We start from the raw sequence: 140,955 nt of genomic DNA, 5'->3' as shown, positions 1-140,955 counted from the left end.
TAATTGGCAATGGAATTATAAAGTCGCACTTTGATTGACATCTGTGGGTGCAAGTTGTACTAACTGCAAAAAATAGCAAAGACAGCATACTATGACATTTAGTGAGTCCAACTCCATACTCCATACAATTATGTGGTATGGAATGGAGACAGGAAATGTGTCTGCAGTAAAAGACGTCTATTTAGGATGATGTTCAAAGGTAACGTTGTAGAACTGAGAAAAAAGAAGAAAAAAGAGGAGAAAAATAAAAATGTAAACTGAATGAAAGTAAAGAAAAACATAAAGCTTTGATTGTTTTAAATAATCTCTTCAAATTACTTAATTCACTTTTCAGTGTCTGTATTATATTAAAGTCAAGGATAATTTCCCTAAAAGGACTGTTTGCAATATATCTGTCCATAGCAATTCTCCCGAACTCTTAAACTGCAGTATCTACAGTATCACATCACCCCATGTCAGTGTTTATTTAACACGTCCTCAACACACATGAAAAAGCAGCACTACTGCAAAAAGCCCACATATACAGTGTTTAGAACAAAATACTGGCACATCTTTCAAAGATCAGACCACAACAGAAAATATTTAGAATTGACACAGTGTCGAGTCACAGGACATCAATGGCACCAAATCTTTTGATGTCTGTCAAAAGGTGAAACCATAAACTTTAAAATAATAATGGATGACGTCTCCCATTGGTTTGTGGACTCCGTGGATGTATAAAGAGAACTGGATACGGCGTCGGACGCGGGGCCCCGTTCATCCCTATGAAAGTTGCTCAGTGGCACATGAAGCCAAAAAAGCCACTTCCTGCTGTACAGAAATCACCTTGATGAATGCAGACTGTGCATGAACACTGGAGATCTCGTCCAACAGAGATGGCTAACTGCCAGTTTAACACTCCAGCTAACATGAATGGGGTTAAAACCTTCAATTCTAGACTTTCCAAATGTTATTGGACAGAGTGGATAAAATTTTGTTAGTGAAATGAATCATCTTGCAGGGGTTTTGACACTCAAAAAAAATGTATCCACTGTTTACAGTTGATCCTTTTCCCATGATTGTATTCGGGAAAAATGCTTTTTTGATCCACAGTTTGGCCATTATGTCAGTTGGCCCATACAACTGTTATTTCTAGATGTTATGCTACAGCTTGTGATTCTCACAGTGACTTTCTATTTATATAGTTGCTTGCTTCTTATTGGACAGCGCTACAGATGTTTGGTTTTAGTGCAACCTGCTTTAGTAAATCACTTGTTTCAAACTAGCTGGTAGTTGCTAAGAACTTAGGACGCACAAGCTAAGTGATGGATGAGCCAACAGCTGGTGCAGCCCAGTCCAGGTCTCTGCGTTCAGTATTTTGGATTATTTATACAATGAGAACATGGGAATATTTAGAAAATCTTGTTTAATAATGATCCACATAATCAAATAACACTGAGGACATAAGCACAAAACCTTATGAACATTATTTAAACTTACAGTATGAGAAATGCTATTTTTTCAGTAGCATTTACTGAATATATAAAATATCTACATCGGTGAATAAAATGCCTACTTTTATTGCAAATTGTAGAATTTGGATGTCAAAAGAAATAAAGAGTGTTTTGCATATTTTATTTTCACCAGTTACAACCATATGCACTTAGTTTGACTCACTGCAAAGAGACACTGTGACGTAAGTTGATTACGTTGATCACATTTTCCAGCGTGGCCTGTCTTGTTACTGAAATAGAAGCAAGCACAGTGTGAGCACGGCATGAGTTCATTAGGCCCCAGTTTAAGATTTAATGAAGTACATGTATGCTGTGACAATACATGTAAAATAAACTGGCAACCACAGAGAGGTTTATAAGGTCAGAGACACCAACACCACCTCACCACTGTTCAGATTTGTGTTTATGTCTATGATTTATCAGGGACAGTGTTTATATATTCTTCAGCAGTCAAAAATGTACATTAAGCAAGAAGAGTAGCCTACCTCCTCTGTTTTAACAATTAGAGATACACAAACACACTCCTGTGCATAAGTAATGCTAAGAGACTCACTACATGGGTTAATGTGCTCCTAAAGGAAAGACATTCTCCTATAATGAATGCATACAGTACACAGATACAAGAGTGCCGTGACAATGACTGTATCCCCAGGAGCTGCTGAAATATGCATTTACAGGTGAAAGCACAGTCACGGATTTCATTAGCTAGTGCCTAGAGATCTAACCCAAAGTCAAGTACTTGATGTAGACTAAATTTCTGTCTGCATTGTCATGTCGTACACAAAGAAGGGAAGGATACATAAACAACTTTCACTTTCGGTCATGCTTTTGCCTGAGGTGGAAGGAAAGAAAAAAAACAAAACAGAAGCAAACAGGTAAAGATAAACAGAAGTTAAACACCTGTGAAACTCATAAACAAGACAAAGGATGAGCACATCTCTACTGCTGGTATTTTTTATTTTTTTAAATGTGTTTCCTCTATCTTTGTCTCATACATTTGTATGTGTTAACCTTAGTTTCTGTAGTACATGCATGCCGTAAGACTATAATACGCCTGACCATGATCCCGTGTGGGCTCAATGATACACAGATGTTTTGCATTGAGGCTAATTATTAAAGTGTCTATATATACACCTATGTGTTCTTTCACTCTGTTTGCCTTTTGTGCCCGAGGAAGGTCTATGATCAAAATCTTATCATATCAGATTAACTAGAGACTGTGAATTGTAGTGTGTGAAGTTCTTTTTTGTAGTTGCATGTAATTGTCCTTCTAGCACTTAAGAAAGTCAGCCAATTTTAAAGTGTTGTTTTAAAGAAGCATGTCTACATAAGAGAACAATTGGATTCAACATAAAAATATTGAAACTTTACAAGAATATATATAAAAAAAAATAAATTAAATGATATAATATAAAAATATAGAATCCGCAAATATCAATGTTTTTAATACAGTACCAGTCAAAAGTTTGGACACACCTTCCCATTCACTTGAATGAGAAAGTATGCCCAAACTTTCAACTGTTACTATAAATGTGCATTCTTCAAACTGCATATTAAAAAGTGGAAATGCTGAAAATTCAAAAAAATCTTGAAATATTACATAAAGTTTCTTACGCTTGGTTGAGGTGGACAAGTTGGTGTATTGAGTTTTAAAAGTTCAGCGAGAAAGTTCAGTGGAAACAGACTTAAATCATGACTTAGATGATGCATGTGACTTAAACATCCACTGAAGCTTGTGCTGCACTGAAGAGAGGAAAAATAGCAGCATAGAAAAACATCAGATCTGTGTGTAGATAAGATGAGACTGTGATCATTCTCAAATGAGTACATGAAACAAACATAAATGCCATATCTACATTGTTTTCTACATTGTTTTTCACCATTTGAAGTTTGACTGGCACTCTATTAACTGCTCCATCTTGTTGCACCAACCAGAAAATGAAAGCCACCAGCTGCTTATCTTGATGAACCAAATAAATATTTGCATGACCATGGTGGATGGAAACATGCAGTATTTAGCATTTTCTTTTGTTTCAAATTTGTTTCAAATTTGTTTCAAATTTGCATCACATTTGGATGGAAACTTGACTAATGTGAGTGCATGTAAACACACCATGATCATACAGCATGGAAACAGGTTGATTTCTTACAAGAATTAATGATATTCTTCCTACCTTTGTGACTTTATTTTTTGCTGTATACAGTCCTGTCTAGTTTTGGTTTATAGTAATATGACTAAGGCCAAGACTCTCTCTCCACTCTTTTAAACCTCTTGAGACCTTCACTCTCACTACACACTATATAGTATCTGATTTACCTCAGAAATATAGTGCACTCACTACTGTATATACTCTTTAAAAGACCCACACAAATTATTGATTCTTCACAGCTAGCACCTGCTTTCTGCTGTTGAACTTAACACTGTACATTCGTCATACATAATTTTACTGTCTAAGCCATAACCCCTTTGATTGATTTGCTTGTTCCGTGCTCTGTCTCAGTTCAACATTTCATGTGAGCTCGCATGACTGAGCTTTGGAGTCTCACGGTATGTCTTTTCTTCCACAATCCAAACCAAACATCTGTGTGTGTTTGTGTGTGTAGGAGGGAACTTCTCTTGTGTGCTGTCTTGCAGTCTGATAGCTTCACTGATATATTCATTGTGGGAAACAAATAATCTTGCAACCTTTTTTGTGACAGTATGTGCAAAATAAACCTGCTAACACAGATGTTTGCTCAGTAGCACCCACAGAGAGGATTAACTCTATTAGTCTGGCAAAACTTTGGATTTATGCATGTGTGTGTGTGTGTGCATGTGTCAACCTTGCCAAAATTTTGTTAGCTTGAAGGCATGGCTTTATATTCTGTGTGTTAGGTGAATGACAAATGTAGTGTGTATGTTATACACACTTGCATGTGATTGTCTCCATCCATTTTGTCTCAATATAAAACTAAACAAAACTAATCTATCTATTGAACAAACCTTTCTGCTTTCACCTATATTCCCATTTTCTTTGCCAGTGTTGATGTAAGAGCTTTAATGACTAATCCCTCCCGAGGCTTCTCATACTTAATGGATTTCAGTTGTTCTTTCCTTTTTGATTTCAGCTGTCTCAAGTTTTCACAAATGCATCCTAGACACAGGTTACTCTTTCTGTGACGGAAAGTCTCATCAGATCTCAAATGAGCTGAAGCTGGGATATGGTATCACTTTATGTAAAACCAGCACACAATGTCTGTTTCTCCTGCACTGCCCACTCTCAGCCCCATTAGTGTAAATTACAAGATTAAGTTATAGCATTAGTAAAGCAATGACCCAATCCCTGCAAATAAACAAATAAAGGTTATAATTTAATTAACATGGTTCACAGTAACCACAGAAGCAACCACAAAATATGTTATTATTGACACAAAATAAGAACATAAGATAAAAGAAAGATGAATTTTGCAGTCAGGAAGTCTGCAACCATTCTGCTTGTGCAGAATTAAAAAATCAGACTAATGAGTGTAATACATGCTACAAAATAATTTTAGACTTATGAGCAGTTCAAGTCTGTTAACTGGATTATGCTTGCTCTGATTTTTGCCTTAATTCAACTAATATAACCCAATTAAGGTATATGTACAGCAGTCGCAATAATTTGAGCACTGCCTTAATCTGATTTTAATCACATTATAGGCATGCCTGTAAACACACTGGGTGAGCAGGGTTCACTTATTAAAGGGACACTCCACTGATTTTACATATTAAGTTCATTCAATAGCATTTAGGAGGCAGGAAGGTGTTTAACTGTGTGTTCCAACTGTGTGTTCAGGCAAAAATTTGCTTGTATGAAGTGATTTTTTGCCTTGCCTCATTTGTGCGTACTTGACCACTTGACCATTTGTGTTTATTTGCCCCAAACAGCCAAAATACCAACTGTATATCAGCTGTTACATCAAGCTAAGCTAATATCAAGCTAGCTAGTAACAGACAAAGTGGGTATGTGTATTTTAGTGTTTCTGTATGTTTGTGTTCACCTCAACTTATGACTCAGCTCAGAACTCACCAGAGACTCCTGTTCTTTCTATCATTTTCATCCAGTCTCTCTTCTTTTTAATCTCATCTCTGTACATTTATGAAGTAGATTAATAAAGCTCCAGGATACATGCAAATTTTACCCTCAAGTTGAAACATCTTCAACTTGCATATCTATTGTTACATCCAGTTTTTTTTTTTTACTGATCTGTGACCAAATACTGTACCAAGAATCTTTAGAGGAAGTGGTCTTGGTCAGGTCCCAAACTAATGCTGGAGTGGTTTGTTTGCAGCGGGAATGTGATCTGACCTCGATCCGATCTAACTACTAAGCGTACTCTGCCTGTAGCTACTGTAGTTGCGCTTTGCATACTAGGATGTGGATGAGCAAAATGAACAGTTGCTAGCTGGAGAATGAATCAAGATCCAATCTGGACTAACAACAAAGTACGTTGCATTTGGCCAGAGGAGCTTCTTCTTCCTGTGTCTATATTCTTGCTTACAGCCCAAACACAACTATGCAATGAGCAGAGGGAATGCTCTCACATGGCTTTTAGTGATGCATTTTGGTTTACCAACTCCTTACCAATTCGGACCTGGGCAAACAAACTGCTGTATAGTTTTGAAAACACCCTAAAAGTCAGGATATCTCAGCCTCTGCTGCTTAGATTTTAAGATCATGGGGTAGAAGTAGGCACAGGTCAGTTAACTTTTAGGCTCCACTCAAGGAAGGTTTTCCAAATCCTATATTTAGAATATTAATAGTTCAGTTGGACTGACTCCCAGTTAGCAGACGTGTGTTCCTGTATGTATATATTCTGTAGGTTATATGTGCAGCCGTCTCTGCATGCTAAATGTTTTGAGCATATGAACTAGATGTCATCCGTACAAAGTCATACTGTTTTCTAATCTCATTGAGCTCACTGTTTGGTGACATCATCTTTTATTAGCACTATACTGGGACCTTGAAAGAAGTTAATCATCTTGGCCTGCCCTGTTGGTTGCAGCGGGAAGATGGAGGATCTCTAAGTATCTAAAATTGCAGTGAGACTCCACAAGCATGATCTATGGCTTTTTTTTTTTTTAACCACAGTCTGGAAGGCAGTACATGTGACCTCAGTGCCTTAATTCCCTCCTCTGCTTTCCACAGAAAACACACTGGCTGTAATAGGATGTGGAATTCTGTGGAACTACATATTGGTTTGTTTTCCCCTGCATGTCAATAGTATTTCGTAATCATCATACACCTCTCATGGGACCACCTCCTCATCAGTGTGGGAATGACTATGTCCTATGTCCTTTTGACCAGAGGTCTGTTTACATCTGAAAACCAACGCAATAGAGATTTAAATGTCAGTGACTGGTCTAAAATTGCAGTTTTGTTCATATTTGTCATGTCTTTTTTTATCTTTTCTAAGGAAGTGACATTTTCTCAGTCTCAGTTCGAAACTTTTTGATCCATCACTTGATGTGTCATTGCAGGACAAAATCCGGCTTTGAATTCTGTTTGTGCTTACAGAGCAAAGTTTGCACTGTATGCATTTCTCTTTTCAGATCAAAAAGGAGAAGACTGACATCTCAGTTCTGCACATACCCAGCAAATACTGGAGAGTAAATGTAAAACCATGTCAGACTCTTTTGGTCCCCATGACAACTGGGACGTTTTGTTCCTCTTTTTTTTTAATATGCCATGCTGTGGGAGTCATATCCACACTGTATGTGACTGACAGGATGTGTGTAATTCAAAACTGCTTTTTGTTACAATGCATGTCATGACTGTGTTTTTCTTCCTCTTTAAGATTTAAAGGACTACAACAGACATGCAGCTCACAGACATTGTGGATGCAACACTCAATATATTAGTTAAAATTATAAACTTAATTTACAGTGTACTTTAAAATTTATATGTTATAGCAGTTACAAGTGTTGGAAGAAGTACTGAGACCTTTTACTCAAGTAAAAGTCTCAATACCACAATAACAAAAATACTCTATAAGTACTTCATTCAGAATCTTACATAAGTATTGGCAGCAAAATGTACTTAAATTATCAAAAGTAAAAATACTCATTATGCAAAATGTCCCTCTTTGGTATTATATCTATTATACTCTCTATATATTATTGGAATATTAATACTTATTCATTGGCATGTACATGTAAGCAGCATTTTAATGTTTGTCAAGGTGGATCTAATGTTAACAACTTATGCTGTTGGGTAGTCTAATCAACAGCAAGCATATTTTATGGTGTGATTATATGTTTTACGAATAAAATATTGATCTCAAAAGCAGCCAGTAGCTATAGTTGTGGGATAAATGTAGTGGAATAACGAGTACAATATTGTAGTGGAGTAGAAGTACAAAGTAGCATAACATGGAAATACTCAAGTACAAGTACGTCATTTGACACTCTCTCTCAGTGCCTGTTCTCCATTTGGTGGCATGGCGTCATTCCTACACAAATTTTAAATAGACATGCACTGCACTGGTACATCACAGGTTATATGTTGAATGCATTTTGATAGAAGCTAGTGGCCTGAAATTGACTAATGGTGGCACATAGATAACCTCATTCTCAAAGCTTCTCAGCTATGCTCCCACAGTGGTTGCCTTAAATACAGTGGACCAAGCAAAGGTCAAAGAATCATAATTCCTACTAACATAATTATGGTTACTAAATAAACACATTAAAAACATTCAATGATGCTTTGCCTTCAACCCAGCACATCACTCTAGACCCAGCCTCATCCAATCCAAAAATGTCCTTGCAATGATTGACCCTTTGCCAGTTGGAAAAAATAGACTGGTCTTGCGCCTTTAGCTGCTTTCTAAACCTTTATTGGAAGAATTTATCCTAAGTGAAATTTGATTCCTCGCTTCCACTGGCGTTCAGCTTTTTTTCACCCAAGTAGGATCTTTTAACATGTGTCTCAAATTAGCTTTTTGCTCTCTGACTTCAGATGAATAAATATGGTCAAAGATGGATATAAAAACCTGTGAAAGAATTTAACATTTCCTTAGAACTGCATTAGCCTTAGTGGCTATTAACTTTTTGAATCCCAGATCAGACAGTCAACCAATTCCTGTGATTAGGAAGAGGTAAGAGAGCCTTAAAACAAAAGCCTTGCTATCAGAAACTTAATGCGTCCACCAGGTGCATTTGTTCCATTGTCTGAATTAAAAGCAGACAGCTGCTCTAAATCTAACATTTGGATACTGCTCTTTTGTTTAAATGAACTGCAACTCCATTAGGTCTTTAAATGCACAAGTGAGATGATGATAAAATCAATAGACATACTTTAAATATAAAAATCACAGAGGATATGTGTAGTGAGACAAAAGCTCATACAATTCATGAATGAAAACGTTATGATTAGGATTCTTGTATATTAGAATTTAAAAAGGAGAACTGAACAGTGATGAAATCCTTTGAAATGCTTTGAAAAAAAGCAAATATTCAGCCTGAATGTGAAATATAAGAAATTTGCACAGATAGCCACAACCAAAAAACTGTTTCATAAAAAAACCCCAAAAAACCAAGACATTTGAAACATTAAAGTCATCGCAGATAAAAGACAACAGAAACAAAACTCACATCCAGTAAGAGTCTACAGCCATGCTAACAGCTCTGTGAAGACTGTATTTAGGCACATTGGTGCTTTGAGCTAAATGCTAATGTCAGCATGCTAATATGCTCACAGTGACAATGCTAACATGCTGATGTTTAACAGGTAAAATGTTCACCATCTTAGTCCAGCATGTTAGCGTGCTAACATTTGCTAATGTGTACTAAACAGCTGAGTACAGCTGAGGCTGATGTGAAAGTCATTAGATTTGCTTGTATTTGGTCATAAACCAATGAAATTTTGACCTGACGATGTCATTAGATGAAAAGTTAAGGGTTTACCAAAGTTATTACAATTCATCCTGAGTGGGATGTGAATGTGTGTACCAAGTTTTATGACTTATCTATCCATTAGTTGTTGAGATATTTCACTTAAAACCATAAAATTCGACCTCATTGTGGCAATAAAGGATAAGTCATAGGATCAAATTCAATAGGATACATAATCTCAGGAGAATGAATGTCCAAAATTCCAAACCTTCCAGTAGATGCTGAGATATTTCTCAGGGCAAGTGAAAATTTTGACCTGCTGTGGTGGCACTAGATGAAAAGTCAGGGATTAACAAAAGTCAAAGAGATTCATCATTTGGGGACCATGAATGTTTGTCAAAAATAATCCTAGCAATCCATTTGATAGTTGTTGAGATATTTCAATCTGGATCAAAGTGGTGGACTGACTGACCAACCAACATCGCCATACATAGAGCCATATCATTCGCATGGCTAAGAGTTTGTTGATAAAGAAGACTGAGCAGTAGATTAATGAACAAGCACGCAAAAATTGTGGCAAATGTTTCCCCAGACAAGTACGTCAGAGGCTACATAACCTGGAATCAATCCCATCATTACAAAATATCTCATGAGGATTATTATTATTAGTCCTACAAATTAATATTCAGGGATCACCAACAAATAGCATTCAGTAATAACTCTGTAATCCAGCCCCAGGAGATTCATGAGATCTCAGCCATCAGAAATGGTCATTGTAGCATATTGAGAGCTCCAGCTGCTCGAACAAAGCCTGAGGGTTATGCAGCTGGCTTCCACTTGCCTTATAATTAGTTGTCTAAAGCAGAATGACAGTGATTACTGCATTGCACATGGCAACCATTAATCAACTGAACAACCGCATAGTGATCAATATGGCAGATCTTTGCTCATAGATAGACCTGTTTGACCAAGCTGTGGGTGATGTGTTTGGAATGACTGGTCGCAAAAACTAAACAACAACAGAAAACACTCTTCTTCCTGTAGAGCTGTTTAAGTTTTTCCAGTCTACAATCTGCACCCATACAAAAAATGGTGAAATCCTAACACGTATACCACAGAGCAGAGAAATGTTTCAGAGTTGCTCTCAGCAACTGTCATCATCAGGGAAGAATGGCTTTTCTTTTTCCGCTCTCCGTCCCCGATCCAGGTGCATTTAGCATGATTATTCACTGACTGGGGGTGGGAATTATCCCTAATTGTCTCTCTCTCAACTTTAATGTGTGCAGGAGATACATAATGTTCCAAACAAACCATTATGTTTAGACACAACCTGTAAAATGCCATTTGGAAGAGTTTGCAGTGCTATTGCCTGCCATCATTAGCGAGGCAATGACTAAGAAATAAAAGTCATAGTGGTGGAAACAAAGACATCAATGCCACACTTTTTAGAATATACAGAGCCATGCAGTGTATAATTTTAGAGCTACTCAGTTTTCTCTCCTGCTATATATATATATATATATATATATATATATATATATATATATTGCTCTGCTCTCCATATCAATGTTCTGCTATAAATTTGTTTCTTTTTGTTTGCTAACATTAAAATTTAGTTTCTTGTCTCTCTTTAACACTCTCAAGCCGTTTTGGTGCTTTTCCATAAACACCTAGCATACATCACATAAACCACAGCAGAGGAAAGAGATATAAAACTGATCTGTTTGTATTATGTACAACTTGCGTGTGCTCTTGCTTCAGTATTTTGCGGAATATCAGAGATACAATCAACCCTAACTGCACTCATCTCTTTGATGCTCCGCATGATATTTACAATAACAACAGTGTTGAGAGGCAGAATCTTGAGCCAATTAGTCCCTTATGTTCTAGTTTATGTATTTTGGCTTGTAAAAGCCACAGAATCATGATTTTACTGAACTTGAGAAAACAAAGACACATGCAAGTTTGCATACGCTAGATGTGTGAGGCCAAAAAAATCAAAGCTTTTCTAACGAAGATGAATTTGGGGAAATTTTGAAGCTGATCATGAGTGTTTCCAAATGGAGTAACAGAGGCCTATAAAGGATTAATCCTCTTTTATGTGTCTCAACAGCCTAGATAGGCTAAACTTTCCTCCAAAATGATAGTCATTATTCCCAACCTAGGGGTCATGACCCCCCAGTCTTGACGCATTTTGTGTGGCAGTATTTCTGCCACACAGAACTATGTTCTATACAAACAGATCAAGGAAAAACAAACTTGGCCGAACTGCTCACAAAACAGAAGACATGGGCAACATGTCACGGGGGAGTCACAAGTAGACATTGCTTTGTTTTAAGGGGTTACAAGCCAAAAAGTTGTGAACAGTTGTTTAAGAGCAATATTGTTCATTTGAGAGAGTATATACATGTACATATAGTGTAGTTTTAAAGATAAAGTAGTCAGAGGAGCTTGACTTGTACAGAACTTTGCATACTGTCTTTGTTTCTTTACATTAAGTGGTTATTTGTATATTTTTCTATTGTAGTGACACAAATTATAACTGACAAGTAATCATTAGTTCTCCTTTATCTACCTTTTTCTTTTTACCACCACTGTTACCTAGAATGCCTGAACATGGCTCTCAGACACTCAGACGCACTGAAAGTCTCCCTGCTGAGACTTCTGCTGCATGATTTGTCATCCTCTTCTCCCACACTAGCGAAAGGACCTGGTGACGACATGCGTCATCCATTACAGAACATTTTGTTGAGCTGCTTTTCTCTTTCTCTGACAACCTGCAATTACATCAGCATGCTCGGAGAAGTCAATCCACACTGCCAGCGTCACATTAAAGGCAATCAAAAGCTTTTGAACAGACTTGTCAGTGACAAAATGGAGGTCCAGGCCTTATACCATCATACTGATACTGACAGCGTTAGAACAAGGCTCATGACAGACTCTTTAAACATCCTCTACATCTCTCTGTGTTAAATATTTACCTCAATATATCATTCTCAAATTACTGTTAATAACTTGGAATTCAATATTGTATTTGCAAGAAGAAGAGGAAAAGGACAATTTTGCTTTGTAGTTTTGCTGTTTTTCAGTAGCCCACAGTAGCTGTGAAGGTGGTCAGTGGCATTTTGAAGTTTTTGTCCAATATTTTGTGATAAAGTGACAAAATGAGTCCATGTTCAAGAATAGCTTCTTACACTGTAGTGGCATAAATACAGTTGGTTAGTGCTCATGTCTTAGGACACATTTCTCACAAACCATCCTCTGTCTCACTGGTGTCTCTTCACATGCATTTGTTTTTAAGAGCAAGAAAGAGGGCGCAAGTTCCTAACTGAGAGCTGAGAATCTTCCATCAACCTTTTGCTCATCTCACCATCTGCCATTGTGAGAAAACATTTGCTCTCTCTGCACCGGGAGATCGGCAGCCCTCCTCCTCCTTTCTTTTGTGCTATAAAGCAACCCACCAGACTTCCTGTGAAATCTTAACCCGGTAGCACCACTGACTGTATATAAATATGGACATCATGACAGCTGCCCAAATATGAAGCCAAAACATCTCGATCGCCCCCTGGTGGCTGGCTGCTGTACAGGTCATAAATCCCGCCCCCTCCATCTTAGTGGGTGGAACATGGGCCAAACTAAAAAAGCAAAGTACACGTCAAACAAAATTTTTCCAAAGATGCTTTCTGTCATTTTAGGTAGTTCTTATCACGCTAACGTATGTACATGTGCAACACATTCTCACTCCCAACTCGTCACATATCAACGCTTGGTCAGGACCCCTGGCGTCACTTTTTAACACACGGTGTACCCCTTTAGCGTCATTTTTCAACGCGCACTATCACTGTTAAAAAATAATTATATTTTATGGTGTGACAATGCGGTGGTTAAGGTCTGGTTAGGTTTAGGTACAAAAACCACTTGGTTAGGGTTAGGGAAAGATCATGGTTTGGGTTAAAATAAAAAATAAAATAAAGACAGCAAGGTGGTGTCGAACCGTGCTCTGTGCTGACTCTGCACTGATTTCCAAGTTTCTGCCAACAACATTACAAGCCATCCGCCATTTCCCAAAATGTGAAACTATTCCTTTAAGGATTGAAGGTGTGAAATAGATCAAATTTACGCTCACCCATCCAGAGAAAAGAAAAAAAAAAAAAACTTTATACAACAATATAGCAAGATCTGAATAAAGAAATTAATTTTTACAAAATAAATACATTTTTGTTTTTTCCTACATAATATCATTGATAATGTTTTGTGTTGATGACCTTTGTTCCCTTTTTGTTCATTATTTTAATTTTTTTATGTTCTTTTATCCATTTTTGTTTGTTTCAATCCTGGTTTGTGAGTTTGAGTGACTCTCATCATCAGGCTGTGGTTTCAATTATCCAATCAGGATACACCACCTATTTAATGAATGTGTAAAAATGTCAGATTGAGGTTTAAAGCCACCTGCAAAGGTTGAAACCGGTTGTTTTTTAAAATCGCAACTCAGGGCTTTTTATTGGAAGTTCTAAATTGCTCCTGAGTTTGCATTTTTGTTGTCTTGATGACCCTTAATTTATAAAAATAGTCATAGTACACCTCTACAGAATAAATACCCTAAAAGAAATATTCGCTTTCTCCTCTGATTTAGTTTGTGATGTGTTTCATCAGTGGCAGATGACCTAAGTTTCTCCTTTCAGTCTTTTATTTTTGGTTTCTTCAACCAATATAGTTTTAGTGGATAGTCCCGTTTACCCCCTCCTCTGCTGTTTTTCGTGTGCATAGCTGATTGATTAATCCCCTACAAGCGAGACACTCAGCGGGAGACCAATATGTGGGAGGAGAATGAAGAGGGAATGGGGTTGAGGATGAGGTCTTGCCTGGTTCCCCACGGTGTCCTCTTTGAGATGAGGTGGGTAGGTGGTAGCTCAGCACTCAACCACTTGATGCTTCCCTCCCACATTCTGTCGAAGACGAGTCACCATGGCAATCTGAGAGTCTGATTGGCACTTGATGGCAGAAGAGAGACAGACATAGAGAGGGAGAGATGTCCTGTGGAGAGGCTCATTGAGTGGCGGTGCAATGGAGCATATACACCTTCAAGAGACTGTTATATCAATAAAGCAACTGAAGAAACAAACCCACTCTTCTCATCTCTTTGAGGGCATGTTCTGAAATCTCTGTAAAATCTATTTGTCACTGCACAGAGCATAAAAAACAGGTTAATGCTATTATGTGTGTGTATTATAAAACAGTACTTACTCAAATACCAGTGGAATACATTGTTTCACACTGGGATCTGACAAGTCAGAGGACTAGCAACAGGGAAGAAAAACAACCACGATTAACATTTATGTGCATCCAAATACTTAACATCTTATGACATGTTTCTCCGTCCTGGAAGTGGATCCGTCTTCTGTTGCTCTTCCTGAGGTTTCTTCCATCTTTTTCCCTGTTAAAGGGTTTTTAGGGGGAGATTTTCCTTATTCAAATTGAGGGTCTAAGGATAGAGTATGTTGTACAGATTGTAAAGCCCCCTGAGGCAAATTTGTGATTTGTGATATTGGGCTTTATAAATAAAAATTCACTTGACTTGACTTAAGTATTTGAAAAAGACACTAAAGCTGACCTGAAGTTGGACGATTTAAGTGTGTGCCATGTAAGGCAATGTGCATGAAGGATTTTATTTGTTGTTTGACATCTACCATTTAATGTGTCCATATCTAAAGCTTTCTAGTCTAGGAATTAGATTCTGGTAAATTTTTCACAAAAGTCTTTCCAGCATGGAAATTTGCCCTATAGACCTTCCTCCAGCTCTGTTGTGAGTTTTATTTTAAGGCCCTGAAAACATATTTCCTCAATCTGCTTCTTACTTTGAATGATGGATTCTACACAAACAAACAATTTTCTGGCAAAGTTTGGAGAGTTGTGGTTAGTACACTTGAGAGATTTATTTTTGTTCTTTCCAGTGTTGTTCGCACTAATTTCCGTGGGGGAGTCTGAATTGGCAAATAACATATTTACATGGCTCAATCAGGATTTAGAAATATTTTAATCAAAACATGATGACAACTGTGGGGTTGTTTCCTCATTTTGCAGAACCGCTGTCAATAAATCAGATCAAACCACGCCTACACAGTCTTGACAAAACAGATTAACAGAGTTTACAGATGTTTGTTTCCTAATGTTTGTGTGTGTGTGCATTTTTGTTACCTCATTGGGACCTTTTCTGGTATAAACACTGACCTTGTCAGGACCAGTAGTCCTCATGGGGACCAAAGCCCAGTCCTAATGAGACAAAACGTCATTTCTGAGGCCCAAGTTACTATTAGGATTAGGGTTTGGATTAGGCTGTCCACAATAAATGGGAGTCAATGCAATGTCCTAACAAGGATAGTTGCGCAAATGTGTGTATGTGTGTGTGTGTGTGTGTGTGTGTTTGTGTAGAGAGGGGATGGGGGTGTGGGTCATTTAATAGCCAGAAGGGTGACCTTTGACACTGACAGACATTTCAATTACGGCACCCACCATGAGTGTCACTTCGTCCTTGAGCAATTGTCTGAAACCTTAAATCAATTATTATATTCTGGGACCACACTGAAGAGTCACAGTGTGGTCACAATCTTGCTAGATCTTCCTGCTTGTCTTTGTTCTTGAACTTGAGCTTAGTTCTTGAACTAAAACTGAAATGCCACCATCGGAGAGTTTTATTGCAAGATTTTCCAAAAATGACCATTCATTAGGAGCAATGTCAGCCTCTGTTTGTTTGTGAGCTGTATTTGGCCTAGACTAGCCTGCTATCCTGCGCTAGCTATCATGCCCAGCTTGTAAGTGCTTTTAAGCTCCTGTAACCTGCTGGCAGTTGGACTAATTCCTGGCTGGTATTTCCACAGACTGGATGTGAATTTTACGATCTCTCATTCTCACTCTCACTGCTCAAGAAGTTTTAAGATTGCAACTCTAAAGTGGTCTGCTAAGCACTTGAAGCCCATTGTGTCTGTGCAATGGCCAGTCAAGTGGTTAAGATTGTGTTACCATATCAATGGTTCATGAATTACTTGAGTAAGAGAAAACATATTTCAAAGAGTTACTTGAGTAGCAAGAAAGGAGCTTTATGTCATTTCTACAGGTTTTTGTTGATTTTACCATTGCTCGCATGGATAACGTTGTTCAGGATGTTGCAAACGTGTCCACATTAAGGGCACTGAGGACCTAAAAATCAGTCTGCAGGTTTCTCTGGCTGATCTGGATGACTTGAAAACCAGCAATGTGAAAAGGACAGAGGAAATCAAAGCCATCCCTGGGAGCTTCTCAGGTTACCAAACCTCTACGAATGATTTGTTTGCAAAGCTAGACTACTTGGAAAACCAGTCCAGGAGAAGCAATGTAATTTTTAATGGCATACCTGATGTTAACACTGAGTCATGGTCTGACATTGAGATCAAGGCAAAAAGCTGTTTACTGACCACTTCAAAATTGACCCTAAACTTATTAAAAATGAGAGAGCACATCACGTTGGAAAGTATATGATCCCTAAGGACGCCCAAGATCAATAATCCTGAAGCTACTTCCATTCAAGGATAAGAAAGAAATTTCAAAGCAAGCAAAGTATCTGAATGGTACTAACTTCTTTATCAATGAATGGTTTCTGAAAGTGTCCGAAAGGAACTGCTGCCCCAACTCAAAGCTGAACCACTGAGAGGAAATCTTGCCTATTTGAAGTATGATACACATGTGCTTTCTCATCTCACAGGAAACCCTGGGTTGCAGGCCAAGCCTTCGTGGTCCTTCGCAATCCTGTTGGTGTCCTTCCCCGGCTATTGCTATTGCTGCTGTTATTGGTATTGTAGTATTAAGTCAATCTGCCATCTACAGTTAACTTTCTTCATGTACTTTATTCAACCAACTTTTATCCATTGATTCATAAACCTACCAGAATAACAAGTTCATCAGCTACACTTATTAACAACATCATTATCAACATTGTCAGGACTTACTTCAGGATTATTGATGTCTGATTTTTCTGATCATTTCTCTGTATTTCATTTAATTAATGAAATTAATTAATTAATACAAAAGAAAATATGCATATAAAATGTAAAAATACTGTCTATGAGAAAACAAAATATTGCAATTTTTTCAAAAAGAATATGGAGTCCTTCAATTGTCTTAATTAATGGTGTTTCATTTGGTGAAGTTTTCAAAATGCAAGATGATGGAAAAGCTTATCAGACATTTTTAGTGTTCTTTAATTCTTTTTCGAGAAATGCTTTCGACTGATTACTACAAAAAATATGAAAGTTTCTACTAAAGGGGAACCCTGAATTCTGAAGATTTTTAAAAATATGCTCTCTAATAAAAAATAAACTATATAAGAAAGCCATTCTAAGTCCTAAATGTAGAAACTTATAAGAAATGCAAAAATACATTTACTCAATCATTACGAACAGCTAAAACAAAATATATTTCAGAAAAATTAACTCAAGTATCTAAAGAGATAAAGTCATCTTGGAGTCAAAAAAATTGTTGAATCGGGAAAAAAAGGTCCAGCAGTAGTACCTGTTGAAGTGTTAAGGAGAGAGATAGCTGATGGTTTTAATGAGTTTTTTGTAAATGTTGGCTTTTCTCTGGCATCAAACATCAAACACCCTGATGAGAGCCCATGTAGTTTAATTAAGTGTCAGTTTCCTCCACTCTGCATTTTTGAGCCACCCAGTGCTAAAGAGCTAAAGAAGTGTATGGTACAATTATGAATTTAAATTTGCTGAAGGACATGATGGAATTAGAAGCAGTTTCATTAAGGAATTAGCGATTATATTGTTGATCCTCTAACTCATATGTTTTGCTTATATTTTCAATCTGGTGTTGTCCCATATCAATTTAAAATTCCTTAAGTTATACCACTTTGTAAATCAGGTGATCCCAAAAATTTTGGCAATTATCATCCAATATCTATATTACCCTGTTTTTCAAAAATTCTGAAGAAACCTGTTTATACAAGATTCTCACAGCACTTAGTTTAGAACATCCTTTACAACCATCAATATGGATTTCAGAAGAAAAACTCAATTGAACTAGCACTGATATAGCTTGTCAATAATATTTCTTCAGCTTTAGATGATAAAAAAAATGTGTTTGGTGTCTTTTTAGACTTGACAAAGCATTTGATACTGTTAATCATAAAACTCTTGTTTCCAGACTTAATGAATATGATGTGCAGGATGCTGGTCTCATGTGGCTTATTAGCTATTTAAACAATAGAGAACAATTTGTATCCATTAATGGTCACATATCTAAGAAGTTAAAAATACTTTTTGGGGTACCCCAGGGTTCTATCCTTGGCCCTTTATTATTTTTGATATACATTAATGACTTGACTATGACCTGTAAAAGTCTTCTCCCTATATTATTTGCAGATGACACTAATCTCATAGTCTCACATGATGACTTCAAAACACTAATAGAGCGTATAAATGATGAAATGTTGTTGCTGTTTTTTAATGGTTTCAGCTGATTAAGCTTACTCTCAATATTAATAAATGCCACTTTATGATCTTTTGTGACAAAAATAAATCCTACTCCAAAAATGAATCCAAAATATTTATAAATAGAATGGAAATTTTCCAAGTGCCATATACAAAATTCTTAGGAATTATTATAGATGAAAGATTAATTTAGAAAACCATATTGAACATGTATGCAAGAGGTCTGTGAGGATGCTTGAGATAATGAGAAAAGTTTGTTCTTTTTATCCATCCTTCTTCTCATTTAACTCTTTATTATAGTTTAATTTTTCCATATATCAACTATTGCAACATTGCTTGGGCTGCTACATATCCATCATATCTTGCTCCAAATAACTTGCTACTCAGAAGGTTTTTGAGATTTCACATTCTAACAAACATGCTTGTTTATGTTTAAATACATGAATTGCAATCAAGACCTTCCAGATGCTTTTCACAATTTTTATATTTTATCATCAGACATTCACTCATATTCAACTAGGTGAAAATTTTATTTCCATTTACCTTATTGTTGTGCATCAAGACATCAATTTTTATCCCATTTAGAGGTCCACAGTTATGGAAACAGGAATATGATACAGAAGTCATTGTCTTCTTTGCCAGCTTTTAGGACACTGTTAAAAAAATTCTTATTTCATCTTGAACCTTAAGGTAAGATGCTTCTGTTGGTTGTATATATACATGTACTTAATCTAGGTTTGTTTTTTGTTTTTTCTCTTTTACTACTGTTTATGCTTGGTTGTGCATTTTGTGTATATGGATATTGTTTGTGCTATGTGTTGTTTGTCTGTTTGTTTGTCTGTCTGTCTGTCGGTCTTGTTTCATTTTTGATGAGTAACAATAAATAAATAAATAAGGAGAGGACTCAGAATAAGCCTTTTAGGCTCCCTTCCTTTCCTGCACCGTAATTACTGTCTTTTCTACTGAATGTATTTGTATCCTCATTATTGTGCAAATAAACTAAACTAAACTAAACACTGTGCCTGTCTCTGAGAGATATTTCTGAAAAGAAATCTAAATAAAAGCACAGTAATTACAATTGTTCTCTTCTTTCTCTCTTGTTGCTCTGCTGCTGTAATTATCGCAGCAGTAAAAATACAGTCTTTGCCTCGTTGCTTGATCTAAAGTTCACATAGAACTGAAAAGCCAAAACACTTGAAGCTACTGGAAGATGGAGCTGAGTGTTTGCCATGGAAACAAGGCTCAAATCATTGTCTTGCTTGCTATTATGCGACAAAAATAGCCTAAAGATTGCTGACTGACTGCCACACAGAGAAATTTTGAATTTCTCTCAATGGGAGCATTTCCATGCATGTCCTTGAGGCAGGTCCAGTAACAGTGTTAAAATGTTCCAGGAACGATAAGAAACATGCGTCACTACCCTTCATCCAATCAGGCGTTTTCATTGATTTTTTTTCTTCCTTTTTTACATTAAATACATTTTGATAGGGCTAGTGTCTTATTGCGGCCTTTCCCATTTCCTGTTTTGTTCTCCCAGAATATCCACATCATGGCAGGGTTTAATACTTTTTATGCCTCATTGATTTATGGCCAACCCATCAAAAGGCCCAGCTGGGTGATCAATCACCTCTGTGTTGTGCTGCACTCAGAAGAGTAGCCTGCATGTAGCTGCCACTAGAAACTGTCTAACCTGGATCACGACAGTCCTGGTGAGATTTAAGCAAAGCAGCTCTTAGTATTCAGTGGAAAAGTTTGCTTATGTGCGGATCGAATGTTGATCTTATTTGAGGTTTTTGTTTTTAACTCATTGATGCCTGCAGGCGATTGTGTGGTCGCTGTCCGTGGTGCTGAAAGTAAACAAGACTGCCAGCGGCCACAGTGGCCACTGCAGATCACTTCTACGGTAATAGCCATTTGCATGCATTGCTTGGTTTCAGTGGAAAACATGCAGGAATTCAGATGTTAAACTTTTGACTAAATGTGAGTCACAGTCGGTTTACTCACTGCCTCACAAATTGCACCCAGCAGGGAACCGGACTTTGTGCCTTCTGGAGCATCTGACAGACGCAGGCACAAATGTCAGCGGCTGAGAGAGTTTTATGAACAGTTGCTTTTTTGGAAGAAACTCCCATGTCACAGGATTTTTCACTTGTAGTCCATATCTCTCTCTCTCTCTCTCTCTCTCTCTCTCTCTCTCTCTCTCTCTCTCTCTCTCTCTCTCTCTCTCTCTCTCTCTCTCTCTCTGTCTCCCTCTCTGTATCCCTCTCTCTCTCCCTCTTTCCCTCTTTCTTCCTCCAGCTGCGTACAGTTGTACCTGCTTTTATAGACTAAACTGTTGTCTCACTTTGTTGCCCTCTCTGTCTGACGAGGTGCGAATCCCGAAGGAACCTACATCCCCCTCCTCCTCCTCCTCCTCCTCCTCCTCCTCCTTCTCGTCCTCCTCCTCCTCTTCCTCCACCTCCTCCACCTCGTCGTGGTGCCGCAGCAGCAGCAGCCAACGCGGTGAGTGCGTCCTGCAGCAGCAGCAGCAGCAACAGCAGCAGAAGCAGTAACAGCACCTGTCGTTTTCAGGACGATAACTAATAACCGCGCACGTCTTAGGAGTAGAGACGACGAGGTATCAACCTGCACAATTCACTGCCAAACACCGCGGTTGTTCGTGAATACCGATGGCTTCATGTGTAGATATTTGCGCCTCTGAAAATTACGCATCGGTAAGTTCCTTTTGACTTGTTTTCAGCGAATGCTGCGCGTTTTTACTCACATCTTCATCTTTCAATGCGACTGATTAATTATGAAGGCCTTAATGGAATCCTATATATTTTAAAAACATGAATTCTTATTAAATATTAGGCAAGCTAGGGATAAATTGCGAGTGACAGTGTACAGTAGATAAGGGGGAGGTAGGCGCTTTTCTTGCTGATGTTTTCCATGTGCAAAGCGAAGGTCACCCACAATCATTGATGAATTAAACGTTTGCGAATGCGGAAAAGCGGGAATAAGGCTGGGCTAAATTAGCCTATTGATTCTGCACCACCAAGGGAACAATCATTTGTCAATGATTGATTGTAACTAAGACTGTTTTGCGTTTTTCATTTCCCTCCGATTTGCCCACAAACCGTTTTTGCAAGCTGCAATCTAAATAATAAGAAAATGCTCTTTAGCAGCAGAGATAAACTGTTGTTCCTGTAATGTGAGCTATATACGGCCTATATGATTATCACACAAGAACATTAACAAAGCTGCCAAGAACTAATTAATTTGAATGACTGCATTATTGCACATTGACAGACGTGCACAGTATCCATTTACAGCATTAACAGACTTGCATTTGGGTTAATTGGAAGCGTGTCTACTTAGCTACTAGGATCGTTTTAAACTGAAAATGAATAATGAATGCACCACGATGTTCAGAGGAATTCAACACACACGAGGAGGATGTTGATATGTTGAGACAGATGTTTGAATTCCCTTTTACAGAGATAAATCATTGAGGATGATGCACAGACTTGAAGCCATTCTCAGTGTTTCTCTCTGCTTTGCATCTGTATGCATATATACTCACAGTCTTCTGGTTGATTGACAACCTGCTGTAGGGATCCCAGTGCTAATTTAGTGGATGTGTTTCCCACTTTTCCTATCCAATGTTAGAGTTATTCTGTTTGTGGGTGTTCCTCACCAGTTGTTTTGTCTAACGGCCTTGTGAAAACTGTTCTGTTGTAAACAAATTACAATGATTGCATTCTGTAAACCCACACATTTAGTGTTTTGCCTCCTCTGTTTTCTAGGAAAGCTGACTAAACAGAAGTGGAATTTTCTCCTAATTCCTGAGGCTGTAAAGCCTGACAGAATTTCCAGTAACTCACACGTATCTCAGCAAAGCAAAAAGTCTCCTGCTCTCTTGCCCTCAGGGCAGTTTGATGTTTAGCCCTCTGTTGTTCCCTGCACGAGTCAGTGCTTCTTAATACCAAATAGCCATATGGATTTGTATTAAATACCAAGGGCTGGTTTTAACTTCGTTTGGAGCCTCCAGCAACATGGCTGCTGCGACATTTTGGGTTAAAGAGAGGAAGACAAACTAATTGATTTCATGTCTGTCTCTGTCTGCCAGTTCAGTTCCTCTCCCTGTCTGTCTGTACTTCTGTCTGATTTTATGTTTTTCTGTTTGCATCCCAGTTGGTTTCAAACCCTATTTGACACATGTTGTCCTCTTCTATATCTCTGGGTTTTTCCTCTGAGCACAGTCTGTCTTATTGCTTGATAAAGCATCCGAGAGATGCTTTAGGGGTAATTGGATTCAGTACTAGAGGGAAGGGACACAGCGGAATTTGTCTGTGTGTGTGCATGAATTAGCTGACAGAGAGGACGTGTGCGCTCTGCTGTCTCAGAGATTGTATGTGTGTGTGTTTCTGCTGGTGCTCGCCAGTCTGCTTTGTGTTTGCAGTGAATTGCTGTGTTTTCAGGAAGCTGTGTGGATGAGTAAGACATGAAAGAGGGTGAGTTGTTTTAAAGTCTGACCCGAGGCACATAAATTTTATAGTCTTAAGGGAAAATTTATGCGATCCTTCCAAATTTCTTGCCTTTGGTAATCAACTTGTCCTTCATAAATCCATGCCTTTTTGTTTCAAGTTGCTGCCTTAATTTAGAGTTTGGGTGATGACATATCTTTTGTGACATTTCTTTTGTGATCGTATATAACCTCAGTAAAAAATCAACAAATGTTGCCTCTGTGATTGGATCAAGGGGATTTTTATGAGTGTAGGATTCTGTGGGGACAAGATATGAAGTGATACATACCCACTGAAGGGGTGTGTGTTTGTTTATGTGTGTGATATCTGAGTAGGTTGAAAGCTAAGCCATAACTTACAGTATATATATCAGTTTAAAATGACTAAAACTTGAGCATTTTTGTACAAAAAACTGATATTGTAATGAAACTTGAATCTTTTTAAAAAAAAATACAGGTTCTGGTTGAAGACAAGGCAGTGAAAATATGTTTTTTCTAGGGTTGCAATGGTTATTTATTATTATTTTATTGGTTTTCATGAGCGATTATTCTGCTGATTATTTTCTCAATCCATTGTTTGGTTTGTAAAATGTCAGAAAATAGTGAAAAATACAATTTCCTGATTGCTTGTTTTGTCTAACACTTCAAAACCTAAAGATATGAGAAAAAGAAAAGCAGAAAATCCTCTGATGTTTAAATGATTCTTCTATTATCAAAATGGTTGCTGACTATTTTTGTTGTTGTTGTTGTTGTTGAATGACTAATCAATTAATAAAGCAATCATCTCAGATCAAGTTTTTTAATGGTTGTGAATTCTTTTTCAAGGTTAAACACAATCAGCCTGTGTGCCACAATAAAATCAGATTTATTTCTGTACAGATAAAGTATAATACATCAGAATTAACTTATTGAATATTGAATTGTATATGGTAGATGTTAGTATGATTTTTATCTGACCCTATGTATTTTACTGATTTTGGATGTTGGACGTGTGACAGAAACATTCCCTAGTCTGTATGACACCTTGGGTAATATGGCATAGCCCTTCTGGGGGGTCTTTTAGATACAAACAATGGATCCATGGTTAAGTTTGGAACGGTTCCAGATGTGGGCATGTGATGACACATACTATGTTGTGAGATAGCTGTCAATCACTTGATGGATGGCTCCCAACGGAGGTAGTGCCCCTAGAAAACATGTTATTCATATGATAAGATACAGATGTGTAACCCTATATAAGCTGTGCATCGACAGTGGTACATTGCCCAGACCATCTTTGTATATGGAATGGACCCGATGGCCATCGTCTAATAAACGTCTACAAAATAAGAACTTCGACAGCTCTTCCTTTGAACGATATCATCACACATCCTTCCTTTCAGTAGATTATCAAGAAATGAATTATCATATCCAAGGACTCTCCTTTTTACCTTGTGGCAAAAAGCTTATGTGAAAGACACTGAAGATGTTCATTCCAGAAGAAAATATGAAACACTGTTTAGAAACACCTACAGTACTCTTACATAAAATCATGGTTGTGTAAAGCAAAACGCCCTTTATGAAAAGAGGCTTTGCTTTAAAATATGTATCCAATATATAGATACATTTATGTATTCTGAATAGCTTTTCAGTACCATTTTGGTAAGATTTTATGTTTTAGCTACTGTAGAAGACAGTATTTAGTCCTACTTTCAGTCTGCAGTAGAACAACATAATAGAGTAATCCAGTGGGCAACACATCCTCATGTTGTTTTTGTTTGTTCTCATTCAGACTCTTTTTCCTCTGTGTGTTGTATTTCAGAGCCCTTGATGCTGAAGTGTGGTGAAGTCGAGGGGAGCAGTTTCAGTGCATCCCAGTGAACACACCCACCCACACACACACACACACACACACACACACACACACACACACACACACATATACACACACCAAGCCTTTTGGATACAAGCACTTCACAGGAGACAATGAGAGGCTTCCTGCTGACTGCAATCTTTCTGCTGCCCTTGGTGAGTAGTTTGTGTGCATGCATCTACGGTGTGCACATGTGTAGGTGTGTGTGTGTTTGTTTGGGGGGGGGGGGGGGAGCATACAGGAATGTATAGCCATTTATCAATATATAACAGTGTCAGCTTCTTCTCTGGTTTATTTTCATACGTGCATTTTGAGGAGTGCTGGGAGGATAGGAATCACCACATGACACATCAGCACATCAGCATACGTTGCAGATCCTGGATCAGCTCTGCGTTGAGGTCACTGGCCGCATTTTAGAGCCATAACAGATGGCCTGGCTGAACGGAGAGCTGCCTATCCATCTGCTCTGACTCACTTTTATTATTGGTCTCATTGAAATAAAAAGCAGAATAGTTGTGCAAGATGTGTGGGAGGAATTATATCCAGTGCCCCGATGCGGCACAGCAGCAGTTCTCATGGTTAAACCACACAGATAAGGAAATTGTTTTTTATGTTAGAATATATGTAAGATTAGCATGAGTATCATCTTTTACCCATTACCCTTTTGATATATTTCTTTTTCTTCCTCAAATCTACCAGTTGATTGTGATTACTGGGGGGAGTGAAATGCATTCACAATGCGACCTTGCTGTCACAAACATCTTCTCTATGCTTTATGTTAACACTGCCCCTCTAACATCTAACACACATGAAGTGTTTCTCCAGCTGACCTTCAGCTGGCTGATGTGGCAGATACATCTGTTGTGATGTACTTATTGTGTGTCAAATGGATCTGGACGGTGTGCCAGTAGTGGGAGTTATCTGGCCCTCGAAAATAGCCTTGGGGAGAGGAACAGGGTCCTGCAGCTTCAAAATGGACAGCTTATCTGGACAGATATCTGTTTTCAGTAGAGGAGGAGAGAGATTTAAAAGCTACAGTAGATGAGTGACTGAGAGCAGAAAACAAGAAGCACACTTTCAAAAAAAGATCATTGATCTGTTCTCTGATGTGCAATGATGTCATGATGTCTGTCCCAGGTTAGAGTTTTGTATCTACTGATAGTTCCAATAATAAGATTTACGAGTACCATTGCACCAATAAAGCTCAAGAAATTTCTTAGCCAGTAATGTGCAAATTTGTTGCTAGGAAACATCTGTAGCACTGTCAATCAAAAGCAATCAACTATGTTAACAGGAAGTCACTGTATCATCACAAGCTTTTGCACAATTGACGACTGCCATGCTAGCAGCTCTGTGAGGCTGTACTAGCAGCGCTTTAAGCTAAACGCTAACATCAGCTTGCTGATGTTTTAGCAGGTCTATGTTAACCATATTCATCATCATAGTTTAGCATGCTAACATTTGCTAATTAACACACCAAATACAGTACAGCTGGAAGGTATTTGGTAAGTTTGAGCTCATGGTGGCGCTAGAGGAAAGGACAGAGGATTAGCAAAGTCAGTAGGATACAATCCCTGGGTGCCATTTATGTCTTCACAAAATTTCATGTCAATCCATCCAACACTTTGCTAGTATGGTTAAAAATAAGTACTTTATTAAACTTGACTGCCAATCCTTTGTAAAGCATTTCTCTATATGCATACATGGCCAAATGAAGTGTTTCAGGGTTAGTAGTATCCATAAAGTTTAGCATGACATTTTCTAATTTGAGGTGTATTATTTTTGTGAGATGTAGCAGTTTACATTGTTATTAAGCAGTATTTTGATAGATTTTATTTATTGATTGTTTTGTAAGGGACCATGTACAGTATTAAGTTACCATGATTTGATGTACTGTACCACAATTTGTTTAGTTTATTTTAGTTTAGTTTCATCTGCAGTCCCTTGGCAGGTCACAATTAAAACACATGCACATTAACAAAAACAAAGTATGACACAAAAAACCAACAGGACACGTAATACACAGTTACAAACAGCAGCACATTACACACACCCAAAATGTCGTATTATTTATTTTACCCCTTAACCTGTACGGGTCATATGTTAGCTTGGCTTTCACTTCTGTCAGGTTACACCTGGCAGTTTGTAGGTATTAGCTGCGTCAGCTAAGAGCAACAGCACATACACTTGAGCTTGCTCTTGTCGTGGAAAAATTGTCTTTATCACTCAAGAAAACACACAGACACAACGAGCATTGTCAGTTGAAGTAGTGTAACCAGAAATACAATCAAAAATATGATGCATTATATCTCTGGAGAGAGAAACATACCCAATGTCACTTGCTAAGATCACCGTCTCTCTCTGCCGAGTGAGAACACAGTCAGATCTTAAATACCCTCGAACAAAAGCAAGACTATTTGCAGTCGACCCTAGAGGTCAGTATACAAGTTTTGAAATATAACAAAGGTCAGAGTTAAAGAGAGTAAATAGTAATTGTAACTATATTAAAATAAAAAACAGCAACACACATATATCCTGCTTGCTATCCAGGATTCCATATAAATACATTATTGAATAGCACATTTTATACTGCCATCTTACAGGCCTGTCTGCACTCATGCCAAACAGATATTAGTCATTTGCATCCAATTATTTCTCATTTCTGGGAAGGCTTGTATACAGCATGTGCTGGCTCCTAGCTGGTTACCTGCTGCTTAGCAACATGGATGCCTGCTACAGGTATAAAGAGAGGTCATTCTAACAATGCCAGTGTCAGTTTCATTATCAAAACGCTATCGTAGATCATAAAAAAATGAGGCATTTCATGTCCTTTTATTTTTTATTTTTGTTCAGCTGGCCTGATGAGGCACAGTTTCTTGGTGTATTATCTGAAAATATAGCCTTATGGCAACAGACTAAAAAAAAAAAAAGATACAAACCCAAGCCAGATAGCTCTAATGATGTTTCACATAATTCATGCAGTGGTTTCAAATTCATCCCACGTGCAGCAGTGTGATAAAGAGAGGAAGTGAATCCGAGGACATCTTCACAGTCAGTTGATGCCCTATCTTATCTAGGCAGCGAGGCCTGAAGTGAATTCATATTGGAGGGCAGAGAGATAGAGTGATGAGTCAGCCATGGCTCAGAGGGCTGGGACATATTACACCTATCATTTCACAGTGAGAGTTAAGGCTGGGGGGTGCAAGCAGGGTGCAAAACAGAGATTGGCCTTAACAGAATGAGAGGGGGAGTTATTGAGAAGACATGCAGTAACTCCACTAACTCTGAGTAAATAGTTTCCCTGACTGCACCTTCAAGCAGGCAATACCTATTTTCCACCTGCTCCTGTGACAGTTGCGGGTATTGGAGCATCTTTACTCTCCATAACGTGGTATATTTGCGGTTAAAGCAGGATATGGGGGGAAAGGGTAAAATTTCAAGTGGTATTTATTAAAACACACATCTCTGTCTTATGATCTCCTCCACTAAAAAAATGGTGGATGGTGGATGGTGTTAAAGTGGATAGTCACACCAAATCAGGTGTGATTGTGTATGCCGCCAAGTTCAAGATGAGTCATCAAAAAAGATTAACGTTCACATGCATCTAAATACTCAAAAAGACCTTTTTGGCAAATTTGACATATGCAGAGGTAGCAGAACAATTAATGCATGGACAATGAAAAGCTACCTGGAACGTGTAATTTTTAATTTCATGGTGCATTAATTGATATTTTGGGCGACTTTGGGGCAACACAACAACCTGTAAACACAACATTGACATATCATCACCTTATAAAGTAGTTGGCGAACGTGTTACTGTAGCAAACAGTTGCTTATTTTCACATCCAGCAGACACAAAGCAACATTAGTGTAGCATCCATTTGGAGTCATGTTTCTCTCCACAAGGTGAATATAAGTCCAATATTTACTCTGCTTTTAGCTCTGTCAACTCCTGAGGGAAATATCTGGCTCATCATGCGCTAAATGCTTGACTATGTTCACCAGCTAATTGCTAACTTTGCTGCTGCTGTTTGGTGCTGGGTAGGTGTATCAGTGCAGTGGGTTTATCAGAGCTTTTTCACTGAAAAGTGCTGCCTGTATTTCTCTATCATTAAATATCTGTGACAAAATTAAAAAAATATATCATACTTATAAATTCATGAGTGTTTTAAACTAAAAACTCACCTTGTCTGTGTCCAAAATAACAATGTTTTTTTGAGTGTCCGAATACTGAGTGGGGAATTTTTGATCTATAGGCCAGAGTACCCTCAAAAATTGCAATAATGGAAAAAAAAAGTTAGCTCATGTGCACTAATAATCCCACATACAATGGGTTGCATTTCATAGATGTGAAAATGACCATTTTGCAACAATAATCCTGTCAGTGATGACATGATGATTGTCCAAAATCTCAATTTACTAGAGTTAACTGACTAAATGTCTAATATATATTATAGAGAGTGATTTTGGACACAACCAAGGTCTGCTCCATAAGAAGTATCTGCAAGTGATTTGATGAGTTTGACTGACAGTGCATCTCCCTGGCAACAGAGGCTTTCTGACTCCTCTGGTTGGTCCATGTAAATACCTGACATCACCTTTTTCCAACACAGCTCTGCCCACTTAAATGTGGTGAGAAGAGCACAAGCAAAAACACATGAACAAATACAAAAAACATCTCATGTCAAAATAATAATATAATAATAATAATATTTTAACCTTGGCAGTTAATACTGTATTCATGTCGGATCCCCTCAGCTATAACAAGAAGCTGATTAACAAACGCAGATTCTCAATGGTGCAGTGTTTCAGTCAATATTTAGTGTGTCATTGTGTGTGTTTCCTCCAGGTGGCCTCGGAGTCCGGTCACTGTGTAATCAAGCGGGAGCATGAGAAATGCATGGAGATGATCTCGCTGTACAGCCCCAGTGAGGAGCCTACTGATGGTAAGTGAGGATGTGTCCGAGAGTATGGGCATGCATGTGTTCTTGTGTGTGTTCTCACATTCCTTCTGTGTGCATAATTTGGCATGAAGTCACCTGTATTTTATGGTTCTGCCTTTGATTAAACTGTTTACTTCTTTGGTGACTCAGAAGGCACAAGACTGTTGGCAAATGAGGGCCACTCATCTCTTAAAAATGATAAAAAGCCAACCTTGCTTTTATTCTTGTCGATCAGGCATTTTTCAGTTTATCAGGTCCTAGAAGGCCAGGTAAGGATGAAAGATGAGCTTTATATCATGTTCATATCATCCCGAAAGGCCACTATAAACAACCATCCTACATAACAACCATCCGCTGATATACAGTTCTAAAATCAAATGTCTTGTGCAATGTCATGCTGAGCTACTTTCACATTTTCCCCACAAGTACTTCATCTAAAAACACAGGAAACTTGGTATGTGAATCCTGGAAGCAATTATTTTCTTGGCTATGAACTGTGGTTTTCATTAGCAACTGCTGCAGGCCTCCCACTGTTTGAAACTTGCCCAACAGACTGCAATTCCCAGATTGCACTGTGACTCATGGCCTCACTGACAGCCACTGGCTCCTTGAAAAAAACATGAAACATAAAAGATTTAGAGTGTAAGATAACAAGTTTAAAGAGAGAGAGACGTCGTGAGTTCAGCTCATTTTTCATCTGTGTATTTTAAAGGTCAGCCCTGCAGTCTTCCTGCATGCTACACAGCCAGCCGCATGTGTATTTTAAAGTGTTTTTATCTACTTTTTTTTTTGCATTTTTATATCTTTATTTTTTCATAAAGTCTCATGCCCTGAGGTGGGTTAGAGTGGAGGTATAAATAACTCACATGCCTAATTTATTCTCACTTAACAGCATTTATAGTTAAAAGTAAGATCCTCTTGTTATTTCATTCCCTTATTCTTCTGTGACATGGGCAGTTTGTTTATTTTTGTGTTCAAGTATCCATCTCAGACCTTATAACCACACATGTTGGTCCGCCGTGACCTTTTAACTGAACCCTGTCTCCTCCTGTCGCTTTAAAAGGAACTATGTTGTGTTTCTGCTGACAGCAAATCGTTGGTGAGGAAATAAAACGCCCGGTTTGCAGAAATCTGACTGGGTGGGAGAGAGAAAGCAAAAAAGGGTGAAAAAGACAAATGAGAACAGGGAAACAATATGTATGAGGAAATAAATAGATAGGTGGGATCTGTTTTTTTATCTCTTTCTTTTTTCTGATTTATCAAAATCTATTCTTAAAAGCAAATTTTTTGATCTATTTGTTATCATATTTTTAACTGTGGTACTCTGAACTCAGATTAGTCTGCAGGCTGTATGAAATTGCCACGTAATGATTTGCTGTCTGGTGCTGTAATCACCATCCAGCTGAATTTAGCCAGTACGCAATGTATAACAGATCTAAAATGGCCTGCAAAATGTCTGTTATTTCAGAACTAAATCATCCAAGCTAAATGAGAACATTTGTGACATTTGTAGTTGGATTTTGGTACCTTTGTAAATATGAGTGTCACACTACAGAAAAGGACACTTCATTACCCTTCAGAGTGTCTTAAATTTAGAGCTGAATCAATTACAATTATGATAACGATTGACTATTTTGAACAGATGTGATTTTTCAAGCAAAAAAACAGAAAACATTCCAGCTTCTATAATGTGACAATTGACTGCTTTTCTTTCTCTTTTATATCATTGTTGCTCGGACAAAACCTGCAATTCGATGATGTCACCTTGGTCTTTTTTTCACTTCTTTCTGATATTTTTGTACACCAAATGCTCAAACAATTAAATGAGAAAATAATCTTCAGATTAATAAGTAACAATAACAATCATTAGTTTCATCTGATTTTTAATTTTACACCTTATTTGTCTTGTGTAGATGTTTACAAGATATTCTCACAAAAGACATATATCACATCCAGAGACAGATCTTTTCAGGAACGTCATGACATATTCTTCTTCTCAGACCGATGTTTAAAGTTTAACAAAAAATATGAATGAATGCTCTATGCATACGGTTGTTTGGGAGAAAAGAGCTCTGAACTTCTGATCAGTATTCTGCGACAGTTGCACATCATGACTCAGAATACAAAAAGAAATCTCAGTCAGTCCTTCAATCAGATCAGCTTTAATGAGAAAGAATTTCTGTCCATCTTGAGAATCCATCCGCCTGTGATTGTGTGTTATTTTTGTACATGTACTGTCTACTGTGAATGTGTAGTATGTGTGTAGAGTGTATGCTGTATCTTTGCAGCCCACTGAAGATTCAGCATACTGTGGGATCTTGTGTGAGATAGCCAGTGATGCAGACAGAGTGCTTTATTAAGCCAGTTACCTCCGTAGCTCAGTGCGGCTCATTTGGCTCAGATTTGCCCTTTAAAAGGTAATTGGCTTCGTGTCCGGCTCACCAGACAGAACCAAAACAGATTAGAGAGCCGAGCAGAATAGAGAAAGGTCTGCAAACACACAAACACACACATGCATGTCTAGAAACACATACACAGACGCACCCATGAGCAAATGCACACTCAAAATACATGCGAGTGAACACACATACAATCAGACTTTTACCTGCCTCTGCAGCACTATAAAATCACCTGAGCATAAAGGCAAAGGACATGGAAGCAGAAAGAAATGAAGACAGAGAAATTAAAGATTGTGATAGCTGTGCAGAAAATAAAGGGTGAGAGATTTATTGTAAGAGTCAGATAAACAGTCAGAACAAAAACAATAGAACTGGGTTCTACTGTTCAAGTAAAATTTAGTTTCAGCCTGTTTGGGGATACCAGATGGTTGTTTTTAAGTAGTGAATTTAAATAAGAAGGAGATGTCCACCACATCATCAGAGGGAATTACACTCTCGGAGGAGAACAAAGGTTGTTGTTAAGTATCAAAACATAATATCTAAAATAAAGTGTTAAATGGATTTGAGTGAGATAGGTCAACAGAGTGAGTTTTGTTTCCATGTTACCAATAGTTTTGTTCCTGTGAGTGTCATGAAAATGTCAGATATCTTTGCAAATGAAACTCTATTATCTCCAATTCAATTACCTTAAATCCATGCCAGATTCATTTACTCAGAGACGTAACAGCAGAAAAGCTGAATAGGAACTTAATACTAACCAACACATGTTTCTGTTTCTCTTGTCCTCTGCTGCTCAGTGTGTCCGTGGATGTGGGACAACCTGACTTGCTGGCAGGAGGCCAAGATCGGTGAGGTTGTGGTGGTCAATTGTGGAGAGTTCTTCCATGACTTCATCAGCCCCGAGGATGGTCAGTGGAACCAAAAGACTAACTGTGTTTTGAACGTATTTGTATTACAAAAATATATCTATTCAGGTTAACTTTGCCCATCGCAGTTCAAGCATATTTGTTGCTTATAGAAATGGGGAAGGTGAGTCGCAACTGTACGGAAAAGGGCTGGTCTGACCCTTTCCCTCACTATGCGGACGTCTGCTTCTTCTATGACAACACCACCAAACCCGTACGGCTTCTTTCACCTCATCTAAAGTTTCACACATTTATCACAGACCCGCGTGCTGTTAATACATTCTCTGTTTCATCGGCAGGACACTTTCTACCCATCAGTTAAGGCCTTGTACACAGTCGGCTACAGCACATCGCTTGTGTCTCTGACTACGGCCATGGTCATCCTCTGCAGATTTAGGTGAGTTTCACAATGAGACCTCCAAAAGACAGGTTTCTCAAAAATGAGATATAGTACATATATTTAGGTGTTTTTTCAGCTTGTTCTGAAAAATGTCTTTAACCCTTCAAGTCCTGTTGGCAAAAACTCAAAATCATATCCAGCCGATGGAAATAAGAATGAAAAAGTGCCAAAATCCATGAAATTTGTTTGCTTGTTTTACCCTATCGATACATTTTTCAATTAATTTAAAATTGCATAAAACTTTTTCTGTTTTGTTTTTTGTCACAGACATGCCAAATTATGGCATTGCTGAGTAGCCTAACTTATTCTATAATAGCAATGTACTCTGTGACACTTTTAATGGTGCCAGCCAAAAGCAACTGAGAAGTTATTTTTTGCATTTCTACATGACATGGTATTTAGTTTTGTGAAAAATTACTTGCAATATTACCTTTCCCATTAATGGACATCTCTACCAGTTAGTTGAGCAAAATTGTTAAACAAAATTATTACTAATAATTATTTAGAGCGGTTTCATTTACATAACTCTGTTCAGTAAGCCAACTGAACTAAACTAAACCAAACCAAAAGAATATATAATTATTTATGAAAACTTCACCATAAACTGGCTACATACTAAAGGCTATTTTCTGTTGCTAACTAGACGGAAGCTACTTGAAAAGATTTTGAAAACTGCTCTGCATCCAACCAAATGCTATAAATGGCTCAATCAAACTGACTTAAGTACAACAAATTTCTCAACAAATCGCAACTGAAAATGTGCTCTAATAAACCAGTAAAAGGCTAGCTAAGATAAAAACCCAAGCAAAAACAGCCAGGGATTCAAAAGGGTAAACACAAAAAATGTTGTCATTATCAAACAAGATAAAAACAAACAAGTAATAATGGTATACATTTTCTCTCTCTTCTATCCAGGAAGCTCCACTGTACCAGGAACTTCATTCACATGAACTTGTTTGTGTCCTTCATCCTGAGAGCCATCTCGGTCTTCATCAAGGACGGCGTGCTGTACGCCCAGGAGGACAGCGACCACTGCTTCGTACACACAGTCAGTAACTACTTCATATACTGTTACTGCAGTAGCCCTAATACAATATATACACTAATACAATATTATCTGTGGCTGGTAAATTACTTCCTCATATGGTTTTTATCAGCAAGATAGAAAACAGCCATGTCTGCATGTTGGGTTATTAATGAATAAATGAATAGGTCATTTTCAATTCATAAGGCTAATTGTTTAATTAATTTAAATTTGAAGCACTTAATTGCACAACGAGGCCTTTACTATTCTAAATGGTCCGTATTTGGACAAATTAATGCTGGCATGTTTTGAGTTGCTATAAGAAGTGTGGAGAGTATTGGAAGATTCTTGAAAACACTCTCGCTTCCATAAAGCGTTATTAAAGGGTTAAGTCAAAGAAAGCATGTCTGTAAAATATGATCATGTTTGTTTTGTATGAGATATAAAGAGAGCTTGAAGCGCTTCTCCTTTAGTCTTTCCTGTTTGATATGCACCTTTGAAGGAACTTCAATCACATGCAAATTTTACAAAAAGCAAACATGCTATTAGATGACTAATACTCGCTGATTACCAATGCAGAACAAGCTCTTAGGGTTTGTCTGGTAACAACACATTGCTCACTGTTGTTAAGCAGGCATGATAAATAAACCTAATTAGGTACGCTAATGGCTTCAGCAAGGCCAGTGGAAATCTTCTAGTCCTATTAACATATCAATGGTTACTTTGCCCTTTTTTCAAAACCCTCTGCTTTCCCGCTGTCGCCATGGCAATCACAGGTCACCATCATGGCACCGTGGTAGAAGGAATCAGATCAGTGCTGTAATTGGTTGACCCCACTCCGAATATGGACTCTTTCATTAACATGATGTCACCAGATTACAGCCCACCTGACATGTAGGGGACGTGTTGTTCCTGCTGGCTGTGAAATTTTAGAGACACACTTTGCATTTTCATTCATTGTCTCATGATACATTTTTAGAGTAATTGCAGTATGGTGCACTGTGTTGCAACCCTGTCACCCCAGTGACAACAATCTCTGTTTACACTGTGATTTACAGGAGTAAGGACATTTGTCAGTCTGACATTTATTGTCTTGAGCTTTTAAAGGAGAGACTGACTGTTAAGCATGGATTTTCCATTTGGAAGCGGCAACAAAATGCTGGTGTATTTTTCTGTGGAGAAAAAACAAGAAAGCTTATGTCCCTTACTACTTACAAGTCATTTTTAAATTTGCTAAAAAAATTTGAAGGTCTAATAAATCACTGATGGTGTCTTTAATAATTCTTGTCAGTTGTTTATGATGATATTGTTGCAGAATTGATACTGCCTTCTAAATGAGATAATTAAAAAAATCTTTAAATATACTTTAAATACCCTAAAAGGATTCTCCGATGTAAGTGTGGCTCTGTCTATTTCTTGAAAATGCCCACTTAAGCTATAGAGTCCAAACATATAGTTGCATGTGTTTCATTAAAACATCATAGTCCATGTTCTTCGTTTCAACAGTTTACTGAAAAACATTCTTCTTCAATACAAAAATGGTCGCAAAAACACATGAAACATGTTACAAAAAGCGCAATAAATATGTTCATATATGTTGATAAAATAGATTTTCTTCTGCCTTCTGCTGGACTAATGCAACTCTCTGTGTGTCTCCCTGTGCAGGTGGCGTGTAAAGCAGTAATGGTTTTCTTCCATTACTGTGTCATGTCCAACTATTTCTGGCTGTTTATTGAAGGTCTGTATCTCTTCACTCTGCTGGTGGAGACTTTCTTTCCTGAAAGACGTTACTTCTACTGGTACACCATCGTAGGATGGGGTAAGTGTCCGTTCCTGAGTGGTTATCATCAATGGTGGAAAACAGCAACTTCTTTAATTACTGTTCATACTGTGAATTTTCAGATTTATGCCATATTTGTAATTTTCAAAATTTCTTGTACCCTTCTTTGGGTAAATTAAAATTTAGATTCAATTTAAGATTTTTACGGAAATACAGAGAGAGCAATGGGGTGCATTATTCCCATTCCCTATACATTGTGGTTTTGTCACATAATATGAACTAAAAACCAACAAAGCCCAATTTTGACAACATTGGAGGGCTCATTGAAGCATTTTTTCACAAACATTTATTTATTTTCCAAGGCAAATAAATATAAACTAAGGCTTTGATAAGATTTTAGTCAGACTTAATCTTAAGCTAAAAGATCCCCACCACACATAAGACATATTAAAAAACTCTGCTTTGACTAACAGTTTCTGTTTAATATGTTTTTGCCACACAAAATAAGTAAAATTATACTGCTTCTCCCACACTGAAAAACTCCAGTACAAAAATGCAAATATTTTTCATTTTTGAAGTTTACCTCTGTCTCCTACTTCACTTTAAAGTCCATTCTCAGTGGATGTACACTGGAGGCTTCAAGTTTCCACATCACACCTGTGTAAACTGCATACTGGACCATGATTGGTTTCCAAGCTAGTTGTTATGTCACTGATTGCACAGTACGTGCACTTCTTAAACTCTGTTTTTGGTGAGCACAGAAAAACTTTCCTCCTTCTGCAGATGAATGTGAAAACAGCCTTCTAGTGTCAAACTCTGCACATACATCATTCTGCACAGTGAAACTCAAACATCCAAGTGAAGGAAGAAGAAGAAAAACATGTTTTTTTGAGTAGAAGGGAGCTTTAATGAAATACAGCTGAAATAACAATGCCATCTTGAGACAAACATTTTTGTCATCCTCCTATAGATGAATACAGTGCAAACAGGGTTACAGCCAATAAAACATAAATCTGTTGTTTCAGTACATTGCAGTTTTCCAAAAGCATGATTGGATAGATGAACACTGCAATCACTGAATACTATATCAGATTTTCATGATTAAAAATGGACTATATGTGTTAAAACTCACTGTTTTTACAGGAACTCCCACCATTTGTGTCACTGTCTGGGCAGTTCTGAGGCTCCACTTTCATGACACTGGGTACGTCCCAACGCCTCTTCGAACATCAGCTAAGGCACTATCACCACACATGGCATATGGCACTGGAGAACATAACAGAGCAGAGAAGCAGGGGCCTTTAGGATGCTGAGACTAAATGCATTGAGATAATTTCTTGCATAACTATCTTATCTGCATCTTTGCAACTAAACCAATTAAGATATGTAATTGCAAAAAACTGGGGGGGGGGGGGGATACATGAGACCCATGAACAAAATAACTGCCATCTCTGTTGGCATCACCAAATACACTAATTCAATTATACTGATAATGTTTTTTAGAATAGTTGAATAAATGCAGCCAGGTCAAAAATTCATGTATGCATGCATGTGATAAGATTCATAATTGTTCTAATGGGTTCAAGTAGTCATTTAACAAAAAGTCTTAGTTTAGAAGTTTTAGACTTATACATTGAAGTATTATATTCATATTTCAAAGTAGGTTTGATAAATAATTTATCATTCTCAAATATTAGGACCTGCTTCAATTTTAAATCCTCTGCTCCCTTCTGATTTTGCCTTTTCACTCTGCAAATGACCCCATGATTGACACACTGTAAGGTGCTACGTGTTACAGAGTGTCCAGAGAAAGTGAAGCATGTTGAATGATTATCTAAAATGCACCGTTCTCCTCCTACACCAGATGCTGGGATACAAATGAGAACACTGCCCTCTGGTGGGTGATCAAAGGACCAGTTGTGGCCTCCATAATGGTACGACAGATGCTGTGGATTAATTTTGACACATGCTAGGCCTTTGCTTGCTTGACTGGAGCGTAACTTCTGACAAGGCTTTGAGATTTAGTGTATTTTTTTCTTTCCTTCCTCAGATCAATTTTGTCCTGTTCATTGGGATTATCATTATCCTGGTCCAGAAGCTGCAGTCACCTGATATCGGGGGGAATGAATCAAGCATTTACCTGTAAGTTACATTCATCACATTTACCGAAACTCCAGTCTAAACTGTGTTTGGAGAATTTCATACCTTGATTTTGAGATTTCTGGTAGACTGTGCACAACTCTGCAGCTTAAAGAAATGTTATTTACCTTTGCTTAAAGGATAAGACTGGTGATGTTATATATTCTTATCTTATTATTCCCATTAAAAGACCAAAATCAACAATGAATTGATCCTACTGACAAGAATTGTCTTAAAGCCTGATATAGATTATTCCTGTGTGCCATAAACTTCCATTGTTGTGCAAAAACTATTAAAAACACGTTTGACATTAGAGCTGCAATGAGCAGTCAATTAACCTATTAGTTGATCGACAAAAAATTAATTGGCAATTATATTGATAATAGAATAATCGTTTCAGTCATTTTTTAAGCAATAAATGACAAATATTTTCTGTTTTCAGAAATGTGATTATTTAATGACTTTCTTTGTCATGAAGTGAATATTTTTAGGTTTTCGACTGTTGGTTGGACAAAATAAGACATTTAAAGACGTAACTTTTGACTCAGGGAAGTTATAATAGGCATTTTACACTATTTTCTATCATTTTATGGACAAAATGATTAATTGATTAATTGAGAAAATCAGCAGATGAATCGAAACAATCATTAGTTGTAGCCCTAGTTGACGTGTTCCATTATTGAACTAAACATGGGCACAATATTTTACATAGTCAATCCCATTTACAAAATCCTGCTGCCGTAAATAGTCTCTAGTGCACCAAATGTGTATTAATCTGCTGCTGAAAATAGTCCCCAGAAAATGCACTACTTAGCCTTATTTGACTACTGTTTGCTAAAAACTACAGTGCCCAGCTGTTTTAGGAAATTACAAAGCCTTTTTTTTAAAAAAAAAAAACATATAAAGAAATATGTATTTGTGACTTGTTTTTAAAGATCTACATCTGCAGTAGGGATGAATGGGCTTCGGGCTGAAAGCCACAGACAGGACAGGGAAAGCACTGTGAGATGAACTAACTTATTGTTTGTTTGGTCTTTTCCTGGGATTTGATGACAATAAAAAATAGAACAACTCCAGCCTTTTTTCTTTAATCAGACACCACATGATACCCTGGATACAAGATAAAATTGTGCCTTCTTGGCTAACTCTGGCCTATTTTACTTGACATTTTACTTTTTTTCCCTGTAGATCAGAGGGAATTGTCTGCTTTCCAACACTACAACATTTTCAAGAGGACCCACACATTTATAAATGGATTGTACTGAAGCCGTAACAGTTTTATATCCAAATTTTTATCCTTACACCACTGATGTGTCTTCTCCTCCTAGAAACTTTTTCAGAACATGATAATTTGTCGTACCTGTTGGCAGAAAGCTTGAGTCTCATTATGGAGTTGTACTGTAGCCAGACATCACTCCTGTTCAGCTCCCACAGGATACTGTCTTTGGAGGCCCTGCAGATAATGCCATTCTCATCTGTTGCTTAAACCTGTGGATGTGTGACCAAGTGTGAAGGTGTGTGTGTGTGCGCTGTGTGAGACTGCGTGTCTGTGTCCCTAAAGACATTGTCTTTGTTGTATTGTTGTGTTGTCTTTGTGCTGTGTAGCAGCTGTGCTCAGAAATGCTTCAGTGAGCCCACACAGGCTGTTCAGCATTCGTGCAGGATGTCAGAGTTATCCACCATCACACTGTAAGTGTGTGTGTGTGTGTGTGTGTGTGTGTGTGTATGTGTGTGTGTGCGTGTGTGTGTGTGTGTGTCTGCAGACACACGTGTTTGTGTGTGTCTGCTCGTGTCAACCGCATGTGTGTATGTGTGTATGTGTGTGTGTTTTACACCAGGGGTTCTTAAAGTTTTTTTAATGTTCTGGACTCCAAAATGCATTCACACACACACACACACACACACACACACACACACACACACACATGAACACACACACACACACACACACATGAACACACACACACACACACACACACACACACACACAGTTTCTTTTTTTAATGTAGATTTTTCAATTTGATTTGGATTAGATTTATTTTTAGTGCTGGTGGAGAGACGCAACACAAAATGTTACGTCTACTTTTTGAACACAGTATTTTTAAAATGTTTTTGTACATTTTCTTACATCACAATGAAAGAGTTCAGAGTACAAGCACTTTGTTTTGTTCCTTAAGGACCCCTGGGGGTCACTGAACTGCATTATAAAAACAACCGTCTTCCTCATTTGTTTCTTCCATTATTTTAAGGTGTCATTTGTTGTGTGTTCTTTGTGTATTTCCATTATTCACATAGTAATGAATGTAATGTTTTACTCTGTGTGACCACATGGATATATCATACATGTCAACAGTTATGTGTTTCTCATGAAGTCTCAGTCTCAGTCTTGTGATGATTTTCACAGATAAATCCATCAATACAGTAAAAACCTCACTCACTCTTAAAGGAAAACAATGAGGTTGGTGTAACTCTATATTTTTCTTATTGTCAACAAATCCAGTGAAAACACCAAAACCAACAATACTTTCTGACTTCTCCACCTTGTCTGTGCTACACATCCCCAAACCCATCTGCTCTTACTAAAGATGTGAATATTTAAAAATGGATCATAAATGTATAGTGTTATCTTTAAAAAGGCTATGTAATTTCCAAAAGCAGCTGGGTTCTGTAGTTTTTAGCAAATGTTTCTCAATTAGGGATAAGTAGTGCATTTCAGGGGGACTATTTTCAGCCAAGGATTAAAATACATTTGTAGTTTATAGCAAATGTTACTCAAACAGGAGTAAATTGTGCATTTTGGGGGACTATTTTATTAATACACATTTGATGCTTTAACAATTATTTATTTACGTTTAGTATATTGTATTATTTAGTATTTACGGCAACAGGAAGGCGTGTATGTGTATGTGTATGTGCCATGTTAATCGTAATGAAGGAACATGTCACTCAGTGCAATAATGTGGCTCACCTTTTTGAGGAACAAGCTACATCAGCTTCTGGCCACACAGTCTATACTTGTTAGCAGGTTTTTTTTAGGTTGGTTTTTTCATGTTATTTGTTGACAATGAGCAAGGCACAGAATATCACCACCAGTACAATATTAAGGTAGAAACATTTATTTTTCAATTTGTGGCTTGATTAAAAAATTTAACCTGTGTGTAAAACGACTAGGTCATAACAGTAGGCAGAAAACGTGTCATAATATCATATCAGTAGCTCTGTTCTTGCATCACATCCGGCTGACCAGCACCACTGAAACATGTTCACATCAGAATGACTTTGATTTGTGTTTCACGTGCACTTCAATCTAATTAAACTGTGTGTTTGTGTGTGTGTGTGTGTGTGTGTGTGTGTAGGCGTCTGGCGCGCTCCACCCTCCTGCTCATCCCTCTGTTTGGTATTCACTACACCGTGTTCGCCTTCTCACCTGAAGATGTCAGCAAAAGGGAGAGACTGGTCTTTGAGCTGGGACTTGGATCCTTCCAGGTACGCTTTTTACAGCTCCTCGGACGTCCGGTTTCATTTAAAGAGAAATACCAGATGATGAATGAGAGAGCATAGCGGGATAATAAATCATCTGAGTATACAGATACAAAGAGTCTGCTTAAAAGAGTGCTGGTGATATTCAGACCTTGTCTTCTGCCCTCATAATGTGTTTAGGTGTTCAGTTATGCAGCAACACTCCCAATAAAGGTTGAGGAGAGCAGTCGGCCTTTGAAGCTTTTATTGACTAACAAGAGTTAGTCATTAAAAGGTATTATAAAATGAATAAGAACAGTATCAACTTCAAATCCCCAAAGGAAGTACAACACAGTAATTAATCTTGCAAACATACACATACTGAAGACCAAAATCAATCCCTCATTCACTCATTCACAACTTCCTTTAAAACAGACGCTCAATAATTTATAGTTTTTTTTATGTTGTACTGAGGATTTTTTAAATTTTTTATAATTTTTATCTCATGATCTGATATTGACAGCTGGCGCCTTGCATGGCATGACAGTAGACTGGATGAGCTGAAGTTAGGGACCGTCTCCAAGGTGCATGCGAATGGGCCAAAGGAGCTTTTCATATTTTTGTTGATTGCTTTTTTTTTTCGTCTACATCTTCCTCATGGATTGGAGTGAAAATTTCCCATAAACCTCAATCCCAGAAGCCATTATTGGAAGTTTTCTCTTTATCAAGATTTTCCAGCCAGTCTCAGCAATGAGTGCCGATCCCCACCTAGTTTGGACTCCTGCTGTTCTGCCAAACTCACTGTGCTCTTAAGCAGTCAGCTCCCCCTGCTGACCATAAGGTGCCTCTGTGCCTCAGCTGGTTCAAACCCTCCCTCCAGCCTTTGGGCCACGCCTCCTCATTTACATACAGCTTGAAAAGCCGAAAGGAAAATGGAAAAGATGAAATTTATAATGGCAAATGTCATATACTAAATGGTAAAGTGCAAACGCAAAAAAAATAATTTAGTTTTTTTTCTGTTTAAGCTTTTAATTGAAGTGTTTCCATTTAAACTTTTCCATTTCCCATTTTGAGTTTCATATTTGATATTTCCCTTTTCTTATTTCCATTGCCATTTTCAATTTCATCTTTACAATTTAAGCTTTCGGTTTGAGCATCTCCAATTAAGTTTTTGCATTTTAAATTTCACTTTTTTCATTGTCACTTTACATTATCATCATCTTGACTTTTAATTTTAATTAAGACCAAAAATATCCTCCATATGCACTATCTAAATCTTTTACCAAGCAGTTTTATGCAACAGCTTAATTCATTAATTCATACAGTAGGTCTGCAATGGATAAGAACATCCTTCTACTAGTTTAAAACTCAAATTTTTGAATATTTTAATAAATAAAATATTTGGACCACAGGAAATGATAAATATCTTTATAGGAAACTACAAACTGTTACTTAAAAAGCAGAGAATGAGCGCTCCATATTCTTTCACAGAGACCGTTCACAGATTGGTAGTCATGACATGTACTTTACTGATGACACAGTATAATTCCTGGTCACTGAAGCTGTAATTTTACCTCTTTCAGACTTTCAGAGCTCTCTGCACACAACAATTTGTATCACAGGGTTTAATAGTGATGATTGAACATTTTACCAGTTTGTCACAGTTTTTTCTTTTTTTTTTTGTATTTCTGTGGTCCATCTCAAGCTGCTCTTCTCTCCTCTCTTATTTGTTGTCTCCATTCTCCTCCTCAGGGCTTTGTGGTTGCTGTCCTCTACTGTTTCCTCAATGGAGAGGTAAGCTTTTGTCCCTCTTCATAAACACATTCACTTTTTACTCTTGATATTTTGATCAACATCTTATTATGTGACACAGATTAATACCAGAAATACTCTAAGTGCTATTTTTTATCATAGCATATTTTTCATATTTAGTTTCTAAATATTATAACCTCCCACTATTTACAGTTTATAAACACACAGAAACACTTAAACAATTAGAATTTCTCCTATGAAACATCTGTAAGTAGTGAATAAAAACATTTAATAAATGTTTGATAGCACAGCTATAATCATATTTAATTGTTTATACTTGCACACATGAACAAATCTATACAGTGTGTTACAGTAAAACATTTTTATACAGATTGGTTTAAAACAGTTTATGAAAGCAAAACTCATGAAAACACATTGATTTTGAAGATTCACTCTCGAACTTATTGTTTGTCTCAGTTGTCATGGGGAGTGAAGAAAATGCATTTGTAAATAAACAAATACTTAATGAATAAATATAAAAACACATAATCTAATAAGTCACTTCATTAATAAATACAATAAAAGTATAATTTACATAATTTATGTAATGAATATATCACAGCTGTGCTATATTATATTGTCAGTTATTCACTCATTATTTATACATCACTTACAGATGATGAGGGGTGAGGGGTTATGACATAAGACACATCAAAAGTAGATTTTCTCTCAAAAAACAAACAAACAAATAACTCTACAGAAATGTAGAGTTATTTCACTTATTTTCTGATCTCTGTATTTGGCTTTTTTTTTTTTTTTTTTTTTTTTTTTTTGCCTTTTCTTGTTTTATTGATCAATGTAATTTTAAATAGTTGTTTGTGGACCCCAGGAAGACCAGCGACCACTTTGTGGAAGCTAATGGGGACCCAAATAAAGAATAGTTGTTGACAAATACAATAATTAACACCTAAAAATGTCCTTATATCTGCTAACAACTACACTGTCATTTTAAAATGATTTATATGCTGCTTGTCAATGTGAAATGTGGAACAGGTGATAAAATAAAGTGTACCCCACAAAACTGAAGTGTACTGTACCTTTTCGATGAGCTGGTACAGCTTAAAGTACATTAAAAATGACCTTGTGAAGTTTCTCCCTGAAGGTGCAGTCAGAGATCAAGAGGAAATGGCGCAGCTGGACGGTGAACCGGTACTTTGCTGTGGACCTGAAGCAGCAGAGGCACCCTTCGTTGGCCAGCAGTGGAGTGAACGGCGGGACTCAGCTGTCCATCCTCAGCAAGAGCAGCTCCCAGATACGCATGTCCAGCCCTCTGGCGGAGAACGCCAACATCAGCCTCCCCACCTGAGCGCCTGATTGGCCGGAGACGACTTCAAGGTGCCATTCCTCTTAAATACATCCAGACCAACCAGAACAGACCAAAGTGGCCCCTCACACCTCTTATATTTTGTAGTTTGGCCTTTAGAAAATGAGGTATTTCTAAAAGCATTTACTGAAGATAGTTTGTTCATTAGAAGTACAGAGCTGTCTTTCATACTGAAGAATTTGATCCATTTTTGAGATTAATTTAATTTATTTGACTATTTTAGTGCTATGGTTGACTCTGTAGGTTATTATCAATGATGCACTTAAATTTTAACAGACAGCTCAAATCACTTTGTCAGTTTAAATATTTTAAAAAAGAAATATTACAGATTTTCTTCCTGCCAATGTTTTTTTTTTTTTTTACCCCATTTAATTGTTTTATTTATGAGTAAGCTGCTACCAAACTACAGCAGTGCTGAAGGTTGTAAAAAAACAAAAAAATCAATAGTTAAACATCAAACGTAGGGGTCATATTTGGCTGTTGGTGTGTAAAGTAAATGTGCTTCAAAGTGCCATACAGGTTGTCTGAATGGATCTGATCTCATAACAGTCCAAAGGTAAATATCAACCAAACCTTCGCCTTGCTCGTACAATTTATTGTTTAAAACATTGTTTAAATGTTTCATCTTAAAGTCGACATTTTTCTACAATCAGCCGTAAAGTACAGAGTATGTCAAAAGATATATTTAAAAAAAACAAACAAAAACAACTCATGGACTTTGTAAATAGTTAGTTTTCAGTGTCTATATCAGAGTTTCTTTCTTTTCTTAATTTATTGTTTTGGCATAACGCAGTATTGTAATGACCTTTTCAAAAAAAGGAACTGGAGCCCAAATCTGTAGACTTCATCCCATAACCTGAAGACCCAGAATATCAGCACGATTTACTCTGAACTATTTCTTTGTATTAAATTTAAAAAAAAACATATATAACTCTAGAGGATATGACGGTACTTGAGGGAATACAGAAAGTCATTCAGATAAAAAACTGATTTATCCTCACAAACAGTGCACTACAGTAGTTTCCTCCAGTTGGTTTCCCTACACAGACTTGTAAGTTATGTTTTTGCAGACTGTGATCAAACACAGCACATGTGCCATTTAGTGGATGCTTTTATCCAAAGCTCCTCACAGTGTCATGAGTTCATATGTACAGTATTTTACTGTAAGCAAACCCTCAACATGCTCTCAGAAGTAATAGGACTCTTTTATCGTTCCATACTGAATCTGCTTTTCATCTGAAGTTGGAAATTTTGAAATGAATCATCTCCTACACTCACATCCCCAAGTGCCTAGTCAGTCACAAATAGCTATCATTTTTATTTACAATGAACAGATAACATAAATAGGTAGTTTGAGTCATTTCCTGCAAAGAATGTACAGAGTTGTGTGTTTTACTGTGGTTGTTATGCTGCTTTTTTTCATTGTGAACTACAAAAAAAGAAAATATTTTGCTCATTTACTGTAAAAATTCTTTTTTTTCTCTCTCTTTTTAACGTGAAAAGAGTCATGCTAAGCATATTTCTTGTTAAATTATGACATGTTTGTCAAGACTTAAGTAACGGTTCCTCCATAATTGCTGCTGTTTTTATTTAGACTTTCGGTTGCAACTATCGTCTATTCAAGATAATTGCAAGTCCACTTCAATTCAGCACGAATGTGAGACATGTCAATGGCTACAGAACAGATACATGTTGTTACAGACAACACAAAACACTTTAATGTGACAGCTCTTGACAATCGCAGAGTGTTGCTCATTTTCTCTTTTTCTGTTTTTTTTTGTTTGTGCACAAACAAGCTAACAAACAATAATCGTTTAATAAGATGAAATGTGAAATGACGTGTATAAAGGAGGATTTATCCACAATATTTACTCCAGATATTTATTTTTTGTACTGTTTGTCATCCGAGTGGATTAAAAGAATGTAGTATCTTTAAACAATGAATATTGCTGAACAGATAAGGATGTATATTTATTTTCCATAAACCAGTGCCATGTGAAATGACTCCATGTATACATGCTTTCCTGTTTGTAACATGGCTGTATGACTGATGTGTGATTTCATTACATTGACTGATGTTGACTTCTTGGTCTAAGTGCCATAAACGTAGTGCCATAAAGTTGTAACATTTCTGATTTTAAAGAAAACAAAAACACACACCTGAAATTACTTTCCAAAGCTACCGTCTATAAAGTATATTGAAAACATAGATTTTACCTCTAAAAGAGCAAGATAAACAGTCACACTAATGAGAAGACGCCCATATTTGATGCACCTGCTTGGCTGCTTTTGGGGAAAAAACAGTGAATGAGAGTAAGAAAAGATAGTGTCAAGGGAGCTAGAGCCAGAGGGAGATAATAAAAAGATCAAATAATTTAATTAGGAAGTTTTAGGTTTTTTTGAAAGGTGCAACAACTGCGACAGATAAAACACAAAGTGTGTATGAGGGTGTGATTAAAACCACTCTGCTGCTGCTTACGTGTTCTATCACCAGCCGTCACTCTGAGTCTGAATCGGCTCAGATGGAAACGACCATGTCTCAAAGCTGTTACTGTCTGTGAAAAAAAAAAAAAAAAAAAAACTTAAAAAAGGGTGTAGAGCACTCCTTACTGACCGTGTCTGTGCTGTATATTTGTTTACCACAAGGTGGCAGCCAAGTTTTAGAGTTTTAGTTGATAGTTCTGTAGAGAGGGGGAAGTTTTACTGGCATTGATTTGTTCTTCTACGAGCTTTGTATTTTGGGTTTAGGATGATTTAGGTGTAGAGTGGGACATTGGAGCACTTCTCTGCCAAATGGTTAACACTGTACACTTCTATTTTTTTTTTCGAATTTTCTTTACATGAATCAGCAAAAAGGTCTAAAAGTTAGATTTTCTAAATAAGGCTTGATGTGCAAAAAAAAATCTTAAAAGTTAATGATTTTGTTATTGTCCTAAATGTCCTTCCTGTAAACTGTGAACTGTCTGAGTTTCAGAACATTTACTGTGAGTCGTGAGGAAGAATTTGAGGGCAATTTTTAGCACTATAACAAAATCAGGAGGTGTAACATTTAGCTTCATTTGGCTGACCACACTTCTGTTCACACACACCTCTTCTTACGGTTAGTTCAGCATTACGGTAACACATTAATCTTTGTATATGTGTCAAAGAAAAGCCTTTGACATATTTTCCTAAAACAGTTGACATTTTGGGAAATATTCTTATTTGCTTCCTTGCTGAGTATTAGATGAGAAGATCGATACCTCTCATGTCTGTGCGGTAAAGCTAACAGGCTGCCTCAGCTTCATATTTACTGTGCAAACTTCACAGCAGTATCAATTCTCTTATCTGATTCAGCTAGAAAGCGAATGAAGGTTTTTTTTCCAAAACGTCAAACTATTCTTTTAAATGTAACTATTCTCTGTGTGGCAAATCTCTGTGTTTAGATGCCGCTCTTTTCTTTGGCAGTTGTGCCTGTTAAGCTGGTTTTATTAAGTGTTGAGTGTGTGCGTGTGAGTTCTACTGATTGCCAATGAATTTTTGAATGTACCGTTGTTGCTCAGCTGCTCTTAAATGTCGCCTGCTATTAATTGCCATGGTGTACAAATGATGTCTTTTCTTGATTATATATACAGTATACTGTATATGTATATTTTTGGCACACAGGTGGACCTCTTGATGAAGACCTGTAATGTTTGTGACCGTGTTTTGTACGTTTATGTTTATGTACCTGTTTTTCAGAGTGTGAATGTGTATTTCTGTGGAGAGGCACACACATCTGTGCATGTGTGTGTGTGTGTGTGTGTGTGTGTGTGTGAGTGCGAGTGTGAGTATGTTTGAAAGTTGGAGAGAGTGTATTCTGTATGCATGTGTATGTAATGACAAGCATTCATGAGGATATAAGTAACTTAAATGTTGAAACAAATATCTATGAATCTTCATCCAGCTTATGTTCTACCTGTGACAGTGGGTCATGTGTTCTGGTGTCCGACATTCATGTCCAAGGTTGTGTAAATTTGACTGCAAAATAAATCTATCTGTGGTACGTTGTTGAACTTGTGAAGATTGTGATTCATTTTGCTCAGCTGTCCCATCCATAAAATGGGCACAGTAACTATAGATTTGAGTAAGGTTGCTTCTTGAAGGGGGAATCATAATCATCATAATCACAATAATACAATTATTGTCTAAAACTGGTCAGATTTAATATACAACAACAGCACAATTTGCTACTCTGGTTTTGTCATTATTTGCACCCAAAATCCAGATCAAACTATTAATTTTCCTCCTTGTTCACTCTATACAATATGCTGATGAAATTCTTGACTGATGAATTTTTATCATATATATATATATATATATATATATATATATATATATATATTATTGTCAAACAGAAGCACAGCAGTTGTTACTTCTCAAACCACAAATTTATTACTGTGCTTTTCCTTACATATGCCAACCCTCACTAGATCCACAACTACAACAATAAAAACAATGGAAATACAGTATATTTACTGTAAAATCAAGTGCACCATTAAATCATAATGTGTACTGACAAATAGTCAAAGTGCTTACTGATACTGTACAGTGTATTATTCATAGTTTGTTAAAAGAAAACTAGGTATTCACCAATCTGACCTTTACCAAGTTCTAATACCAATTCAAAGCATTTGTTGATACCGGTAGGTCAACATCATAAGTGCACCTAATTTCTTAAAGCCCATGACATTTGGTTTCAGTTTGTTAGTATTTATCTGTAACATTACATATTCAGGACTAATTAAGCAGCGATCAAAGTTAAGGTTGAGAAAAAAAACAACCTAAATTATCTATTTATTGAGATTTTAACACTCAAAAACTAATCTGCTTCAATCAGGACTCTGTGGGTGTAGTTTGATTGACAGCACTGACAACGTTAGCGAACAAACCTACAACTGTCATCAGATCCTGATTCAAATGTTTCTACTATCTAATTGGCGAATGGAAATATGTGAGATCACATTTCTCAAATTAAGCCCTGCCTTCTTCAAAACAGCGAGAGGAGCTCTGACAAAAACACAAACACACAAATCTCTCTTTTGAAATAATCAAAACTGTTCCCACTATGGCAGAACATTGTGTTCATGTAGAAACCCATCGCTCATTTTGTCGAGCTGATTGTGAAAATAGGTTTTCAGGGCCTTTAATTATCAGTGGAGACATTCACACACCAACATCCTTTTTAGGTTTATGCAAATTTTAATTATATTGTTTAGAACATTTTTATGAAATGAGTGGCGTAGTCTCAGCAGCAGCTTTAAATGTTGAGTCACCACAGCAAATGAATGAAGCAGAACAGAAAAAAACCTGATGTGGACCTGTTTGGCCAATGCCTGATGTGCTTAATATGGTCAGTATTGGGATCAATATCTATCCAGCACCTATCAGATCAGTGCATCCCTATCAAGACTCAACTCTGTCTTGTCCTGTAACTAAAACATCACATCAACAGTAACATTTTACATTGTGAATCTAGTTATGATAACTAAATATTTTAGAATGGCCAATGTGCAAATAAAATAACACAAAGACTAGTGTAGCTGTTTTTTATGTAAAGGGGTCCTCACCTTGTGTTACATACAGCTTAAATTATAAAACACAATTATTGTTCTTGTTTTTTCGCTATAAATTTGTGCCGTCATCAAAATGTGGGCAACTCACATGTGTCTGAAATAGTGAGCAATAAACTGTGTATCATAGGACATTGTCATCATTGTGTCACTTGAAAAGCTCCGTCTAGTTACGCAGTACCATTTTGATGCCATTTTAGCATGTAAAGGCCTGGCACCATGCTTTTATTAGTTTGGTGTCTCCACTAGTGCAACGAATGTGCCAAAAAATTTGGATTATTACATCTGGCAACAGCATAAAAAAATGACATGAGGAAAAACAAGGTTATAAATATTCACAAGTACTGTCCTTGGCTCATCCATGTAGACAGCTGCTCAAAAGAAGAAGACTTTTAAGACATGATGTACCGATGTATGGCAGCTTCACACACACACACACACACACACACCCAGACAACTTTAAATACACTCTCTCAGGTCCCTCTGGAGCCTGGTAATTGAAAAATTCTCTCCAGTAGCAGGTGAATTGCTGTGTAAAAAAAAAGAAAATCAATTGGCACACTCAGGCCACATCAGTCCTGCACCACACCAAACGATCCTGGAAGTTCTCACGGCGGCACAGAATAATTAGACAAGTCGAGCTCAATCCATATAATTTAGCCGAGTACAAACATCCATTGTTTCCACAGCTGTTTCAATGGAATCCCTCAACATTTGCTCATTTTTTATTACAAATAGCATCATGTAAATACAACCATGTGAAATCATCCTCCTATAGACTCAGGGCCAGCTCTGCCTTGACTGTGATATCCTCATTCCACAGTGACACCATGACATCCTTTCAAATCAAGCACCAATGTTCCTCTACTTTTTTTTTTTTACAACCATGACACAAGAGGGAGTACCGTGATTAAGCGCTGAAGCGTGTGCTGTACCCACTGTGGTCATAGACATAGTAGCAGCTGACACCGATTTGATGTTTCCTCACTCACCATTGTTCACTGAGGTCTTTTGTTCTCAAGGAGGGGTTGTTGGATTAATGTTGTCAGCATGTTGAGCTTATATGACTGTCACTGTCTCAGCTTTTCTCCCATTGATAGTCTTTAAAATCATACTGAAGAGTTGTTGCCAGAAGAGGGCGGCCGTCTGAGCCCATCACGGGCTCGAATTGTGATCTGAGTGATACTTCGCTTGGCTGGCACGAGATGATTTTGATTGTGACACTTCCACAGCCACCTCCGCAGCTCTGTTTGGACCTACAGGCAGCGTGAAAGAATATTATACAAAAGGTTTAATCTAGAGATATTTCTGAGAAGGAGAGCTGGAGGCAGGAATAGTCTTCCTGATTTAGTTAAAGCCACTATAGCATTTGAAAAATGTAGTGGTAGTATTGGAAAAGACACTGAGCTGGACAGCAATGCATGCTGGACAAAAAGGTACAAATGTTAAGGATAAATTTAAGTTATAGCAGTCTGGGCTTCTTTTATGACCTAAACATTCATGAATAAATGAGTAAAATGAGTATTTCGTTCTCCAAAACAGGTCTGTCTATGATAAATTAAATTGTTTGATTTTTGTATCACAACACCTCCGTTCACCTACCTCTCCATTCATGAAACAGTAAAGCAGTGCCACCACAAAGCCCTGCAAAACAAGAGACTGCGGTAACTTTTTGGAAATTATTACACAATCCACTCCTCTAGACACACTTCTCCAGTCAGCCGTCAGATAAAAATAGTGAAATCATTTGCTATTAAAGTAGTTCTTAGATATTTTCTTATCTTTCTTCTTTTGTTTCTTTTGATTCTTGACAGTTGAATTAATTCTGATGTTAAGCTTCAACAACTGTATTAAGGTCACAATGTGTTCACTGATTGAATGTAGCCCTTATAGTCAATGTGTAGTAACCAACATAAGACCTTTTCCTTATACAAAAGACATAAATACATGAATATTGCCAGCCTAAAGAATTTTTCCAAATTATTTTAAAGGTAGCGTTTTAGGTGCCCCGTCACTCTCTCCCCTCATTTCCTGTTATCTCTCTACTGTCAAATCTCTAATAAAGACATAAAAAGTGATTAGTAACACCTGTGCTATTTCCTGCTATGACAAATCCAAATGTCTGCTGTTAAAAAGGCCTATTTCGAGAGCATCCTATTGTAAATAATTCATCTCAGGTAACCTCTCGTGACCTATCTTATCAGAGTTTGTGAAGGTGCACTCTTTGTTCTGCTTCCTCTCTATTGTGTTGTACCTGAAAGGATCCCAGTCCCAGCTCGATGTAGAGTCTGGCTGCTACTCCAGTGTTTTCAGGCAGGAAGGCAAATACAGTGTAGTGCATCCCAAACAGAGGAATGAGGAACAGGGTGGATTTAGCCAACCTCCTGAGAGAAACAGAGAAATAAAAGAAAGACAAAAAAGGTTGCATGAGATCAGTCTTTTTAATCTTGAAATATCAACCTTTAATTTCAGTATACCAATCAATGTTGCCATTTTAAATGCCTCATGACAAAAGTGACACTATTCCTCTAAGTTTAAGTAAAGTTAGACTGGTGTTGTCTGAGATTATATCTCCAATGTTTAACAAACTGACCTTTAATAGAGCGCCATCATCAGGCCAGTCAGTGCGATATATTTAAATGTCAAAACCCTGATGCATTGTGTTCAAAGCTTTCTTGAAATCAGATCAGTGATGTCTAAATATCATGTAAATGTTGCCATTTAATTGTGGTGACATTACGTTATTGCACCAACTTAAATCATGTGGTTTGTCCGTCTTTGTTCTGCTCTGTGATTACAATAACAACTTCTCGTGTTCATTCTTTTATGGAATGAGTTTACTAGCTGAGTACAGATATAATGATCTAGATCTATCACAGATCAATAAACAGCAGCAGATCTAATCCTAACAGACATGTCTGCACATTTTATTGTTGAATTTAAAGCTTTTCAGTCAAGCTGTCAGACTTAGTAGGACATAACAAAGTCATCTGAATATTCTAAATAACAACAATAATCACTCGTCAGAAAAAAAATAAGCACCTTGGCTGCTGAAAGATTAAAGATTTTAAGAACATCGGCTTATTTTCACGGTTATAATAGGATTGCGGTCGTCCTTTGTCACACCTGGGATTTGTGCTTTTTGTGTGTTTATAGTAACTTCACTGATCAGTCTGAATCAGATTGAAGTTTGTAAGACAGAGATGAAGCTTTTCAAAGAGTGAAACAATCATTGAACTGGTGGAACAATCCTGTTACGATGATGGAGGAGACATCTATTTCTGGTATCTGTGCTATTTTTACACACACTCATTCTAAATTAATTCAGCTGAGCAAGAATCTGCAGCAACTAAATGTCAAGAGGAGGAGGGATGCATTCAGGTAAAGCAGGATTTCAGGGCTGGAGTAGATTCATATACGCAGCACTTTCCCTGTTAAACTGTAAGATCAAGTTCTACATTGTGTCAAGGGATTTCATCAGCTCACTTTCCTTCCCCTCTTCATAACCCTTTTCATTCCTGACATTTTAACGTCTCACTCAGCAGTACAAGACGTACAAGACTTAACATTTTATCCAAGTGTCTTGTATGGAGAAAAGAAGGTTCTGCATACTTCAAGTGCAGGCAAATGTCATTTACCAAAAGCTTTATTATTAATACTTGCCTGTGCTTTCAGTTCAACTTATACTGAAACCTTGTTCCTTTATTTGGTCGACAGGTCAAGGGACATTATTCAAGAAAAGTTTCTAATACCAGAGGGGTCCCTAATTAGTGGCTATTGGTAAGAGTGGTGGAACTAGTTACACAGGGATGGTGGTTCGACAACTAGGGCTGGGTAGCGTTTAAAAAATTACAATAACAGTATCAATACCAGTACCCTTAAAATGATACCGATACCAATAAAGTACTTCATTTGATACCAATCATGTGAATGGAAGCATTCAGCTGTGTAAAATGCCACCACTCCTCCTCATCCAAATTATTTTTACACAAATACATTTTGAAAGTGTTCAAATGATTTAAATATTTATTAAATAACTACATAAAACTGTACAATGAAATATTATCACCACAGACTGTATGGGTTGTAGCTGCTGCAGCAGCAGGCCAATCACACGTTGCATCAAATTGAAGAACGCTTGCGGTGATTTGCTGTGAGCAAAACCATACAAATAGTCATTTTTTCTAGATCAAAAGGATCAAATGCAGGTATTGTTTGCCTGGAGACGTTTCGATATAATTTGGTCCTGGGTTATTTCGGTTGGTACCTTAAAGGTATCAAGTACCAATACGCAGCCCTATGGATGACTGACCAGGCCATGGCATTCAGATGTAGTTGCCTATCAAGCCAGTTGGGCCAGCCTGAGCAGATACAATGCAGATGTTGTCATGCTGCTGATTATTTGCTCTTACTTGGGTGAAGCTAGGATTCAAGGACGCCTTGAAAGGTGCACTCATGCCAAATCATGATTGTGATATGTTATGTCACTGTTAAAATTTGCAAAAATAAAGTTACATAACATGGAGCTTTAAATTGTTTTTACCATCATTGGAACCCTCTAAATCTTAAATCTATTTTAAGCACCTTAACCCAAGTGAGATCTTCTAATAATGATGTGACAGAGGCCCACCATTGTTCAACATACAGCTCTCCACCTGCCCACCGCCTGGTTTTTCATGTATTTGCACTAAACCATTAGCCAGCCTCCTCTTTTAAGGTCTTAAAAATGTCTGGTCCACATATACCGTACATCTGAACCACAGTTTGTTTTTTTGTTTGTTTAAATGTATATCCACAGGTCTATGGGTGCAGGATTTTTTAGGTATGTGCTTTTCACTATAGGGGAAAGCCTGTAGTGGAGACTGGTTATGGGGTGGTTGCTGTCATGCTGGAGTTCAAATGTTCTTGTCAAGTCAATTGTTTTCTTAACACTGTCTTTCTATCAATAAAATTGTTGAAATAAAAAAAAAGGCAGGTCAGAGAAAGGTTTTTTTAGAACTTTTCTGAAATAACTATTTGTAACACTGGTGGAGCTAGATAATAAGTAAGGATGATGGCTGGACCACGGAGCGGGTCATGGCATTTAGATAATACTACCTTTCAAGCCAGTTGGGCCATCCACAGCAGTTTACCCAAAGCAGAAAGGCAGCTTTAAAGGTGAGTTAGGTCAGGTCTAGAGAATGCTGGTCTGTCATGGTTACAGCCTGATATCCACTACAGATGCCTCTTGACAGGTCAAAATATCATTTAACATTAAATACTGGGCTTTCATAGGAATGCTCATCCAACGTTTGGTACATTTTACTGTGTAACGATAACTGCAGAGCCTTCTTTTCTCCATATTTGATATTTTTTACTTTCTTGCATATTAGTATTGAGTTGTGTATCCAACTGTAACAAGACTACAGAGAAATACTAACATCAGCAGGCTAACCAACATCCAAAATGCTAACATGCTCATAATATTTGCCATGTTCACCATTAGTTTAGCGTGTTAGCATGTTAACATAAGCTAATTAGCACTAAACACAAAGTACAGGTGAGGCTGATGGGAAAATCATTAGTTTTGCAGGTATTTAGTCATAAACCAAAGAACTGGACACAAGTGAACTTTTGACCCGACGATGGCGCTGTCAGGGGACCACTGAAGTTATTACAATTCATCCACAACCCTGCCACCCCTACAGCCACATAACTACAGTAGCATGGCTAAAATAGAAAAAGAAACAAGTACATATATGGAAAGAAATAAGGCAGGCATACTAAACAAAGTGTGTGGGGGCTAAAAATAGCTGTTATATTGCAGTGTGGGTAAGTTTTAGTGCTATGATAAGAGAACATTACTTGTTTGATCTGATGTTTGGGATTTCCACTGCTGTATGTAGAAATACTATTTGCTAAATTTATCAGTTTCTGATTATAAAAACTTGGTTTCAATCTTTCTCTTAAGAAATAAAAACTGAGGGAAAAAGCATACCAATTCTGGTGTGGTGCCAGCTCTCAGGCAGACATCAAAGAAAAAAGAGGAAAGCTGCACACTTTTAACTCTGATTCAATCTGTAAAAAAGTTATGAGTGTATAGTTTCCCCCTTATTACTTCAGTCTTTCTCTCACCAATGCATCTTTTTTGATAATGAAGTTTAAAGGGGAACTCCACCGATTTTACACATGAAGGTCTGTTTACAGGTTTTGTGGAGCATGACTGCATGTGTGAAAAAAGTTTAATAAAGCTTTTTGTGGCTCCAGATTCATCACAATTTGTCAATTTAAATTCCACTCAGCGCTTAAACATTAACACTTCAACTTGATTCATTCACTGCTTAAATTCAAACTCCAAACTGTTTCAGCACTTCCTTTTTAGCTGCCATTTCATGTTCTTTCTCTAACTGTACTCTGACTGCCACTTCTTTCAGTATTTAAACTATTTCTAAATATTTAAACTGCAAATTTTCAGCAGTGAGTTCACTTTTATAGCTATTTGTAATTTATTAGCTGGTCATGTATTAATCATCCATCCAGCTAATGGATGGATGATTCACATATGAAGCATTGGTTGACAGAGAACTAAAAGTCATGCTTGCATTAGTTGATTGGCATCGGCTGCTTCCAGTGTTGCCAGATGAGAAATGTTAGAGTATTGTACCAGAGGCTTAAAATTGTCAGAAAACAATTTCAGAAAACACGTTTTCATTGAGACAAATATTTCTTGACACCACTTACAAATCTAGCCACACTGTTTAAAAAAATTAAAGAACTGCTGACATAGATATGACGCATTGAAGGAAGTAGTCTGATTGGCTGGAAAGACGTCATATGAGAAGAGATGCGTTTACACAGACGTAGGATCTATATTTTACTATCTTGATCATGTCAGAAAAGGAATTAAAATGAGACTGATTACAACTACTAATACTAAATGTCACAAAATGATCAAATTATCATACATTATGGGACTTTTGGCATTATTGATCATACAGAGGGCAAAATTATCATACAAATACAACAATTATCATACATCTGGCAACACTGGCTGTTTCTTTCATCCCTCACAATCAGCTGTTATGGATACCAGCTGAGTAGTAACATCCGTCATATTCAGGTGTACAAGACAGCCTTTATAATCACATATTCACTCTGCTGATACACTCACGTCAAATGCTATTTGCTGCTGCTCACATTCTTTGAGAGCTCCCTCAGAGCCTAACTGTGTAACCATGGTCATTTCCTTTACAGAGGTGTCTGACTGAACACTGAATATTGCTTCATGAGTGGAAACTTAAGAATGAAACTATGCTTCTCCAAGGATACACGTCTCTGTAATCCAGTTGATTGGTTGATTTATTTTCCTGTCAGTAGATAGCCCTGAAACAGCCTACGTGCATAATTGGAAAAGCATAATTCATATTCCAGTTCAGTTTGTTGTGTCAGTTATGTCGAGACTCACATGAAATGTCCAGTGTCATTGTTCCCGGCCATGGCTGAAGATTTGAGCTTTTGAACCAGAATCCGGATCACGTTGATAAAGATGACTATGTTGACCTGGTAGATACATGCATGAGTATGCACAATTACCCAAATGACCCAATTACACACACAGTCCTGCTCTAAGAAACAAAACTTAATGTGTGTTAAATTGAAAGGCATTCATGGATAAAATATTAGTCACTGCTCCACAGCTTTACACTCACCAGCAGCGAGGCTGTTATTGGTCCTTTGATAATCCACCAAATACCAACCTTGTCTGTGTCGTCCCAGCAACTGCAATTGAATTCAGAAATAAAATTATGTTACACTCAATTCAATATGTACAATATATAATCATAACAGTGAAATTATGAGAAAATATAAGATGTTTTGCTGCATATCATATAATATATCATACCCTCTATCATCATAGAAGAGTCTGGTCAAAACCCAAAGTATGAGAACTGTTGATGGGAGCCCTACGACATAATAGCAGAGATAAATTATTCATGCTGTGCATATCTGTCAAGTAGATTAATATGAGCGGCACTGGAGCCACACACTTGCATGTTTGCTGCATTTTTAATGAAACTGTTGTAAGGCACATAAAAACCGTATGTTTACTCTGTGTATCAAATTTATCTGTCTCCTACAATTACTTGGATCTTCAAACCAAAAGAAGAAACAGACACAGGATAATAGCAGGAGACAGTAGACCATGCAAGATAAAAATACCCGGAAAGAAACTGATAAGACACATCAGAGCAACTCTATCTGGATACTGAGTGAGCACCACTTATATACACCACAGATATACACTCCTTTGTCCTTGTCAGGTTGTAAAAACACAGATGCTCAAGACAGATGTTTATTCCCAGATTTTCCTTTGCAACAAGTGTGTTTTTATTAGTTTTTTTTCATATTACTATGGTGATGAGTTCTTATGGGGAACATAGCATGTATTCAAAATAGCCATTGGCAACATTCATCTTAGATTTGGCATCACTGGTCTTATTTGAAAGTATTAATTATGACAAAAGGACAATTCTTTAAACATATACAAGATGTTGGGGCACACTGGTAGCCTACTGATTGAGACAGGTACCACAGAACTCCAACGTCCACATCCAATGAGGGCAAAAATAAATAAATAAATAAAGTTTTACAAGGTGTTCATCCTCCTACATCATCCTTCTTTATCCTTCATCAACAGGTATAAGAGGTGTTATATTTAACCTGTGTGAAAGCAGCCAAACCAGCGGCTCTGTGAGGCTATACTTAAAGGCAGATGTGCTTTACTAACATGCTCACAATTACTATGTTCACATGCTGATGCAAAGCAGGTTTCATGTCTACCATGTTCACCATGGTGTTAGTTTTATCTGCTGTCAAAAATGCGTCTAACATGACTGATGGACAAGTGTTTTTATGTATCATGGCTACTTCTGATTTGTGCACCTATATATTTAATAATCGTGCATGGATTTGGTGTCAGATCAAGGATACTCAGTAACAGGTCCGTGCAGTGATGGATATTAGAGCGCACCTTCTGCCACAGTTTAATATGAACACTATTTATTGGTCACATTAGAGGAAGTTAAAACTTAAACCTGATGATAGTACTAGATGAAAACTCAGGGGATCACCAAAATCGTTAGGATTCATCCTCTGCCTCCCATGGATATCTACTCAATTTCACAGCAATCCATCCAATAGTTGTTAAGATTTCTCAGTCTAGACCAAAGTTTTGGACTGACTTACTGACAGATTGCTAGTACGGCTACTAAAAAGGGGAAAACAATTCTGCCCTCCCAAACTAAACTATAATATTTTCAATAAACCTGTCATGGATTTGTTCCTCCACGGTCTGCAGTTGCCAGCATCCTCCTGGACATCACCAAAAGTTTATTATCTGTGTGTCTGTGGAGTGCCGAAGCAAGTCAACCCATCTCACTGTGCAGTGTGGCTTGTCCAATAACTGTCTAACATGTCTGCCTGAATGCTGAGGTTCAACAGTTCCTAACGAGACTGCTACCAGTTGATACAGCTCATGCTTGTACACGCAGAGAGCCTGCTGAGATGGACACAGGGGGCTTTGAGCATCTGTCCTGCTGTCACACTTCCCCATATCCTGCCATATTTTCCATCTACCTATCTCCTTATTAGAGATATTCCTGCCACTTGCCACTTAAAATGTAGTCTCTTGACTCCGCAATGTCATTCAGCTGCTGTTTCTCACTTCAACTGTTAAATAAGACTGGTAGGTGACAGCTCAGCCCATAACGGCTGGACTGAGCTGTAACATTTTGCTAACAGCATCCAAATGCCACAGACAGAATCTGGAAGCACTCGAGATTACAGGCTTAAACAGGAAAATGTAGCAAACAGGAAACAATTAAGACAATGGGATGGAATGGCAAGACAATGGAAAACAGTTGACTGAGCATCACAGGATAACAAAAGGAAAGCATTTAAAACATCTGCAGAAAGCTCAGGGAGACAAAGACAAGGGAGAATACAAAGGGAGAGCAAGTGCAGCCGCATTTGCTGCTGAGACAGAGCTATTGTTTAAATAAATTGGCTGTTCCTGTGTGTCATGCTGTGTTTTTGGAATTGAGTTACTGTCTTGGAAATAGATTTCTAACCTATATGTGAGCATATTGTATATCAACACGTGGGCGTGACGTTCTCAGACAATTCCCTTCAGTCATGCTATACTCACCCCATCCAATCAGGATGTACCACCAGAAGTATTTCCTCTGAGAGACGAAGGTCAGGGCCAGGAGGGTCTGCAGATACATGCCCTCCACCAGCAACCAAAAGTAATTGGCCAGGATGCTGAACTGGAAGAAAGCCACGGCTGACTTGCACGCTGTCTAGAGAGAACACAACAAAGTTCCAGTGCTTCAGATATTTATTAACTTCTGTACCGGATGAGTCATTATTTAACAGTAGTCTAACGCACGGCCTGGATGGAGGCAGAACTTGCTCTCAAGTGTCAGGAAGTGAAAGTAAGAATCGGCTATGAAAGTACTTTTGATACTATTTTAAATTCTTTTTCTCCGCACAGCAAATGAATAAATTATATCGACATGTCCTTTTCATATTATATTCTGTTACGCATGCATGCGGCACCATGACATGACTCACCTTGTACTTTAAGTTAAAAACATTCAGTGTACAAGTTGTTGCAAAAATGTGTCATTATTTTTGAGAGAAAAGAAGAAATTCAATGCTTTAATTGATCATATAAAATAATAAATAAATGAAATAGTGTAGCAGCCCAAAAATAGAGATTATTATCTCGCCGCAGCTGTTAGAGGTTGGATTTCTTTTTTGACTACTTGCTATCACTCTGATATTTATGTTTTGAAAGTGTACCATTGTGCAGCTCTTTTCTTTGCCTTAACAGTTTCATATGTGTTTTGATTATGTATCCCAAATATTTGTGTCTTTGCCAACAACGGCAACATTGTGCACTTGACGATCAATCCAAACAATATGTTTTGACTATAATTGAGCACGATATCAGGTATAATCTGTCTGATTACGGAGGACTACAGCTGTGAAAAAAAATAATGATATGAGTACAGTTTGTATAAGGACAACGATTTAAAGCTTAGCACAAACATTAAAAATAAGTTGTAAACGGTGAAAATCTAGCACCTTCCACCCCAACTACAGGCCAAGCTGCATGAATGGCCCTCACTATACAAAACAAAAAGAACAAAACATCATACAAAAGAAAAGAAAAATCACTACATAAGTCACTACATGATGTAAAAAAACAAAAATAACAGTAAATAAATAACAACCATTTTTATCAGTCATATCACTTTGTCTGGTTTAGCAAAACTCACATCAAAGACCTGACATACAGGTGAAATACTGCTCGTCATAATCTTATAATAAAAGATTTCATCCACAATATCAAAAACATATCAGGTATATTTTTCCGTCTTGTGTAAACTATGTTGTTGCCAAAAGAATTCATCAGTCTTTCCGTCGACTAACGCGGGGGTTTTGCTGACAAATGACAGATGCCGTTCATCAGTTTGCCACGTGTCTTCCCCTCTTTCACTCCTCTTTCCTGTCTTTGTCCATTGTTAACTCAATCATCATCCACAGCAGACGTGGGAATCTGCTTTGTGGTGGAAACATTATTGACTAATTAGAGTGCTCACCGTCGACATGGAGCAGTGGTCCAGGGTCTCATCAGCAAACAGCACAGTGTCTTTAATGAAAACGGCGCTGGCTCTCAGGACGAAGGAGGAGAACAGGTTGACATGAATGTAGTTCCTGGTGCAGCGGAACTTTCTGAACAGATCACAAGAAAGGGAAAGGATGTTAACACTCACACAAACATAAATAGTGAGACAAACTCAAAGAAACACAAACTTGATTTCAATTTAACACTAACATGTTCATTAACAATAGCCTGCTTATCCAGCAGATAAAGAGCAACATAAGCATCTCGTAGAAAACATGTTTAATATTTTGACTAATTAATTCCAATAATCACAAAAATTCACTTCCAAAAATAACAACAAAATATTGTTTTTACACTTTGGGTTTTGTTCAGATCAAACAAACAAGATATAACATGTTAATTTGTGAGTTTTAGGTGGATCTTTGTAGGCCTTTGCTAGCCTTGGACTGAGCCATGCTAGCTGTTTCCCCTTGTTTCCAGTCTTTATGCTAAGCTAAGCTAACAGGCTGCTGGCTCCAGATTCATTTTAAATGGACAGACGTGAGAGTGGTATCGATTTTCGTGCTTTGTAAAGTTGAGCTATTACTTTAATACAAAAAACATAAGCAAATGCAGGTTCAAATATCATTTTTATCCAACTTCATACACATTTAACATCATATGAGGCATTTCTACCTCTTGACCTGCTTTATATGTCAATCAATAATTCATAAGACAATCAGAAGAAGAAGACAGCGGCATGAATTTGTATTTGTATGATTCATAGGCTCCCACAGTAGACTACAAAGGCTTCATTGGAGCTCTATTGATCAAACAGTCATTCTCAGATACTGTAATCTATAATCATATCACCACTGAGATTCTCACCTCTAAATTATAACTAACTCTTGCTCATCACCACTTTCATTCAAACATTGATTGTGGATCCTTGTTGTGAGTTTTTCCCTTATTGCTCTCTGTCTGGACAGTGTGAGCTGTGCTGGTCTTACCTGAAGGCCATGAACACCACTATGGCCATTATGAGGGAGATGAGTGAGGTGGCATAGCCCACAGTGTAAACCTGTCTGAATGTATAGAGGTAACTTGTCTGGAGACACAGAAAGAGAGAGACAGGACAGGAAGAGAAAGTGAAAATTAGATTGTTTGGAAAGGGTGGAGGCTGGTATATTGTGATAATGTCAAAGCCACCACTGGGAAATGGCCTGATAAGTGAAATGTCACATAAAATGTCACATACAGACTGAAATTTTGAATCTGACTGGCATCTATATGGCTACACGTACAGTATGTGAATCCTTGAGTAAAACATAATACATTTATGTAAGGATAAATGATTAGCTTTCACTGTGCAATAATTAGAGTTTCTATTTCTGTATCAAACATTGTTAAAGACTGTCATCTCTCCTTAATGGGTTAGATTTATTCTCGGAACAAAATCTGTGTTTGACCTTGCTCTAAGCCTGCAAATAGGTCTGAAGTAAAAAGGAAGCCGCGAGGAAGGAAGAGTGGGGAGGAAGCAGAAACAATGTGAAAATGCTTAACTGACTGGCAACAACAACATGAGACCAAGTCGGTACCTCTGATTCTGGCTCGTTGTCATCACTGAAAGCACAGGCCTCCTCATAGGGTGGATAAATTTCTGACCAGCCGTCTAAAGTGCAGTTCCTGTAAATATACCCTTATGTGGGATCAAACGCAATGGAGACAAGGAAAAATTCAAATTATTTTTGCATCCAACCAGTGCAAAGATTTTCGCAATATTTATACATCATACAATGTTTTCTCATTTTGTAAACAGGACAATGAATCTGCTATCCTTCACTAGTGTGTACATTTCTGCCTCAGTTTTTATTTGTTTACACATATTTTAATATGCAGGCAGTGTGGCCGGACAACACTAAAATTCTTTGGCTTTATGTGAATAAAAAACACACAATGATACTTGGGCACAGTTGGTCCACCTTTTGTTCATTCTCATCTGTAGCTTCATTTGGAAGCTTAGAAGCTTTCTCTGCTGGATTTTAAGAATGGCGACTGTAAAATGCTTGTGAACATTGGAAAGAATTACGAAGATACGAGGAACTTTATTGTCATCTCACCACAGTTGCATTTATACTTTTCAGCTCAATGCTACATATGATGACATGAAATTCCATTTTCCAGGGATTCGGTGAAAAAATAGTGTAATGCTAGTATTTAAAGTTTTGAGGAATTTTTGAGGAATGCAAGAAGAGCAATATAATAAAATATCATGAGGGATACCTTTGCAGAAGCCCTCAAGAGAAGGTTAAAAAAAAAGAAAAGAAGATAGTGTGCAATTTGAATTGGTACAGGCAGTTGAAACTACCAGTGTTCATGAATATGGATTATGCAAACGATTGTGCAGTAGTGCATATCCTATATACAGTATATTTGGCTAATATACAACAATACAAAAATACAAAATATACAGTTTAGAAATGCAAGAAGGTCAGATGATCCAGTAATTGTAAATTGTAGCAGCATTATTTGACTGTAAGTACACATCACTGCACAGTTATATATTCAAATATACGTGTAAATGTTCACACAGAGCAAAGACTTTTGGGTGCAGGATCTCAGATCTCAGTTTATTGTTCCAAGAAAGGCTCCTGGGTTCTTGAGAAGTGGAAAAGGGCTTTCCGTATAAGTCTGTCTCTCTACTGCTCTAATATACCAAAAGCATAAAAACCTCAATTTCCATTCACAAAACCTTATTAATGGATTTAGCAAGTCCAGAATGGAAATAAGCTGCAATCTTTCATCTCCCAGGATTTAAAAACTACTACACAGACAGATTAAGTTTAATGATTGTTTCCTGTTCGCTTTATCTCTGACATGGCTCATGAAATTGAACCATTGCTACTATTAGCTGAAAATGTATATTTCTATTAGATCCATTGTTTTAATACAATATATTATGGTAGCACTTTATCTGAGAGATTGATGTTGAGTGTGATGGATCCAAAGAGAACATTTGAGAATTTGACACAGCCACTACTATTCATATATCCTTTCTAATCTTTAAATGTGTACTTTTTTGACTCTATCTACAGTGTCTTGTATTCTACATATCATAGCTACGTTGTTATGGAAAGTTGTCATTCCCATGCGCTTGGATATTAGCTCATTTGGGCCGCTGCACTGACATTTCCTCTCTTGGACCATTTCACTCCATTAGTGCTTTCAGTCAGAAAAAAAATGATGCTTTCATGTCCTTGTACTGACATTTAGTCCTGGTTAGCGTCCATTTGGAAACAGCAGGTGTCGGGAGAAGGTTGTCAGCTGGATTTGTCCCAGCACTGCTGCATTTGTGGCTTCAGACATGAGAGTATGAGGAGGGGTGTAGATGCAAATGTGTGTGGCATAGATGGAGCATGCACCGTTGTGTGTCTATTTAAACAAAGGCACACTGAAATGTGTGGCGGTGGGTTTTCTGTATTCCCTTTGAGCTGAGCAAACAGGAACCAGCACAGTCCAAATGCTAACAACTGCACCGCTGAAAGCAAAGACTGTGGTTTGTTTCAATGATCTGTAATTCAGATCATAATGAGACATGATTTCCATCAAGGTAAGTTGGAAAGAACATTAACCATAAATGATCCTGACCTTACCCTTACTAATGACCTTCTCATAATGGCAATCCCATCAAGACAACAGAGCACAAACAGACTGGCATTCTTTTACAATATTACACAACACTTCACATTATTTTCTCACAATAGAATAACTTTTTAAAGGATATGGCTGGTGATTTTCTATACTTTTCTTAATGTCAACAAATCAACCAAACCAACAATGTACTCATCCTACTTACAAATATTGAGTGTGCATCCAAAGCCTGATATATCATATTCCTCTATGCTGTACACTTCAATTGTTGTCCAAAAGCTATTAAAAACATGTCATTGAGCCACATTGTTGCAGTGGGTGACATGTTCCTTCACCACAAAGATTATGGTTACTATTAGACTGTAAAGACTAATACCAGTGATCACATTTTCAGTCTCTGGAGAGTAGTTCTTTGTCTCTAAACAAACTAACATGACCATAATTTTTGTGGTGATGGAACATGTCACCCAGTGCAGCGATGTGGCTCACTGACATGTTTTTAATACTTTTTGGACAAAAATAGATGTAAAAGCCATGTTAAGAATAAATATGATGTATTTAGTCATTTAGTGCTCATGTTAATACTGTGGTAGCTAAAACGTTGAAATGCTCCTTTAGTTAGGTTACTGATGACATCATAGCCAATACAGTAGCTCTCAGTTATCAGACTGATAACTCAGTCTGCGGAACAAGACAGTCTTTTGACCGCCGAGGCAAGTTGAGCAGAAACAGAGTAACTTTTCCTTTGTTCAAAGTAAACCTTTTAAATGGCATTACTGCCTCTGAAGATTAATTTCACGTCAAGCTTATTGCCAATACACAGATTGTAACAGTAGTGGTAATGTGGATTACTAGACAGGGAGAAGATTGCAGCTACAATGGAGGTCTACAGCACAGATATATCAGGCTTTGGATACACACACAGTACTTGTAAGTATTGGATCTGTTCATTGTTGGCTTGGCTGTGCACATGAGATTTGTTGACAATAAGAAAAATATAGAAAATAGCCAGTCTTATCCTTTAAAAAGTGAATAAACACCCAAATGTATTTGTTTGCTCTAAGTAAACAGACAGTTCAGAACAGATATTAACTCAAGAAATAAATCCTCTACACCACTTACAGTTTACTCTCATCTAAAGTAAAGTTGTTAACTAACTATATTATTATAACTTAGTGTCACCATCACCATCTTTCTGGAAGGTCAAATCTTACAAAAAACACTTCTCATGCCTGTAATGTTTGAATCCTGCAGACAAGAATTCACGTCATTTCTTCTGCAAGAAATCTCCCAGAGCATATATACATGTGTTCCTGCCAACAAACATACATGAATAATTCATACTGTGTTCCTTCATCACAGTGACTCTGGCCTGCATTAGCACGGCAGATTGTACAGAGCAGATAATTATCCTGAGTGGTGGAGTTGCAGTGCACTTTTACATTACCTTGTGTTTTTTTTAACTACTCTTACGATTGGCTGACTGGGAGATGTTCTTCTTTGCGTTTGCTCAGATTGAGGTTGACATGGGAACCAACCTTGATTGCTGGAGAAAGGCTGGAAGACCTCGGAACAGGATACGTTGACCACCTGCCCGACTTCAGCTCTCAGCCAACATGCAACCTCATCCCACTCTGTTTTACATCCTACAGACAAAGATATAGAGAGGAGCAGGAGGGTCAGTCAATGTCGTCTTTCATCTACCTGACATCATAACTGATTTTTGACCACTAGGGGACATAGCGACAAACTTAAATATACAAATTCCTGATATAAATTTAAAACTAACATTTTAGCTAATAACTGCCCATTTATCTATCAGACATAAGGGCAACAATCATCTTTTAGGTCTGTATTGTCCTGAACTCCTGACAAAAACGGACCATTCACTCATACGGATTCAAAGTCAGTGACTGATGCTATTCATTGTGAATGAGATCTGGCTTTGTAGCTCAGTTCAGCTTTGTGTAATTTTATTTTTTATTTATAGAATTGCCCATCATGTCTTCTTTTTTTATACCTGCATCTTTGATTTAATTTTGTCCTGTAAAGCACTTTGAGCTGCATTTTATGTATGAAAGGTGCTGTACAAATAAAGGTTATTATTATTATTCTTATAATTATTATATTATTATTAATTTTGTTTTATAATAGTGGAGTCTGTGTAGTATCTTGAATTGAATTCAGCCGTGTCTTGCATTTATTTTCCTCACCACACTTGTCTCTTTATCCATTTAATGGAGGATCGGCAGACCTTTTTGCTGAAAATGGCTGCCTATTGTTGTATATTCAGCAAGAACGGTGAGTGTCAATCATCATGTGAGTCCAGAAAACCACTACAAGTTAAAAGCTGCTAAAAGCTGCACCATTGATTCTACGAGGGTCTGCACCAAGACATTTTTAACATTTTCATTCAAAATATGGGTTAAGGCAGGTTTAAATATCACTTTTTCCAACTTTTTCCGCAAAATGAACATTGTTAGAGCAGTGGATATTTTCTAGGTATTATTGCCTCTGGAACAATCACAATATGTTTCACATGTAAATTACTATTTTATAAGACAAGAGGAAGAAGAAGACAATAGTCCAATTTTATGAATTAGCATGTGTACAATTATGCATGAATATCTATGTTACAAATGTTGTTTCAGGGATTTAATGATCCTACAGTCCATCATATAGATATCTTGATATTTATGACTGTTATGACCACGTTTTTTTACAGCATACAAAAACATACAGAGGGGGGAGCATAGGAGAAGGGGGTCAGTCAATCACATCTTTCAATCTCACAATCATCAATAGAGGCGATCCATGTGATGTCACATATGTAGAAGTTACCACCCGTCTCCCCTCTCATTCACAACAGTCAAGCAGTCAACAACTCAAGCAACAGTCAGCATCTGCTTCCATCCAAATATCCTTTTACATCTTCATGACTACAGCCTGGCATTTCTGTTCTACTTCTCCAAGCTACATACTAATGTGTCAGGAAAGTTTCATGTCACATTTCTTTGTTTACAAACCACCATTACCTCATATGGATCTACTATTATTCTCATAGCCTTTATTTTTTCTCGATATCTGTGTGTCCTTTCCCCTTGGCACTTTTATTTGTAAATTCATAAACATATACCTTGTATTTACTTATGTAATCTTGGGTTTTTCTTCTTTTCATATTCATTCCCTGCAGCTTTCATACCCTCTGTCAGCCCTGTGTTTTCACATTAATACCAGCTGATTACTTCTGTCCGCCTGATGTGAGCTGTAACTCAAATCTCTCCAAAACAACATGAAAACGAGACATCATCCAATTCTCTCATATCTTCAGGGCCCAGACTTTGCAGTTTATAGGAAGCTTTTTCTGTTGTTTGTCTGTTTTCTGAAATGTGGTTGATTTTTTGAAAGGTTGTGTATTTCTGAAGCAAGTGTGTCTCTTGAAAAGTTGTGTGTTTTGCACATTGGGGCCACCCCTGGATAATCCAAAGAACATTTTCTGCACACTATGGGAAGTAACCAGTTTATGAGATAGCCGTTTTCTTTCTTAACAGTATTTCCAACAGCAACATTGTTCTGCACCAGTAAATATACCCAAATACGACAAAGGAAAAGAGGATCTAATACTATTTATTCATCATTCAAATGCCTTGGCAACGTTTCTGACAGGCTCTATGAATTTCAAATTGACCTGCACTCCAGCAAAAAGAAAAATAAGCCCCTCACAGGATGACACACTTCCTGCTGTTACATTTACTGAGAACGGGATGGAAATATTTCAGCACACCTCAGGCCTTCATCGGTGTAAATCCACAGACACCAAACACAGAAACTACAGTATGTACAGGTGACCTGATTACCTAGTCACACACTTCCTCTCTGGTGACCAAAAAAGGATATTTATATTAATCCTGAATTAATAAATTTATACTGATGCATGTGCTATATAATATGACAAGCTCTATCCAGCAGAACTGGACTTGCTTCATCTTGTTTCTGTAAATGGATTGCTGGGAAAGCTTTTGCTTAATGTCACACTTGCCAAGTTTTTCCATCTACTGTCCAACACTTTACAGATTCTGCATAAACCCTGGGTTACTTCACATAATTCACATATCATAGAGGATATAATCTCAGGAGACAAGGTGACAGGTTGTGAACAAATAGATGGATGGAGAAACGTCACTGAAACCTATGAATCATAGTGATGAACTCACAAAATGCGTAGGTATTGCTTGGATGACGTACAGCTGCGAGTGGTGCCGCAAATACGTATGTGCAAGCAAATCTCCATCCACGTTGGGTACACGTCAACAGCGGTGATGAATAAAGAGAAAAGGAAATGCAAGGAGCTTTTTCATTCATCCCCACAGCTGAAGTGAGACCAAAAGAAATGTCAAATACATTTTCGGCGGAAATCTCTTCTTTGAAAAAAGTTGAAACTCCTCAGGCACTATAAGTTTCGAGGAACATAAAATTGCTTCAAAGGGCTGGGAGTGATTTCTGACTACAACATAAGCACAGCCTGTTTGCATGTAAATCACTCCTCACTCAGCAGGATGTTGGTGAACCACATTTTGTACTGAAGCTGTCATTCATTTCATGGTGTTTATTCATTCATATTTCAATTTATGTGCGGCAAAGGGAAGGTTTGATGTGATCGAAGGGACAGAAAATGTCACTTACTATAATATTGAAATCACACGATTTAAATTTGAGATGTAATGACTTCTATGCTGGTAGGTAATTTGGCTGTTGTAAAGATTTCTGTTTTTAATCAGACAAAGAGTCTATAGCCACGCTAGCAGCTCTGTGAGGCTTTAGTGCTCTCTCTAAAAAACCTCAACTGTCAGATAATTAAAAGTAGGAGTTCAGAATTTGGTTTTCTGATATTTAGCAGTGAATGTAAATGTAAAGTGAATGTAATAAGTGGCCAGAGGGTGTCTGACAACCTACATCAGAAGGGTTATGTTGTAAGCATGAAAGTAGCAGTGTTACAGAGTTTACTTGTGTGAGGAGGGTGTAAGCAGATATGTCAACATGTTAAGTCACTTGCAAGACTTCATGATATCATAAAAATATCAGATAATCAGAAATAAAGTCTTTAATTGGATGAATTTCCATGAAATTTTGGACAAGATACATTTGAATCAGTTTTGCGATCCCGACTTTTCTTCTAGGTCCATCATTAAGTTAAGATTTGTGTTTTTTAGTGAAATGTTTTGACATCAGTTGGATGAATTGCCTTGAAATGCGATACAGACATTCATGCCCCCTCATGATGGATTGTAATAAATTTGGAGATTCCTTAACCTTTCATATGCAGTAGCTCCACCGCCAAATTTTAACTTGTCCTATACTCCAGTTTATGACCTAAATACCTGCAAAACTCATGACATTCCCGTCAGCCTCAGCTGTACTGTAAACATTACACTGTACCTGCTTAACATCAGCATGTTAGCATTGTAATTGTGAGTATGTTAGCATGCTGGCGTTAGCATTTAGCTCAAAGCACTGCTATGACAAAGTACAGCCACACAGAGCTGCTTCCATGGCTGTAGATCTTGTTTCTCAATATTTAATCATTGAATATACTTATAATATATGGTACTGGTTGTCATTTGTGTTCACACCATCAGTGTTTTCATCAGTACAAAGTAGCAGTAAATACTAGGTACCGCCAAGGCTGATGGGAAAGTCATTCATTTTGAAGGTACTTGGTCGTAAAACAAAGTATTGAACAAATTTGACCTGATGATTGCACTTGATGAAAAAAGAGGGAATAATGAAGTTCACAAGGACCATGAAAGTCTGCAGCAAATTTTGTCACAATCCATCCAATAGTTATCAAAACATTTCACTGGTTGGTGGTGCTGGGGTAAAATCAGAAGATAACGGAAGCCAAGAGGATTCATCTTCTGGGGACCATGAATGCCTGTAAAAATTTCATTCCAGTCAAGAGATTTTAGTCTGGACCAAAGTGGTGGACCGACCGACATTGTCATCCCTAGAGCCACACTAGCTGCTCATGTAGCAAAAATCTTAATTTTTGGTTTATAAGACCTCAAAAGTGTTTTACTTTAATTCAACAAAACATAATGTAAAAAAGTTTTATCATTCAAATGTATGTAATTATATTGGGCTTGTTCTTTAATTAACAATCTGTAAAACTGAATTAAAATTGAAACTTATCACAAAAAAGAGTTTGTGCCTGCTGACGTGCACTCCAGGTAATCTGAGTGTCCACTGTGGCTGCTGACATCAATCTGAGATAGAGCAGTGACTTATAGGCAGCAATCTGGTTGAAATATCTATTTTCTCTCCGTGCCTTAATCCATTTATACAAAGCCAGTGTATCTAATGCAGCCCGTCCTCAAAAGAAAAACAACAGTATAGGTTGAAAATTCAGCCGGCAAAAAAATGTGTTTGAGTGACAGACGCCATCTATCAGCCGTAGTAATTATGACCCGGAGAAGTGACGCAGTTATGATGATGTCAATATAGGGTGACAAATTTACGTATTATGAGGAGGCAGGATGGGTGGATGGCTAGGTAGATAGATGGAAAAAGTGGACTTTGCTGCAGGAGACGACTGTTAATTTTCTATTTCCAAGAGAGAGTCATGTTTCCAACCGTGAGTCGGGTTTTTAAAAACTATAACTATGATTAATGTGGTGTTTACTGTTGCCATGTTGCCACACCACATTTCAAGTGATCATTTTAACCCAAACCATGATCTCTCCCTAACCCTAACCAAGTGGTTTTTGTGCCTAAACCTAACCAGACTAAACTTAATCACAGTATTGTCACAAAAATAAAACATAATTATTTTTTAACAGTGATTTATAACGGTTTTGGAAAGCACCAATTGTCGTTCTGGAGTGCATGTTACAATCCACCTATGTGGTCTTTCACTCTAATGCATTATCCACTCCTTCTCTTGTGTTTCCCCATCTCAAAAACCAACTACATGCATCCAATCAGGTGGTCTGACGAAAGTGATGTCACCTCCAATGTAACCCTGGGAAATGATAGCGGGGGCAGGGGTGCGCAATTATTCACGGAGGACTGGGGAGATGGATGATTCACGTCAGCGTCTCCTCCGTTGCTGTCAGGCTGACTCAGACTGATATTCCTGAAGCCGAGGATCCGGGAGGGGCAGAGGGATTGTGTTGAAATGCAGTTTCCCATCGTCTGTCATCTTACTGAGTTGTTGTCTCAGGGGTGGCGCTACAAATTGTAACACATTATACGACACATTTCCTTATTTACATGTGTCATTGTTAATTATTCATTGATATTTTTAGTGTTAGTGTGATTGCTGTCGCAGCACACTTACCAGTACACTTCTAATTATTTTTCTTCTTCTGTGATGTTTTTTGCTCACCTGTGACTCATAACCATTTATGCTGCTGCGCATAAATCATTTATATAAGCATCATTTTATGTACTTTTTTATAAAAATTGATTAACTATTCCTGGAAAAACTAATCTCTTCCTACACTTTTAATGGTGCTAAGACCATTTATACAGTACCAGTCAAAGGACTGGACTCACTTTCCCATTGCCTTGAATGAGAAAGTGTGTTCAAACTTTTGACTGGTACTGTGTCATATCTAATCCTTCGCAGATGGCTGCATTGTTTTTTTGTTGTTGTTGTTTTTTTCTTATTGATAGCTTTTATTATTTTGACTACTAAATTTTGAAAGCAACTGCCAAGACATTAATTGTATATCTCAGCCATTGTATACTGATACAAACTCCACTCATATTGCAAAATGCTCAGTATTGCCCGCTGATCAATAGTACATAAGTTTGATAGGATGATATGTGAAATTTATTGATTATTAACAGTTCCTGACTGATTGAGGAATGCTGTCTATGTCACTTCACTTTTTCACCTCTTACTGTTAATATCACTTATATTCTTCAAATATGTTATAAGTTTATCTTTAATTTTGTCATCCTGTTTTTCCATAATGTAATTTTGCTATCTTGGTTTGCTATCTCTCTATTCCACACAACATCTGTTGCATGTCTGTCTGTCTGGAGGGGGATCCCTCCTCTGTTGCTCTTCATGAGGCTTCTTCCACTTTTTTCCTTGTTAAGGTTAAGTTTTGGGGAGTTTTTCCTTATTCTTCTAGGACATATGATGTTGTATCCTGTACAGATTGCAAAGCAACATGAGGCAAATGTGTGATTTGTCATATTGTAAAATTAAAAATATAAAAATTGACTTTACTTGAACTTAAACACATCTACAGTTTATGAACTATTCTAGGTTTTATATTACATTAAAGTCTATGGAGGGACATTGTATTTATCTCTCAACCTGTAAACAGGAGAAACACCATGTTTTGTGTTAAATGCTCACTGATAAACTGAAAAAACTTATTATGATATCATATTATAATATCATAATATTAGTTAGTTAATAAATACAAAAGTGTTTTACTTGTGTCTACAATTCAGCAAACACATTACTGTTAATTAGTTTTCATGTGATAATAAACAGCCACCTTCTTCGGGAAAGTTTTTTAAATGTTAATTTTATTTGTCTTGTCTATTATCTTAACTCTGTTTATGATTCAACTCTTGTGAAACAGTTTGTAATTTCTTCTATTTGATAAACAAATAAATAATTTTATTAGTATTTACAATTTACTGATGTTAAACACATCCCTCATTTAAATTCTGGGTTTTGGCAATCAGCCCTGCGTGTTAATCAGTGGAATATGATTATATTATCAATTGTCTCTTGTCAAAAACCTGCCAAGTGAGAACAATTTGGCTTCAGTCTACACAAGAAAAAAAAAACTTGACAAATTGTGTTTCTGTTTGTTCCAATTTGTTGCAGAAAACAACATAGATGCTATATCATATCTTTGACCAGAGAATGATTTGTTTGGGGGACCCAGAGCAGTGTGAAATTGAAGTATAAAATATTAATAGATATATATTTGCAGACCACAAAATACATCCTGTAAAAAACAAATATGGAGCCATAGGAAGTTTGTTCTCCTATAGACTTTTTTGACAGCATACATTTAGAGATGTTACAGCTGAAAAACCTGTAATTATGCATGTTGGGTGATTGGCTTAAATGCAATAGAGGCATCATTAGTGTCATTAATTACACCTGTGCTTTTCCTGCTATGACAAGTCAAAGTGTCTGCAGTGAAAAAGGTCTATACTTGTCATCTTTAAGAGGCTGAGTTGAAACTCTGCGTAGGTGACGAGTGAGTGAGCGAGGGTGGTTGCGGCCGCACAATGCCGGCTAAAAATAAAAATGCATCTTTTCCTCTCTGTTTATGTTTCAATCCACATTAAACCAGAATTAATCACACCAACAACAACAAAAAAAAACAAACAGACAATGCTTTGGAGACCACCCCTGTCAAGTGTATCTTGTTGTAATGGGGGAAATTCATTGTGGATAAGGTGATTAAAACTGGCAGTGAAGTAAAGGCTTGGAAATGAAGGATGTGGTTACAAGCTTGCTGTTAACCTTCTCTTGAGGTTTAGCTGGAGAATAGAGAGGGGGGAGACTTAAGGTGCAGTATTTTTACACAGTGACTGAAAAGCTGTGCTCAGGAAATTGGTATCAGGGATTAAGAGATTTTATTCTTCAAGATTTCGGTTTCCTATTCCACTGTGGTTAATACCAGAATTGGATGTTGGCCTCTAAATTTCCAATTTGGTGACATGTATGTGGGAGGTTCTTTTTTAGATTTACACACATGGATCTAATCCTAATAGGAAAAGAGAGTTATCTATTCAAGAGAGGAAACAGCTTCAAAATACTATTTCAGTTTTCATGGCAGAGACAGTGGTATGTTTATGGGCACTTTAGTGGGTGGAACAAACAAAACCAAACAGCACTGTTATTTGTACAGCCTCGGCTGGAGCATTAACAGCACCGTATAACAGCAGAGCTGAAGCTAGACCTGATTTCATTACTGAGCTTCAGGTGTTTCTTTATAAAAATGTATCTGGCAGGTTGTAGGGTTTGATTTAGCTCATGTTGGAGTAGAGGACAAACAGTGCTCCAGTAAATTTGTAAAGCTTTAAAAGACAGAAAGACACAATGTTAAGGTAGCAGAGGAAGTGGGATAAAGAAGAAGAGTGACACATACCAGCTCCATACTGTCACATCATTTTACTCATATCAATAGACCACCATAGCAAACATTGGATGTGCCATACAGACATGAAAAGTAGTTAAAGTTCAGTAGTAGGACTGCAACTGCCAATTATTTTCATCACCTACAATAATTAACCATTTATTGATTAATTGTTTTGTCTAAAAAAAATGTCTGAAAATGGAGGAAAATGTAGATCACAGTTTCCCAGAGCCCCATATGATGACATCTTTAAATTGCTTGTTTTCTCTGATCAACAGTCCAAAACCTAAAGATTTTCAATGTATGATGATATAAAACAGAGAAAAACAGCAAACCCTCTCATTTGAGAAGCTAGAACCAGTGAATGTTTGGCGTTTTTTGCCTGAAAAGTAACTTAAACGAAAGATTATCTAAGTTGCTGATTAATTTTCTATCAACTAAGCAGTTAATTGTTTAAGCCTCTTACAGTAGCCTGGGGTGAATGTGATAGGGTGAGCGACTGTGATAACGCTGCCACTTTTCTGAGCTGAGTTGACGCACATTGACTAGAAAATAGGATGAACACATTTTCCTGTCTTCTGTCCTTTATGACTCTAAATGGGAAGTTTTACTTATGGAGTTCTTTATTTACAGCAAACACAGTACAGCTTATACACTAATCTGGCCATGCTGCAACACAATACATAACAGTAATCCCATTATAGATGACACGTGTCAAGGCGTTGCAAGGGTGTGGGCTTGCATAGAGAACAATGGATGTGAATGTATTGATGTATATCATATGCTGCTAGTGAGTGTGGCCCTTAAGCTTACAGAGATGAAGCTGCTTAGTTTTGTTTCTTTACACGAACAATATCAAAATTATGAGGAGATTTTGTACCTTTTACAATTAGTGTTCTACTCTGCTGGAAATAATGAAGAAGAAGTAGCAGCAGATGAAGAGGATTTAATTGTTTGATTATAATTTTGATGTTTCGGTGTGGTTAAAGAACTTTTCAGACCTGTTATTGCTACTTTAGACAGAAGATGATTTCACATGTAAAGTGTGTTTGGAACAGGTAAAGTACTTATATCAAGGTTGTTAACTCAAGATTTTGTTGGATTGCTTTTACAGATTAGATTACTTGCAAGTGCAAATGAAAGTCTTATTGCCTGTCAAGTGGAGGAATAATGTTCCCATAAGGGAGTTCCCACCTCCAGATACTTATATTCAGATCTCTGGATCTGAGTCGTACACACACTGAGCGTGATATGACAACTGTGATGAAAAAGATTTCATTTTTAACTTGAGATTAGGGGCGGCAATTATATGGTCTATGTTAAAAGAAACATCTTTTCAACCATGTAACAAAAGGCACAATAAATGCAGAGAAAACCATGAATTATGGAAACTTACACTGTTTCTCTGGGACTGACATCTTTGTGTTTGGGCGTAATCACAAAGGAAATTCTCATTGTGTGGAGAAAGCCGTGATGTCGTATTACTCGATGTGTCAGAGTTAACAATTAACACTCATGTCAAGATGTTAGTGATTTCCTCTCAGATCAACTAAATGGCTTTCTCACCCTCTGAGCACGGCTCTGCTCTCAAGCCTTCATTAACAGACAGCACAAGAGGAAGCTATACACTTAGACACTCGAGTGTCACCTCATTTAGGATTACGTTTGAAATTTCTTTGAACCCTGATCAAGTGCTTCTTGAGCAACGATGAGGGAGGAACTGCATGACGCCTTCATTTATTAAGCAGCATGCATCCTGTTGACTTCTCAATGGGATTTAAAGTTTTAACAGGATTGAAATTTTTATGTTTAATGTACATCCGGGTATTTTTTTCAAAGCCGGAATGGATACCATTGTTTTTTGGCTAAATATGTTCCATACCAGTTTTAAAAGGCTTTACTTTCAAATAATTCATTTGCTAAAGAATTACAAATAGTCTATTCAATGCTTCAAGAGAATTTTAAGTATTTCCTCAATGGAAAAGCATTTGAAGTAGGGCTGCAACTAGTGACTATTTTCTTGATTAATCAATTAGTCATTTGGTCTATACAGTGTCAGAAAATGGTTAAAAATGCTGCTTTGCTTCCCAAAGCCAAAGATGGCATCCTCGAATGTCTTCTTTTGTCCCGACCAACAGTCCACAACCTAAAAATATTCAATTTACTATCATAGAAGACTAAAGACTAAAAGAAACTGAATAAACCAGTAAATATTCACATTTGAGAAGCTGGAATCAGAGAATTTGGATATTTTTCTCAGAAAATGACTCAAAACAATTGATATCAAAATATTTTAATTAATTTTCTGTCAATTGACTGATCGTTCTAATTTGAAGTATTATTTTAAACCACTGAAACCCAGAATAAAAACATGGAGTTGTGTTTCTTTATATGTAGAATCAATTCAAATGGCAACATTTGGATGATCAATTGGAGAATCAATAATTAAAATTGGCTAAAACAATTAATTGATCAAAATAAACTAACTGGAAATCATTAGATATTAATATATTAGACAGCTCTGTCAGGCTGGACTTAGTGTAGCCACAGCAGTGCTTTTAAAGAGGTCATATTATGCCCTTTTCCCAGTTTAATATATTCATTTGCATGGTCTATTTGCAGACATTTGCATGTTTTTAAGGTCAAAAAGCACCTAGTTAAAGCTGTACAAGCCATGTGTGCAGCCCTTCTGTCTCACTCAGCCTGAAACGGGCTGTATCTTGTATGTTTTGCCCCTCTTTTCTGATGGGCTGACTCTTTTCTTAGTGACGCACTCCCAGGCCAACCACAGGTATTATTGTAACCACAGGTAATGTATTGTAGTCTACTGTAGTTAGGTAAAACCAGAGCTTTGGGTTAAACCATGGATGTATTATAAGAGCTGGATGCGCCAGTCGAGCAATTCTCACTGGACTGAATGGGCGCCATTCTTGGTATCCAGCTCTTATAATACATCCATGGTTAAAACTCACCAGTAAACTGTGATGGCCACTGCTGAGGATAATGTTATCCAACCTCGGGAAAGCTGTTCAATGACAAAATTACTTGCTGACATCCAGCAACTGCGCAGCATTTCCTCTGCGACTGTCTTTCCTCTGCTCTGCTGAGTGTATGTGTGGAGGGGCTAAGACCCGCCCTCAGGTGAAACACAGAGAGCAGAGGAGGGGAGAGAAACTGGCACAAACATAAATAAACATATTATGTTTTTAAATCTCGCCCTCTACAACATATTCCCTTTAATTAATGCTAGTATCAGCATGCTAATCACTGCTGATCACAATGATAATCCTAACATGCTGATGTTTAACAAGTATGATGTTTACTATATTCACCATCTTTGTTCAGCATGTTAGCTTACTAACATCTCTTAATTAGCTCATAATACAGCTGAGACTGTTTGGAACGTAACTAATTTTGCAGCTGTTTGGTCATAAACTAAAGTATTAGACAAGTTTAAATTGTGACCTGATAATGGTGCTACATGAAAAAGAAAATCACCCAAGTTATTACAATTCACCCTCGGGGTGACATGAATGTACAGACCAAATTTCACTTCATTTCACTTAAAATCACAAATGTCAGCCTCTTGGTGGTGGAGTTAAAGTCAAGGTATCACCAAAGTCATTTTTGACAGAATTTCATGGTAATCCATCCAGTAGTTACCGAGATATGTCATTCTTGACCAAAGCGGTTGATCGATCAATACACAAATCAACAATGCCATCCCACTAGCCACGCCACTAGTTTAGATGAAAGTGACAAAAATGTGAGGTTTTCTGATTTTCTTGTTTTTAAAACTATTGTAAACTGAAATTTTGTGTGTTGTCCTTTTGATCTGACAAAAAACGCAAACTGAGGCCAAATTGGACGTGTCACCTTGGGCTCTCATAACCTCTGACGGAAATTTTCTTTTTTTATTGGTTTGTTTTTTGCATTTCATAGACCAAATGATTGATTAATTAATCGAAAAAATAATCAACAGATTAATTGATTCGGTTAACAATCGTTAGTTTCAACCCTATATCAAACCAAATGCACCATTTATTCAGATTTTGGCGGCAGATTTAACACCAGTGTGCAGCATATGACGTCTACTCAGGCCCATTACCAGGAATCAGTCACTGACAACTGTTATTATTACACAAAGGTGAAATTTCAACCCTGCATGACTCTCCAACTCTGCATGATTGCATGTCACCTGCATGGTTGGCGTCAAACTGATGGACACACAAACACACTGTCTTTGACAGTGAAATGAATCAGTAGACATTTATCTGTGTAATGAGCAGCAGATGACAACTTCACACCAAAGTGTTGTCTTGCTCCAGTGTTCAGAGTCATCACAGGTAATTAAGATCAAATTAGTCTTGAAATGTTAAAGTTCATCACTCTTGCGGAGGGGAGTTGCCAGAGTGTTATTATTCAGTTTCTGATGAAGTGGCGATGAGCTCAGCTTCAGTGACGAAGCCCACTATGGAGACATGCAGCGCGGCCCACTGGGAGACGCCAGGTTCATAAGTATATAATGAAGTCAGTGAGTCAGATTAAAAGGACAAGCAGGTGAGGACTCGCCAGGAGGAAGAACAGGTGTCAGAGCGGTTACATGATCAGTATGATGAAGATATAATGATGTATGTGCACACATTTATGTTAGTCCCTTTCATTAAGAGATAGGAAACTTTATTGATCCGGCACAGGGGAATTCAAGTGACATCACACACTGGTATTTTGCTACTAAATGTGCAGCTTCATTTTCATGCTGCTAACAGTGATGTCTGCAAACACAGGAGACTTCACCCACCACCTGATTCAATTTGTCAAGGCCAATTTTGTATTTATTCTTTACAACTGTGACTTGCCGTGACTTTTTAATAAACCAATGTATCAAATGGCATTGTGTAGTGTCAGAGGTGTGGCTTGTAGTGATAAACCTACAGAGAATTAATTCCCCACTGTGTCTAACTGTCAGAGTTCACAATTTACACTCATATCAAGAGGTTAGCGATATCCTTTCAGATCAACCAAATGGCTTTTTCACCTGCTGAGCACAGCTCTGTTCTTAAGAGTTTTAAAGGGATACTATGCAGGATTTGTCAGTTAGTGTTTGTAATGATACTTTAAAGCTCCGTTGAACTGAGGGAAAATGCAGAGTTGGGTGATGATTATCTGTAGGTTCATCACTACAACTGACCTTTTTGAAAGTAGTCATGTTATTCTTGATAGAAATATTGATTATAGCAGCTTTAATCATCTCATCGCTATTTGTGATTATTTCTGTGTCACTGAATTTCAAATGAAATGTGTCAATATACGTTTTTTTAGGTTGCTTCTTTTAAGCATTTTTTTGTACTTTCTTGACAGCTGTGACAGTTTAATTAACCTGTGAGGGATCAATAAGGTTTATCTTATCTTAAAATATGACATACATTTACAAATATGTATTGTATAGTATAACTATTTAATTTGCATACTGTTGAAGGCAGTCAGCCCTTTACCACCCACTGTTTCACCCCCTGTACACCAGCACTGTATGAACTTTGTTAGTCCTATAAAAAGTGAGAAAAAAAAACATCTAACAGGCTATAAAACTATAGATTAGACTCTTGTCCTTTTGGTCATTGTTGTCATTTTAAAACAGAAAGCTCTATTATAGTGCTGAAACAATGGGTTTATTAATCATTTTTGATCAACAGAACATTAGTAGCTGCATAAATGTTTGGATTTGCTGCTGTTCTTTGAGTTAACTGGTTCTGGACTGTTGGTCGGACAAAACAGGGAATTTGAAGACAACACACTGAGCCTTAGGAATTCTGATGGACAATGTAATAGTGATGAAAACAATCATTACAGCAGTTGCAGCCCTGACGTCTTGTAAAAGACATCCAGATACAATGCAGATAAAGTCCAGATTACACAGTTGAAACCTAAAAAAATATGGTAGGTTAAAGGTAAATTGTTGGTAAATGTAACTTTCAATCAAACCATTGTTAATTTAAGTGCTAGACAGAAGCATTAAAGCAAAGACAATTCAACTTTTTGCTCAGTCTTCCAACAGTTTGACTGCCTGGTTTGGAGTCTCAAGGCTTTTATATTTTTTTATATGACGCCTTAATGTCTCATGCATGTGCTCTGGCAGTCATGAGTGTCATCAGAGGGTCATCACAAGAGATAAGCTGCAAACTGGGACTGAACTAATGATTATTTTAATTATTATTGTAATAATTATTATTAATTAAATATTATTACTATTCATCTTATTTTCTCGATTAATCAATTTGTTGTTTGGTCCATTAAATGTCTGAAAATGCTGAAAAATATCACTCACTATTTATCAAAGCCCAAGGTGACGTCCTCAGATGTCCCGTTTTGTCCCAACCAACAGTCCACAACCCAAAGATATTCAGTTTATTATCATAGAAGACTAAACTACCCAAAAACAATTCACATCTCAGAAGTTAGAATCAGAGAATTTGGAAAAAATGACTCAAAACAATTAATTGATTATCAAAATAGTTGGTGATTAATTAACTAGGCAACTAGACAATCAATTAATCGACCAATCATTGCAGCTCTACTGCAAACTGCTGCAAATATAAACCACAAAGAGCTAAAACTCTTTAAAGATTCCCACAGATAGTTAAACCTCCCTGGATTTTCATAATATGTTTCACCTTGTTTTTCGTTTTTTTTTTTTGGTTTTTTTACTTCTCACCTCATCTCACCACTCTTCTCTCCCCTTTTTTTTACTTTTAGCCTACATTCCTGTCTATTAAAAACCTCTTGCGGGTGCCAATGTTTCTCATTTATCTCTTGTGTGTGTCTCTGTGTGTGTCCCAGCTATTCCTCATGTTGTGGGGACTCGCCTACGTTATGGGGACAAAAAGCAAGTCCCCCTACCGTAAATCATTAATTTTAGGGTGAAGACTTAGACCTATAAGATTGGTTTAGGGTTATATTAATGTTAGGGTAATTATTAGGGTTAGGCATGTGGTGGTTATGGTTAAGGTTAGGATAAGTCTCCAGGAAATGAATGTAAGTCAATGTAATATCCTCTGAGGTGACGGAAACACGACTCTCTCTCTGTGTGTGTGTGTGTGTGTGTGTGTGTGTGTGTGTGTGTGTGTGTGTGTGTGTGTGTGTGTGTGTGTGTGTGTGTGTGCAGAAACAGAGCATCGTTGCACATGAACCCACCGCTGTGGTCGGTCTGGTTTTGTGCCTCCCTCCACCTCGTCTGGCTACAAATCTCCCGAGCCCTCATGTGCTGAGGGATGATGGCGCAGTCTGGATGAATCGCCTCAACCTGAAAATATGAAACAATTTAGTTATCTACAGCGATGCAGGCGTATGAAACACAAGCCTCGCTTGGAGGAGTTGTAACGCTTGAGTGGATGCAACAACGTGTGGCAGTAAACTCTATTGAACAAACATCATCAACAGACACACCTCTTCGGATGAATAACCTCTTTTTTGTCATTCGTCTATATGCTTTATCAAGAAATTAGTTTTATTTGCCTCCTTTAGTCATATACCTGCTCAGAAGATGCCCAAACATTTAAAAGTCGAAAATATCATAATTTGCCTCTTTGTGTTGACTCAAGTTGATATTCTGTGCCCAAAAAATACAATATTGTTGAGAATTATGTTCAGTTTTTCATGCTCAGATGTCACAAGCAACATCTGGATCAATCAGACCCTCCTGAAGTTCTCCCTTCAGATTGACGGGATGACGGTAATGGATGCAGGTCGCGAGCCTTGAGACGCACTAATTAGTGCTAGCAGCTTAATGAGGACATTTGCTGCCCAAGTGTGTTGTGTGCTTAAAGGAGCCAGAGAGGAACAGAGGATAATAATGGTAACAGCACTGATAAAGAGATGTCACAGGGTTATAATTAAGTAGATCGTTTCCTTAATTAGAAGGTTTTGTAAAATGCAGCAGCAGAAGGGGGCAACTTTTTTTGATGATGTGCACTTTGAGTTGCTTTGAATCAATTCATGGATGACCCTGATGGAGGGCCACTACATTTTTGCAGACTGTATAAAGGAATAAATATGTCACTCACCATAGGCTTGTACCATAGATTGAGATAGAGGATGAGGAGTATGAATGTCTCGTGTCGTCCTGGCAGCCCTTTAGAAAATATTTCCATTTTCTTATCTGTCTTCTTCATATCCCTCATCGGATGGTGATGAGAGCGCAAAATCCAGGTAATTTTTTTTCCTCTGTGGCTTTTTAAAGACTGACTTCTTTACAGCCTCGGTATGAAAATGTACTCTGACAACCTAAAATAGATGAATCCCCATTCTCCCTGCGAGCTGCAAACTTGCGGGAGTCGAGAGCTGTCGCACATCTGCTCTCTCTCTCTCTCTCTCTCTCTCTCTCTCTCTCTCTCAGAAGCAAACAGCCAATGACTTAATTTCAAGCCATAAATGTGTTTTGCAAATGTAAACGAGTGACCGGAGCCTATTTCCATCAGTCCCTCATTTGTACACCGTTGATAGGCAAATAATTAGATGTTTAACAAAGGTTCTAGTATGTCGGTCACTGTTATATGGTGCCCACAAGGCTGCCCTCAGTTATCAGATTGACCTAAAAACCACAGGTTAACTGCAAGTCAGTTGGTTTTTGTATTTTGAACAATTAGAATTTGGAAAATTAATTGGAACTCTCATTAATTTTAGCATTTTAAGTCTAAATGACAAACATTTGATGGTTCAAGTTTATCATCTGTGAGAATTTACTGTTTACATTATAGTAAACTGTGTTATAACTGTTAGTCTAGTCACCCACAAGGACATTTTCACTATATTCTGACCTTTTATGGACCAAGTAGAAATAGAAAATGGATGGATAGTTAATATTGTGTTCACATGATGCATTTTCCTAATAAGTTTGTATTAAATCAAAGTAAAACATTGCGCTCAACCTGAAACAAAAAGTGGGACTGGGGTCAAAGTCAAAGTTCAGTGAGTCAGTTGCACACTGAAGAAAGTGTAGCCGAAACATCTGTGCATTTTTTCCCCCTGTGCTCAAGTTTGACAAAGAAAACTAGATAAACAGAACAATCTAACTGGTTTGGGTGTGTGAACCCGTTTTTGTGCTTTGATAAAATTACCACAAACAAAGCAAATGCTATTCCAGCATAGTTGTAGTGGTTACACTGGACTTAATTTAACTTTGGGAGGTGACAGGGCACACACACATCACAGAGGACAGTTGGAGGTCAGGAAGGACCCAACAGCAAGTTTTTACTGCAGGCCCCCCAAACTGTTCAGTCTGGCCATGCCTGTAAATTGAAAAAGTGAATTTGATATTGGATGCACCAATTCAGTCAAACTAGAACTATCTATAATTATGATTTAGTCACATACAGCATTACATTTATGTTTTAAGCTATTTATCTAAATAAAACCAAGCAAAGCAGCCTGCAGGACCTGTGAGTTCACTGTGTGTCAACTGGTTTAATGTAATTAATTGTAATTTTATGTAGGAATATACTCTACAAAAGCACAATATTCACTGATATAGGAAGGTCTTTAGAACGTGTCCTACTTTAATCTTGAGGCCCTGTGTTGTAGAGTGTCCCTGTGTCAAAATCTAGCTTTAAGACTTTTAATATTTCACCTGATACTGTGCTCACATGTTGTATATTTCTAAATTAATTTGTCTTGACTTTGTCTTTGTTTGACTGCAAACCCGAGGCCATGTAATATTCCAGTATAGGACTCAACTATAAGCAGGAACAACAGGATGGCAAAGTGGTGTGAAATGGAAAAAGAATGAAAGAAACTTAAAGTAGCAAATGTGTAGAGAGTAAAAAGAGAAGACTGACATCTCGGCCATTCTCCTCTTTTAAAAAGCCAGTCATTTAGGAATAATGACACACAATTAAAAGTAAGTACTGCCAAACTGCAAGGACAGATGAGGATGCTTCAAGCTGAGCATGCTGTGACTAAAATAGCAACAGGATATCAAAAAATATATATATAAGATGTTGGACATTTTTGACAAAGATAGAATAATTACACCGAACACCATGCTAATGATTTTAAACCTTAAACTTTGCATGATTATTTTATCAGCACCTAGCTACCATTCAGGAATGGCTGCTGTAACCACCAGTGAATGGGCAATGCACAGTCTTTACAAATTTATGCAGGTGTAATTTGCCCAGGGAGGTAGAGCCTGCTGCCAGTAATGACTTATTTGAAAAGACTGGCAAGGTGGGCTGTGATTAGAAGGACAGTGGTTAAAATCTTGAGCATGTATGTTGATCCACTTGGAAGCTGTGGTCAGTAATTTACAAATGGGGTCATATCAGACAGTTTCTAGATGTGAATGTGCAAATGTGGAGCAGGGCAGTGCTATAAAAGCAACACCTTTCCCTACAGAATAGGTTCCCAAGAACAAGAACGCAGAACGTGATCTTCAACGACTCTTCTTCATTTAACAGGAACACTTCACTACAGGTGTCCAACTAAAGTTAAACAGTAGAAGAGTGGTTGTGCTGGCATGAATCTGTGTGATATCCTTTGTCCCGGTAGCTTAACCTCTCAGTAAAAGGTAGCTTATTATCAGCTTTCCATCATTACTGCAGCATATAGACTTCCCATCACACTTAACCGATAACACCATGACCCGTTCACAAACACAGGTTAACAAAAGGTTTGTGTGATACCACAGACACCTGGTGGCTAATTACTTGTTTTTCAAACACATTGGTTGTTTGCATTCAAACAAGGCTTTACATCACATGTTTGACCACTGGGTTCAATTTTCTGGAGCAAGGAAGCCTTTCTATAAACAGTAAGGATGTTGTATGAAGTGAAAACAGTTGAGTGTTTGATGCTCACAAGAGCGAATGTATCCTAATCAAGCTCGTGCTTTCACAATCTAGTAGAAGTGATTGTACTGTAAGCAGCTTGGAATAAAATGTGGACTTAAAATGTAAATGGGGTCAGGGTTATAAGACTCATTCCTTTACCACAGAACAAAATAAATATTGCTTTTGGGATTCTTAATACCCTGTACACAGCAATTTCTCCCCTTTAATGAAAACAAAAATATATCTTTTAACGTTAAGAATTTCAAAACCAAGAAGTCATATAACATCAGTAAACTGCATAAGGATGCCCTTGTTTACCTACCCATCCATTCTGTGATTGATTTACATAATGAAAAACTAACAAAGGGGCGAAAGAGAGAGGGGAAAGATCTGGTGAGACCAGGTTTTTATTTGCTGATAGGTTTTCTGTGACTCCCTTGGGTCTTCATTTGGAGAGCTGTAACGCCCTTCTATTGCAAACATACTTTGTGATTTAATCTGAGAGGCAGAGTGAAAAACAAATCTTACAAATTGCAGATTACCATATATTATTTTAGTGATTCATAATTGTCACAGAATGCGTTATACTGCCTATTAACAAGAGACAGTAACTGTACAAGTTGAAGTTGTGACTGGAAATAAGATCGGTGTAGCTCGTTTATTAACACAATCTTGTAAAAATACAGCTATGTATGTTGTAGAACCACCATCGTTTCAAATTATTTTTAGAAGAAAGACTTGCCATTTTTTCAGTTTGGAATTTAACAGTAAAAATTATTTCAGTGTATTTCTTGCTAACACAATCTTAATCTTTATTCTTTCATCTTTATTTTTTGACAGAAAGACCTGTCACCATTAAAGGATTTACTCATAATATTCAATTTTTTAAGTATTTTTACCAACATAACCTTGTAAAAATACATTCATATCACTGGAATTGGCGTCATTTATAACAGATTTTTTTCATAATGAAATTTGAATGTAAAATTAATTCCTCGGTATGTTTATACGAACAAAACCTTGTAAAAATACAGTCATGTAGTAGAATAACGAGATTGATTGTTTTGGAAAATTGATGAGAACTGAATTGTAAATTGAGGGCAGAAAAATCTCAAAACAACCATAAATTGTAAATTTATAGATACTCAACAATATGTGTGTAAAATGATGTGAATTTTACCACACATTGCATGTAACTTTACTTTTTCTTTATATTCCAGTGAACTGTGGAAAATAACATCTACTTACTGGATGAAAATAAAGCATGTTTGCCTTCTCATTCATGGTCTTCCCCTGGGTAGATTAGCAGCTAAACACATGTTGTAAGATGGTTTTTCTTTTGTTCCTTATCTGGTTTTTCCCCTCTCACCGATATCAGTGCTACAGGACTAATACATGGTGAAGTGCCTTGCTTAAAGAGGATTGTCACTCAGTTTAAAAATCCACATGTATTATCCTTGAGGCCCAGACAGGTCAGGAAATACTTGTGAATGTGTGCCCTGTTTTCCTAAAAGCTGCAGAACAGACCATTAAATTTTTGATGTCGCTGATGTGTAAAATCGGGCCCTCTGTCTAAAAATGAATAAGGCACTGACTTTGCTGACCCATAAAATGTGTTGTGTTTCACTTCCTGCAGCCAAATCAGGTTTAAACTCTGATTCATACCTGTTAGCAATACTAGAATATGAGCTTCATTTGGTCTGACAACTCAGCTTATCATCTTTATGCAACAAAGTGAGCGCCCTGTCCATGTAGTCAGTGGAGCGGATGTTAATTTTATAGCCAAAAGACTTCACAAATTCAAGGTTTCTCTTTATTTAGAGAGTGCACAGAGACTGATTGATGTGTATTCTTAAACTAAATGACATTCCCCTTATATTCACCTCATATTTCAAAGAACTTAAGACCTTTTATCATAACAGATAAATGTGCACTTATGCTTTGCAGAGCAGGCTATGCCCTCAAGGGTCTCCTGAAATGACTTGTAGAAGTATAATACAGACATTAAAACCCCTGCAGCAATATACACTATAGATTATAACCCAGCAGACACATACCGTATTCAGATATGGGACATGCATATTGCAAAAATCAAGAAACGCAATCAGACGTACTGTGTAATATAAGACAAAAACTAGGGCAGGAAAAGGCTGGGTGGTGGAGGATTAAATCAGCTTAATTATGTTGTTGAACTCCTTCTAAGAAAACCTAGAAGGATGTTTCACAAATTTGAATAATGCTGCATGTTTACCGCTTTCCATGCATAAAAGAGGATAAGCCTTGGTTTGAGTTTCAAAAATGTATCCAGCACAAAATTTGTCCTGATATACCTCTTGCGACTTTTTCCTATTTGCCTTTACCAGAGTGGTTGAATGTGAATCCAGTCTGATTTAATGGATATGTGATGTCTTCGTAGGTTCAGATCCCGCTACTGATAGATGCTTTGCTTTGCAGAAGTCAGATGATAAGATTGTGCCCTTTCCCTGTAACGGGGTTATCTCAGGCTGGCAGTTTGACTTCTGACAGCTTTTTTACATCTGTCAGATTTCGGAAGGTGTCAGATGTCAAGTTACTCTTCAATCTCCATTTTACAGGAAACATTTAAGAGCTCATGTTACTTGACATCTATATCTATCTCTTATCTATCTGTCTATCTATCTATCTATCTATCTATCTATCTATCTATCTATCTATCTATCTATCTATCTATCTATCTATCTATCTATCTATCCATCTATCTATCTATCTATATGTATATACATATACATATATATAGGTCAAAACACATGAAAGAGTTGTGAGAGACATGCTGACAGTGTTGTTTATTCCAGTGGTGAGGGTGACTCTGTAACATCTGTCCAGGGACTACAGATGAAAAATAGCCTCTTGACTAACTCTGGTGCATTGACAGCAATATTTATAAATGTGCACTGTCCTTGTTTAATAAACAAACAAATAAACCCATGCAGTATTGTCAACCAGGATGGCCGAGAGGTTAAGGCGTTGGACTTAAGATCCAATGGACAAATGTCCTCGTGGGTTCGATCCCCACTCCTGGTAGTGATAGATGCAACTGTATCAACTCAGCTGTACTATTACCCCTTAATTAATTATCCCCCTAATTAAATTCAGCTATGAATAATAACCTTCAACTGGAGCTATGTTGCGTTCGTGTAACTGCAATGTCATCAATGTGTTGACCAACGCTTCTCAACATATTCAGTTTATCAGATGAAGTATTGTGATAAATAGACTGTCGAAATGTCTATCTAACATATAGTTGATGGTAATGTGTTGGGGGATTTTTTTGTTTACCTTTTTAGAGGTTTGACTGTTGAGAAAATATGAAGTGGTTCTATTATAGTTGAATGAAAAATTAATGTTAGGAGAGAAATTAAAAAATTGCATGTTATGTAAAATCCAACCTTTTACACCTATGAGTGTTTTGGAACAACAACTATGATGATAATAATAATACATTTAATAATACATTTTATTTATAGATAACTTTTCTTATTACACAGAAGAAGAAAAAAATCTATATAAAACACACTAAAAGCAAGAGAACACACTAAAAGTTCATTAGGCTAAGTAGCAGGAGAAAACATTGAAAGCAGCTCTAAAAAAGGTGAGTTTTGAGTAGTTTTTTTTTTATATGGACAGGATAAATAATAATAATCATCATCACCATCCTAATCATAATAATAATAACAATATTAAATTGCCAAAGCCACACTGAACACTAGTCAACTAAGACTAAATTGAAAATACATCCAACTATACCAACCCTAATCTATCCTATTTATTAGTACAAAATGTTCCCAACATATAGTAGCCTTGTTGGCCTATACTTTTTCTAGAGGATTTATAATCTGCTCAAATAGGCTCGACCAGTCTGCCCTCTGCAGGACAAGCGAAGACAAATATTTGGCTCAAAAATGAACTTAATGTTTACATGTAAAATATTGTTTTGAGCAGGATCATTTTAAGGTATACAGTGACAGAGGTCCGTTTGTAAACGTAGAGAGTCGGAAGATTTTTTTAAAAAAACAAAAAACAAAAACAACACTGTATCGTTGTTAAAACTAAAAATATAATCACATGAAATCAGAGTTATGCCTGACAATGGGGCCCTTAGCCTATCAAAACGGTCAAAACGTCATGAACGGGTCCGAGTCGCTTGTTCTCGTGGAATCATGGGAAATCGAGTCTTTGGTACAAATGGATCGTACCACTCTAGAGGTGCGATGTAAATACAAGCAAATACGTCCACCCATTTTTATGTCGTGGGCCCATACGCAAATACTTGTTTTGTTGTGTGTTCGTATGCTAATATATGTTTCGTAAACACTGAACTTACGAAAAAATAATCGATATAGTCGAAAAAAACTAAAGTCCCTCCCCCTATCTGTCACTGAAAAATGCAAGCAGCCCGCTAATGCGAGCCCTCTTCCCCGTCGGATTACAGCCGAGACAGCACGCAAAGGGACGGTTACTGAGCCATAAAACGTCGAATAAAGCCAATAGTAAGTGAAATAAAGTTGTTTTTTTACGACCCGGAGCACTATAAAACGTGTACTGTTTGTAAAACCTATAAACTCTGAAGAATTTAAAGTTTTTCACCGCCACGTGGTTAACGGAACTACAAGTTGGTGCCGCTGTCAAAAACTTGGTGCAACTAAGCTAATGTCTGTGTGGTCGAGCAACAGATGGATGCAACACGATTTTTTGCTGCCATAATTATCACTTTAACTGTGCCAATTGCCTGTTTTCTATCTGCAATTATAATTATATTGCACACTCGGCTCAGTGATTCCCAGGTGACAAATGTTTGGTGAATTGAACAGTTATTTTTGTCTCCCATTTATAATACTTTTTTTTGTCATTTAAATTTTTATTTAAATTTTTTAAATCAGTCAGATATCGTGAAAAAAAGAACAAACAAACACTTCAATATAAACAATACAACCATGTGAAATAAGCACACATAGAGGAAAAATATATAACTTTATATATTAGCACATAAACATAACAAATCACATCATTTGATAATAAATACTGTCTCCTATATATCCTCAACTATGTAGGGTGTTGCTTACATGTTATAGGCACCTATTTACATCTTTTATATAATTCAAAAAGTAATCCCAGACCCGGTAAAACTTTCCTTTTGTTATCATTTAACCTAATTCAAATGAGGCATAATCAGTCATCAGCTTAACCCAGTCAGTAAATTCAGGTCCAGTCTGACTCTTGTAGTGGCGAAGAGTAATTCTAGCTGCAGTGAAGAAGCCTGTCAGTACTAAACCACATTCTGCTTTTCAATATTCCTGGTGGCAACTCTGACATATGTCTCAGTAGACAAAGTTGGACAAGTACAGACAAGTTGTTCTGTATCAAGCCCATGTTATGGTGTACAATAGTAGCTGTGAATTATCTGATTATGTAAAAATTTACCCTGGATATCCCTTATCGTAGTATGGTTTAGATTGCAATCCCCTAACACAAAATAAATTAGTTTGTATGCAGTTTTTCTTCTTCTTCTTCTTCTTACAAGAGACTGTTTATGAGAATATCTGTATTGTCATAATTGTCTGTTATGTTTCTGTTGGGCATTAGCTTCCTATCCCAGTTATCAAAGGTGAGTGTTGATGATGAAGCTGCTTTTCAGCTGATGCTCTAACACACTGATTTTATTGTTATCTTGTGTTGAAATAATGACATTACACTCAATCGCTAATCTATTAGGTACAACTGCAACAAATCCAATCCTGCATGACATTTAGGTTACAGTGTGCTCTTGTTGTTAAAACTGGTCATTTTCGAGGATGTAGATCCAGAGCTGCAACTAGTAGTCGATTTAATAATAAAATTGGCTGTTTCCATAATCAAATGATCGCTTTAGTCAATTTTTTTTAAGCAAAAAGGTCACATTTGCTGGCTGCATCTCCTCAGATGTGAGGATTTGAAACTTTTATGTGGCATACATGATTTGATGAAGTTTTTTTCTGACATTTTAGAGATAAAACGATTAATCAAAAAAACAATCAGATAAGCAGATTAATCACTAATGAAAATGAACGTTCTTTGCAGCCTTAGTTGTAGATTGTAGTGCTGTTTAACTGTATTATACTGAAATATTTCTAATATTTATGCTCACCTTTAATTGTATGAACAAAAACAGGGCTGCCTGCAACTATTATTTTCATTATCAACTAATCTGCCAAATGTTTTCTTGAATATCAATCATTTTGACTGTAAAATGTCTGAAATGTGTGAACAATGCCGATGACAATTTCCTAAAGCCCAAGATGACAAATTTAAATAGTTTTTGTCATTGAAAGCATTTCAAAACCCAAAGATACTTAATTTGCAATGTTATAAAATGGAGAAAAGCAGAAAATGCTCTCATTTAAGGTACTAGCGAATAAATTTTTGCTCGAAAAGTGGCTTAAATGATAAATGTTTGCAAATAAAGCAAAAAAAAAGTTTCATATTAATTTTTCTGTCAATCAACTGATTGTTTCAGCTCTGAGGAGGACAAAATATTTGAAGCATCTCAGTTTAAAACAATACAATTCAACAACACCACAAAACTACGACTTCCAAAATGACCATGAAGTTGAATCAACCACTTTTAAAAACAGTCTTACATGAGCGAAGGATTTATCGCTGGGCTGTTGTATTAGACTGCATGTGTTTTATCAAGGTGTAACAAGTTATCACCACAAGTTTTGTTCGATTATATTGTAGGTTTATTTTCAGGAAAGAATAAATGCATGTAAAAGTGACTGGGATCTTTTGGTTGTGATGTTTGCCTGCTTGTTTAAAGGCAGCTGTCAGAAAAAATGTGTCTTTTGTAAAACTTTGTAATACTTTTGAATTGTTTAAATATTCCATTTCACAATAGGGAGCGTACATTATCCTCCAGCATGCCAAAACAAAGGTGAGCCAGACTCTGTTGCACAGGTTTGGTGTTTTTTTTGATGTTTCAGAAGAAACATCTTGTCATATTTTATGCATACAGTGTTTCCTCATTAATTGGGCGCAGCTGTGGTGTGTTTGAAGGGACAGCCTTGTTCTGGTTTTATACCCCAGCTGTCATCATCAGGGTGTAACTTACCTGGTTTCTTTCAAGTTGAGATTAAGCTGTCTCTTAATAATCATAAAATCAAATCCAAAATGTTTGCAAACACTTGTTAGTTTGGATTTGAAATAAATACTGAGGAAACACTGCAAACACCTAACATAAACGTCGGCCATCTTCATCTGTCATTTGTTTTACCCAAATGATGTTTTGCATTGTTTATTTTGGCTTTGTTGTTTTGAAAGTCCAATGTGAGATTGATCAGTTAACTTTTATTACAAATACTAAAAGCATACAGGAGGGTCTTTGCAATTTCAGGTTCATTCAACTATTCCCACTATGCAGGTAAGCTTATTCTCCTTTTAAAGGGAAATATACGATAATTTACATTTTCTGGACCAAATTAAGTTTTTTGATCAATCAATCGTCTCTCGACCTGAAGGACCACATTGGCATCACATATCAACAGATTTATGAGCTTCAAAAATGCCCCTAACCAGCAAGTTCCCTTTGTGATGCTAACTTCACTCTAAACTAATGGCTCTAGCTTCCACCTGTTACTTCTTTTCTCTCCTCATAAACCCGACACAAAAGTGAGAGAAGAGACCCCTTTATAGAGAAATGGATCAGTTTTGGCCAAACACTAAGCAAGGAGGAGCCCCTCAGCATGCATCACCAGTCGGGACCCCCAGACAGGGTAATATTCCTGTTCCGGAGAGGAGCATCATCAGCGGAGACAATGTCCAGTTTGGGAGGCAGCGGCGCCACGCACGTTTGTCCCAATCAGAGAACCAGAGCTCTGGAGCTGAAGATGAGTGGATGAGCGGCTCCTACGGCCAAAGCCCCATCCTCAAGGGCATGCAGGCAGAGTCGATCTGGTACAACCGCAGCTCCTTCGAGCAGGCCGAGAGCAACTACCAACGGCGACTTGCCTCCAACGGCAACGGGCCGCTCTCGTCCTCTCCAAAGAGCCCGAACACCAGAGGCTTCTCGAGACGCACCAACAATCAACAGCAGGATCAGTCTCACCCTGTCACCACTGTGAAGTCCTCTGGCACCCCCCACCGTCGGTACAGTAGAGGCCGCAATCGTACCTCCTCTGAGACCGAGCAGGGGGGCAAAGGCAGCAGGGGCAGGGCGCCGATGCAGAGGAAGAGAGGCCTCTCTGAGACGGAAAGCAGGCCCAGATGGGACAAGTATGACACCTCTCACACAGGGAATGAGAGAGACGTGATCTGTGTTTTTTGGTTTATTTAACTACTATGAATATTTTCTGTTGTCTGTCTGCGTTTTTGTTTGGCGTTTTTTCAATTGTTTCTTGGTATTCAGTGTGATTTGTGTCCAGTGTCACATAAGTTATAATGTACAACAGATGGCAACGTACAGTCTTGTTTCCCTGTGTATGATAATCGTAAAAATAAAGTGGAACTCTGCTATAACTAACGTGGGGCTGTTGGTTGGCAGTGAGCGACCTTTTGTTTTGATAATCCAGAGTTTGCAGACCAGGCAACTCTGTTTGACTGAGGAATGTGCAGATGCTTATCTGCTGCAGAAACCCATCAGCAAAATGAGAAGGGGAGGTGAAGCATGTATGCAGGCTGTTATAACCCTGTTTTTCATTGTTGCTTGTGATTTTTGAAACTGTCCTATCAGCTGTGTACATATGAAAGAAACTGTCTGCGTTACGCTTTGATTTGTCTCTCCCTGTTCCACTCAACAACTCCATCTGTGGCGCTACATGTCGTAACCTGTAATATACGGCGTCCTGGTCAAGCATCTAATTAAGCGATGTTTTGTTGCTTGTTTCCTGTCACTGATTGTGCCGGCTATTATGACCTAACACCTGGTCATGGCTGTTTGTTAACAGATAATTTGGCAAATAATGATCAGGTTGTTTTGTTTTTTTCCCCCATTGTCTAATTTTAACTGAATTTTTCACTTTCCCTCCTCAGTACCAAAATGAGCGGACTGCAGTGCCTCGCCTCGGAGAACATCTGGTTTGACAAACACCGCTACGATGAGGCTGAGAAGCACTTCTACGAGGGAGTTAACGGCCCCACACATCAGGTGAGAAAACACTTATTTATTATTATTATTTACTTTTAATCCAAAAACTATTTTCATCTTTTCGTCTTCTTTTTATAGCTTGGCTTTTTATAAGCAGCTCAAGATCTTTATTACACGCATCAACCTGATCAATCAGCTTTCTACAAACCTTTATTTTCCATCCTTGTTGCCGTCTTTTGAAGGTCCTGTACTCTCCTGTCTTGACACCTCCACAGCTCATGCTGCCTTGTCAACGGCTGCACGCTGCCCTGTCAGTCACTGGCCTGTTGGTTCTAGCAATCGTTACATCATCGGCAGTCACAGCACTCAGCAGCCCGGAGCAGCTGTGTGCATGCGAGTTAAGCCACTCGATTTAGACGAGAGAGGGGTCAGATGATTTGGCAGCTGCCTCTGCTACTCAGATTGTCTGCAGCAGCTTCGAGATTTTCCACACAGGCCTGAGGGGAAAAAAATGGAAAGAGATTTCAGTGTGGTCAGTTCATCAAGTCACAAGAATCATATCAGTTTTGTCTCACCCTTAGTCACGTCAAGCCATGCGGAAAGATTAAGTTCACAGAGATTTTGAGATATCTGCCTCTGAAATGTCTGCGGCTGCCCAAATACAATGGCGGTGAAGTGTCTTTCCAGATACAATGCTCTAGTTACTAAGAGATAATCCACAGACCACACTGTCAACACTTTAATTTTGCTTGGCCTATTTCTTGGGTCAAAAGTAGTTCCCGTTTCAGGACTCTGTGTACCAAAGTGGGAAAACGACAGCTGCACCACATGAGGTGTAGGTCAGGTTATCATTGTGAGTTTGTGTACTCTCATGTCATGTGTGTAACCTTTTTTATATTTCACCATTAGGCATATTTAAATAAACCCAGAGCTCACATTTATTTGCTTCTGACAGCTCGTCCCTTAAATGTTACAGTTGGCATCATCACTCCCTTTCAAATTCGATTCACAGGATTGATTAACAGTGTCACTCTGAATGTTGGCTGTATGGGGGTCATCCTGCTCTTGTCTGTTTGGCATGATGCTTCCTGTCTTTCTCACTGCTTCCGCTTCATCACTGCTTTACCCACACACGCCTGCAGGAGACTGAAGCTAATGCCATCCTGCAGGACATTGCTAAATCCCGACAGAATATCCAGCAGTCCCTAAACGGAGTGAGTACTGTATTACAAAATGAGCCACAGGCCTCTATCCCCTGGAGTGGCAGGACTGTACTCACTAGTGTTCGTGTACCAGCCCTATAATAGGGGAATAGCAGTTAAAACTGTGTAATTATGATGAATAAAGTGTAGAAGTCAAGTCTTTTGGAGAGTTTTAAGCTACATTAAATCCCAAACACTACAAGAGTTTGAAACTATTCTATTCTCTGTTTTGAGAGATGTTCATCGTTCTACCTCTGCTTGCTTACTTTCATAATCTTCATTGTTGCACTGTCAGTAAGTTGCTTGTGTGTTTGTCTTTGCAATAGCATTGTGTTTGCCATTTTAAGTTGTCAGAAGCTACTGCAACTTTTTTTTTTTACCGTGAAGTCAACATTTCTGTGTGTACGGCTGATTTCTTCCAAACCACAAGGGTTACTTTATTGTCCTCAGTTGTTTTCTCAGAGCTTGTTTTCTGCAAACAGCTGCATTGAAGGGGTCGATGAGAGAACACCAGTTGATTTACAATCCACACATTTGCGGCGCAGGCTGTAAAACCTAAGCAATGAACGAAATGCACTAAGACCTCTTAAACATCATTTTATTGAGAATGTTGAAAGTGATTATTGCACACTAAAACAAATGTTTCATCTGATTTCTCGTCCGTTTCTAACCCATTACTGACAACTGAAGCTGTTCATACTGTAGCACGTGTAGCATCTGACTACCTACCTACAACCTCTACTTTTCTCTTTGTCTTGGTCTTTTTTTTTTTTCCCTTCCTCTCTTCCTCCCCTCACCTTCACCCCGTACCTTAATGGGTGCAGGTGAAAGCGGCCCTGCAGCAGGCCAAAGGGCGCCAACAGAAACGGCAGCACAGAAACGTAAGTCCTCTTCAAGCATGTTGCTGCTCAGGCCTGGAAACGCTGCATGGCTGAGACAGACAGCCGGGTGTGCTGGCTGTGTCCGCTGCTGCTGCCTGACGTGGAGTGTGCTACTGTTACCACAGCACTAAGATGTCTCATCCTGCACCATCACCTCACCTGCATCCATTTAGGCATCATAAGCCCCATTTCCACCGCAGGAACTCCCCCAGGGGACTGAGATCCACCTGTGTGTCCACCACAGGGACCAGGAACCAGGGAGATTGTTTTACCCCCCCAAAAAAATCCCTGCTTCACCTTCATTCATGAAACAAGGAAGTACTCAAATATTGATATTAGGTTGAGGGGAGGATACTTCTCGTTGTTTAACATTAAAAGTAAAGTTATGCTTTTATGCTTTATGCTAGAGAGTGAATGAAGAGAGGGAGTGGCGGCGGGGAGAACAAAGCCAGTGAATGAGAGAAATAAAACAGGCGCTCTTTGTTTCATTTTAATATTCCTCCTTTTACATTTGTCCTTTTCATTCATTAGATCCAACTCAAACCTCAAAGGCCTGTAACAGTAAATATATGACAACAGGACAAATGTTTTTCTTTTCCTCATGCGTTAATACTGTTTCAAACGCTGCTGTCATTTTTAATTTGTCACGGCCTGTTTTGCATGATCTACCTGGTTCCTCAGATGTGGTGGAAACACAAACAGGAACTATTAGTTCCTTCCAAAGTACCAGAAACGTGGTTGAAACGGGGGGCTACACTGCCACTAATTCAAAATGTGTAATTATGAGGTGGAAGTTATCACCTTGATTATTTTGCTTTATCAGTTACAATTATTATCAGTTACAATTTAAAAAATGCCAATTTTCCCATATAAAATATAGTCCTTCCACTTCATTTCATCTTTAAACTTTAATCAGCAATGGTTATTAAATGTGGGAAAAAAATCTTGTCACACGGTTGTCTTTTTACAGGTTTGTTTACAAAAATGAGTTGACATGCATGCCTGTGTTGTAAATTTAAATATTAAAACCTGTTTTGTGGGAACCAAAGTTGATTTTAACATCAGCACTGTGTGTTCATGTGTGAAGTATATTCAAATCATTGCTGTGAAATAGATTTTAGCCTTGCATGGTTTTTGTTTTTTAACCATCACCATGTTCACTTTCTTATTTATTTTTTTATTCATTGCTTGCTTCTTCACTTCAGGCTTTGATTGGATCTCAACCTGGATGCTTTGTTAACATTTCAAACCCTGAACAGCAACATAACATTTACTAATTTGTTTATTTTTCCACAGTCCTCCTCACATGCAGGAGGAGACCACGAGCTGGTTTCACGCATGAAGAGCCTGGAACTGGAGAACCAGGCTCTGCACAAAGGTGTGTTTATATTCAGCTTTGAGCTTTTGCTTACTTGTTATAGTAACACAAGATTTATACTTTAACCTTTTTATGCTTTGTTTGCATGTTAGTGGTGGCGGAGATGAGAGCAGCCCTGCATAAACTGGAGTCCAGAGTGGGTATGCTGGAAAAGAACCCTGCATCAGCAGCCGTCCCTTGTGCTAAGGTAGATAACAATTAATTTATTAGGCTCGTTTACTACACATGTACATCAGGGTCCAAAAGACTGAGACCACCATTCGATACTTATATTTTGCATTTGTTTCAAATGTAATAGTCATTTTTTTTCATAATCATATCAGTACATATATTTCAGAATATCTTAGTATGTCCCCCTGTTGCTTTAATGACAGCGTGAAGTCAAGCTAGTATAGACAAGTCTGTGCAAAACCTGTGACTATGGAGGCAAGTGCAGGTCAGTCAGGACTCCTTGGTCTTCTTTGGTCTTCAAGTAGTTCTTGGAAACCTTTGATTTGTGTTTAGGGGTCATTATCCTGCTGCAATATGAATCCGTCTTCACAAAAATGCAAAGCAGAGGGTACAACATGTCTCTGGAGAATGGAGGTGTACTTCCTCCTGATCAGGGTGGAGTCAGTTCAGTAAAGGCGTCCAACTCCAGAGAAGGCAAAACAACCCCAGACTTAAATATTCCAACCACGGTGTTTCACTCTCAGTTTAATACACTGCGGTATCGTTCTCTCTCATGTTCATCTCCTTACATAAAACCTTCTGTTACTGCAATAAATCTCAAACTTCATCAGTAAATAGGCCTTTTTTTCCCAGTCACCCACTGTGAAATGCAACACAGCCTTCTTTTGACAGAACTTTTGAGTCTTGCATTCTTTATTTAGCAAATTCTGTATCTGTGATAAAGTTGCTTTTCTATCTGTCAGGGAACTTAGCTTGATGTATTGATCTTCTGGTTGTGTGGTCACTTTTAGTTTGCCTGATTGTGCTTTAGATACAACTGATCCAGTTTCTGCAAAGCATTTTAGAGCTCCATGCTCTGCCCCCTTAGAAACCTTTTAGTCTAGCCATGATTCGACTGTGAGAAAGCCCCTCTTTGCTTAGAATAACAATTTGACTTCCGACACTTTCACCTAGTTCTGATGCCATGTTTCTCACTATCACAGTGTTATTTAGTAAGCAGTGATCTGCTGGAAACTTGAGGCACAACCATATTTATAACGGGTGAACACTGGCTGCAAGTTGTTACTTGAACAAGCCTCTGATGAGTAGATCAAATCCACCATCCATCTGAACGCTTCAGTGGAAGTGATACAACTCAAGGAAATCTGACCTTTTGTATAAACTAGTTAAGTCGGCCAATACCACAAATTTGATTGCTGACCTAAAAATACAAGAATCTTAAATATTTCTTCTTCATTTTACAACTTCTTGTGTTTTAAAATGTTTCTGAACCCTCAAACTTTGATTATTTCAAAGGTTTACGTGAAAATATTAGATTTTCAATGTGGTCTCAGACTTTTGGACCCCACTGTATGTTCTCTGTATCTACATTAAAAATGTCTGAAAGGGGTAACGGAGCCTCTTCTGGACAGATCAGACATTTATTTTGTGTTGTGGTGTTTGTCATGTTCCTGTTCCCATTATCTCGACCAGGCTGCTCCAGTCCAGGCTGCTCCAGTCCAACAGGTAAACGGTGATGACGACGACGATGACATAGACTTGTTCGGCAGTGATGAAGAAGATGAGGAGACAGCACGCCTCAAGCAGGAGCGTGTGGATGCGTATGCAGCCAAGAAGGCCAAGAAACCCACCCTGATCGCCAAGTCATCCATCCTGCTGGACGTCAAGCCTGTACGTATTAATACCTCCCACACTGTATAATATCATCCAGCTCATTAATATGCTAATTAGAGATGCAACGATTAGTCGACAGAAAATTAGTCAGCAACTATTTTGATAATCATATAATTGTCATTTTTTTCAGCAGGAATACCAAACATTAGCTGGTTTCAGCTTCTCAACTGTGATGATTTAATGCTTTACTTTGTTATATATGATAGTAAACTTATATCTTTGGGTTTTGGACTGTTGGTCGGTCAGAACAAAACGTCTCCTTTGACTCTGGGAAATTATAACGGGCCTTTTTCACAATTTGACATTTTATAGATAATACGAGAAAATAATCAACAGATTAATCTATAGTGGAAATAATTGTTAGTTGCGGCCCTAATGCTACATCCGTTGCAATTGTGCTTCAGTGAAGTGAACGCACAGTTGTTAAAAAATGTAACTGAAGTCATTAAAATGTCTTCCTAGATGAGGTTCAGGTCATGGATGTGATTGTCAATGATTCACTGTTTTATTTGGCAAAAGCTGAATTAAAAAAAGTAATGTCCTTTAAATTTATTTCTGTTTTCATTCATGTTTTAAGTCGTTCAGCTAATTGTATGTTCCGTCATTGAATCTAATTATAAACATTTGTAGAAGTTGGCTGAAAACTCCTTTGTTTTGCGCCTTTTTATGGCTTTGTCAAATTAATGTTTGTGTCCGTTTCCTCAGTGGGACGACGAGACGGACATGGCAAAGCTGGAGGAGTGTGTGCGCTCCGTGCAGATGGACGGGCTCCTGTGGGGAGCATCCAAACTGGTGCCAGTGGGCTACGGCATCAAGAAGCTGCAGATCAACTGCGTCGTTGAGGACGACAAAGTTGGAACTGACATTCTGGAGGAGGAGATCACCAAGTTTGAGGACTTTGTAAGTAACAATCACTTTGACCTGTGTAGCTACTAGAAAGCTGAACTGATGTGATTTAAAGGGTCAGTTCACCCAAATGATGAAAACATTTTTCTCACTCACCCCTGATGGTATCTAACCTCACAGATAGTTTGGATTTTATCAGCTGTGCTCCTGAGATTTGTCTCTGCCATCACCTCAGTACAATGGAGCTGAATGGAGTTTCATCTGTACTCGTGGTATTAAAAAAAATTAATTAAAATTCAACAGCAACTTTTCAGAGTCAGTGTCCCTTTTACTCACAGAGCAGTTTTCATTGGAACTACTTTTTACTGAAGAAATAGTCCCCTTGTGTAAAATATTGAGTGCTGTGTTTCTTAAACAACAGGGAAAGACTTGTTACTGCTGAATTTATAAAAAAAAAAAAAAAAAAAAAAAAAAAAAAATTCTAGTGCAGTGAGCGCCACATGAAATTTCATTCACCTCCACTATATTCAGATTCGGGCAGGAATCTCAGCAACAAACCAGGCCAATTACAACCAAAACTATATGAATTTTCAGATATCACTAGAGGTCAACTTAAATGCTTCTTTTTTTAAATATATATACATCCCTTCATTTTATACCAATTGCCAGAGTAATTTCCAGGTTTTTAATGGTTGATTTTTAGCAGATTTTACAGAAGGGGTGGTGCAATTTGGTATAAATTATTTAAAAAATGGAAAAAAGTTGGCTGATTTCACATGTAGTTTTTAGCTTTTTTTACAACAATTTTCTGAAAGTAGTTGCTTGGTAACTGTTAATTCTTAAAACATTTTTTTGAAAGTGTTATGTAATTTGGTGGTGTATGAGAAATGCGCTCATTAAAAAGTTTTTAAGAAAGAATCTAATATGCCAATACTAATACAAATTTTTGCATCTTCACATCTAGAAAATGAGTGTGCACCTACCAACCTAACAATTTTTCCTGTTTTTTCTTATTTGTACCAAGTTGCACCACATTTCTGTAAAATGTCCTTGAAATTAACTGTTAAAATACCTGCAAATTAGATCAAAGATTTCTAGGAATTTGTTATAATATTAAAGGATCTGTAAAATAAGGTGTTACCTCAACCTTTTGTTCTTTGGGTGAACTGACGCTTTCATAATTCAAAGAAAACCAAACTCCTTTCAGAAAAAATGTGGATTTCTCCCAAAAACCTAAATGTTGAGGGGACAAATAAATGTCACATAAGCATTCGCTGTCTGTTAATCTTTTTCTGACATTAAATGCTTTATTGATAAATAGCTTTGTACAATGATTCACCATATGACAGTATAAATGATATGTTCAAATAAATATGCACTTCTAAAGATGTTTTTTCCTCGTCTGCAGGTCCAGAGTGTAGATGTTGCTGCCTTCAATAAGATCTAAGCTCCACCTCTTCACCTTTCCACCAAAGTGTTGCTGCTGCTCCGGGCTTGCACCGTTATTAAAATGCTAGGCTTTGAGCACAAACTTTTGTCTCTGTTTCATTATTCCTCTTAGTTAATACTAATAATATTTGGAACCCTGCATCTCTAAGGTTATTTGAGAACTGTTGTGTTTTTTGATGGACTGTAGTCAGCTTCACACTTGAAGAGAGCACAGCTTCAAAGTAGAGCCTAATCCCACCCAAAATCCTGGATATACAGGCTGCGTGAATGAAGTCTTGACTTTATGGAGTAAAACCATTGTATCAGAAATGTTGTAGAAAGACAGAATCCCCCCTCTGAAGTCTAGATAGACTCCTATCCTGCTACAGCAGGGAGCAGCGATGGTCGCGCTCTGCTTATTGTGCTGAAATGAACAGACAGAGTAAGAACAGTCCAGACTCCAGGATTTGGAGTTGTGTCCCAGCTTGCAGTCGCTCCCTCCTCCGTTCCTGCTTATGTTTTTGTAGCAGATACCAATAGAAACCCCACCGTTACCAGCCCACTCTACCTCCCAGTAGCAGCGACCGGCCATCCCAGCGCGACACAGCACCTGAGCCCAGCTGGTGAAGCGATCAGGGTGGTCCGGGTATGGCTGCGGCTCTGAACGTGTGGTCACCCCTCTCAGACTGTCAGAGAAGGACAGATAAGGGTTGGCTGTGTTGAGGTCCAGGATTATGTCGTGGTAATCTGGAAAGGGGAAATGAATAATGTCAGACAGATTATAGTTTATTGGTATTTTTTGTTTGACACGCTTGCAGTGGTCCTGACTGAAATATGGACTTTTAGATAGATTGTTTAGAAATCTGGTACAATGTTCATATTTCACCAAGGATGAATCCTATTGACTTTGAACATCCACTAACTTTTCATCCAGCACCACCAACAAGTGACATTTCTCAGTTATTCAGACAAATATTTCAACATCTACATAAATTGCTATGTAAATTGGTACAGACTTTTATGTTTTACTCAAGAGGAATTGTAATATTTTCAGTCAGTTTTCAACGCTATCATTGGGTCAAATGTTGAATCTGCTCAATACTTTAGTTTCTAATACCTATAAAGCTAAATGACATTCCCATCAGCCTCTGCTATACTGTGTAGCAGATTTTAGGATGCTGAAATTAGCGTTTAGCAGCTGAACCTGAAGTAGAGCCTCACAGAGCTACTGGCACGGCAGTAGAGTCTTTGTTTTGTTTGAATGCTGAACTTTGTCTAGTCCTGCTGCTTTTCTTCATCTCATATGATAGTAAACAGAATATGCATTTTGGACTGTTGATTAGACTAATTTGGAAACTCCGCATTGGACCTACAAAATAGTGATGGCTATTTTTCACAATTTATTGAAATTTATAGACCAAATAAATCAATCAGTTAGTTATAAGGTTAATAAAATGATTGTACTCACATTGAAGAAAATCAGCTCTCGTCTTTGGTTCTGTGTTGTAGGGCATGTTGGCATCTTTTGCTGGTTGACAGTAGATGATGGCAGACATTAAACATGTGACAAAATAATTGTTAAACTACTAAAAAAAAAAACTTAAATTTACATACCTTTAGTCTTTTCAGAGGTACTTTGATTGCTGGTTTCCTTCAGTGAAATCACTGGAAATTTAGAGAAGATAGTGTCCATTTACCCTTCATAACATCTAAAAACAAAATGATCTTTCTTGTTTCTTGTCATTTGTAAAGGAAACATACCTTTATCTGAAATTCTGTTGAATTCTCTTTCGATTGTTTCATCCAGACTGTCCTTTAGATCAGCGAGGGCTCCTCTCATGCTTTTGTACATCAAATATGGAAGCGCATCAGTGCTCGGCATCTCCACAGTCTTTGCAGGGAAGTGAAGAGACTTGCACTTCTGCAGCGACATGCAACCAAATTAGCAGGCAGAATGCAAATACAACAATAGAGGAAGGAATCACTTTGTGAGTCCTGAAATAGTCAGTTAACTGTACGAGAAGTTCACACTTAATGCACCTTAAATCATGTTGACTGACTCTGTCAAGCTCAAGTTAGGCTTGTGTTAAATGTTACCAATTGTCTTGACCTTAAAAAAAAATAAATGCACATTAAAAGCAACTGGTAATAATTATTTGTAGAGAACTTTTCAAAAAAAAAAAGTTAAGAAATGCTTCACACAAGGCAGAAAGACATATATAACAAGACAAAGACTTGGTTTCATCTCTGTATATCAGCGTATTTATGAGTAAATACACTTATACTCACTAATACTCACCTATTAACTATCATCTTTCACATCTGTTGCAGTTTGGACTAAATATTGGTACTGACATGTGTTATATGTAAATACCACACTTTTTAATCCTGAGCACTTTGACCAAAAAGGTTTTTTAAGATGTTCTAGTAATATAATACAAAATAAATTTAAAAAACAGTTAAAATTAAGTAAAAAAAGAAAAGAAAATCATGCAAGCAAATTGAGCAGAACGTTTCCAATAATAAAATATGTTTTAAGTAGATATTTAGCTTCCTCAGAGCCCTGACTGCAGAGGTCACGTCTCCTGTGGACTCTGGAACAGAAGATCTTCAGCTACATTGAGGTTTATATTGGACTTAAAGGTTGGAAATATAGCAAAGAGCCTAATGATAATCAATAACACACTGCTAATGGTGTCATCTTGTATTTCTTAATGTCATACATGTAATTCTCTTCTATATGTCTTTGGTTATTACCTTATTCTGTTCATACTATTGCTTATATATTACTCTCTAAACAGATTAATTGTTTTGAATTAATCTTTTTTCCATTTTGCAGACTCTCCCTCTTATATGTTGTGCTTATAAAAATGTTCTATCTGGTTGTTTGTAATGTGATTTTAGTTGTAGGTTTAATATCTGGCCTGGGGAAACAGATGAAAATTAACATCTTAAGCTAACTCTTGACTAATAATAAACTAATAAATGAAACTTTGAGGCTGTGTAAAGATGCTAAAACAGGTGCATCAGACAAGTGAGGATAAGATAAAAGCAATTAAAAAGACCTCTATGTGTCTAAGACGATATAGACATGATTGAACAAGTCTTTTCCCAAACTACTTGCCAAGTTGGCTTTTGTTCCATACCTGAAGGAAATGCAGGTGGTCCTCAGTGCGAGAGAGCTTCTCCAGCTCAGCGTCACTCCTCCTGAGCTCAGCTATCTCTCTCTGTATCTTCTCCAGCAGCTCCTCAGCCTGACTGACAGCCGCCCTCTCCTGGACTCTGATCAGCTCCTTCACCTCGCAGCTTTGTTTCTCTATGGAGCGGATCAGCTTTGAGAAAATCCTCTCGCTTTCCTCCACTGCTGCCTCTGTAGAGTGCTGTGGAGGATAAAGTTTCCTAAGGAATCGTGTGTGTGTGTGTGCCCTACTTTTGAGTCTATGTCAATAACATATTAAAAAGACACTGTATTAGAAATGCACTCACCTTGATGTACCTGACAATGTATCTAAGTTCCTTCTCTGAGTCCTTCAATTTCTGCACAGACTTCAAAGAGCTTTCCTGGAGTTTTTTCTGAGAGAATACAAAAGATGAAAATCACACCATGCCATCCCTCAGGCTGCTCGTGTTTCACCATGAGTTTTGATTTTACAATCAAAGGATTGGATTAGACAAGGAGACCTTTGGTCTATCAACCTAAACATCTGAGCACACATGGCTGCAGGACCAGAGCATATTTCACAATCCCTGTATTCAATATTTGAAGACACCAAAGATGCAAGTAAATTGTCTATTGCATCTCTGTTAATTTTTCCCCATTACTAACAACAGAATGTGTTCAAAATTATTAGCTTTCCTGTGTTAAACTACTGATTTTTTCAAAAACTCAACAGCGTCTTGCTGTGAGTAAAAGCCAAAATTGTTCAAGCTCTACAAATCAGTTTGCAACACAGGCTTTATGTTAGAAATTTGTTGGCTCCAGTGCTGCGTTTGGAGTTATTGTAATTACGTGTTTTGGACATGTAAATAATGTTCAAATCAAAGCTCTGATCTATACAACTTGGCCGTTTATAACACAGAAATTCTCAAAAACCAAACAATCTCTTGTCAGCCAAAGTCTGTTGTTCAATGTAAAAATGTTATAATGTCACTGCACAATATTTCTAACCCCCACATGACTAACTCTGCAGTCACACAACCACCTTGTCCAATGACATGAATACTCTTAAATTGTAAAAAGGGGACTTTACAAAATGTTCCCGTGAGATAACCCTGATGACATCACTATGCATTCATCAAGGTTATTTTCTCAGACTTGTCAAGTTCCTCAAGCACCACAGAAAACATTATACTGACTGTTTTCACAAGTTGAGCACCGACTATGTCTAGTGAACTGACTTTGATGTATAAAATCAGTGGAATGCCCCTTTAAAATGAGATCCCTACTTCTAATAAATGCCTCTACCTGAATTTTGGTACAAAAACATACATGATGTGCTCTAAATACATCATTTTACAACACTGAAAGGGTCATTTGTAATCTAAGTAAATATTAACTTATTTATTCTGGAAATTTAAATGAATGAATGATTATTATTGCTGAACTGAATCTATAGAAACACTCCAACAAACCTGTTGTGCTGCTCTCTCGTCCACCGCTGCCACCACGTCATGGCCTTTGTGTCTCTCTTTCACGCACTGGGAGCACACACCCTGCTGGTCAGAGCGACAGTAACCTCTCAGTAACTTGTCGTGATGTGGGCACAGCTTCTCTCTCAGCTGATCCACAGCAGCTGGGATCAATTTATGCCCCTTCCCATGAAAACGTTCTTCGTGGGCTCTCAAGTGAGCTGCACAGTAAGACTCCGAGCACACGAGGCAGGATTTAACAGCTTTGCTTTTTCTCCCTGTGCAGACGCTGCATTTCACATCCTCAGGTTTGGCCGAGTGTTGAGCTGGAGCTTGAAATCCGGACCGCTGAAATTTTTCCACCACTTCACCCAGAACTGTGTTTCTACTCAGCAGAGGTCTGGGGTTGAACACCTGCCTGCACTGGGGGCAGCTGTACTGGCCTTTCTGCTTGGCCCTGTTCCAGTAGTCTTCAATGCAGTCCAGACAGTAGCTGTGTCCACAGGGGATAGTCACTGGGTCTCTCAAAACCTCCAGGCACACTGAACAACAAAACTGGTCTTGTTCAATAGAAATAGTTGTTGCTGCCATTTCTTTCTCACGTTGACCAAAAAATGCAAGGTACAAAGATGGGCGTAGCTCACAGGTGCGCAGATAACAGTTTCTCAGGTTTCACCTGCTGCACCCTGAAGCCTCCAATCAGAGCCAGCAAACCAGGACATAGGCGGACCCAAAATAAGCAAACAACCCTCTATGGAACCACCTCTATGCATGCATGAGGGAAGATTATAGCAAATACATCATAACACAAAAGTACTGCTGTGTGTTTTTTCAGTCAACCTGTTGTCCCACTTAATGCCCGTACATGTTCAGCTCCCATGCAAATAAACACCGCCCTTGAGAACGTCTAGTTTGTACAAGTCTGTTTGTTTTTTAATGTCAGCGTGTCACAAATCACAATATATTACATGTTTCTGTAAACCAAAATGATTGTTGCAGAGAGTTTTGGCTATAAAAAACAGAGGAAAATAATTATAAAAGCATATCTTCATAAAAACTAAAACCATAGTGAGTTTCAAGGCAGTTCCATTGTCAATACTGAAGTTATAGTGAGTTCAGTCTAGCTTTGTGCTGCGTAATACTTAATAAAGTAAATACATTGTCAGTGTGGCACTATAGGAGTGCATGAGGCTCTCCTCATCTCTTTCCCACCTGCACTAATGCACATACGTACAACTGATTGGTAAAAAACTAATTCTATAAGATGAATTATTAAATGTACAAATTCATGAGTGTCAGTACAGGGAGGGAAAAAGGAGAAGAAAGCACTCAAGAATGATGACATTCAACTCGTTTTTGTGCATGTGAAATGTTGATCTTGGTGTCCACTAGAAGTCTATTTCCTCCTGGGGTGAGCGCGTCGTTGAAGGTGCCTCTGCCTGGATCCTGACGAGAGTTTAGAGCCTAAGCAGACAGAACAGGAAATTAGTTAACAGCACTCTGAGGCAGCAGAGATGTTAAGACTAGGATGACATGTTAGAACAGAGCTCACAAACAGGCTGCCATACATTTATCTGTAGCGGGTGGTAGACAACAAACAGCACCAGTAATATTATTTTCCAGTTAGTTTTAGTTATTTTATTTTTCTATGATATGGTTCCTTTTTTAGATCTGGTCAGGAAATGTAAATTAGGCTTCTAGGAGTAACTCTGGCTCATCTGAAGTTTGTTTTTTTTCTTGTACTGTAGCTAAATGAGCATAATGAGACTAAATGCAACAACATGTTAATTTCATCAAGCTCAAGACTGCATTTTCACATGTTTCACTATATTACCAGTGTTGTCAGATTGGACAGTTTTCTGACCAGTTGGGAAACTTTTTATTTAATCTGGCAGGTCAAAAGTTTTGGGCATGTTGTGATAATTTGGGCTATTTTTTGTCCCATTTGTCCAGTTTCCACCACTGAAAGTTAGGCTATACTCCAATAACGTTCATGTCATATCAGAGTTATCATAATTATGAGTTTCTGACTTGTAAACAGCGTTCATGTCAACATCCAGGTCCAGGTAACAATGTTTTAATGCTTACACGACCAACTCTGTAATCATATGCTAACCGTCTTGATGTCGTGAAAGTTCATGTGTGTGCAAGTGGTTAACGTGGGAATCTTTCCCATCTCTACCATCCATCCTATTACGACGCCAACGTGGCATCAGCTCAACACTGGGCAGGATCTATGCTTTCATTGGCTACTTTTTATCCAATCAGACAACACCGTTCATTGCCTGAGATGAAATATTCCAAGAAAGTATTGTATTTGAATATTTTAACTTTTTAAATTACCTTCCTTTAGTTTTTATACTTTTTGCTAAGCACTTTGAGCTGCTTTTTGTGCATAAAAAGGTGCTATTTAAATAAAGTTTATTAGTATTATTTCTGGTCAAAAGTGCACCTCGTTAGCCGAGGTGTTGGCATCATGTGAGAAAATGCATATTTTAAATATTTTAAATGTACCAACTTATTAGTATTGTAGTTAAAAATTGCATTATTTATGGATTTAAGTGATCATTAACATAAAAGCAACAATGAAAAGGATGTTAAAAACAAATGGTGTAAATGTGGTTAGCCTGCTCATTAGCACAGATTTGTACTAAGAAGGACACTAAGCATTATTTTGAAGAGGTTGGACAGATACAATCAGTCATTCTGCAGCGTGTTTCAGAAAATCTGAACACCTAAAGACTAAATAATAAACTTGAATAAACTGAACTTGAAAACCGAAAGCTAAACAGGTCTTAATAAAAACAATCATTTACAGAAATATGCAATAAATTGAAAATGTTTGTTTCTGTCTTTCACTGAAAAGATAACATTTCTGATACTGTTTGGTTGGCATACAATGAGTTCTACATACTGTTTTACTAGTATTATCATTTTTTGATAAGGGTTCAAATTACCAAACGGTGAGAAGACAAACGTGGGCACAGCAGGTGCTGGAGTGAGGAAAGGGTTGAGAGGGTTCACAGGACTTTGGTCCAGGCCGAGTGGAGGGATGACTGCAAGCACAAAGAGAACAAACAGTATTACTGCAGAGTCTCAGCGGGGCCACCGTCATCCTTACGCTTGTGTAGAATCAGCAAACTCAACTGTAAACAAACAAGTTGAGTAAGGTGTTTGTGCTGCGCGGTAATGTGGTTACACACATAATGATTTAAAGATTTTGGCTACTGCTCATATGTGCTTCAATGATAATTTATGACACAAAATAGTAACTCAAATCAGAGGTAATTTGGAGTTCAATAGTTTGGAGCAACAAGGCGGATGTTAGTCTATTCCTTCAAACTTAACTGAGCTGGATTTTTTAATGTATTTAAGAGTCGGACAAAAACACGTTTTCTTCATATTCGTCCAGATTTCAACATTCCTACGGTAAAAACTTCTTATACATTTTATATTTTATTAGGATGCTCTTTTATAACTTCACAGTTATTCCAATTCAGCAGTTGGGAAACAAAACTTATGCTTTTAAGCTAGATCTCAAAGTGTGTCAATAACTAGCGCTTAGGCTCGAATTCAACATGCTGTTTCGACCAAATGTCTTATATACAGACTGAGTTTATCTAGATTATATCGAGATCCAGATGCTACATTTTATTTAATCTGTAAACCTGATATTCAATCTGAAAGGTTGTTACCACTACAGCCCGTCTGATACTGGACTTTTTAGGCAGATACTGACATCGATATTTAGGAGTTTAAAAAAAATCTACTACGCAGCCTGGGAAGGGCTATGGAGAAAAAAAATCTATCTATATTCTATCTATTGTGCTCTGGATTTAATCATTTTTACTCTCAATTCACCTGAATTCACCCTCCTGCCTCGTTCTCTCATCCTACGTACACCCTCACTATGGATTACTTGGATTTAATAAGGCTTTATTCTAATCTTGGACTAAGATATGTGGATATACTTCAGGTTTTGGCTTGTAAGCACAAAACCGTATTATCTCTGAGATCCCTTCAACATATTCTGCAGGATAACTTGACTTTTTTGAGGTTAAAACTTTCATGCACTTGCGGATGTCATCCAGTTCATAAAAACTCAGCTTCAGGGTGCTGGAGCACTTCATGCATATATACAGCTAATCCTGGCTGTGCCCTCTAAAAGAGAGGAACAGGCAAAATAAATAAAATGGATAAACCAAGAGCACCAATTTGTTTTTTTGTTTTTTTCGCCGTGGCCCCTATCAGCTAATAATTTTTTCGAGATGTAACATGAACAAACAATCTTGATATGAATCCCTTGTTACTGAGCAGAACATTTTAAAGTTAAAAAAAATCAACTCGTCAGTGCTCTCTGGTGGATAAAGACACCTAAATGACTTCAAACCTAAATCAGCCTTATTCCCTGTACGGAAATTTCTTCTTGCTTATCAGCTGACGCATTCACTGATAACAATGTGTGCAATAAGCTAATATTAGAAATGTTTAAAAGTGATTAGAGGACACTTTTACTTTCACACTGAACACTTTAAATGGACAAATGCATCCTTGAATAGTAAAAGTGGTTTAAAAGGACTGGATCTCAGTGTGTCTTCGATACATTTTGGGGTGTTTTGACATGTTTTGACTGTATTAAAAAGGTGGAGTCAGTGATTCTGGAGAAAGATTGTTCAATACATTTTTTGTCAAATTAAGCAAATATCTCCTCACAGTCCACTAGCTGTCTATTCTGTGCACTGAAAAAAAAATCTGAACAAGCAGCTGTTTAAATCACACAAATATCCTGCTGTACATGGGTTGAGCTTATTAACCGCATCAATGAATCAATAAATACAAACACTGTTGATTTATTCCTATGGAGGCGACATGCAAACTATTTTGGTTCAGGATATTTCTGTTGACAGTCAGCCTGGTGAAGGCAGTTTGTCCGGCCGTTGTCCTCTCAGCTTTCCAGGAGCTGCAGCTGACAGACGGCTGCTTCTGCGAACAGAGACGCTGAACGCTGGTCGAGTGAGAGGCGGGGAGGCCACAGAGAGGCGGAGAGTGTGGATGGACAGTTGTGGTCACATAAGATGATTTTTTTTTTCTGCTCATGATAAAGTGTGAGAGGAACAGAAGTGACTCTACAGCTGACGCATCGCTCTGGATTCCTCCATATTTCTATTTTGGTCGGTGACTTGGCAATGCACTTCCACGAATTTGGGGGGGCGGAGCTTTCTCCAGAATGACTGACTCTACCTTTATGAGCTGTAAATGCTGGAAAACATATTTTAAAGACTAGCATGAACAGGTTTATACACTCACCTAGTGTTGCTTCCATTTGTACAGTTGACGCGGCGTCACCGGGCTCGGTCTTATCTAGCTGGACACCGGGGTGTGGAGGTCCTACAATCACTACATCTCTCACTACAAAAGAAAGAAAGAAAAAAAAATTAAATCAACATAGATGAGAGAGTCACTTATGTCACATAAAAACTCTCATATCTATGCAGAGTTCTCTACCTTTCTCGTAGATGCTGACAAATCCTCCCTGGCAGACCTCCTGCAGCAGTCCTTTAAAATCTGACACAGCTGTCATCACAGGGCCAAAGGTGAGGTTGGGGTCCATGTTGATTGAAGGTAAAGCTGACAGCACGGGTGGAGCTTGGAGCGACTGACAGCTCTGGTAAGACAGATACAGACATCATGAGGATATGACATTAAGTTACTTTCCTGAAAATCTGAAAACTGCCATGAAAACACCACAAATAAGACTTTTGTTTTCATTTTTGCAAAGTCTTTCCAAATCAAGCTGTATAATGTTTGTGTGTTATTACTTGAAGGAAATGGATGTGGTCCTCAGTGTGAGACAGTTTGTCCAGTTCAGCCTCATTCTTCTTCTGCTCAGCAATCTCCTTCTGTATCTTCTCCAGCAGCTGCTCAGCCTGACTGACGACCGTCTTTTCCTGGGCTCTGATCAGCTCTCTCACCTCGAACCGCTTCAGCTCGATGGAGCGAATCAGCTCAGTGAAGACCGCGTCGCTCTCTTCAGCTGCTGCCCGAGCAGAGCGCTAGAGGGAGACAGACGTCAGGAAATTTATTAGAAAGATCAGACAGCAAACTGAAACAGAAGACTTACTGTTTCGAGAGAGTGTATTAGAGAGTCTGACAGTAATGGTGATAAAATAAAATGATGAACTGTTAACAGCATTTAGACGTCAGATCAAACTGTGTGACGACACTTACAGTGAGAGAATAGATGGCATGTCTCAGGTCCTGGGCCTCCTTCTCTCTTTGCTGGATTCTCAGCTGAGAGGTCTGCTTCATGTCTCCGAGCTGCCTCTGAGGAAAAATGTTGAACTCAAAGTCAGTTTTACTTCATTGAAATCTGAGTATTATGCTGCACCAGGTTGCATTTCATTGTTTATGTGTTTGTGTTTCTGTGTCATTATATATGACATTCATCGTTTACAGTATGTTCCTATAGGTGCCAAGGCTGAAGTTGGCTTGTGATTCAGGAATTTCAGAGGAACCTGTGAGATAATATCAGCCGAGTCTAAGCTGTTGCAATACTTATAGTTGTGAAACAGATTTAGTAGTAAAAGCCTTAACACTGTTTAAAACCCAGTTTCATGTTGTTTAACCTTGATTCTACTTGTGAAAACAGAAGAAAAGGGTCATTTCACTGCTTTTTCTCTCCATCCAATCCACATTAGACCATTTCTACATAAATTAACACTGTAAATAAAAAGACTTATTGAACTTGGATAAGATTAACAGGGACACTTCAAAGATTCAAAAGAACTAGAGTTGGTCCCCGGGTGCTGTACTGCAGCTGCTCGCTGCTCCTAATGTGTGTGGGTACATCGGGTGGGTCAAATGCAGAGGATCGGTTTCATTTGAATGCATGTGAGTACTATAAATGGCAATTAAGAACTCTTAATCTTAAATTTTTCAAACCTTAAACTATAAGAAAACAGAAGAAAGGGGTGATTACTGTTTTTTCTCCCATCTAGTTAACATTGGTCCCTAAAACTGGTCGAACCTAGTCTAGATTAACATGGAGGTTCCACACTCTTCCATTTGAAACCTTAAAACTAGAGCTGCAACAACTGACCATTTTATCGATTAGTTTCCCATTATTAAATTAATCGGCAACGATTTAGGTAATTGATTAATAGTTTTGAGTCATTTTTTAAGTCCAACTTCTCAAATGGGAATAATTTCTGGTTTCTTTAGTCCTCTATGACAGTAATCTGAACATGTTTGTGTTGTGGACAAAACAAGATATTTGAGGACGTCGTCTTGGGTTTTTGGAAACAGTGGCAATGACAATTATCAAAAATAAGTCAAAAGCACTACTTAAATTGAATTTTTTTTTTTAATCAGGAAAAGGGGCAATTTCAGTGCCTTTCCTCCATCCTGACCACATTCAACCAAGTCTACATCAAAACACACTGTACTTAGACTTGTCCTACCTGGACCAGATTAACATGGGGACTGTGATAAACATTTTAAATCCTATGTTACATTTATGAAACCCTATTCTGCTTGTGAAAACTTAAAATGTGATTTCTCTACTTCTGATCCATCTAAGTTGCAGCAGGTCCTTTTTAAAAAAATGTATTTTACTCAGTGGTTGAAGAAGTATTCAGATCCTTTACTTAAGTACCAATAATACAGCAATGTAAAAATACTCCATTACATGTAAAAGTCCTGCATGAATCCTACTTAATTAAAAGTACATATGTATTAGCATTAAAATGTACTTTAAGTATTAAAGTAACAGCAGTATTATTATATATGACATCATTAGATTATTAATACTGAAGCATCAGTGTTAGAGCAGCATCTTACTGTTGTAGCTGCTGGAGGTGGAGCTAGTTTCAACTACTTTATATACAGTTAGCTAGTTTAGTCCAGTGGTTCCCAACTTAGAGGCCAGGCCCCTCCAAAGGCTCACAAGATAAATCTGAGGGGTCGTGAGATGATTAATGGGAGATGAAAGGAGAAAAAACAAAGTTCTGATACACAAATCTGTTTTCAGTTTTTTGACTTTTTCTCTAATCTTTGATTTTTGGTGAAATATTGGATCAGTTGAACATTTATTGAAATGAAACCATGTGAGAAGTTTAGAGGGAAAAATCACTATTTGGTGGAGCTGTTAACAACTCATAAACATCTGAAATGTGACCCAACTACACACTGCTTTTTGTAAGAGGACAAAGCCAAAAAGGTTAGAAACCACTGGTTTCATCTTTAACAATGTGTTGTATTTTAAAAACATGTAATATTATCCATTGTGTTAAATCTTCACCTGAAAAGTAACTAAAGCTGTCAAATAAATGTAGTGGAATAGAAAGTACAATATTTCCCTCTGACATGTAGAAAAGTGAAAGTATAAAGTAGCATCAAATGGAAATACCCAAGTAAAGTACAAGTACCTCAACTTAAACACAGTACTTGAATAAACGTTCTCAGTTACTTTCCACCACTGACTCTATTTAGAAGTGTCCAGTAGCTGGTCAGCAGCCTGTTGTCTTGAATCAATCAGATAATTGATTACCTGCTTCTGTTGTATCTCTGCCTCAGCCAGCACCGTGTCGTGTCCTTTGTGCTCGTCTGTCAGACACAGATAACAGATGCACTGCTTGTCAGTGCGGCAGTAAACCTCCAGCAGCTTCCCGTGCTGGGGACAAATCGTCTCCTGGAGCTTTTTGGTGGCTGAAACCAGCTTGTGCTTCTTGAAAACAGCAGACTCGTAGTGAGGCTGGACGTGGACGTCGCAGTAGGACGCCAGACACACCAGACACGAGTTGACAGCCTTGTTTTTCCTCCCGGTACACACGTCGCACTCAACGTCGTCGGCTTCGGCAAAACTTTGGTTTGCGGGTGTTTGCGTGACGTCTTGGAGTCCAGTCTTTTTGAATCTCTCCACCACGTCGGCCAACATGGTGTTTCTGGCGAGCAACGGCCTCGGGTTGAAGCTCTGCCTGCACTGCGGGCAGACGAAGACCCCGAGGTAGTCGTCCTGGTCCCAGTAGTTCTGGATACAGTCCGAACAGTAGCTGTGGCCGCACGGGATGGTCACAGGATCCCGCAACACGTCCAGACATACCGAGCAGTTGAACTGGTCCTTGTCCAGTACCACTCCTGCTTGAGCCATCGTCTGAAAAACACTGAAGCGTATGTAGAAGCGTAGAGAAGACTCAGGAACTAGACAGACTGTCGCTTTGTTTACAGGAAGTGAACAGGAGGGGGCGTGGCCAGCTGTAATGTAGTTTCGAAATAAAAGTCATTTAAAAGCTATTTAATATTTAAAGATCCTCTCCAGTCCACATGTTTTAACACGTTAAATACTCTGCTTTGAATAATAATGTGTGTCTGGTATGTTTTTTCCACAAAATAAGTATATTTACCACGTTAAAATCCTTAAAATGGCTTTTACTCCTTCTCCCTCATTAAAATACTGCAAACAAACAAATACTGTTTGTTTGACACAAGATATCTCCTACTTAACCGTATAGTCCATTCTCAGTGTATAAACTACTATTATTGGTCATATTTTTATTTAAAAGTCCAAATTCCCTGATCCCAGCTTCTCAGATGTGAATAATTTCTGGTTTCTTTAGTCATCTATGACGGTAACCTGAACATTTTTAGGTTGTGGACAAAACAAGACATTTGAGGACGTCATCTTGGGCTTTGTGAAACAGTGATCAACATTTTTCATCATTTTCTGACATTTTATAGACAAAACAACTAATCCGTTAAGTGAGAAAATAATCGACAGATTAATCAGATTAATTACAGATTCATGAATTAATAATGGCAATTATCATAAATTGTAGCCCTGCTTAAATACATTTTTTTTAAATCAGAAAAAGGGGCAATCTCACTGCTTTTCCCCCATCCTGACCACATGCAACCAAACCTACATCAGAACACACTGTACTTAGACTTGTCTTACCTGGACTAGATTAACATGGAGACTCTAAAGAGTGTTTAAAATCCCCTGTTAGATTTGCGAAACCTTGTTCTGCCTGTTAAATCTTTTATCTGCTTATGGTCCATCTAAATTACATCAGGTCTTGATTTAAAAAAAATCATTTTACTCAGTGGTGGAAGAAGTATTCAGATCCTTTACTTAAGTAAAAGTACCAATACAGCAATGTAGAAATACTCCATTACAAGTAAAAGTCCTACATGAAAAATCCTACTTAAGTAAAAGTACATAAGTATTAGCAGCAAAATGTACTTAAAGTACCAAAGTAAAAGTACTAATTTCCTCCCTCTGACTGATTTATTATTATATATGACATCATTAGATTATTAATACTGAATCATCAGTGTGTAAGCAGCATGTTACTGTTGTAGCTGCTGGAGGTGGAGCTAGTTTGAACTACTTTATATACAGTTAGCTCGTTTAGTCCAGTGGTTACCAACCTAGGGGTCGGGCCCCTCCAAAGGGTCACCAGATGAATCTGATGGGTCGTGAGATGATTAATGGATAAGAAGAAAATACAAAGTTCTGATACACAAATCCGTTTTTATTATTTTCGTTGATGTTATTGTTGGTGCTGTGCATCTCTGTCTCTCTCTCTCTCCCCCTCCCTCTATCACCCTCAACTCAACCAGTCAAAGCAGACAGCCGCCCACCCAGGGCCCGGTTCTGCTTGAGTTTTCTTCTGGTTACCAGAGAGTTTTTCTTTGCTGCTGTCACCAAGTGCTTGCTCATGGGGGAATATTGGGTCTCTGTAAATTTAAGAGCACGGTCTATATGTGGAAAGTGCCCTGAGATAACTTATGTTATGATTTGGCGCTATATAAATAAAATAAATTGAAAAAAACGTATGTGTACTAGAGGCTTCAAGTTTCCACATCACACCTGTATAAGTTGCATACTGCCCCTAATGAGGTGTGATGTCACAAATCATGCTAATAGGTCCACCCCTTAAAATCAGATTTTTAAAGAGCACAGAGAAACTTTCCAGCTTAAGCAGATGAATGTGAAAACAGCCTTCAAGTGTCAAACTCTGCACATCATACTCTGCACAGAAATGTGGAAAAAAATATGTAAACTGTATTTCTTTATATATCTTTGCACATGCACATCCCATACTCTATTGAGTGTTTTCTATGTTGTGGATTTGGAACAAACAAACCTCCTGCACTCAAAAGTACATAAATATTATCAGTGGTGGACAAAGTACTCAGATCTTTTACTTAAGTAAATGTAGCAATACAACAATGAAAAAAAATATTACGTAAATTACGTAAATATTAAGTAAAACTCAGCAGTAACTGGCAGCTGATTCATTGTTGTGTGTATATAAGCAGCATTTTTATGTTCAAGGTAGAGCTAATTTTAACACTTTATAGGCCACTGTATAGTCTAATATACACATAAAAATGCATATATAACAAACTGATCATGTTTTATGTATAAAATTTTGATCTGAAAAGTAACTAGTAACTATAGCTGTGACATAAATGTAGTGGAGTTGAAAGTACAATATTTCCCTCTGAAATGCAGTGGAGTGGAAGTATAAAGTAGCAGAAAACAGAAATACTCAAGTTAAGTACAATTACCTCATTATTACCTCAAAATTGTACTTAAGTACAGAACTTGAGTAAATGTACTTAGTATCAAAAAGTATCAAAAACATACAGTAAGTACTCATAATGTAGAATGACCCATTACAGTCTTTTTATTACAGTGGAGATATTATTGCTGATTTATTAACATGAAAGCAGCATTTTAATGTTGTGGTTGGTCAAAATTGAGCTACTGGTATTTATAGCCTACTGTTGGGTAGTTTTCTTTCAGTTTCATTGTATGTTTTACAAATAAATATTCTTTAAACATATTTGAAAGCTACTATGTGCACACTACTGACTGATAGCTGTCAAAGAAGTAGTAGAGGACACAAAAAGTGAGTTTGTATTGAATCACCTACACATAATGGAGGAAAATGAAACCTTATGGATGATAATTTTTGTGCTTTGACTTGCAAAAACATGCAAAGTCTCTTCTGGAAACCCTTTTATTTATTCATTCATGAGTTATTTATTTATTTTGGAAAAAAGAGTAACACCCACACTTACTCCAAAGCCACGGTTTTAATAGACAACGTTTTGATCCAAGTCGGATATTTGTCATGATATTTGAATTTACATTCATATTTTTTATATTGTTATTTATATTTATGTTAGTTTTTCAGTTCTTTGTTATCCTCAGTTTTCTCTTTCTTGTCTAATGTGCCTTGTCTGTTGACTGATATTTACTTTTTTTCTGTGCTTTTATGTTTGTAAAATAATCTCTTGCAATAAAAAGTAATAAACTCTCCAAAGTCTCCTGCGGAAAGCCAGTAGTGGAGGAAGATTCTTTACTTAAATAAAGCACTCACATTACAAACTCTTGAGTTAAAGTATTATCAGCAAAATGTAGTTTAAGTATAAAAAATAAAAGTACTCAATGCAGATGAATGACCCCTGTCAGCGTTATATTGTTATATATTACTGGATTATTATTATTGACGCATTTACATTTAAGAAGCATTTTAAAGTTGTAGCTTGTCAAAGTCAAGCTAATTTTACTCAAATCATCATGTACGGTTGGGTAGTTTTAACTATTAAAATGCAACACATTTTACACACTGATCATATGTTCTATATCTAAAATCTTAATAAAAAAATACAATTGCAACTTTAGCTGTAAAAAAAATTTTTGTTGTTGTGTTGTGTGTGAGTAGAGTAGAAGTTGAGTAGCAGAAAAATGGAAATACTCCAATTATGTAAAAGTACATTTACAATTGAACTTATATACAATAATTTGAGCAAATGTATTTAGTTATATTCCTCTACTGCCAAAAGACCCATTTGACAAACACATTCAACTCAGAAAAAAAAGTCATCTGCTTTTATTCATTTAAAGGCCATCTGTAGAAGACGTGTTTTCCTGGAGTACAAACTGTATATACTGACTCTACCCGTCACATCTAATATTGTAATTGAGCTGCAAATAGGTAATAAGGAACACATCTTGGTCCATGTTCAGTATAGGCCCATAAACAGTACATTGGTATCTCAGGTGAATACTATATTACAAACCCATGTACGGAGAGCCAAATGACTGAGGTCCAATCACCCAAACATAGTTTCCAATGCATTTTTTAATTTAAAATGCCTTCAAATAATTGACACAATAAATAACGTTTGGTACATTAACACATCTCCATAATCATAAATAACATAAGTGGAAAATAAAAGGACAGTGTATATCTTCAAGCCCAAATCAATTAAAAAATATTTTGTTGTCAGTGCATCAATAACATAAATGACATGTAGACATAAATCTTCACGTTTTCCCTCCTTACAGAACAATACATTACTTTGGTCACAAACTAAAGCTTTTATGCATTAAAGGGACGGTTCCAGATTTCAAAAGCCTGTCTTTCTTAAAAACAAGCATCATCCTAACATTCACCATTTATTGTTTGTTGCGGGTTTTGAAAAGTTGCCAGCAACCTTGGATAATCTTTTACTTATTACGCCTGTCAGTTTGGATTCAAGCACTTTCTGCTAAAACTAATTGCAATTCCAGTTAAGCATCCCACCCTTTAAATGCACAAACAAAAACAATACTATATTGATTAATGGATCCCTCAGAATTGAATAATCCCTTTCAGATTGTTAACAGGAATTGCATTTGTCTACTCATTTGGGATTCCTTGTGCAAAATGCTGATGGGAAGATTAAAACAGTACATGTTCATAACGTCCATTCAAGTATTTCATCACTTACATTTTTGTAAAAAGTTCATCTTTAACTGAAATTGTAACTGTCAACTAACAACTTATCGAGAGAAACAGGCACAAAAAAATTCTTCTGTTTGTTTCAAAACATGCACTGATGTCAGTGGAAGATTATCTTTTTGCTCTACATGCTTACCTGAAGTCAGGGTTTTTGCTAAATGATAATGAAGATGTCTAAAAGCCAGTCTATTCACAGTCAACTACTAAATAAGCTGCAGGGATAAAGCTAGGTTCTTGTGTCACTTTCTTTGGAGAAAACAACTTCCAGTATTTAAAACATGGAATACCTTACAGTTCAAGTTTTCATAATCAGCTGTCTGAAGTATTTCTGTTCACATCTTACAAAAATACACGTAACAGGTAGGATAGACCCGAAACAGATAAGTGGAATCTTGTAAGTCAACTAAAAACGCTCTACAGTGTTTTACCATGTGTGTGCATGTATGTATATTGTATATGTGCGTGCAATGCTAATGATATGTGGGACTACACTCATGGAACGCGGCGTCATGGTGTGGCTTCACTTGTTCTTCTCTTCCAGTCCACTCTCTGCCCTCAGGGCCTGGCTGCTGGCTGAAATGAAGCTGATCCAGTGTTTGAGGTCTTCGGGAAACTCTGGACACTCAATCTGCACACACAAAGTTAGAAGAAACATCTGAAACAATTTTGATAATCAATGAATCATGTAAAGATCCCCTCCAGACTTGTGCATGGGAGGCTTCAAGTTTCCACATCACACTTGTGATAGTTGACTGGCTCTAAAGTAGTTGTGATGTCACAAATCCTGCTTGTAGGTACAAGCCTTAAACTCAGATTTAAGGTGGGTGCAGAGAAACTTTCCTCTTCTGTACATGAATGTAATGAAAACATTTTCCTAGTGTCAAACTAGACATACATCATTCTGCACAGTGAAGCTCAAACATGCAACTGAAAGAATAAGTAGAAAAACTTTTTTGAGTGGAAGGAGACTTTAAGTATTTTTTTAAGCAAAAAAGCCCAACAAACCTAAATACCAGCTTCTCAAATGTGAGGATTTAATGCTTTTCTCTATCTTGTGATAGTAAACTTAAAATCTTTGGCCTTTGGATGTTTGTTTGGACAAAACAAGACATTTAAAGATGTCGCCTATGGTTTTATAAACTTTTCGTGGACATTTTAATGTCCACGAAAAATAATCAATATTTTCTGTCATTTAATTAAACAATTTTATAGATTGAACGATTAATCAATTATAATTGGGGTGCCCTGGTGCATTAGAGGTTAAGGTGTCTACCATGAAGTGACCTTTTTTGCATGTCATTATCTCTCTTCTCTCATTTTTTTAATCATCCTTCTACTCTCAACTTAGTAATAAAAGGAATAAGACAAAAAAAACACATACATACAACACAAAAACAAAATAAATGCCATATTAGTCAGTAATGAAAATACCAGTACTTTACTCCATCTCCTGCTATCACTCACCTTCCTTTTGCAGACAAACTCGATAATCCTCTCCGGGCTGCAGCGCACCACATTCTGCCTGCAGAGCATAACTGCAGAGACAAAACCATCTTTCTTGGACACAAAGCGTTGCTCCAAGTAAAAGGCCTTCTCGTCCCATCCCACCACTTTGGTCCGAATCTCAAAAGCCTCGCCGAAGGCCAAGGAGCGTCGGTAGCGGATGGTGGAGGCCCCTACCACCATTTTGGCCCCCAGTTTGTGTGAGGCCATGAACAGCCCGTTTCGCATGTAATGGTGGAAGCGGGCAAAGTCACACTCCCTCAGGTATCGGGAGTTGTTCATGTGGCCCATGTAGTCCAAATCATGGGGAAGGACCATGCCATCAATGCTTTGCTCAGCTAGGATGTCCCATATTCGGGGTTGGAACCATGCCTGGAAGAACACCTGGGCCCCGCGCAGGAAGTACCATACATCCACACTGCAGAAGAGCAGGAGGAGGACTCCCAGCACCAGCAGCAACATCTCTCTAGAACAACAGTCCAAATATTATTAAGACAACTTTGAAGTCTAATTACACACACACATATACACACACACACACACACACACACACACACACACACACACACACACACACACACACACCTCCATGTGACTGAAACAGCTGAGTTTATATCACAGTCCACAATATTTTAATCTCAAACACATTAATTTAAAGCAGTTACTGTTTCATAAATTCATTAGCACACTCAATATTCAACTAAATGCACCTTTGACCTCATCAATGACAATGCAGATCTGTAGAGAAACATGTGAATGTTTTGTTTTCACTCGTAAAACCGAAAATATATCAGATTAAATTAAAATACAGACGCAGCATATTGTCACAATCATCCACTTCAACCTTGAGAGGACCGGGAAGCTAACGCCGCTGCATTCAGATGAACAGGGCGCAACCTGCTGTGACAGCCAAATCTGTTAGCTTAGCTGTTAGCCACCAGCAGTTGGTGGCCTTGGCATGATAAACACACTCCAGCCGATGAAACATGCAGCCGCTATTTTCAAAGTCAACATTTAAGTAGAAAATATAAAGACCGTAGAGTGGTCTTGTTGTGACTGTAAAACTTACTGTGCGTCCAGAAGAGAGTGCTAACATTGGATGCGATTCAACTTGAGGAAACCGGTAGAATGAATGAACACGACTTCCGGGTCTGTGACGATGCGCAACGTCGTTGGTTGCCTTGTCGGCATGGTTACAAATATTCATATTCAATGATTGACATCATCATGGTTTATGCTGTCTGTTAGTAACACAATCCGAAGATAGCAAAATATTATATGAACGTAAATAAATGTTAAATGCAATTTTAATCCGGTTTATGAAGAATTCCTGCAAATCCCTGAATTTTACATCTTCGAAATAAAAAACTATTGCTGAGATGTGTTAAAGTTTAGAAATTAATAGAGTCAGTGACTCTCTATTAACCCTTACAGACGAATATGTTACTATATTTTTCAGTTAGTATTATTTTTGTTTTGTTTTTTGTCATTAATTAATTAAACTTCAATCTTCTCTTTCTTTGCTACTTAACCACACGACACAGATCTGTAAAGTTTGTCATTAGATAAATCATTGTGGAATTACACATTTTTTAAAAGTTTGTGCTGTCAAGCTCTAAGTGACTGTTCTGGAAAAAAACAGCATGATAAAAGTGAAGTTTTATACATGTACTGTAACATAACCTAAAAGCCCAAAGTCTGTATATTCTGCCACCAGCAGTCGGTTTCAGTTGGGTGTTGACATTGTTACATCGACCATTGTGTCCGATCTGTGATCAAGCAAATACTGACATGCATTCATGTCAACATTCTTGGTCTTTCCTGTTGGGCTACTGCTACTGTTATGTTTTATTTCTCTTACAACTGTACCTATTTGTTGTTATACCACCTTTGGTTTAATTCTTATTTATTGCATTGCATCTTTTCTTAATGCTGTTTCCTTCAATAATGTGTTCATAGTTTCTTGATTGATTCCAGTGAAAACTTTTACAGGCCAACTCAAACTTTCTTGAGCACTTAATGGAAGCATGTAAGGCTCCCTGCACAGCTGTATATGCAATAATAATAATAATAATAATAATAGTAATAATAATAATAATAATAATAATAATAATAATAATAATAATAATAATAATAATAATAATAATAATAAGAGAAGGGTGCAACAAAAGGACTTCAAAACTAATTTGTTTTATTGCTGCCATAGTGCAAGACCATACACTTTATACAATCATATTACTTTTCTACCGTATAGGTAAATGAGGATCATTAACCCTGCTTTTCAGCTTCTCTAAACAACATGGTTTGCTGGTTACGCCAGTGTTTCACATGTATTGGGATCTAAGTAAAGCTTGTTTTCAGAATTGTAGGCACGAGTGTGTTTAAGTCAAGTAAATGTCATCACTGAAGAGAGACAACAGCGGAGAAAATTCTCTCTCAGACGACTTTGATTCATGGGCAGGTTAATTGGCTGGCTAAACAAAAAGCCAGTCTTCATAACTGCCTGTGCCATGTCCAGCCTTATTTGTTCTTCTCCTCTAGTCCACTCTCTGCCCTGAGGGCCTGGCTGCTGGCAGAGATGAAGCTGACCCAGTGCTGAAGGTCCTCTGGAAACTCAGGGCACTCCACCTGCAAAGAGACAATCACAGGCTCAAAGTCCATCAATTGACAGAGGATTTTTATGACCTTCTCAATGTGCTATTTGCATTTATCACTCTCAAGCTATGATTTTGTGACTGACCATTTCTGACAACTGGCTACTTTACAACACCCTTCCTTACCTTCCGCTTACACAGGTGCTGCATGATCTTGTCCGGGCTGCTGCGTATGACGCTCTGCTTGCAGTACATGACGGCACAGACCAACCCATCTTTTGTAGACACGAATCTCTGCTCCAGGAAAAAGGCTTTGTCATCCCACGTGACGATCCGACTCCGCAGCTCGTAACCCTCACCTATACACAGAGCCCTGCGGTAACGGATGGTGGTAGCCCCGACTACCATGGAAGCTCCGAGGGCTCGCAAGGCCTTGAACACGCCGTTACGCGTGTAGAGAGAGAACCGGGCAAAGTCACACTCGCGCAGGTAACGAGCGTTGTTCATGTGGCACATGTCGATGTCGTGGGGAGTGACCAGGCCTGTTAGGATCTGCTCCGCTGTGACATCCCAGACTGGAGGCTGGAACCAGGCCCGGAGGACCACCGCAGCCACCCGCAGGAAGTACCACACATCCAGACTGCAGAAGAGAGCCAGCAAGGCGGCAAGCACCCACAGCACCCACCACATCTCTCTAGGAAAAGCACAAACACACACAGAAGAAGCAGGTTACTGTGATGTGTAGCTTGGATGTAGTTTAAGAAGCCAAGGTGAGGTGGATGTATGGTAGTAATTAGTGGCTTGTAAGGGTGTCCAGTGCATAAATTTAAAAATATTGTTTGCAAGATGTAAAACTGAACTAATTGCACAACTTGTACTCTAAATATTAGCTTTTCTATTAAAGCACAGTCTGCATTATTTAAGTTCTTCAGCTCCAACTTTCATTTGCCCCCAATATACTTTTTCCCTGAAACACATGTATGGTATTTAGGCTATTAATAACTGAGAATCTTCCATAGTTGTGTTAAAGTTAAGCATGCTCTGTCTGGCTCAGAAGCACACATGACAAACACAATCCCTCTTTCTACTTGAATCTTACTTGAGACATTTACAGTAAATTATAGCAGTGTTTGTTATTGTGTTTTACACTGACCAATTCCTCTGGCTCTTTTTATGCAGGCATATTTCTCATGGGTATTTCATTTGTCTGACAAAAACATAATGTTGGAGTGATTTAATGGGTTTGATCCAGGGTGTGTAGCCCCTAATATTGACATGAAACTTGCCCCCTTTTCTGGAGGTAAGCAATCCATTATTTTTCATACCTAACAGGGACTACAGACAACAGATCCATTGTGATTCAGTTTCACTCTGACTCAACGCGAGTTTCCCACTTTTCAGGATACCTGTGAACTGATTTCACAAAACGTGAAGGTGGAAACAGGTTCTGCAGGAAAGGCTGGCTTCCTCTCTCTGCAAAAACTGCATGTCTTTAAAGCAGGTGGTTAAAACTAAATGAAAAGATTACCAAATTTAAAATGTAGGATGTAAAATACCTGCCCGCGTGGACGAAATTGCCAAACCAGCATGCCTTGTAAACAGATTTTTCATTCAACAATGTTGTCCTACTTGTATGTTATTATACACACTGATCACACCCTAAAGGTAGTTACTATTGTTAGCAAGGCTATGCTAACTAACCAAGAAAAAAATCATAATTAGTTAGTGAATCACGACATTGCAATCAGTGCAATTACTACAGAAGTAATGGACAATGGATCACTGCATTAAGTCGAACAGTCTAGAAGTGGTTTTGTGTCAGAAATGTCATTCACCAGAGTTGAAAATACTGCTTTAAATGTAATTTCACATTTAAGCGAGAAACTTGATATAAAACTAAGGCTAACGTTACCTGTTGAGACGGTAACTTAGTTTTCCTGATATTTAACACATAAAAAGCCAGCCAGGACAAACTGGGATAGTAGAGATACACATTAATAGCTTAAACTTTAGGGCTAAATCCAATAAACTCACCTGCTGTGTGGTTTCCTCCTGAATCTGCAGAATCGACAGCACTGGAAACAACGTGAGTAAAGTCAAACGTTTCTCCACAAACTCAAAACACGTCCGGTTACAACCTTTAACATAAAAGTCTGACTGGTAAACATGTTTCCAACGGTCAACTAACGGCGAACAAACGAAAATACACGCAGTAATCTACTTTTATGTAGTGAAGTATTACTTTCATATAGTGTATAGAGCTGCGTTTCATATATCTGTACACATTTAATAGCATTTAATTTCAGAGCAGGAGCGCTTCATTTTATTTTGTCCTCGCTGTTTCCATGGATCCCGTCCGTGTGCTCCCATACGCTCCACGGGACACGTTCACGGAGAACCTGGATGTGACGTAGGAGCAGAAAGGGCTGCGATGATTGGTTCATAAGTTATGAGACTTTTTCAACCGATTTTAACTATCATTTGGTTAAAATACATAATATAGTTATTGATACTCCACGTAATTATTGTATTTTGTAACTTTAACTGAGTAAATTTACTCAAGTACTGCACTTAAGTCCAATTTTGACGCAAATGTACTTTATATTTCAACTCCACTACATTTCAGAGGGAAATATTGTACTTTCTACTCCACTACATTTATTTAACAGTTTTAGTTACTTTTCAGATTAATATTTGACAACACATTCAACACATTGTTAAAGATTAAACCAGTAGTTTCTAACATTTTTGACTTTTGACGTCTTACAAAAAGCAGTGTGTAGTAGGGGTCACATTTCTGATGTCTATGAGTTAACAGTTCCACCAAATAGTGATTTTTCCCTCTAATCTTCTCACATGGTTTCATTTTAATAAATGTTCAAATGATTCAATATTTCACCAAAAATCAAAGACTAGAGAAAAAGTCCAAAAACCGAGGACAGATTTGTATATCAGAACTTTGTTTCTTCTTATTTTCTCTCCCATTAATCATCTCACGACCCCTCAGATTTATCTGGTGACCCTTTGGAGGGGCCCGACCCCTAGGTTGGTAACCACTGGACTAGACTAGCTAACTGTATATAAAGTAGTTCAAACTAACTCCACCTCCAGCAGCTACAACAGTAACATGCTGCTCTAACACTGATGCCTCAGTATTAATAATCTAGTGATGTCATACATAATATATCAGTCAGAGGGACGAAATGAGTAATTTTACTTTTGAATAGGTTTTGAATACTTCTTGCACCACTGCTGTAGACACAACTATTAGAAAGTTAATCATCTTAAATAGAATCACTTTGAAAATACACTAGTAAACTCAATACCTGGTAGTTTGCTAAAAGGTGAATTTGTGCAGGAAACTGGCAGCTCACATTAGAGCAGAGGTTGGAGTTTTTTTGTCTTTAATATAGAATTAACACCAATTACAAGTTATGCATGAAAATAAATCACAGTCATGTGTATTAATAGCACATTAATATAAGTTGTTATTCCATGTATGATTTACTGAAAAGAAAGGTTGCTGCAATATTGAATCAAAAAATATGCCATATATCCCACATCCACCACTTTTCTGCCTTTTATCACTAGCAGACAAACACAATGAACTCAAACTTTTATTACTCCAAAAAAGTAATTTAAACATTGGTTAAGTGATTAAACTGTGCATAGAGAATACATATGACAATATGTAAAACATGTATTGCACAAACAAAACTCAACAGAGAAACCAAATAACTGACTTTTCACTGTCCACACAGTGTTTTGATTATCAGGGCAAAAAAAATGTTCACAATCAACCAAACTTCACTTTTACATTCAATAAGAAACATTTTCACAACCTTCATTATGTTTATCATTATGCAGTTGAGGTTTATGGACTTGTATTACCTTACAAACTGTGGAAAATATATGTTAACAATGATAAAAACTAAATATGAACAGGCTTATCAAGCACTCACTAAACAGCACTTCAGACAGTTGTATTGCTACAAAATAGTGAGGCGTACCTGACCTGGTGTAGTGCAGATTTGTGGTTTGTGTGACACAAGCACCACAAGTTGAGTGCAAATATCAAATCTGTCATCATTCAATGACCTTAAATACAATAAAACATGCCTCTACCATAATTATGTGAATTAACTAACATTAGGCAATTATAAAATAATAATATATTATATATATAATAATAAATTATTATATAATAATAATAAAATTAACTTTGATAGAAAAAAATAAAAGAGTATCTGGATAGTTTCCTTTGCTCATGTGACTATGTAAAATCACAGAGCTTTAACTTGCACCACAGATTCACTGAATTTGACGAGAGCGATGCTCTGTCACCATTTTCTTCATGTCACGGTCTGCTGTTATGTCACCAACTTCAAGCTTATGTCCTGAGCCAACCAACGGATCATACTGGTGTCTGAAAGAGAGCGAATAGTCAACTGTGAAAATACACATCAATGTAGCTGATGAGATTGTTTAAAAAAAAAAAAATTCACTGCTGCAAACGGCAACAGGGAATTATGATCAGAGCTTTACCTGCTTGAGGCTTCCTTCTTTACATGAACTTTATCAATAACCTGGTACTTTATCAGGTCAGTATAGCATTAACTAATTTTTAATCATTGTCAGCAGTATTTGAACTCACTGTTTGAGGTGTTCCTCAATGGCTTTGCGTTCATACACGCTGCCATACACTGTTTTCACAGGATCAACAAACATCTTCTTGGTGAGTGGACAGATGAGATGTTGGGGTATATATTGTGGCTCAGGATCCACCAATTTCTTTAATATGGAAAAAAAGAGAAGGACAAAAAACATAATACAGTATGTTGATGTGAAAACTGTAAGGCATCAAAAATTTAATGTTATACAATAGTTTAATCCACCAAAACTTTGTACGTAAGTGCTTGCTCCTTCACCTTCTCCATGTCATCCAGTGAGCTCCCTGCTGTTTCCTCTGTGTGTTTCTTGGCTTCTTGTTCGTACGTCTCACGGCTGGTCAGGAATTCCTCAGCCAAAATGCTGCCACAGAAAAAATAGTGCTTGAAATATTTCCTCACACTGTCAAAAATTAATGCATGCAATGTTTGTTTCATCAAAAGCAGGAACTAATGAGAAGAGAATACATAACGTTGAATCAACACCTGCGACAGTCTGAAAAGTTTTTATTTTACAAGCATCACAGCAAATACTTTTGATGAGCTATTTGATTAATATTGATGCTGTTCTAATGTCCAACCTTGTACAGGAAAGACAGAACTGTGTACCAGACGGGATGAAACAGGACAGCAGAAGCACCTGTCATGACCATTAAAACTCTATTTTCAAACTCTTGCATGTAGCTGTTCAGTTACTTTACTCTCCCTTTTCCCAAGTTATCAAACAATGTTAATGATAGAAAGTTCAGAGGTGTCACAACAAGCCAACAAATTTCCACCCTAGATCCCATTTTAACTTTGCAAATGGATCACAAACATCCTCAGCATAAAAATATCCTGATAAAATTAGAGTGTTAAGTTTTGTTAAGTGTGATTTATTTATGTGTGTGTTTATATGTCACCTGTCCAGTGGATCGTCAGGCTCAGGGACGATGAGCAGTCCATACACAGCATCAAGGATGTCTCTCATGGTGATGCGGGCATTGTAGCTGCGGTCAAATATGTTGTGGCAGATTCGGCCCACACTGTTGACATTGCAGTGGTACACCTGCCATCATGTTAAGAAAATCTCGCTACAAAAAAAATGTACAGTTGAGGCAATATTTACGGTAACCATTACAAAATAAAAACAGTGCATGACCACTTTCATATTTTGGCAGGATACTTGTGTGACAAAGCGGACAAGTGGAGGCTTCACTGGATAGTCGGGACCGAACTGGCAGTACAGCTCAAACACTCCTTTCTCATACGGTGTGTCAGGAGGGCCTTGCATGAGAATCCTCCAGAACGCTGAATTTAAAAAAAAAAAAAAAAAAAAAAAAAGAACATTGTTGTAACTTTTAAGGAACTACAAAACACAGCTGTACACTTTAACTTTACATGAATAAATATATCTGAAAATAAGTTATACTGACAAGCCCTGGTGGGAGGGATATACTTTTCACATTTGAATTATGGATTGTCCCTTTATGATTTATATCAATAGAATGTGTTGTCATCTATATCCCAATAAGTAGAAACCCTATAAATATATTTTTTTATATGGAACAAAAATAATTTGCATTCATTTTTCAGGTAAATTATCTCTTCTCAAGTATCTTTGCAGCACTGTAGCTGGCTGCAGGATAGAAATTAAGGACTAAATAATGATTAAATAGTAAGTGGTGGTGTCACCTGTATGTCTGATTAAAGTGGACCAATCATGGTCATCAGAGCTTGATAGATCCTCTGTTAAATAATACTGGATGTCAAATTTTGGAATTAAAAAGAAATTCCAGACTTGGAATAAAATCAAATAAAACTTTTGACTACAAATCAAATACATTTTTAAAGTAAGTAGTCATTTATTTTACCAATTTCTGCGCCTATTTTTCCACCAAAGAAGAGTAAAACAGGTCATGAGAGAATCTTCCTCTTACTGAAGTCTGATTCTGATGGAAAGATGGTGAAGAAGGGATGTGGGTCACAATGCAGGCTCTTCAGCTCCTCCAGGATTCGTCTGTCCTTCTCCATGAAACGCCCATCTTTAGCCTCTCGAATCTTCTTTTTCAGAGCACTATTTAAAATATATGTATTAATGGTTTAATTACTGTTAGAAATCACAGAGATCAGAGGCTCCTGTTTAGTTGTTAGCCAACACAATAAAATTCAAAAATGCTGAACAGCTTTCAATCAAAGTGAAAAGAGGACAGTGATGTGATTTTAGTAACTAATGATTCACAATAGCGTCACCAGATTTCCATTTGTAAAACATTTCACAATTTTGGCCCACAGGTTCTTAAAAGTGAGTTGTGGAAGTTTTGCCATCATTCTGCAGCACACTGTGTAATTCAAACATTTGACTCTTAAGTAATCTTGCTAACATCTTGCCTCTATGTGGTGCTACAACAACATAGAATCACTGACAAATGGTTGAACCCCTAATGGGTCAAGGTTGCATGTGCATCAAATTTTGGTCAACCCATTTGAGATACAGTTTTTAGGTTTAACTGTTTTATAGTACTCAAAGTACAGATAATGGATTATGTACAGTATATGGCAGCTATTTCTTTTTATCTATGATGTTAAACTACTATTTTGTCAACTAAATCCACCTGCTACCAATACATGTCAAGCTGCCTTCACATAAAATCACATAAGGCATGAAAGTAGGCAAAAAGTGGTCATAAATAAATAGACAATGTAAATATTCTCTTTACGTGACCAGGTTTGTTATCAGTGGTTGGTTCGGTCACTCACCTCTCTGTCACTGTCACTTTGTTGTTTATCTGGTTTGGCAAAGACGTCTCTGGACATTCATCATAACCATAAGTTGCAAAGATGCCTGTTAAAATGCTCTACAAAATGACATGGAAAAATACTAAAATAAAAAATATTTTTTTTGTCCCAGAGAGTAAATGTACCTTTGACAATGTTCAAAGTTCACATGCTTGTTTTAAACTCTTGACAGTGTTGTGTTTAATCTTCAGAGAACATCTGTACAGGATAGTGGACACTGTAACTGACCTCACTGATGGAAGATGGGTCAAGTTTTTTCTTGGGTTTTCTGAGCTCCAAAGACAGAACCGTCTCAATCTCAAACAGCTTCAGACCGTCTTTGGTTGTCTGTGGTTTGAAACAGCAACCACCTGAAGAGATATAGATGTGTGAAGGGGAGATGCAATAATACACATTAGCTGCTGAGTGTCCAGGCTAAAATCATGATTTATCTTTCTTCAAATGGCTGAGAGTGCTGTTTCATATAGGAAGCAGTGGGTATACTCTCAATTGTATTGACTCTCAAGTCAAATCAAGTCAAACTTTATTTGTATAGCACATTTAAAACAACCAAAGTTGACCAGAAGTGCTGAATAAGCTTAAAATACTCTCAGACCAACTCTTCTGAGACTGTTGCACTATCGTCTCCGTTTTTTTGCCTTAAAACCAGACTTCTGGATTGGTGATTTCACTTCACAGTGACTTGTCATAAACAGGACGTTGTATAAAGCTTGTAGTGCTCAGTAAAGCACAGCTCTGCTGTGTGTAATTAAGACTTCTGACCATTATTACTCATGACAGACATTTTTCTTACTTTTTGAATACATGAAGGAAGGAAATGACAGCCAAATTATATATATGACCTCGACCTTAAGTCCAGCTGATTAAACACGGTTTATTTTGTCAAGGGACATATGGAAAAGGCCAGAAAATAATTTATCTCAACATTTTGACTGCAGTTAAGCATGTCTAAACTAGTCTATCAAAGACAACTTGCAGCATTATTACATGCTGATTTATATCATTTGGCAATGATACTTTACTAAGAAGAGGTCATACCTGTTGCATTGCTGATTCCATGTAGCATGTTGTTCTCCACATTTCCAAGAAGGATTGAATCAACAATGATGTCAGATTTTAGAAGTTTGGCTGTAACAGCGACTGGCTCTATGGAGGATCTATGGAAATATGAACACAATTCAGATTATGATGTCAACTGCCCCCCAAAGACATTTATTCACAATCTGTAGCTCACAGTTCAAGAAAAAATGTCATTAATGGACAACAAACTGAATGACCAAGACTTTCTCAAAGGATATTTTTGAGAATCAAGCATCATGGTTGCCAGCCTGACCATTTAGAGAACTGATCAGGGTAGAATGAGATTATAGTCATCAACCATCTCAAATACACATAAGTAAACACCCATTCAAAAATTTAAATTTACCCAGAATCATTTCCATCAGTGAGACAAATGATGCGAAGTCTGCAATCTGGGAACTTTGTCTTGACCTTTTCCAACTCACACACTCCACGTCTTAGGGCATCATACAGCAGAGTACATCCACTTGGCTGTAGGATGCGTATGCGTTCCTAAAAAAGTAAAAAATAGATGTGATATAATTCCATCTAGTAGGTCATGGCATTTTAAAAGAAAAACTTATTTTCTCTGGCTACTCAACTAATATAGGACACAGGTCTGATAATATGCTGGACACACTTTCTTAGTAAAGTGAATGGGAAGTTGTGTCCAAACTTTTGACTGGTACTGAATAGTAGATGGGGTATGCACATTTACCTTGAATTTTTCCAGATTTTCAGTGAATGTGTGCAGAGTTTTCACCATGGAGTCAAACTTCACAAGGCCAATGACGTGATGAAAGTCATAAGCAAGGCTCCGTGATGCAAAGTTGTAAAAGAGCTCTTTCACAGCGTCAATTTTCTTTAATTCTATGCTTCCATAGCACTCTTCTTCCATGGAGGAGCTTGTATCTATCAGCACCTTGCAAAAAAAAAAGTCAATAATAATTACATATTGTATGTACAGACTAGTTATGAATTTCTTTACAATAATAACTTTTCAGAAGGGCTGTTCCCTCACTAAAATTCTTATGAACTGGAATGTATGACAGGTTAACATAATATACAGTACAATGAATTGCGTACTGGTTACAACTGTTCCCTGCATATCCCACACGTTAACTGTGTTTGAACAATTCTCAATACATGGTTCTTACAGGTTTGTGTGCAGGATTTGCTGCTCTGATTTTACTGGATTTTTACTTTCCTCTTCATGTGACGACACATAAAACTACTATAGGTCACTCTGAACTGAGGACAGCTCCACTATAATTGAGAAAAAACAAAAATGCAACATTTCTCCTGCCAGAGCCATATTTTCTTTTAAAAGAAACAATGTAGGAAGGGACAAAGTGTTACCAGAATAGCCTCTTTCGGAGTCCTGGTTGTGACAAGTGACTCGTCATCTCTTTGGTCACCAGTCCTGTGTTAAATGTCAAAAATGTAATAATCAGCAAAACGAGACAAAACAAAAAAGGTGTGTGCACTATGTAAAGCAAATACATTTTCTGGTATATCCTGGAGACTATGATAGTTAGTGTACTGCTGTTGCTACGTAATCTTATTTTTTGGTTTACTTTTTTAAGTGCTAAACATTTAATAATGGCCAATGACTGAATGAATGAATGAAGGACAGGAAACACAAATACAGGATCTAGAAAACAACTGAAAATTGGACCACATGAGCACTGATAAAGCTTCACTGGAGGACCTAATTGTTTTTCACTGGCTTTGGGAAAAGCAAAAAATGTGTTCTGATTGCAATAATAGCCTTGATTTCATTAACCATGCAGAAAAATAAGATTTAGGTTATGAGTTTAATACAGGGAAGTGGATACATATAAAATCTTTCAAATAAAGCAGATAAAGCCACAATGTAAAAGTGGTGTAAAGAATTGTGAGAGAAAAAACAAATAATATAACAATAATAATGATAATAATAATAATAATAATAATGAACCTCTTTTACATTGTTATTCCTTGACTCGTTTCAACACAAGATGCTGTAAACTTCAGGTACTCACCTGGCTGCCAATACATTCACATCCACCGTTTTTACCTCGCCATCCAGACAATCATGCACTTTGATCATATCATTGGATCCTTTATCTTTATACAGATACACACCAAGGTTGTCTGACAAAGAGAAGAATACATTTAAAAAATATTTATTATTTAACAACTCCCAACAACGATACTTCAAATCAGAGGTAATTTGGAAACCAATGGAAAGTTTCTTTCCCAGTGATTTAGAATCAAGTGAATCACAAAGGTCTGAAACATGTACAGACATTTGGCACATAAGTTTTTAAGTAGCCACCCAATTAACATTTGGACTTTTTCTGAACTTGTCAGTAGACTAATTTTAAACATAACATAGGCGAAATAGACTTTATTACATTTCCAAAGATCCCCTAAAGAACCTTCCCCAAAATGGGCACATCTGAGACCATGGTGGTGGTTATGCCTTCTTACTATCTCTACACACATTCAACACCTGGAGACACAGTGCCTGCACAGCAGACCTCTGCAGTAGTTCCATAAATCTTGCCATCTGTTGCAGCCATCAAGAGCATGAGCCGCTTAAGGCAACAATGTCGTGTGAAACATACAAAGTGCACAGAAAGTGGTGTGTTTTACTGGGGTACCTTCACTCAGTAGAACAAGGCATATGTCATCCTGTCCTAGATCCTTCAGACGTAGAGCTGGGGTGACATTGAGACAAGGGACAGATTTCAGGCCTTCCACCATACTTCCAAAAGTCCTCTGAATATTGACCTGAAAGCTGAATAACAAGACTTGAGTATAATCCTAAATCTAAAGTCTTGAGCAGAACTTGTTAAATTGATTACGTAACATACTCAAATATCTTTTATTGCCAAACTTTCCACTGAGGTTGGCTACAAATGTTGAACACTGGACGGCACAACAGGTCAGAGAATCATCAAATTCAACAAGTTTTATCCTCTGGGAGGATGAATGTGTTTGGCAGGAGTTATAGCAATTAGCTTGTTTGCAAGTGGAGTCTTTGGTGTACAAGTGGCAGAAAAGGGTTCAAGGATCACCAAATTCAACACCCACACACAGCCAATTTAATGGAAATCTGGCCACAAGTTATCATCTGGAAAGCTGATAATATGGCATATAGATTTTGCTAGGAGAAATTAGTTGTGTCTAAAATGATCAGAGTGTGCTGGTAATTAGCCCATTTTAAAATGTTATACCCAAGGGTAACATTTGACCTCAGAGTGACAACAGTGGAAGAAAAATATTCATTCTCTTGGAACCATTAATATGTCTATAATAAATTTAATGGCCATGCCTTGGTGAACATTAATTTAATTAGTAAATTTAATAGAAATTTGCCAGTTTCATCCTCAGGGGACTATTGATCTCCACAGCAAACTTCATCGAAATCAGGCCATCAGTTTTCATAGTTCCACATCATGCATTTAAGCGTTGGCAAAAGTAGACCAGGCATTGTCACTACACAAAAAGTCAGGGGTCACTAAATAATTATTAATCATCTTTGTTGACGCAAACATACCACAATATATCAACGTCAAGGCTGCTAACTCATTCTCCTGACAGAAGAAATAGTTGCATTGCAGTAGTTTTATGAAAAGTAAAGAGTCTGATGACACATACTTCTGACCAGTCGTCTTGTCATGATGAATCCACAGAGGATATGTTCTGGTGGATGGAGGTAAGCTGAGCAAGATTTTCTCAATGTCAGTGGCTCTCTGTAATGATGTTTCTCTCAAGATTTCTTCGGTGCAGTTTGGAATTTTCTCTCCATCTAAACAAAATAATAGAAAATTAAATCAAGCAGATATTTACTACTGAAGCCAGTACAGTTTCGCAGTAAAAAATACTGTGCTAAATTTCCATACAGTTGGGATACCTGTGCCAGACTAAGCCATGAGCAAACTATCAGTGTGTATAAGTGCCTGTCACCTGCAGCTCTTCATCTAACCAACTCTTTGTGGCTGCTTCGTTAAAATTTTAAAAACTGTTCAGCTGACAAAGAGGTGAAAATGTCTGTGTAGAAAAAGAGCAGTTCAGTGAAAAGTACCACTGCATCCCTGTAGCTGCATGACAATTAACATCTTTCAGTTTTTGTCTGTGAAAAGCTTTCAGTGTAAAACAGCGGCATGTCCCTTTACTTTCACTTATAGAAACAGCATCGAAAAAATTGTCAATTCATCTTCTAGTTTTTAAATCATTTCTATAAATTGTAAAGAAAAAAAAAAAAAAAAGACATTCACAATTTCTCAGTGCCTGATGTCTTCAATGTGCTAGTTTTTTCAGATCAACAGACCAAAACTTTTAGATTTTTAATTTACTGTCACATATGACAAAGAAAAGCAGCAAATCCTCACATTTTAGAACCTGAAATCAAAGAATATTCGGCCTTTGTGCTTGAAAAATGACTGAAATGATTATTGGATTATCAAAATAGCATAGCTGACGATTAATTTTCTGTTGGCTGACTAATCGTTGCATCTCTAAGCTAAACCATGCTATACTGGACCAAGGGTAATATACTGTACATATAAAGAAACTGACGAGTTCAGAGCAGCAGTGGAGAACTGTGTTAAATGTGTGACAGCATGTCACTTGCCTATGTTGGAAGCAGAGTTGCAAACCAGAGCTACAGAAATGATGAAAATTAAACAGAGGCATGGTGAGAATGTGAAGGCCATTTCCAAAGCTATCATATACGGTTGGGCAAAACGGCAAACTGATGCTCCCTCTCCACAAACTTTGTTGACCATTGTATCCAAAGCTGGAGTGCCTTTGCAAGAGTCACACACAAACAAAACAATGATTTCAATTTTTCCACAACTTTCACCTTCAAACCCCTTTTCAGCTGCTAACATGACTGATCAAACCATTTCACAACAAGCAAAGACTGACGATGAATTTCTCTTACTAGCCGCAGCTGTTGAGGGACAAAGACTACAGACTGAAGTAGAAAATAGAGAAGAGCAGATAGCAGCTAGAGAAAGGGAAAGAGACACAAGGCTTCAAATACTTGCTAGTCATAACCGACAGGTTCTCGAAGTGGGTAGAAGCTTTTGCAACGAAAAAAGAAGATGCAAGAACAGTTGTAAAGTGTCTGCTAAAAGAGGTAATCCCTAGGTACGGAGTGCCGCAGGGAATAGATAGCGACAGAGGTCCAGCTTTTGTGTCAAAAATCACTCAGGGACTGTCAGAAATCTTAGGATTTAAGTGGCAGTTACATGTTCCTTATCATCCACAGAGTTCAGGTCAAGTTGAGAGAATGAATGCAACTATCAAAGACAGATTGACCAAAACAGTCCTAGCCACAGGCCTGAAATGGCCTGATGCACTGCCGATTGTGCTGTACTCCATTCGGAGTGCACCAAGTGCAACTACAGGACTGAGTCCTCACGAGGTGCTGATGGGAAGACCAATGTCCACAGGGACAAGTCCCCCACTGACACCACACAAAGCTACTCTGCTTTGGACGGATGAGTTCATGACTGAGTATGTGAAAAGACTAACAGAGATTTTGAGAAAGTATCATTTACAGGTGGCTGACAGACTCCCCAAACCATCGGAAGAACCAATTCATTCCTTTCGAGAAGGTGACCTGGTATTAATCAAATCTCTGGAAAAAGTGTCTTTGTCTCCTAGGTGGAAAGGTCCATACCAGGTGCTGCTGACTACTAGGACGGCCCTGAAGGTCGAAGGCAGAGCAGAATGGATCCACGCCACAAGGTGCAGACTGGCCCCCCCAACCACTGGCGGAGGAGAGCAGAGCCCTGGCAGGTAACCGGATGGTTACTCCTTTTTTCTCTCCTGTTTAGTAGGTTCGGGCAGGGGACAGGTCAAGTCGGTCCAAATGAGAGAGAGACAGGAGTCTCTCTGATTCCAGGCGAAGGAGAGCGGAAAGGCTTTCCTTCTCATGACACAGTCGGTGCCATGAACCCAGTGCCCCATGGACAGGGGCGCCCTTTGCAGAATGATCCACGTCGAAATGCAGACCAAGAGCCAGATCTTGGACATACGGACAAATCAATGAGCCCA

The 140,955-nt window shown here is 37.6% G+C and overlaps 8 protein-coding genes, 1 long non-coding RNA gene and 1 other non-coding gene across 26 annotated transcripts in view; 3 read left to right on the top strand and 7 right to left on the bottom strand.

Moving 5' to 3' along the window:
- Window positions 1-21,328: 21,328 nt before the first annotated feature.
- LOC122994555 (pituitary adenylate cyclase-activating polypeptide type I receptor-like) lies at window positions 21,329-49,385 on the top strand. Of its 2 annotated transcripts, XM_044369284.1 has the most exons (15): window positions 21,329-21,526; window positions 25,121-25,326; window positions 30,021-30,117; window positions 33,311-33,421; window positions 33,532-33,632; window positions 33,718-33,815; window positions 34,734-34,866; window positions 36,508-36,661; window positions 37,766-37,826; window positions 38,487-38,556; window positions 38,673-38,764; window positions 40,367-40,450; window positions 42,118-42,247; window positions 43,973-44,014; window positions 45,135-49,385. In XM_044369284.1, exons 2-15 carry the CDS (start codon window positions 25,285-25,287, stop codon window positions 45,336-45,338), a joined length of 1,419 nt encoding a protein of 472 aa, XP_044225219.1. In that variant the 5' UTR covers window positions 21,329-21,526; window positions 25,121-25,284; the 3' UTR covers window positions 45,339-49,385. The 2 variants fall into 2 exon arrangements, with proteins under 2 accessions (XP_044225219.1, XP_044225220.1); XM_044369285.1 differs by lacking the exon at window positions 40,367-40,450.
- A 1,554-nt stretch (window positions 49,386-50,939) lies between these two features.
- Window positions 50,940-84,719, bottom strand: LOC122993825 (vasoactive intestinal polypeptide receptor 1-like). The gene is made up of 13 exons (XM_044368294.1): window positions 84,433-84,719; window positions 83,564-83,672; window positions 67,790-67,897; window positions 64,199-64,299; window positions 63,611-63,708; window positions 62,596-62,728; window positions 61,134-61,287; window positions 58,830-58,890; window positions 58,636-58,705; window positions 58,392-58,486; window positions 53,202-53,331; window positions 52,550-52,591; window positions 50,940-52,203 (listed from the first exon to the last, which is right to left on the bottom strand). Exons 1-13 carry the CDS (start codon window positions 84,547-84,549, stop codon window positions 52,057-52,059), a joined length of 1,365 nt encoding a protein of 454 aa, XP_044224229.1. The 5' UTR covers window positions 84,550-84,719; the 3' UTR covers window positions 50,940-52,056.
- A 5,453-nt stretch (window positions 84,720-90,172) lies between these two features.
- On the top strand, window positions 90,173-90,255 carry trnal-uaa. The gene has a single exon. It is a non-coding gene; the product is annotated as a tRNA-Leu (tRNA).
- A 1,363-nt stretch (window positions 90,256-91,618) lies between these two features.
- On the top strand, window positions 91,619-103,972 carry LOC122993222 (elongation factor 1-delta-like). 9 transcript variants are annotated; one of them, XM_044367190.1, is made up of 10 exons: window positions 91,619-91,721; window positions 92,815-92,836; window positions 94,106-94,141; window positions 96,235-96,349; window positions 98,316-98,372; window positions 99,669-99,750; window positions 99,843-99,937; window positions 101,395-101,592; window positions 102,301-102,495; window positions 103,850-103,972. In XM_044367190.1, exons 1-10 carry the CDS (start codon window positions 91,634-91,636, stop codon window positions 103,886-103,888), a joined length of 927 nt encoding a protein of 308 aa, XP_044223125.1. In that variant the 5' UTR covers window positions 91,619-91,633; the 3' UTR covers window positions 103,889-103,972. The 9 variants fall into 9 exon arrangements, with proteins under 9 accessions (XP_044223125.1, XP_044223126.1, XP_044223127.1 ...); XM_044367191.1 differs by lacking the exon at window positions 94,106-94,141; XM_044367192.1 differs by lacking the exon at window positions 98,316-98,372.
- On the bottom strand, window positions 103,848-109,321 carry LOC122993220 (E3 ubiquitin/ISG15 ligase TRIM25-like). The gene is made up of 7 exons (XM_044367183.1): window positions 108,502-109,321; window positions 107,356-107,442; window positions 107,016-107,249; window positions 105,631-105,790; window positions 105,484-105,534; window positions 105,338-105,397; window positions 103,848-104,616 (listed from the first exon to the last, which is right to left on the bottom strand). The coding sequence occupies exons 1-7, from the start codon at window positions 109,087-109,089 to the stop codon at window positions 104,084-104,086; spliced, it is 1,713 nt and encodes a 570-aa protein (XP_044223118.1). The 5' UTR covers window positions 109,090-109,321; the 3' UTR covers window positions 103,848-104,083.
- An 83-nt stretch (window positions 109,322-109,404) lies between these two features.
- On the bottom strand, window positions 109,405-117,737 carry ftr67 (finTRIM family, member 67). Its single transcript, XM_044367184.1, has 7 exons — window positions 117,047-117,737; window positions 114,727-114,822; window positions 114,318-114,551; window positions 114,004-114,163; window positions 113,806-113,907; window positions 111,456-111,554; window positions 109,405-109,962 (listed from the first exon to the last, which is right to left on the bottom strand). The coding sequence occupies exons 1-7, from the start codon at window positions 117,644-117,646 to the stop codon at window positions 109,895-109,897; spliced, it is 1,359 nt and encodes a 452-aa protein (XP_044223119.1). The 5' UTR covers window positions 117,647-117,737; the 3' UTR covers window positions 109,405-109,894.
- Window positions 117,738-121,637: 3,900 nt separating this feature from the next.
- Window positions 121,638-124,977, bottom strand: si:ch73-52e5.2 (protein THEM6). The gene is made up of 3 exons (XM_044367195.1): window positions 124,870-124,977; window positions 123,762-124,266; window positions 121,638-122,925 (listed from the first exon to the last, which is right to left on the bottom strand). Exons 2-3 carry the CDS (start codon window positions 124,260-124,262, stop codon window positions 122,818-122,820), a joined length of 609 nt encoding a protein of 202 aa, XP_044223130.1. The 5' UTR covers window positions 124,263-124,266; window positions 124,870-124,977; the 3' UTR covers window positions 121,638-122,817.
- Window positions 124,978-125,974: 997 nt separating this feature from the next.
- Window positions 125,975-128,714, bottom strand: LOC122993657 (protein THEM6-like). The gene is made up of 3 exons (XM_044368002.1): window positions 128,429-128,714; window positions 126,581-127,088; window positions 125,975-126,428 (listed from the first exon to the last, which is right to left on the bottom strand). Exons 2-3 carry the CDS (start codon window positions 127,082-127,084, stop codon window positions 126,321-126,323), a joined length of 612 nt encoding a protein of 203 aa, XP_044223937.1. The 5' UTR covers window positions 127,085-127,088; window positions 128,429-128,714; the 3' UTR covers window positions 125,975-126,320.
- A 1,889-nt stretch (window positions 128,715-130,603) lies between these two features.
- LOC122993329 overlaps window positions 130,604-140,955 on the bottom strand; it is a 21,462-nt gene continuing 11,110 nt past the window's right edge. For all 8 annotated transcript variants that reach the window (XM_044367399.1, XM_044367404.1, XM_044367400.1 and 5 more), the window contains 15 exons: window positions 138,547-138,697; window positions 137,547-137,683; window positions 136,923-137,034; window positions 136,258-136,321; window positions 135,617-135,820; window positions 135,266-135,411; window positions 134,878-134,996; window positions 134,068-134,189; window positions 133,801-133,898; window positions 132,981-133,117; window positions 132,227-132,351; window positions 131,964-132,109; window positions 131,323-131,425; window positions 131,049-131,185; window positions 130,604-130,820 (listed from right to left, as the gene is read on the bottom strand). In XM_044367399.1, the coding sequence (XP_044223334.1) occupies window positions 130,706-130,820; window positions 131,049-131,185; window positions 131,323-131,425; window positions 131,964-132,109; window positions 132,227-132,351; window positions 132,981-133,117; window positions 133,801-133,898; window positions 134,068-134,189; window positions 134,878-134,996; window positions 135,266-135,411; window positions 135,617-135,820; window positions 136,258-136,321; window positions 136,923-137,034; window positions 137,547-137,683; window positions 138,547-138,697 (1,916 nt within the window). In that variant the 3' untranslated portion in view covers window positions 130,604-130,705. The remainder of the gene's footprint in view (window positions 130,821-131,048; window positions 131,186-131,322; window positions 131,426-131,963; window positions 132,110-132,226; window positions 132,352-132,980; window positions 133,118-133,800; window positions 133,899-134,067; window positions 134,190-134,877; window positions 134,997-135,265; window positions 135,412-135,616; window positions 135,821-136,257; window positions 136,322-136,922; window positions 137,035-137,546; window positions 137,684-138,546; window positions 138,698-140,955) is intronic.
- Window positions 132,380-132,970, bottom strand: LOC122993331. Its single transcript, XR_006406380.1, has 2 exons — window positions 132,864-132,970; window positions 132,380-132,583 (listed from the first exon to the last, which is right to left on the bottom strand). It is a non-coding gene; the product is annotated as an uncharacterized LOC122993331 (long non-coding RNA).

Source organism: Thunnus albacares, chromosome 12 (genome assembly GCF_914725855.1).
Source record: "Thunnus albacares chromosome 12, fThuAlb1.1, whole genome shotgun sequence".
NCBI classification, from domain to species: domain Eukaryota; kingdom Metazoa; phylum Chordata; class Actinopteri; order Scombriformes; family Scombridae; genus Thunnus; species Thunnus albacares.
The sequence above is the reverse complement of the archived record's forward strand: the minus strand, read 5'-3'. Positions and strand labels throughout refer to the sequence as shown.

Coding starts and splice junctions, on each gene's coding strand:
- LOC122993220 (XM_044367183.1), bottom strand. CDS start 109,089: ATGGCAGCAACAACTATTTCTATTGAACAAGACCAGTTTTGTTGTTCA. Junction 107,443..108,501: donor ACGAGAGAGCAGCACAACAG/GTTTGTTGGAGT, acceptor GTATTCTCTCAG/AAAAAACTCCAGGAAAGCTC. Junction 104,617..105,337: donor GAGAGCTGATTTTCTTCAAT/GTGAGTACAATC, acceptor TCCCCTTTCCAG/ATTACCACGACATAATCCTG.
- ftr67 (XM_044367184.1), bottom strand. CDS start 117,646: ATGGCTCAAGCAGGAGTGGTACTGGACAAGGACCAGTTCAACTGCTCG. Junction 114,552..114,726: donor ATGCCATCTATTCTCTCACT/GTAAGTGTCGTC, acceptor GTCTCCCTCTAG/CGCTCTGCTCGGGCAGCAGC. Junction 109,963..111,455: donor GTTTGTCTTCTCACCGTTTG/GTAATTTGAACC, acceptor CTGTCTGCTTAG/GCTCTAAACTCTCGTCAGGA.
- LOC122994555 (XM_044369284.1), top strand. CDS start 25,285: ATGAGAGGCTTCCTGCTGACTGCAATCTTTCTGCTGCCCTTG. Junction 25,327..30,020: donor CAATCTTTCTGCTGCCCTTG/GTGAGTAGTTTG, acceptor TGTTTCCTCCAG/GTGGCCTCGGAGTCCGGTCA. Junction 37,827..38,486: donor CTCCACTTTCATGACACTGG/GTACGTCCCAAC, acceptor CTCCTACACCAG/ATGCTGGGATACAAATGAGA.
- si:ch73-52e5.2 (XM_044367195.1), bottom strand. CDS start 124,262: ATGTTGCTGCTGGTGCTGGGAGTCCTCCTCCTGCTCTTCTGCAGTGTG. Junction 122,926..123,761: donor AGTTTGTCTGCAAAAGGAAG/GTGAGTGATAGC, acceptor TTGTGTGTGCAG/ATTGAGTGTCCAGAGTTTCC.
- LOC122993657 (XM_044368002.1), bottom strand. CDS start 127,084: ATGTGGTGGGTGCTGTGGGTGCTTGCCGCCTTGCTGGCTCTCTTCTGC. Junction 126,429..126,580: donor AGCACCTGTGTAAGCGGAAG/GTAAGGAAGGGT, acceptor GTCTCTTTGCAG/GTGGAGTGCCCTGAGTTTCC.
- LOC122993222 (XM_044367186.1), top strand. CDS start 94,904: ATGGATCAGTTTTGGCCAAACACTAAGCAAGGAGGAGCCCCTCAGCAT. Junction 99,938..101,394: donor CAGCCGTCCCTTGTGCTAAG/GTAGATAACAAT, acceptor TATCTCGACCAG/GCTGCTCCAGTCCAGGCTGC. Junction 101,593..102,300: donor TCCTGCTGGACGTCAAGCCT/GTACGTATTAAT, acceptor CCGTTTCCTCAG/TGGGACGACGAGACGGACAT.
- LOC122993825 (XM_044368294.1), bottom strand. CDS start 84,549: ATGAGGGATATGAAGAAGACAGATAAGAAAATGGAAATATTTTCTAAA. Junction 83,673..84,432: donor ATCTATGGTACAAGCCTATG/GTGAGTGACATA, acceptor TCATATTTTCAG/GTTGAGGCGATTCATCCAGA. Junction 67,898..83,563: donor AAACCAGACCGACCACAGCG/GTGGGTTCATGT, acceptor CTTTGTCTGTAG/GATGTAAAACAGAGTGGGAT.